The sequence below is a fragment of the Oryx dammah genome, unplaced genomic scaffold (assembly GCF_014754425.2).
Source record: "Oryx dammah isolate SB20612 unplaced genomic scaffold, SCBI_Odam_1.1 HiC_scaffold_23, whole genome shotgun sequence".
NCBI lineage: Eukaryota > Metazoa > Chordata > Mammalia > Artiodactyla > Bovidae > Oryx > Oryx dammah.
Window position 1 is genome coordinate 78095314 of NW_024070207.1, and position 140431 is coordinate 78235744.

The window sequence follows — 140431 nt, forward strand, 5'->3', positions numbered from 1 at the left end:
TGCAGGAGACCTGGGTTCGATCCCTGGGTTGGGAAGATCCCCTGGAGGAGGGCGTGGCTACCCACTCCAGTATTCTTGCCTGGAGAATCACCGAGGACAGAAGAGCCTGGCGGGCTACAGTCCATGGGGTCACAAAGAGTCAGACATGATTGAGTAAACACAACCACAATGTTCAACAATATCAGATATCTGCTGATAGTAGGAAGCATCGCGGGGTGCACCACTGTTAGACGGCAAACAGTCTGCATTAGCAACACAGAGATTTTTACTTTGTACCCAGTCTCCAGTGGTGGATATGATGCCATGTCCAAGGTGCAGCAGCAGTGATCTGGACAGTGCAGGCTCCATCCATTGCTTGATTCCAGTTGGTCTCATCGAAGAACAAACCTGAACTATCAGCGTCAACACGGGTCACCCAGACTGACTTCAGTCACTCACCATCCATTACAGACTTCCCACCACTGTCCTCAGAAACCCCCATCACTCTCACCAGAGACCCTGTATTAGACCGCCTCCTCCATCACAGTCTCTCAAGCCCTAAAATTCAAATCAAGTCCTAACTCTATGCCAACTGCTGTTCAGCTGCTTCTGAGAACCACTTCCAGTTCCAGTCTCCACCCCTAAGATCACCTTTCCTAGGGGCTGCTCTTTTTCACAGGTTCAGTGAGGCTGCCGTTTCTGTCCAGCATGAGAAAGCTAAATTGCTCTAAAGCTGTAATTTTCCAATTTTGTAAAGTATCATAGCCTTTTTTAAAAAAGAAAAGGGCAGGGGCTTCTTGTGAAATCTCAGTTTCCTCGTTAAACCAAATAAGGGTCAGTCAAGGACAAGACCCTGCCTTTTCTGCCACGAGCCGTCCCGCCCCCCAACTCAAGCAGACATGCTTACTGGATGATAAATGTGTCAGTCAAAGCAAGACCCTACCCTCGACTGCCAATAGACACATGCCCTGTGACTCAGACGTTCTCACTGGTTGGAAGGCTATCAATCAAATCCCTCTCCCGCCCCCTGCTCGCAGAAGAGGAGTGGGTCCAGACCCTGTACTCACAGACAGGGTGGCTGCTGAATCAGTCTTCCACCCTCTGGCTCAGCACACACAGAGCCCCCAGGAGCCAGAGCTTTTGATTGGCCGCCTGCTGCCCTTTCAAATGGAGAACCCACCCCGCCAAAGGAGGCAAAGCTGCTATGATAAACAGCTGATTATCGCAAGGGCTGTCACTAGTGCACAGATCTGTCACGATTCTCTCTGCCTCTTTCCAGACATCTATTGACACGAAGACACGGGCCCACAAACAGGCTCTGCGTCCATCCCAGCTTTCTCCTGCTGGTCCTTTTAAGATGTCCAGTTTGGAAGCCTGTCTCGACCAGGGAAGGGGTACTTTGGCGCAGTGTTGGCTTCCCAGACTGAAAGAGAGCAGAGGGACCGAGTCTCCACGCAGCCGCATTCTGGAAAAACAAAATCCTGGGGGTGGGTCCAAAACACTTTAAAGATTTAACTCGGTGAGCTGCTGAGCTGCTTTGGTGTTCTCACCTGGCGTTTAAGCATTGGCTTTCCTTCAGACTGTGTGGGAAATTTTACCTGCGTGTGTGCATGTCTGATTTTTTCAAAATATATTTAAACTTTCTGTAACTGCGTTTTCTTAAGATTCTGTAATATGATAATGGCGGTGCGTAATTCACTTACAACTTGAGCTGGAAAACAAACGCAGTAAAAAATAACCATAACTACAATACTCATTGATTACGTAATATAAAAATATATATTAACTGTAACATCAAAAACCTAAATTGAGAGGAAAAGTGTAAAATTTTATTGAAGTTATCAGCTTATAATAGGGTGTTATAATTTTAAGATACTTTACTTGAGCCTCATGGTAACCATAAGGGGAAAACCTGCAGTAATTGCACAAAAGAACATGATAAAAAGTCCAAACATACTGATACGGAAAGACATCTCACACACACACACAAATACACACACAGAAAAACACACAAACACAAAGACAGCAGGATAAGAAATAAGGAACAAGGACTTCCAAGACAGCCAGAGAATAATGGGCAAAATGGCAATAGTAAATCCTTGTTGTTCAGTTGCTAAGTCATGTCCAATTCGGGGACCCCATGGACTGCAGCATACCAGGCTTCCCTGTCCATCACTATCTCCCAGAGTTTGCTCAAACTCACAGTAAATCCTTACCTATCAATAATTACATTAAATGTAAATAGAATAAATGCTCTAATCAAAGGATGTAGGTAAAACAGATAAAAAATACAAGTCCCAACCATATGCTGCCTGCAAGAGACTCATTTTAGTCTTAAAGATGACATATAGACTGGAAGCAAAGGGATGGAAAAATGTATTTCAAGAAAATGATTGCTAAAACAAAAAAAGACAAGTGTAGCTACATTATCAGACAAAGTAGACTTTAAATTTAAAATGGTAAATTTCATTAATCAAAAGCTTTTTTCAAGGTCAGATCCCAAACAACCCTTCTGAGCTTTTTTTTTTCAAAGTGAGCTCTTCCCCCAAAAGAGGCCAGGTTTGTGGGGTGAGTGGAATTTTCTGAAAAATTCTCTGGAGAAAGTGGATTCCTGGTGAGAAAAGACAGTGGCCCAGAGGTTGTTATGTCTTAGAATCTTGGCAGAAGCAGAGTTTGGAAACTGTGCAGAGGATGTTTTTCATTTAGATGGAATTTGTTGAAACACACACACACATGCCAAACATCAGTGTGACATTCAGAGTCCAGTATGATCTGGCCCCAAAGCACCATTCCTACCTCACCTTGATGGGTTTAGGCTTTTTGAAAATTCATTCCCCCTTCCTCCTCTTCTTTCTCCTCCTCCTTTCTCTCTCCTTTTCTCTCTCTCCCCCTCATTAAAATTACAATCTAGTTTATTTTTGTTAAATTACTGGGAACATGACCTCAATTACAAGGACAACACACATAACGCAGTTTGTGTGTGCTATGAAGGGAAAAAAAGAACTAAAAAAAAAACACCGAAAATGAATAGTAAGGGGGATTATTCTTTTAAATAAGAGGAGTCCTCTTTGAGAAGCTGATATTTAGCAAAGAATTGAAGGAGGTGAGAAGTTGGAAAAAGAATAAAAAGATAAGGCCAGAGCATTGCGGGGCCCCCAGAGGTGTACCTCTAACTGACACCTTGTGGCATTCACTGATGGCTGCTCTCTTCCTATTCTACAGCTGAGACCCCAGATCCTCATTCCGACCCTGGCAGAGTTTGCCAGACCCTCTATACCTTTGAGACAACTGACTCCAAGAATCATGCAGCTTTTCCAATAGCTACTACTTAAAGTAACTAAACAGGCTGGCTTAAGTAATTTTTCAAACCTTGTCTCCTGGAACCACAACTTTCTATACCAGACCCTAAACCTCTCAGTATTGACTGCTAGGGTTCCAAACCACCGTCCATACCAACTCCACAACCTGATCATCCCCAAAACCATGACTACTACAAGTTCATTTTATAGGGCATGTCCATGGCCACTACATTAATGTTAATGACGATTCATTCACTCAACCAACATTTACAAACACCCAATCTGTGGCAGGCAGTGTTGTAAGTTTTCTCAGATTAATTCTCTCAAGATCCTTGTGTGCTCAGTTGCTCAGTCATGTCTGACTCTTTGTGACCCCATGGACTGTAGCCTGCCAGGCTCCTCTGTCCACGGAATTTTTCAAACAAGAATATTGGAGTGGGTTGCCATTTCCTCCTCCAGTGGGTCTTCCTGATCCAGGGATGGAAGCTGCATCCCCTGCATTGGTAGGCAGATTCTTTACCACTTTACACACACATAGGTAATTAATGTTGTTAGCCCCAGCTGATAGATGAGGAAGATGGAAATATAAGGTCACACACTGGATATGGAGAGGGCTGGTGATTTGAACTCCGTCTGACTCTAGAATCCATACCCTTAACCCCTATGACTGTCTTGCAATCATGGCTCTTGTTTCAAAGTTCTTTCTTCAAATAGACACTTTCCTTACATCTTTCTTAAATGTCTTCTCAGTGAGGCCTTTTCCATGGCCATTCTAGCTAAAATTTATACACACACACACTCCCTCACTATGTCCTTTCTTGAGTAATTTTTCTCAACATTTATCATTATATTATATATTTCATTTATTTATCTAGCAATTATTATCGCAAATTATTATTTGTTCTTTACATTTAATATGTCTCCTGCACTAGGAGTCAGCTGCAAGAGGGCAAGAATTTTCACCTGTTTTATTTGTTGCTGTGTCCCCTGTCACACAGTAGGCACTTGGCAAATATTTGTGTAATGAATGAAAGAAGCCTTCCTTTGTGGAATGAATGAATAAGTGAGTGAATGAACCCTTCCAATGACGGCTGATTCCACGCTGCCTTGCCTGGACCCTGGCTGGCCCTGGATTCACCCTTCGAACTCCCATGCTATTTACCGCAGATATATTGGCTCTGTTTACAAATATTAACGTTTAAAATCAGAATTATACCAATTCGGATGAATTTCTATTGAGAAAGTTTGCCCTGGAATGAATTTTGAGCCAGTGTAATTCCTCATTCAATGCCATACAGTGATGAAGTTAACCCAAAGCCAATTTTGGCCATTTTCACTTTCTGAAATTATTTTCACTGGGATGACTCATTTTCAGGTTAACCTTTATAGTGATTATTAGATCCACACATTCTTATCTGTGTCATATTTCATTAATAATAACTTTGCCCCAGATATCTCCTTAACCTCAGGCTGCTCCTTGAACATCTCAGGCACGTTCTTGCTTCAGGAACTGTACGGTTGTTCCATCTGCCAGAAATGTTCTTGCATCTGTAGTCTTTCTTCATGTTTTTTTCCTCAAAAAAAAAAAAAATCACCTTTCAACAAGGCCTAAGCAGACCCTATTCAAATACAATCTTCTCCCATCCTGTACCCTGAATCCCCCTTACTGCCTTTATTTTAAAATTATTTATCTTTTTAATTGTGATATAGTTGACTTGCAATGTTTCAAGTATAAAGTGATTCAATTATATACACATTGCTGTTCAGTCACTAAGTTGTGTCTGACTCTTTGCCGCCCCATGGACTGCAGCATGCCAGGCTTCCCTGTCCTTCACTATCTCCTGGAGTTACCTCAAACTCATATCCATTGAGTTGGTGATGCCATCTAACCACCTCATCCTCTGCTGCCCACTTCTTTTGTCTTCAATCTTTCCCAGCCATATACATATACATATACATATACATATGTCTTATCCTCTGTCGTCCCATTCTCCTCCTGTCTTCAATTTTTCCTAGCATCAGGGTTTTTTTCCGATGTGTCAGTTCTTCGCATCAGGTGGCCAAAATATTGGAGGGATGACAGAGGATAGATGGTTGGATGGCATCACCGACTCAACGGACATGAGTTTGAGCAAGCTCCAGGAGTTGGTGATGGACAGAGAAGCCTGGCATGCTGCAGTCCATGGGGTTGCAAAGAGTTGGACACCACTGAGTGACTGAACTGATACATATATATATGTGTGTGTATATATATATATACACACACACAATGTATATATATATATTCTTTCTCAGATTCTTTTCCACTATAGGTTATTACAAGATATTGAATATAGTTCCCTGTGCTATACAGTAGATCCTTGTTTATCTATTTTATATATAATGTTATATATCTGCTAATCCCAAAGTCTTAATTTATCCCTCTTCTGCCTTTATTCTTCATTTAATTCATACTTATCACACCCCAATATACAAATATAATGTAATTTATTGCCTTCTTTATTGTCTATCTCCCTCTACTAGAATAAAAGCTCCACGAGGGCAGGAAGTTTTGAATCTTTTGTTCCTGGCTATATCTCCTCCTGCCTATAATAGTGCCTGGCAACCAGTAGGTACTCAATAAATATTTGTTGAATGAACAGCTCTAGTTCTTCTGAGCTTTATTTGTGACAAGTTTTCACCCAGTCTAATATTTCAGGATTGAAATTTGCAAGTTCATGTTTGGTTGAGAGCATTGGATCTATCAGTTTTAGCTGTGGTCAGTTTATTCTGCAGTGATTATGTCTATCAGTAATAGTCATTGTGAAACTGGTAAGATAGTTTGTTTTTATTTCCTGGGTAATCCAGAAGAAAAATTGTAAGCAGTCCCCTTAGACACTCAGGAATTGTCTGGAATGGGCTTTGCTAACCTGGCTTTTCAGTAAGGTTCTGGTCAACTTTGTATAGTGTATAAAATCTAAACTCCTTCTAACAAGGACCTACTGTAGAGCACAGAAAACCATATTCAATATCTTGTCATAACCTATAACAAGAAAGTATCTGATATATAACTGCAATATATATCTGAAACATACATATATGAAAGTGAAAGTTTCTCAGTCGTGTCTGACTCTTTGCAACCCCATGGACTATACAATCCATGGAATTCTCCAGCCCAGAATATTGGAGTGTGTAGCCTTTCCCTTCTCTAGAAGATCTTCCCAACCCAGGGATGGAACCCAGGTCTCCAATATTGCAGACGGACTGTTTACCAGCTGAGCCACAAGAGAAGCCCAAGAATACTGGAGTAGGTAGCCTATCCCTTCCCCAGCAGATCTTCCTGACCCAGGAATCGAACCAGGGTCTCCTGCAGGCGGATTCTTTACCGCTGTCAAGGAAGCCCCTATATGTGTGTGTGTGTATGAATCACTTTGCTGTACAGCTGAAACTAACACAACATTGTAAATCAACTATACTTCAATTTAAAAAAAACTAAACTCCATTTAACCATGGCCCATGGGGACCTACAGATATGGCTCATGACCACCTCTATAATCTCATCTGTAACTATTCTTTTGCAGGAAGATTCCAGTGACTCTAGTAAGCACAATATTCCAGCCACACTGGCCTTCTGGTGGAATTTATCTCCTCTGTTGGTTTCCATGCTTGTTTACTTCAGTCTTACCCACCACCTTGAGGTAAAGTCCATGAGGACAGACTGTCTTCATTTATGTCCCTCTGGAAGCTGACCCTGAGACAAAGATTGAAGTCTAACAGCTTATCTAGAATGTGATTCCAGGAAGCACCTGTCGGGCAGTGGGAAGTAAGGAATTGAGACAAAGGGAGGGCAGTTGATGAAGAGTGTTACTAAGCGACTTAGCACTGGGGCTTGTTCCCACTGTGGAGTTCTAAGGACTGATGGAGAACATAGACCTCAGGCATGTCCCATCTGAGGGGCAAGGGGGAAGGGGTATTTATCTACCAGCTCTTGTCAGTTATTGGCTGAGGGTTGCCACCAGGAGGTGTTCATTTCCTAGCCCCTTCCAGCCTGCCAGACCTGGAGGCAGAACAGCCTTCTGCAGCTTGAGAGGAAGCCCTCTAGCCAAGAGATACAAACCCAGGCAGTTGCCAGTTGGCCAGCACACGGTAAAGCAGTGAGGTCACAGGGTTATGGGCAGGGAACTGACAGTGTCTGCCACAGGGACTGTGACCATCCTGTTCACTGGGCCTTGCCCATAATAAATGTTCCCCTAGATTGAAGGATGAAGGTGTTTGTTACCTGTTATGTTGCTGGAGCAAAGCTTGACCCCAAATACCAAGGTTCAAATATCCTTGGAGCCAAACGGCAGGATGAAAACATTGACTTTAAGTCTCTGACCACTCACACTGGCCTCCACCCCAACCCTGTGAAATTCCAGAGGACAGGGATCCTGGTATCTGTCATTCCTGGCACCCTGTCAGGGCTTGACACCAGTAGGCATTCAACTCCCAGCCCTTCATCCCAATGTGGTCCGTAAAAGGTCAGTCAGTAATCAGAATGGCTACGATGAAACAAATGGGGAGTGCCATGTGACGTTGAGGATGTGGCATTCACCACTGGGGAAGCATAGATTGGAGAACTGGCATGATTTACACAGCTGATCATATGTCTACTCCCATGATTGAACAATTGCATTCTTGGGTATATGCCCAAGAGAAATGACTGCATATATCCATCAAAAGATATATACAAGAATGTTCATAGAATTATTCTTAATAGCCCCAAATAGAAAACTACCCAAATGCCCATCAACAATGGAATAGATGAAGTGTGATCTACTCACAGCAATGGAAGAGAATACAGCAGTGAACATGGGAAATCCACAAGTTCCATAACAACGTGGATCCATCATGCCATGATCATATGAACAAAAGTGTTAGAAGTCCAGAAAGTGATTACCCTTGGGGTGGAAGATTGGACCTGAAGGGAGCTTTCAGCATTTGTTTCACATTCTTTTTTTTTTTTTTATCATTTTTAACTGGAGGATCTTTGCTTTACAATGGTGTGTTGGTTTCTGCTGTACACCAGTGAGGATCAGTCATAATTTTATTTTATATACATATATATATATATATATATATATATATATATCTGCCCCCATCTCACCCCTTTAGGTCATCACAGGGCACCAGACTGGGCTCCCTGTGTTATGTAGCAGCTTCCCACTAATTATCTATTTTATACATGATCATGTATATATGTCAATATCACTTTCTCAATTTGTCCTACTCTCTCCTTCCCCTGCTGTGCCCACAAGACCATCCTTACTTCTGCAGCTCCATTCCTTCCCTGCAAATAGGTTCATCAGTACCATTTTTCTAGATTCCATATATATGTGTTAATATATGGTATTTGTTTTTCTCTTTCTGACTTACTTCATCCTGTATAACAGGCTCTAGGTTCATCCACCTCACAACTGACTTAAATTTGTTCCTTTTTATGGCTGAATAATATTCCTGTGTGTGTGTAACAGATATTATCTTTATCAATTCATCTGTCAGTGGACATCTAGGTTGCTTCCATGTGCTGGCTATTGTAAATAGTGCTGCTATGAACATTGGGATACATATGTCTTTTTGAACTGTAGTTTTCTCAGGGTATATGCCCAGTAGTAGGAGTGCTCCCTTGACACACTAGTACTGTCTGCTCTGGAGCTGCCCTCAAGTTGGGAGACTGGCCCCACAGGAGAGCACTCAGGGAATGAGACTTCCAGGAAGGTTCACATGGACATTGCTTTCACCTTAGCCACATACAAGTGAACTAGGACTCCTCCCGAGTCAGAAGTTAGGGATACGCATCACCTGTAGTGGAGGGTTCATTAGGCCAGATGTTCTTCTGGTAGCCAGTGACTGGGGGCTCTTGCACTTTCTGATATCCCAGGCAAGGACACTCACAGAGATGGGAGCAATGAGTGCATGATGTGGGAATCTGAAAGCTGGAGCTGTGGAAGGGGGCCACAGAGAACAGGCCAGAGATGCCAGGGGCATGAAGGGGAGCCCAGATGGCGAGTTAACAGGGATCTTAGGAGATATTCCCCAGAAAGAAACAAAGAGCCAGAGCAAGTATCCAACTCCATCTTCCAGATGCAGAGACAAAGAGAGTCTGAGAATGAGTCCCTGATGCAAGCAGATGGCCTACTCCCAGAAAAAAGAATGTTTGGGGGAAAGGCGGTGGGGAGAGACTTCCTGCTCAAAAGAGAGACAGAGAAACACAGAGACAGATAAGGGGGCAGGGAGAGAAACAGACACACATGTGCAGACAAGAGAGATGTGCATCCTGAGTCAGAGACCACTCAGATTGGGACAGAGGGGAAGAGAGAGGCATCCAGATTCACCAAGACACAAGGCAGAGGCGAAAACCCCAGCACTGAGAAAAACAGAGAAGGCAGGGAGGGAGACAAACACTCATCCTCAGCAATAGAAAAGTCCAGCTCTGAGCCACCACCCTCAATCCCTGGTCACCCTGTCCCTTCTTCCAACATAAGCAGTCCCAGTATGGTAGCTTTTTTTCTAAAGATGGCTGCTGTCCATTTCTTCCCATGTGCTACACCACTATGCAGAGGAGGCCTGAGCCACCGTACAAAAAACCCAGGCTATTCTGCCGGAGAGAGAAGCCACATAGAAGACTCAAGTACCAAACATGGAAATAAAGAGGCCATCTTGGACGTTCAACCCAGTTGAGCCTTCCAATGATTCCAGCCCCAGCCACTATCTGACGGCAACCACCCAAATCTTCAAGAAGGACTACCTCGTTGAGCCCAGTCAACCATAGGACCATGAAACATAATACTAAATTGTTTTAAGCCACCAAGTTTTAGGGTGTTTGTCACATGGCAACAGATAACCAGAATACCCAGAAAAGGCACCCCTACTCTGACGCCCCCACTCCCACATCCCTCTCACAACAGAAGCAACACCAGCCAGTCACACTTTCAGTCCCTTTAATTAGGGGCTCTGAGGAGAGGGCAGAATGGCAGGCAGGGTAGAGAAGGTGGTGCTTCTTATGCCCCTTTTGGCAACCAGTTAGTCCTCATCCTCTGGCAGCTGGATCTTGCTGGGGTCGAAGCAGTTGGATTCCATGATGGGGAGGCCATGGGCCTCTCGGTATTTCACAAGCCTCTCAGCTTCCCGGCGGGCCCACTCCTGCATCCTGGAGGCAGTAGCATGGGGGAAGACGTGAGGGAGCCTCAGTGGACATCAATCCCCATCTTAGCTCCCCAGGGAATGGACTCCTGGCAGTCTCCTACAGTATCCACCCCTGCCTCTGTCCCCACCCATCCCACTCTCTTGGACACCCCACGCACCTGTAGTCAGGCAGATAAGCCACAAAGGTGCTGCCAAGGACCAAGACGATGGAGAATCCGAAGAAGAAGACAACTCGCATGTTCCAGACGTCCACAGCAGGGTCCTTGTCATAACCGTGGGAATCTGGGTTCTATGGCAGAGAGAAGTCAACGAGGGCTTCCTGCTGCTCCACAGAGCCTGATGCTGGTCCTGTATAACTTGGTCTCCAACTTCACCCTGAACCAATCTCTCCTCCCTCCCTAAATTCCTGTCTGTTCTTAGGACTTGTCAAGCTCCTTGCCACCACAGAGCCTTTGCACTTGCTGTTCCTTCTGTCTGGAAAGCCCTTCCCCCAGATTTAGTCGGGGCTGGACCTGTCTCCTTATTCAAGCTTTCGGCTTCATCTTCATTCCCCTTAGAAGGCACTCCCTAGTCACCTTATCTGTTAAGTTGACCTATAGGAAATTGACATTTTTACAGGTCAAAAATGATTGGTATTGGCTATTTCCTATTTCCTCAATCTCATAATTTCCTATCCCCATAACTTTCCATCCACTTATCTTATTTAACTTTCTTTCAAGCATTTATTTGTTTACCAAAGTATCATATCCTTCAAATACTCTGATCACATTATATTATTGGTTGCATACCCTATCTTACTGTTTTCTAATATTTTACATATTTATTTTCTGTATTCTCCATACCATGTAAGCTCTATGAAAGCAAGGGCTTTATCTGATTTCTATATTGGTGAATTCATAGCACCCTGAACTTAGCCTGGCATACAGCAGGCCCTCAATGCATAGCTACAGAATGCATGAATGAGTATCCTATATATCCAAGCCCCTCAACAAGGGGTCAGTATGGATGAAGCATCTATTATATGCCAGGCCTTTTCACAAGCACAAATTGCACAATAACCCATTAAGGTGGAAAGTGGCAAAAAAAAAAAAAAAACCAACTACTAATGGTGAGTATTTGTACTAAGTGCCAGCTGCTGTTTTGAGTATTTTGACTCATTTAAATACCGGAGACACATGTAGTATTTTATTCTTTTAGAAAATGTCCAAATACTTTCCCTATCTTACAAAGAAACTGAAGCATCAAGGGCTTAAGCTACTTGCCCAAGATCAATGCCTGTATTCCAACTATGGCATTCTGATTTCAGTCCACTATCAGATAGCACAGCAAACCTGGTTCTGCCACACATTCAGTTATGTGAGCTTAGGCAAGTCATTTAACATCTTTATGCTTCAGTTTCCTCATCTGTAGAATGGGTACACCAAAACCACCTACCTCGAAATATGGTTATTATGAGAACTAAATGAGTTAATGTATGTAAAGTGCTTCAAACACCTGAGCAAGCACCACACCAGTGTTTAGTAACATTGCTATTCTATATTGCTTCAAACGTGCTTTGAACATTGCCCACTTCAGGTTTGATGTCTGTCTGCAAAATAAGGCCAATCTCTGACCCTGAACCCGTACAAAGGAGGAAACAAGCTAAGCAGAATTTCCAAATCTTCGAAGATTTCGCCAGCTGCGCAATTCCCAGCCGACTAAGACCGTCCTCTACGGCGCCCTATCCGCCGGTCCCCGATTGACCCTTCCGGCGACCCGTTTCCCCTCCCTCTCACCTTCTCATAGAGGTTTTCGTCCTCGGGTTCTGGGTCCTCCTGCCAGCGTAAACTCGGTTCTGACGGCCGCTTTCCCGCCAGAGTAGACGGGGCAATCACAGCCCTGGAGGAGCTAGATTCCCAGCGAACAGGGGCAGCCGGGAGCCCTCGCGTCGCCGCTACTGCCAAAAGGCGGCGGCCGCACAAACCCAACATCCCAGCCGCCATAACAGATCGTTCTGCAAGCTCTCGGGGTTGGGGACGGAAGTGTGACTCCGCGCAGCTGCAGTTGACCTAAGCGCGAGTTATCGCTCCGCCCCCGCCGCACTAAATAGGTCCTGAATCAGGACTTTGCTTTCGAACGGGTGAGAGGTTCTCTTTGCCTCAATCTGTCATGACTTCAGGGAAGCAACCACCTTCTTATCCTCTCAGTCAGACTATGGAACTTCTGACCGTTAGGCTCTGGAGTTTACTTGACGAAAAGAAAGCAATGACACTTGCGTGGATGTTCCCAACCAATCGCGCGGAGAGCTGCCTCGCCCTTCGGCGAAAGGGGAGGAGCTTCCGTTGGTCTTTCCTCTTCGGAGGAAGCCGAGCTTCTAAAACGCCAGCCTCGCCGGATTGGCCAATAGCTACCGCTTTTCTCGACTTGCGGGCGTTCGCAAGGGGAGCGGGGAGGTGGCAATATGCTTGCCAATCAGAATAGGCCAGGGATGACCGAGGGCTGACAGCGACCAATAGACGGGGTTGGCCAGAGCGCGCTCCCTTAGTAGGTGGATGGTGGTCGAACCGCCGGCTCTTTTCTCATCGTCGCCATTTTGTGCTGGTGTTCGCGGCCGGCTGGGAGTAGGCGACAGTGGGTTTCCCGGGGAGGGCAGCGCGCCTGGCGCTTTTCCCCTCCCCCTCCTCCGCCCTTTTGCCTCCAGCCTCGGACTTGCTAGTTGCGCGGACCGGCTCGGGCAGAGCTGGAAGAGTTGGAGGAGGTGGCGGCGGGCCGAGGTGATGTCCGGGAGCCCTCCCTTGACAGCCCGGGCGCAGAAGGTGAGAGTCGACGCTGGTCGTGGGGGCGGAGGTAAGGGGCCGGGGGTGGAGGGGGTTGCATAGAGGACCCGCGAGGGCGGACTGTGGTCGATGGGTCTGGGCTTCGCGCAGAACCGACCGATGCTTTGCACGTTGTGAGCCTGGGAGAGGGTGTCTTTTTTATTGTTTTTTGTTTTTCTCCTTTTGAGAGCAGAGGCGCGTGCGCGATTGGGGCACTGGATGGGTGCACGCGGCTTGGGGGAAGGGAGGGACGGATGGGAGTGGGCTCCTATGGCTCACTGTGTCTCCGACGCCGAACTTTTTCCGTGGGAGGCCGCTGTCTGCGACTTTTCTTTTTAGCCGAAAAAGTGTGTTCTCTGCTTTCGTGTGTGACTTTGGTACTAACCAACCCATGGAGAAGTGCTCTGTGGCTCTGGTCCTTATTCTTGGGTGGAGAAGGGAGATGGTCGATCTGACTCGGGTCTCTATCCTCGGAACCTCTGTCTGTAACTCTGGTTATCCATGGGGAGGGGGTCCTTACCCATAGAAAGTCTTATTAGGACTGGTCATAATCCACTTACTGGGTGGGGGAGGAAAGTGCAAGGAAGGTGTGTAAGACTTGACTGCTCCTTTTTTGGGGGGGAGGGGAGGTTCGTATTGGTTACTCTAATGCTTATTCTGTGAAAGGGGGGGCCTGTGTGATTATGGCCCGTATTTATTGTGGGTCCCTGTCCGTGGTTTTGGCCTGTAGTTCTTTGGGGCTCGAGCCTGTGACTTGGGTCCCTATCTGTTATGGATGCCTTTTCCAGATATACTGAGGGTTTTGTCTCTGGCTCTCATCCACTGGGTTCCCCGGTTGTGATTCTAAGTCTTACCCATCTGGGAGCAGGTAACTCTTATTCCCTGAGACCTTAGGAGGAAGAGAAAATTGGTAGGAGTGTATACATGAAGGAAAGGTGTGGTGGCAACCTAGTGTTGGGCAGGTGCTGTTAACGCCTGACTTTAGCTTGATTGTTGTTCAGAGGGTGGGGCCTGAAGATTCAGGGATACTTTGTGGTGACCCCTGGCCGGGTCACATGGCTCTCGGCCCTCCTTAGTTCTCACCGCAGCACTGAGGGTTGCCATGAAGTGACTGCTCTCCCATTCCAGCAGAATAACACAATGCTTCAAAACAGGCTCCAAAAGGGCTGCTTTTAACCTCTGAATAACTTGGGCCCAGAGCCCTGGGTAGGGAGCCGCCTTGGGGAACCTGGCTGTGCATAAGAGACAGGCTCAGGGCTGAGCCAGTTGCCGAGTGAGGGCCAAAACTATGTTGGCCCAGAGCCTAGGGAGGCGGCAGCTGTCTCATTGCCAAGTTCGCCCCTTTACCCCCGGAGCCTTTCATGGTCTCCTGCTGTCTCATAGTGGGCAGCCAGCATCTTCTTGGGAGGATGAAATGGCACCTGGCAGCTCATGGAAGGAGCCTGGTGGGTGCCTGGGACTCCTGTCATGAAAACTTGCCTCCATGCCTAGTGTGCCCAATCTCAGACAAGTCGTCCAGCACCGAGAGCCCCCACCCCCACCCCCGGGCAAGTAGCTCCAGGCTTGAACTTGTCTACCAGTCTCAGATGGCAAAGCCGTGATCCCAGGATGGGTGGCACCACCAGGTCTCTCTGCAAGATGCTCCGTGCCTGCCGAGGGCTGTGCTATTTCCAGGGTGGCCGGCTCTAGCCTCGCGTTTGTAGGGAAGGGAAGCAGCAGGCCAAATAAGGGCTGCCTTCCTGCTCCAATCCTCAGGAGCCCTAGGAGTTGGAATACAGCGTTGCTGGGCTTGGGGACAGCAGAGAGCCTCGGCACCAAGCGTTTCTCAAGGAGACCCTCTCTGCCACAACTGCCCTGACCTCTTTCTTCCTTCTGCTCTCCCCAGAGTCCCTGCAGGAGGCATCACCCAGGCTGGCAGATCATGGTGGCAGCACTGGGGGTGGCTGGGAAGTGAAACGGAGCCAGCGGCTGAGGAGGGGCCCTAGCAGCCCTCGCAGGCCCTGTCAGGACATGGAGTATGAAAGACGGTGAGTTCCCCTCTAACCCCCACCCTCTCCCAAGCAGCTTAGGTTTGTACCTGTGTGAGAATCGATCCAGGAAAGTGCTTGGAGGGGGCATCTGGGCAAGAAAAAAACCAAACAGTGCCACAGATGATTGGTTTCTTTTCAGCAAACATGTACTTGGCACTCAAGAGCCAGGACATGTACTGGGCTCTGGGAGTGCATTGATAAACGAGACAAATAAGATTGCAGCCTTCTCCTCACTTAGGGTCTCACAAGGGAGGCCACACAGTTTCTGGTTGATAGGCGCCACGTGCGGTTGAAGGGCGGGAAGGGATCAAGAGAAAGGGAGGCATGGAGACTGATGCCCAGGTTTCCACTTTGGATGACCCAGGTAGGTATGGAAGGTATGGACAGCCACCACAGGACAGACAAAGGTGGGTGACAGGTGGGCAGTTGTTGGGTTGTAAGTGCCTGTGGATTCTCAGGGGAGAGGTGTGGGCTGTAGCTTTGGGTTTGAGGGATGGATGGGGGAGGGGTTGCCTTCAGAGTCAGAAATTTGCCCAGAAAATGTATGGGGCAAACCAGGTCAGATAGTATTACTCAGCCACGGCCTTTTTAAGATCTGGGATTCAGGGACAGGATGGGGTGAAGTTGGTGTGGACACTCTTATCCAGTTATTTTTAAACTCTGGGACTAACCAGAAACAGTTGGGACACTTGGTAAAATACAGAGATCCTAGATCATACCCTTACCATACTGGTGGATCACCTTACTTGATTCTAATGTAGATGATTCATTCCTGATATTTAAAGATTGTATAGAAAAGTAGACCTAACTGTCCCAGAGAGCCTCTATCAAAAGTCAGTAGATTTATGAAAAAGTCATGGAGGAAATAATTTTTTTATTGCCTTACAAATGGTTTCTGCCACCACCCCCTTTTGAAAAATGTAGAATTATAACATTTTGGTTTCTGAAAAGTGATGAGCCCAAATTTGAGATGTGGTTATCATCAGGTGTTATTCAGCCTTGACCTTTCAAAATGTCTTGTGAAAGGCATTCGATTTTGGATGGTATTCAATAGAAGTGCTGTGTGGCAATTTCTAACTTTGAGTAGGTAGGTTACTTGCTTCAAACTTCATTACAAGGTAAAGCCACTGGCTTTCTTTGGGCTTTTAAAGAACCTCAAGTGCAAGGGTTTGAGTTAATCATACTTTTCCAGTTCAAGGTATGTTTCTATCACAGGTTGGTACAAGACCGCCTCTTGCCATATTTATTTTTTCCTGTTTTATTTGCAATTCCCATAGCTGTAGGCAGCTGCTCTGTTGTCTTTGAAATGTATCCTTCTGAAATATGTGATTTTGTTTGGAGTGTTTTCAATTTACACAAATGGCAGAATGTTACAGTTTTCATTCTGTTTCCTGAGCTTTATATTATTCAGCACTGCATTTTAAAGATCTGTCTGTATTGTATGTTAGTGCTTTGCTTCTAATTGATCCCAAGGACACCATGGGGTGTGTCTGCTGCCTCTTATTTAATAATTCTCTCAAGGGTGGATACCTGTTCTTAATTTTGGTGTGCTAAAACTCATCCCTTTTTTGTCTTAAAATCTATCCTTTGAAAAATATTTTCTATTCTTGTCTCTGGATCCCTAACTTTATTTACCGTTTGCATTCAGGTCTTTGAATCCATCTAGAGTCCACTTTTAAATATGTTATAATGTAGGTTCTGGTTTTATTTTCCTCCATATAGTGGGCAGTGTTCCTAGTATCACCCCCAGAATAGGTCATTACTTTATTGATTTGTGGTACCTCATCTCATCTCAAGTTCCCTCATGTACATGGATCTGTCTTGAGTGGTCTGATTTGTTGCATTGGTCTTTTTGCTATTCTTTTGCAGAACCTTAGCGTTCTGTGACCTTATAGAACGTCTTAATAATGCCTACTCTGCTCTTATTTTTCGAAGTTGACTTGGTCATTTTGTAGCTTTATGTAAAAAGTTATCAAGTCTTTCAAAAAGTTCAAGAACTTTGAGATTGCATTAAATTTATATACTTCAGGAAAATTGTCATCTTTGTAAATAGTCATCTCATCCTCTTAAACTGGTCATAAAGACCTACAAGGTTCATTTAAAGGACATAAAATCTGAATAAACCAAAATACAGGTTTTGGATACTCCTTTTTTTCCCCATTGATGTATGGTTGATGTACATTATTTCATGTGAACAGCATAGTGATATATTTTGAGAGGTTAAATTTGATTTATAATTATTACAAAATACTGGCTGTGTCCAATATATCTTTGTAGCTTGTATATTTTATACATAGTTGTTTGTACCTCTTAATGCTCTCCCCTATCTTGTCCCTGTCCCTTTCCTTTTTTCCACTAGTAACCACTAGTTCTCTATATCTGTGAATTTATTTCTGTTTTGTTATATTCACTAGTTTTAATTTTTAGATTCACATATAAGTGATATCATACAGACTTTATCTTTCTCTGTCTGACTTATTTCACTTAGCATTAATACCCTCTAAGTCCATGCATGTTGTTGCAAATGGAAAAATCCCATTCTTTTTTTTTATGGCTGATTAATTCCTGTGTGTGTGTGTAACACATCTTTATCCACCCAATTTATTGCTGGACACTTAGGTTGCTTCCATATCTTGGCAATTGTAAATAATGCTGCTGTGAACATTGGGGTGCATGTATCTTTTTGAATTAGTGTTTGATCTTTTTTTTTTCAGATATATACCCAGGAGTGGACTGTTTTTAATTTTTTGAGAAGCCTTCATACTGTTTTGCACAGTGGCTGCACCAGCTTACATTCCCACCAACAGTGTATGAAGGTCCTCTTTTTCTCCACATTCTCAACCAGCATTTGTTGTCTGTGTTTTTTTTGATGATAGTCATTCTGACAGGTGTGAGGTGGTATCTCACTGTGGTTTTAATTTGCATTTCTCTGATGATTAACGATGTTGAGCATCTTTTCATGTGCCTCTTGGCAATCTGTATGTCATCTTTGGAAAAAATGTCTATTCAGGTCTTATCTGTTTTTAAATCAAGTTTGTTTTTGTTTGTTTTGATATTGAGTTTATGAGCTGTTTATATATTTTGGATATTGATCCCTCATTGGTCGTACCGGTTGCAAATATTTTCTCCCGTTCAGTCAGTTGTCTCTGTTTTGTTGATGGTTTTCTTTGCTGTGCAAAAGGTTTTAAATTTAATCTGGTTATGTATTATTTGTTAAAGTAATTCAGAGGTGCTTCAGTAGTTTTTATTGGCATCTTTTTTTTTCTCAAGCTGGTATTTGCTGGGGTAAATGAACGCTGCTGATTTTTGTAAATTACCTTATTTCTGCTGTGTTCTCTTGTTATTTCTACTCAATCATTGTTGATTTTTATTGTCTTTCTAAATCAGTCCGGACCTGATAGGCAACCTCCTTTGCTTTGGCATCAAGTAGTGATGTGTACTGTAGGCTCTTAAAATGTAGTCTTTAATAAGTCAAGAAAATTCTCTAATTTTGGTTTGCTACAACCGATCAGAAATGAGTATTGAACTTCATAATTACATGCTTTTTTCTCCTTTTGTCTGTCAACTTCATAATTGCATTAAATTGCATCCTTGATATTCTTAAGGTATACCCTCCTTGATCATGGTATGTATATGTATGTTTATAACTTCTTACTTTGAAAAAACTTCAGATTTACCAAAAAAAAAAATGCAAGTACAATGAACTCCCTTAATCCTCTACCCAGAAACATTAACTGTAAATATTTTGCCACATTTGCTTTGCCTACCTACAAGCCTACTCCTTCTTCCCTCCTCCTTCCCCCTCTCTTTTTTTCTCCTCCCCTCTCCCTTCCCCTCTCCCTCTCCTTTTCTATACATAACACCTTTTTTTTTTTCAGAATCTTTTGAGTTAGTGGAAGACATGAGCAGTAAATACTATAGAAAATATTACCGTTCCTTCTACTTTCTCTTTCATAATCACAAGATACTTATCAATATCAAGAAATTTAACATTGATTCAGTACTTTTGTCCTTTAAGTCTGTTTTCAGATGTCATCAGTTGTTCCAAAAACGTCCTTTTAGGACGTTCATAATACATTTTAATAGTTGATGGGGTTCCTTTCCCCATCATTAGTCTTTTTTTTGAACAGAATTTTCCTGACTCTTTTAAGTTGTTTCTTGTCCTTTGCTATTATAAACAGTGTCACATTGAGTACTATTTCTGTATACATACTGCTTCAGCACATTAAATTCCCAGAAGAAAAATTGGGGGGTCAGAAAGCATATAGATTTTTAGTTTTGCCAGCTATTGCCAAGTTCCCCTCCATGGGGATCATTCCATTTTCACTCATACCATCAATATGAGAGTGCCTATTTCCCATACAGCCCTGCCAACAGTTTGTTGTTAAACATTTGGACTTTTGAAGATTTGTTGTGTTAAAAACATTTGATCACAAGATCTTCCTTAGGGAAGAATTTCAAATAATATATGTAGATACTCCCCACTCTAGGAGGTAGAGATTAATTTTTCCTCCTCTTGAGTGTGGGCTGATCTTAGTGACTTGCTTCTACAGAATAGAGTGTAAGGGAAAAAGAAATTTTACAGCAGACCCCACCATAACCAGATGATTGAGTTCAGCGTCACCAGTAGTAAGTCATGTTGATAGCATGCACCTGAGATGTATGTAGTATGGTCAAATGGGTGGCTCAGCTCTGTTAACCTCGTCTAATAACAAGAACATATCAGATATACCCAAGTTGAGGTACATTCCACAAATTACCTGACCAGCGTGCTTCAAAACTGTCAAGGTCATTAAAAAAAAAAAAACAAACTAGGCAAGACTGAGAAACTTTCACAGGCCAGAGGAAACTAGGGGCCTGATAACTGAATGCAATGTGGTATCTTGGATTCAATCCTGGAACAGAAAGAGGATAGTAGTGGAAAAATAGTGAAATGCTAATAAAATCTATAGATCAGTTCACTTTTTAGTTCTGACAAATGTACCATGGTTCTCTTAACATGAGGAGAAACTGTGTGAAGTGTATATGAGAATTCTATTATCTTTGAACTTTTCTGTAAATCTAAAATTATCATTTTTTAAAATAAACTTTAAAAAAAAATTAAAAAATAAATAAATAAAATAAACTTTATCATGATTAGAAACTTTGGGACTTCTCTGGTAGTCCAGTGATTAAGACTCCACACTTCCAGTGCAGGGAATATGAGCTTATCCCTGGTCAGGAAACTTAAGATCCCACATGCCTCAAGGCAACTAACTCGCACACCTCAACTAGAGACCCCACATGCCACAACTAGGGATAAGCCTGCGTACTGCAACAACTAAGCAAGCACGGCCAAAAAATTAAATAAAATTTTTTTAAAGATTAGAAACTTTTGTACATCATAGAACACTATTCAAAAGGATGAAAAGACATTCTAAAGAGTGGGAAGATGTGTTTGCAAATCATATATCTTATAAGGGATTAACACCCAGAATATATCAAGAACTACAACAGTAACAGAAAAACCTAATTCAAAAATGGGCAAAAGATTCAAATAGACATTTCTTCAAAAAAGAGGTATAAATGACCAATAAGCACATGAAAAAAAGGCAAAGTAACGAGTGTTGATGACAATGTGGATAAATTGGCAACTGCATCACTGGTAGGAATGTAAAATTGTACAGATGCTATGGAACACTGGCAATTCGTCAAAAAATTAGAGTTACCATGTCCTACTCTTTGCAGCCTCATGGACTGTAGCCCACCAGGCTCCTCTGTCCATGGAGTAGGCAAGAATACAGGAATGGGTTGCCATTTCCTACTTTAGGGGATCTTTCCAACCCTGGGATCGAACTGGTATCACTTGTGTCTCCTGCATCGGGCAGGCGGATTCTTTATCACTGAGCCACCTGGGAAACCCATAGGATTCAGCAGTTCCACTCCTGGGTATGTACCCTAAAGAACTGAAAATAGACTGAAACAGATACCTGCATACCATTGTTCATAGCAGCATTATGGTATCCAAAATAACCAGTAGGTGAAAATAACCCAGTTGTCTGTCAACAGATGTGATAGCCATAAAAAGAAATGAAATTCTGGTACATTCTACAACGTGAACCTTGACAGCATTCTGCTGAGATAACGTGCCAGACACAAAGGCATAAATATTATATGGTTCCACTTATATGAGATGCATAGAAAAGGCAAAATTACAGGGGAGAATAGAGGTTGCTAGGTGGGGTGGGGAATGATTATTTAATTAAAGTATGGAGTTTCTGTTTGGGGTGATGAAAAGCTTCTGGAACAGGTAATAGTGATGATTATACAACATTGTGAGTGTACATTGTGCCACTCACTGAGTTGTACCCTTTAAAATGGTAACATTTTTATTAATTATGTGTATAATTTATCACAAAAAAAGATTTGGGAAAATACACAAAAATAAATTTTAAGTGTTACAAAAATGAACTGTCCGGTATAGTTTTAATTTTCTTCTTTTGTTGAGTGAGATAGAGCATCTTTTCAAATATAAACCATCTGTACAGTTGACCCTTGAACAACACAGGTTTGAACTGCACGGGTCTGTTGATATACAGATTCTCTTTTTTTATATATAACTTTATTTATTTTAATTGGAGGCTAATTACTTTACAATATTGTATTGGTTTTGCCATACATCAACATGAATCTGCCACAGGTATACACGTGTTCCCCATCCTGAACCTCCCTCCCTCCTCCCTCCCCGTACCATCCCTCTGGGTCGTCTCAGTGCACCAGCCCCAAGCTTCCAGCATCATGCACCGAGCCTGGAATAAATACTACAGTGTGCCACAATCCATGGTTGGTTGAATCTGAGCATGTAGAGGAACCACAAATGCAGAGGGTCGGCTATGAGTTATACTCGGATTTTCAACAGAACAGAGGGTCAGTGCTTGTTCAAGGGTCAACTGTAAATATTTTCTGTAAATCCAGTTCTCTTTTTTTTTTCCCATACCTTTTCCTTGGTTATTGTCTGTCTTGACTTGGCTTGTGATGGTTTTTGTTTTTCTGATTTTGTTTTTTTCCCAAACAGATATGTTTTATTTTTATATGGTCAGATCTGATAGCCTTTTCTTGTATGGCTTCTTGATTTGGGTCACAGTTTTCTCCATTTCAAGATTATTAAAAAAACTATCTTGTGTTTTCTTCTTTTCTTCTATGGTTTCATTTCTTCCATTTAAATCTTTGACCAATTTCAGATGAATTCTGGCTCATATGTGTGACGTATAGTCATAAGATCTTGCATATGTCTAGGTATTTAATCTTTTGATGCAATTACACTTGGAATCTTCTGATTTCTGAACAGTGGCTCTCTGAATACCAGCAAGGTATTTATTCCTGAATATTAATTTCTGAACACAGCATCTTTACTGATTTATTTGTAATGATTTTTCCATTGATTCTCTTAGGCAGAGGCAGATACATCCTCATATCATCTACAAGTAATAGTAATTTTACCATCTCCTTTCCAGCTTTTAATCTCTTTTTTCCTTTGTTTAATTGTTTACTAGCTAGTTTCTTAGAATAATAATCATGGTGTTGATAATGGGCATTCTGGTGTCATTTCTAACCAGGATTACAATCCTGCTAGTAGTGGTCTATGTTGGTGTCCAGTTTTTCTTGTTTTAAGTAGGTACGTATTGGTTGCATTTAGAATACTGGGAGTTCCCTGCTGGTCCAGTGGTTAGGACTTAGTGCTCTTTAGAGTCATTATTTTATCAAAAGAGAATTATTGGGCACCTGCTGAGTATTAGGCACTAAACTAAGCTTTGGGGGATACAGCAGTGAACCAAACAGGCGTGGTCCCTTCCCCAGACTCAATCACCAAAGAAATGCACATTAAATCAGTGTTGAGCTAATTATTTTACAGTTATTTCAGTAGGAGAAATTTTAACAAAACAGCTGCCAGCGCTAGCAAGGTGACCATGAAACAGAGGGGCAGAGTGGTGCAGTGCCCAGGGAGCTGAAGGGAAAGAGGTCGGCAGGGACCTCAGCCCACAGGACCCTGCAGGCCTTGCAGGATCTTGTTGAGCATTTTGGTGTCTTGAGAATAGAGGAAGCCATCGGAGGAGCATTGTGGTTGGGCTTGATTGGCTTTGCCTTATGAAACACTCACTTGCTTTGAGGGTGGAAAGAATGAACTGGAAGAGGCCTGGGTGGAGGCTGAGGAGACCAGGCAGGGGGCTACACCTGAAGGCCCAGTGAGGGAATGGAGAGGTGGGGAAGGGAAGGAGAGAAGTGGGCTGGCTTTGAGGGAGAGGTGGTGGCAGCCTGGGAATTAGGGGTTGGCCTTAGGGATCCCTGTGGGGGTGGAGCTGAGGACCTCTTTCGGAAAGGACTGTCCTCTCATCCCTTCCCATCCTTCTTTCCCCAGAGGGGGACGTGGAGACAGGACTGGCCGTTACGGAGCCACCGATCGTTCACAGGATGACAGTGGGGAAAACCGTAGCCGGGATCATGACTACAGAGACATGGACTACCGCTCATATCCCCGCGAGTACAGCAGCCAGGAGGGCAAGCATGACTATGATGACTCGTCCGAGGAGCAGAGTGCAGAGGTGAGGGCTGGGGGGCCGGCTCCTGCAGAGCCTTGATCTGGCTGCAGCCCCGCGTGCAGTAGCTCTCCATTCCCATGCCTTCAGACTGTGCTCAAGGGCTTTGCCTCACCTGAAGGGTCTGTCCCCACTCCCCTCTCTGAGGGCTCCTCTCCCAGGTTGGGTCTCCCTGACCTCCACGTGCTTGGCTCTGTACTTCTGAGGTCCCCTGGCCACCACCTCTCTCCCTTCTTCCCTGTTCTTCAGGGTTCACTGCAAGCCCTCTACTGCCTGCTCCCAGCCAGTTTGGGGACCCAGCATCTAGGGTCAGGAGGGTACCTGGATGTCATGTGGGTATCAACAAGCGGAGTGGCTCTGGGAGGCTAAGTGTGGGCATTCCCAGTGGTGGCAGAGCCCCTAGACAGAAAGGAAAGCCCCCTCAGGACTCTCCTCTGAGCTCCAGCTAGCCACTTCCATATTGGATAGTTAGCCCTGGCCTGAGGGGAAGGCATGATGCCCACCATCAGGGAGCCCCCATCTGAGGGGATGAAGCAGCCTTGCCTTATGCAAACCTCAGGTTGAGGGGGTACTCAGGGCCCTGGTCCACACAGGTACAGAGAAGTGGGAAGGGTACCCTTGCAACCCCAGCCCTGGGAAGCAGAATATGGGCAGCCAGCCACCCTCTGGGGGTCCAGCACAAAGACCCCTATGGTGGGCAGTCAGGCTTCCTTGGTGGCAACTGTGAGCTGTGCCTGGATGTGTCCAGAGCACTGGGTGGGCCCTGGGTGGACCAGCAAGAGTGGAGAGTTGAGTTTTCTGGCCCCCGTGAGGGCAGGATGGGCATGGACCCAGGCCTGCCTTGCTTAGTGCTGAGCAAAGGGTTTGGGCAATGCCCAGGAATCCAGTGACCACACCCTGTTAGGAAGGAGCATGGTGGTGATGGAGGACTGGCCAGGCAGAGGATCAGGGACTGAGGGGCAGTGCTGTAGTCCTTGCAGTCTTTGCCAGCCCTTGCTGGCTGACTCTGGCTGAGGTCTTAAGTGATTCCTAAACCTACAACTTGGTGACAGGGCCCAGGCTGGGAGCCTTAAGTGACATGTGGCCTTCTGTGGCACAGGGAACAATTGTGCTTGTACTAGCTGAGCTGGCGAGGGAGGAGAGGGCAGAAAGAGTGCAGGGTTTAGTGTGCCAGCCTCCAACAGTCTCGTCTCAGGGAGCTCTGCTCACCTGTCTGTGGGAGTTCCTCCCCCACACCAACACTGCCCCCTGCTTCTCCCCCACTCCCCATCAAAGCAGACCCCCCAAAGCATCTGAGGGAGAATTTCAAGTCCCAGGAGGATTGCAGTTTAGGGCCTGCCCACCTTGCCTGCCCCGAGCCTTTAGCCGGAGCCCGCCCACCCCTGGCTTTCAGAGCCTGCCTGCCTCGGAGAGCCAGCGGCCAGCCCCTAGGCCCACCCTCAGACTGACTGCCCGCCTGGTGTCTCTCGTCTCATTCTGTTGGCCAGGATTCCTACGAGGCCTCCCCGGGCTCCGAGACTCAGCGTAGGCGGCGGCGGCGGCACAGGCACAGCCCTACCGGCCCGCCAGGCTTCCCCCGAGACGGCGACTATCGGGACCAGGACTATCGGACCGAGCAAGGGGAGGAGGAGGAGGAGGAGGAGGAGGAGGAGGAGGAGGAGAAGGCCAGTAACATCGTCATGCTGAGGATGCTGCCACAGGCAGCCACTGAGGATGACGTACGTGCTCCCCATGTCCCCGGGCAGGCGGCAGAGCAGAAGGCCAGGCTGGGTCCCCTCCAGGGCCCTCAGCCCCTCCCTTACCCCCCACTTCCTCGGCACCTTTCAGCCCTTCTCCCCCCAGCCCTGTCCCCCAGCACTGCTCTGCCCCCCGGGGCAGGCCCCGTCATCTCCTGGTCTGGAAGGGAGGAGTGTGGCACAGGCTGGTTTGGCCGGGGGGCTGCGGCGGTGGCTGTGGGAGGGAATAGAGCATTCCTTCCACGCATTCTGCTGCTGATCCATCCCTTCTGCATATGCCGATCAAAGGCCAGATGCTCACCAGGCCCGCTGCCAGATATTGCTGGTGGCAGAGGTGATGTGGAGACCCTGCAGGCTGGGGAGGCTCTCCATGGGATTTTCTGAGGTTTTATTCTCAGTCCCTACCACCTGCTCTCTTTTGCCAGCAGCCCCAGATCTCCTCACTGGCACAACCACAGAGCCTTGAGTCCTCCTTCCTTCACTGCTGTTGCAGCCCTCCCACCCCGTCTGCCTGTGTGACATTCCCTCCCTGTCCGTACCAACTTCCCTTCAGGAGCAAGAAAACCCCATATGGGCCACTAGAATAGCCTCCTCACTACCCTACCCAGTTCTCCTCCTCCTCCTCACGGCCTGTGAAGGCTCCACTCAGCTCTCCCCTGAAACCTGCTGGCTGCCTGTGTTGTCGCAGAGAAAACCCCACCTGTGTGTCTGAGAGCTCTCAGGTCTGGCCCACCTGCCCTGTTCAGGGTCAGGCAGTAGCTGCATGTTTCCATTTGTGGAGGATCTGTCACATGGTGGGCCACATGCACAGCTGCCTTGCAGGGAAGGTCCTCTGTGTTTTTCATCCTACGGATGAGGAGGCCAGGCCCCTGGCAGCTGGCCCCAGTTCCCACAGCCAGCAAGTGACAGAGCAGAGTTGGGGTCTGAACCTGGGCAGCTGAGCCCCAGAGCCCATGTTCCAGCCATTTGCTGAGCCCTCCTTGAGTATTGTGATCCTGATCTCCTGTGTATCTCTCTTCTCCATTCTCATGTGTGCCTGTTGAACCTCCAATCTGTTGCTGACCCTGGTGAGGGCACTGAGGCCCAGAGGCATTACAGCCACTGGCCCAGAGTGCCCAGCACAGGCATCCAGTTGTTGGCGAGAGGCGCCACTGGCCTCAGGACCCTGCCTCACCTGGTCCAAATCCCAAGTTGCATCTGCAGCTTCGCCTGGCGTAGGTCATCCAGGAAGCTTTCCATACCCGACAGCTGTGCCTTTTGGTCTCAACTTAAGTTCCCACTCTGTTCGTGATCTAGTGCCCATGGCTGGGCTTTGCTCAGACCCCAGTCCTTCCCAGTTTGGGGCTTGTGTCATGGGGTCTCTCTCGATGCAAGCTGGAGGGCAGTCCATTCATGAAGGGCCAGGTTTGTGCCCCAGCTTTCCTCGCTTTGTGGCTGCAACAAGCCTGTTGTCAGACCACCCATGCCCATTCTTGAGCTGCTGGCTCACTTGCTCTTGACATTCTCAGCCTCCGAAGGTCCTTACACTGCCATGCTTCACCTTGCAGCCCACCCCTTCCTTCCTTTGGTTCCCTCTGCAAATCTGGGGCTGAAAGCTGAGACTGGGTACTGGTAGGGGGCCGGGGCTGTGATCACTGGGGGAGAATCCCTGAGAGAGGGAGTGGATACAGTGTGCGCACAACCCTTGTGACCCCCTTGGGGTCCCAGAGACCTCCATCCAGCCCCTGGTACCCACAGACAGCCCCCTTGTGCTGAGCCTGCCTCAATCCATATCACCCCATACAGATCCGTGGCCAGCTGCAATCCCATGGCATCCAAGCGCGGGAGGTCCGGCTGATGCGGAACAAATCCTCAGGTGAGCTTTCGTTCCAGTACCCTCCCCTTCTGCTGGCCAGCCTCAGCCTCCGAGTCTCCCTCCTGCCTCTGCCTTCTCCCCCACCCTCCCCACCCTGCCTTCCTGCCACAGCTGGGAATGGGCCACTTGGGGGTACCCTCTCTTCTCTCACCCCTCCTCCCGCCCTCCTCACAGCTCTGGCCAGGAGCCTCTGATGCGGGGCTGTCGGGGAGGGGGTGCAGCTGTGAGCTGCGCTGAGTGCTCCCCGGGGGCAGGGCCAGGGCCAGGCTCCAGGATCGTCCTCTGTGGGACTCTGAGAATCTGAGATGGTAACCCTGTCCCCCTCGTAGACTCCCTTCCTTCCCTCTTCTTCTCCTTCCCCTGCTCCTTGCTCTCCCTGACACTGTTCTGGTAACAGCCTCTGACCAGAAAGTAGGTCCCACCCATGTGTCCCAGCAGGGGAGGCAGGGGATGGCTCTTGTCCAAGAGTGCATCCCAAGGAACAGCCCAGGTCGCTGGCCTCGCTCGTTCCCTCCCTCCCTCTTGCAGGCTGCTTGGAGCTGGCCTGAGGTTAGTGGGCGGGGTGGGGTGTCTCTGCAGGATCTCCGGCCCAGACTACCCAAGTCAGGCCCAGTGAGGCCTCGCTCTGCCTGGGCTTCTCTCTCCATCTTCAGTCTCCTCCCCACTCCTCCATCTCTGTGTGTGTGTGTGTGTGTGTGTGTGTGTGTGTGTGTGTATGTGTGTGTGTGTGTGTGTGTGTGTATCTCTGTCCCTACCTCTTACTCTCTCTGTAATTATACCATTTCATCCTCCTGTGCATCCTAACGGTTATTCTTTTGGAGATCAAGCATGCCCTGCCGTGTCTAAGCCCTCCCAGTGTGTGCACCTCCAAAGGAGGAGCTGCTTTCCGGCGGCCTCAAGCCCTGGATCCTTCTCCCAGCCCTGGCCAGGCCTGGAGTCTCTCTTGGTAGCATGTTGGTCTTGCTCTGCTGTACCTTAGGCTGGCAGGATTCTGGTCTCCCTGAGGTGGTGTCCCAGGCCCCCTCTGTGGCCCCGGGTGCTCCTACCACAGACCTATAGATTCTTGAAGGTCTCCTTGGACCACCTGGCCCCCATTCTCCTGCCATGTTGGAGGACCTGGACTGGGGTGGCTATAGTCTTCCCAGCTTAGCCCTGAGGTGGCTCCCTGGGGAGTCCCACCTTCCCTGCATGGTGGTGAGGCTGAGGGGAACATTGTGTCCCTGACTTCCCCTGGTTCCTGATGGTCCTGGAGCCTCTCCAGCCTCACCAAGCAGCCTAGCGCCGCTTCTCTTTTGTTCCTTCCATTACACACCTGTTGTGGGACCCCTCCTGGACTACCCTGGCCTCGTACTGGGCCCCACCATTCCAGTTGGTGATTCTGGCCCAGGTGAAACCATCAGCCTGCCCCTCTGCCCTCCTTCCTTCTCTGGAGACAGACCTCTCCTTGTACTTTTTCCCTCCCAGCTCTTTCTCTCCGTCTCTGTCACCCCAGGCTGTCTGGGCAGGTGTGCCTGAGCCCCCATCTCTGTCTTTCTTCCCAGCTACCGTGTGTGTATCCCCTGCCCCCAACTCCTCTCCGGCTGTGTTTTCCTGCCTCCCTTCTTCCCTCCTTCCTGCCCCTCCCGACCATCTCCCTGGCCTCCCACACCCTGGTCTTTCTCTCTTTGCTTTTCTCTCTCCCTTTCTTCCTTTTTCCTCTCTCCACTTCCCTCTCTGCCCCCCACCCCCAGTCCTCTCCCCTCGGGTCCCGCCCCCGGGGACGCCGTGTGTTCAAAACCGGTGACTAACCCACTGCGTCTGTATCTGAATGCTGTCTCCAGGTCAGAGCCGGGGCTTCGCCTTCGTCGAGTTTAGTCACTTGCAGGACGCTACACGATGGATGGAAGCCAATCAGGTTGCTTTGCCGCACTTGAACCCCCCCCCAAACAAATACTACTTTGTAATCGAGCGCTCCCCATCGCCTGATTCTTACGGACACAGTTCCCTGCCCTGTGGTCCTGTGTCTCATCCCCCCCAACCCCTCTCTCTACCCCTTCCTGACCCTCACTATCTCCTCTTCCTGTCTCTCGCTACCCACTGGGCTTCCCATTAAGAGCCCACACTTGCCACTGGCCCTTCCCGCTGGTCAGGCGCTAGCTCTGCCTCTCCTCCTTTCCCAGCTGAGTTTTAAGAGGCAGGGCTGCCTTGGGGGTGGTAGGGGGGGGTTCTTCCACCCACGTGCCCACTCCCCGGGGGACCACCCTGCCCTGGGGTTAGGCAGAGCCAGGACTTTGTTTAACTCAGGCACCACTGCAAGTCCAGCCGCTGGGGAAACTTAGTTGTTGGCATACTAACTAGCAAGTCCTGTTTTGCCAGCTCTCTCCCTGTGAGCTTGGCCCTGTGATTTCCATAGGACAGGCCAGCAGGGTTCTATTGATCTAAAGTACCAGTCAGGGGTCATGGTTTCATTCACCAGGACTCACTTTGGTGCCCCACCCCTCCCACTGCACCTGGCCTGCCCAGGAGTCTCCACTGGGGACAGGCCTGCCCTCCCAGCAAGGAGTCTTGCTGTCTAGAAGGGAGGGGAGCTCATTCCCCCAGCCTGGCATGGGCTCCTAACCCAACAGCTTTGGGACCTTCAGAGACTCAAAGCTTCTGCTCACCCACCCAGAGCCCAGCTCACTGCTATGGGGCACTGTGCCTCGGGCCGGGGGAAGGGGAATGGGGCGATGGGGCGATGTGGCAGCCCTGGGGCCATCTCTGCTGGTCCACAGGCTAGTGGGCCCAAGGACCCAGCTGGCCACGGGAAGACAGCTTCACTGCAGGACCGTCCATCTTTTAAATATGGCTCTTTCTTTCTCCCCTTCTCCAGCACTAGCGCGCGTGCGCTCTCTCTCTCTTTCTCTCCCCTCCTCTCCCTCCCCTCCCTGTCCCCTTCATCCCAAGTGTAGCCTGTGTAGTGCTGGCCCTGGGTGTGGCCTGGCAGTGTTAGGGCTGAGTGGGGGTTTGCCGCACTGTCCGGCAAGCTTCGGGCAGCTGAGCACTGTATGCCTGGTGGAGTGTGTTCACGTGTGCGTGCCCGGAAAGGCAGCAAACAGCTGCGCCCGAGGGCTGTGGCTCTTTCCCTCCCTCCTTCCCTTCCTTCTTCCCTTGTCAGTTCTCCGACCTCCCTCCGTTCCCTGTCCCTCATCCATCCAGCTGAAGGGCTCGCTCACTCTCTTCTCCTGTGCTGAAACGGTGCGTGGGGCACTGCTGCCCAGGCCTCACTGTGCTCTGCTTTTCCCCGCAGCACTCCCTCAACATCCTGGGCCAGAAGGTATCCATGCACTACAGCGACCCCAAGCCCAAGATCAATGAGGACTGGCTGTGTAATAAGGTACAGGGGCGGTGGGCAGCAGGTGCCATGGATTGAGACAGCTGCTCCAGGGGTGGCAATGTGTCTGTCTCCCTGGGGCCTCTGAGTGGTGTGGGCATGGAGGAACTGGCTCAGCTCCAGCAGCACCGCTCATTGCCTCCCCTCCAACTCCCCTCCACGTCCACCCAGCCAGCTGCCAATTCATACTGAGCTTTCACTCAGTGCCAGGATCTGCCCTCATGCAGCACGATATTGCCTGAGGCCCCAGTAGATGTCACACAGACGTTTATGTGAGTGACTAGTGACGGTGAAGCATAACATGGTGTATGAAAAGTGGGCATCAGGGCCAGACTGGCTGAAACTAAACTCCCTCAAAATCTCCCTTGAGGTCAGAGTATTAACCTCTCTTTGCCTCACTCTCCCCATCTCGAAAATGCAAATACTAAATACCCAGAGGTGGTCAGAAGGATTGAAATGCAGTGATGAGAGGGTAACACTTGGAACGGCACCTGTCAGCTGTTGTCCTGAATAATGTGTAGGGTGTTCTGAGAGCTTGTGTCAGATGACCCAACCCCTGACAGAGCCAGGTCCACAGAGACTGACTGTACAAGCTGTAGGTCTTTGCGGTCATGTTCCCTGGGAGGAGGCTGAGGCTCAGAGAGATGGAACCTCGAGCTGTGTCTTATTCCTAATCATGGGCTATGGGTGCCACTGTGGGTTCAGGTCTCCCCTTAGGCCAACCTCACCTCCTGCAGCCGGCTGGCAGCCCTGAGACCTAAGTCCTGAGAGCTTGCAGGGGCCCCCGAGCCCCTCCCCAAGAAGAACTCTGCCCAGTAAAGTGGGGGGGGGGCGCCTCTTTGTTTGAAAATGAAAAGAGTAATACCAGAAAGCAGATGTCCAACCTCTCTGGAGAGAGTGACAGGAGGACTCACTCCATCTCTCCTGTATTTTCAGATACTCCTTGAAACTAGGGCAGTCTGTTCTTTTCTCTCCTTTATCTACCACATCCTATCACTCTCTGGTCTTGTCACGTCCATCACACAAACGCCTTCCATTGCCATTCCCACTCTGCAGGCCGGTCCTCACCCCTCCTCCAGACAGTCACCATGGGCCCCTCTCTGGTTTTCTGGCCTCTTGCCTGTCTCCCATTCCCTCACCTTTGGCATTCCTCACACCCACTTCTGACCATGTCCCTCTTCCTCTGCCAAAAACCTGCACATATCTGAACGTGAGTGTGACACTCCTCTGGGATCTAATGTCACCTTACTTCTCCAGCCTTGGCTTTTGCCTTTCTCCCCACCCTCCTACACCAGCTACACAAAATGTCTTGTGTCCTCTGCTAGCAAGTGCTTCCCAGCAAAACCAAACCTCGGGGCCTCCCAGGTGAAACAGCCATGCGGACTATACCCAGCTGAGTAAGCTGGGCCTCAAGGCCCACTCCTCTCCTGGAGTCCCTGGTGGTGACCATTTCCAGACTGACCTGCTGCACCTCTGTGCTACATCCGCTCCCTACTGTTAGGCCTCATGCTGCGGAGAGCCTGGCATGGGAACAGTGCTCAGGACTTGACCGCGGATCAGAGACCGAAATGTGGTGAAAACTGGGGGTCTCCAGAGGCTGCAATGCCCAAGGCAGATTTATTTCTCAAGAGTGGCAAGATCCAACCTCGAGATGAAGGGGTGAGGCCTGGCAGGAGAGGGGCTACTGACTTTTTAAGGATAGAAAAGTGATGAAGGTTTCTGAGAAGGAAAGTACGTTCTGGGAAGAGGAACCTACTAAAAGGACTTTGGAGGCGGAAACGTCTCTGAGCTGGTTGGTAACAGCAGTTGGTAACAGAGGTAGGGGGTGGGTTACGGACTCCTGAGTTGAGGGGTGGGCACTGAGGAGAAATTTGAAACCATGTAAAGAGTCGTGTGTCTGAGAAGGACAGCCATTCCCCAAAGCCCTTTGCTCCCCCCTCCCCCGACCCTGGGACCTTCCTGGGGCATGGCGGGATCCCTGGAAGATTTCTGGATCCACGTTTGGAGGGTGCAACGGAAAGCCCCCACCCCCACCCCCTGCTGCCTCTGACAGCCTGGCCTGTGCCTCACAGTGTGGCGTCCAGAACTTCAAACGCCGCGAGAAGTGCTTCAAATGTGGGGTGCCCAAGTCAGGTATGGCCTTCCTACCTCCCTCTTCCTTGGGACATTGTGGGGAGAGGGGCGAAGGGTGATAGGCCACAGCTCTGGAAGGAGGGTGACCTGCTTGGGAGCTCCTTCCAGTTTGTCACCAGCCTCTCTCCTGATGCCCCTAGCAGAGGCGGAGCAGAAGCTGCCCCTGGGCGCGAGGTTGGATCAGCAGACACTGCCGCTGGGGGGTCGGGAGCTAAGCCAGGGCCTGCTGCCCCTGCCACAGCCCTACCAGGCCCAGGGTGTGCTGGCCTCCCAGGCCCTGTCACAGGGCTCGGAGCCAAGCTCGGAGAATGCCAACGACAGTGAGTCCATTGCTTCTTCCTCTCTGCCTTAGGGTGTCTAGGCTGGGCTCCCTGAAGCCAGAGAGACGGTGGTGACCAGGACTTAGTCTTCCTGGGGGTACACCAGGTTTGGAATCAGACACATAATGTAGGGAGAGCAGAAGAAGAGCATTACCAAACTCTACTTGAAGGGTGTGTTGAGACGATTCTCACCAGGCAAGTGGCTGAGCTGGGACTTGGGCCAACAAGCAGAGAGGAAGAGGTGGGAGGAAGCAGCAGGTACAAGAACATGGAGGCCAGGAAGAGGAAGCAGTGGGGAGCCAGCAGAGGGCGGGGCTGGAGGGGGTTATCGGTGCTCCCTAATGTTGAGTCCCTTCCCACAGCCATCATTTTGCGCAACCTAAACCCGCATAGCACCATGGACTCCATCCTGGGGGCCCTGGCACCCTACGCAGTGCTGTCCTCTTCCAATGTACGCGTCATCAAGGACAAGCAGACCCAGCTGAACCGTGGCTTCGCCTTTATCCAGCTCTCCACCATCGTGGTGAGGGCGGCACAGGGGGGGGGCCGGGCAGCCAGAGTCCCGGCCCCCAGGGCAGGGAGGAGGGATCCTGACCCTAGCTCCCCAACCGCGGCCCCAAACCTGGAAATGGGGCAATGGAGCCGGGGGCCTCCCCGGGCCTGACCCTTCTGCCCTGCCCACCCCCAGGAGGCAGCCCAGCTGCTACAGATCCTGCAGGCCTTACACCCACCACTTACCATCGACGGCAAGACCATCAACGTTGAGTTTGCCAAGGGTTCTAAGAGGTCAGGGCCCCACCTGTGTCCCTTCTCAGCCTGCCCCCCAGCTTGGGGCCTCCTGTCTCACTTCCAGTCTCTGACATCCTCCCCAGGGATATGGCCTCCAACGAAGGCAGTCGCATCAATGCTGCCTCTGTGGCCAGCACTGCCATTGCTGCGGCCCAGTGGGCCATCTCACAGGTACTCAGAGACTCCCCTCCACCCCAGCTCTCCCGTACCTGGGCCACCTCCACTCTCCCGCTCCCTCTCTGCAAACAGGAGGGCTGCCTTGCTGTAGCGGCTTCCCGTGGACCAGAAACCCTCTCCCGGTGGTTGCGGGTGTGGGCTGCAGGGGCCTCATGGCAGCTCCATTCCCCAGCCCCTCCTCCCAGGCTTCCCTTTCCAGGGCCACGCAGCCGCTTTTCTCTTCTGTTTGGTGCTCATGTGTCATTGTGAATTGTTTCAACTTTTTTTGATAAAAGGGAACTTAGAAGTGGCTGTAAGAAAATTGGGAGAGGAAAATATAGGCGGGGAGGATGGTATCTTCCCTGGTCTGACCCCCAATCCACATAACACACAGCGCATCTAGCAATGTCAGCTCTGGGAGTGTTTTGGCACGTGTCTTTGTTCCAGTCTTGTTTTTGTCACCACCTCGCTCCGCTGTGGCCCGGTGTTCTTGTCTGAAGGCTGCATGCTTTCTGTCAGCAGACAGACACTAGCTTCCCTTGTGGGCAGATGCCTCTTAGCCGGTTCCCCTCCCCTCTACACCACCTCCTCTGCTAATGAGCCCCTCCCACCTGCCCCTCAGGCCTCCCAGGGTGGGGAGGGTGCCTGGGCCACCCCCGAGGAGCCAACGGTCGACTACAGCTACTACCAACAGGATGAGGGCTATGGCGGCAGCCAGGGCACAGAGTCCTCTCTCTATGCCCATGGCTACCTCAAGGGCGCAAAGGGCCCTGGCATCACTGGAACCAAAGGGGACCCGGCTGGAGCAGGTGAGCCTCAGCGTCTCCCCCAAACCCACAGTGGGGACTGGCAGGCCTAGGGTCCTGGGTCCTGCCATTCACATTCTCTCTTCTCTGTTGCCCTTCCCAGGTCCCGAGACCTCCCTGGAGCCTGGGGTGGACTCTGTGTCCCTACAGGCTTTCTCCCGTGCGCAGCCTGGTGCCACTCCTGGTGTCTACCAGCAGTCAGCAGCTGAAGCAAGCGGGAGCCAGGGTGCTGCCAACAGCCAGGTGAGGGAAATTAAGGGGGAAGGGTCTTTGGGGGGCTCCTGGGTGACATGGGGTCACTGGCAGACACTGAGCCTTGTTCCCTGTTCTTGCCCCCATGACCAGTCATACACCATCATATCACCTGCTGTGCTAAAGTCAGAGCTCCAGAGTCCCACCCATCCCAGCTCTACCCTGCCACCGGCCACGAGTCCCTCTGCCCAAGAGTCCTACAGCCAGTACCGTGAGTAGCCACAGCCTGCAGCGAGGGGCAGGGGGCTCCTTCACAAAGCAGCGAGGTGTGTGACACCCCTCCCACACACTTGTCACTCCCCAGCTGTTCCTGACGTCTCCACCTACCAGTACGATGAGACATCTGGTTACTACTACGACCCCCAGACTGGCCTCTACTATGATCCCAACTCTCAGGTGATGGGGCAGCCTGGGAGGGGAGGGGGTGGCGTCTGCTCCGCGGCATCTCAGTCCTCCCTCACGTCCCTTCTCCCGTCACCCCAGTACTACTACAATGCCCAGAGCCAGCAGTACTTGTACTGGGATGGGGAGAGGCGGACCTATGTCCCTGCCCTGGAGCAGTCAGCTGATGGGCATAAGGAGACAGGAGCGCCCTCCAAGGAAGGCAAAGAGAAGAAGGAAAAGCACAAGACTAAAACAGCCCAACAGGTGAACACTGGGAGCCCAGCAGTCACTGTCTGTCCGTTAGGTGTCTTCTGGGCAGTATCTGTGCTTGAGAGAGACCCGGCTCCTGGTCCGGCTCTGTTCTGCGCTGTGTGATCTTGAGCCAGGGCCGTCTCCTCGGTACACAGTCAGGCTGCCCACCTTCCTGAGGTGGCCACTGCCATCCAAGTGCAGCCTATCCACTATCCTGTCCCCTGGTGGGAACCTTTGTGCTGTTGGTGACAGTGTGGGCTGGTCTGGGCACACCTGAAGCCAGGCTAACCCTGCAAGGGAAACAGATGCACAAGTCTGCTCCTGTGGGCCCAGAACCCCACCTGATGGTGTGTATTCATCTGTCTGTGTGTACACATGCCAGAGAACTTCTTCCAGGCCCATCAGGGGGTGGGCAGGAAAACAGCCATTGCAGTGTTCTGTGGTGGTGGGCAGTTGGAGGGAACCTCCATGTCTTCTCTGAGGAGCAAGAGTGTGACAGTCTGGGTGCAACACTTAGAAGCAAGAACTTCGTGTTCCCTTGATAGCCTGGTAAATTCTAAAACTGATGGTGTGCCTGGGTGGGGATTGGGCATCAATACGGGATGTGGCGTAGAATCACACCTGTTAATTAAAATTGTATGCAGATAAAATTTGGAATAATAAAAATAAAATAAAATAAAATTGTATGCAGAGCAAGCCATTCTATGCATTTCAGAGTGATGAAAACTCACAGCGACCCTAATAGCATGGACACCTGTGAGGAGAATAGGGACAGAGCAAGGGAGGGGCTTGCTGAGGAGCACTAATGACAGGATGACAGAGAAATGGGGACTTTAACCTCTGCCTCTCTGTCCTTCCACTTGAGGCTGCAGGGCAGGAAGGGGCGGGCTGCTACAAGGGCAGTGGTTGGAGTTGGTGACCCCAGCAGTTGGTAGATTCCTAGGAGCCTCACCCCACCACCACCCTCATCCCTAGATTGCAAAGGACATGGAACGCTGGGCCCGCAGCCTCAACAAACAAAAAGAAAACTTCAAAAACAGCTTCCAGCCCATCAGCAATTTGCGAGATGATGAAAGGCGGGAGTCAGCCACCGCCGATGCAGGCTACGCCATCCTCGAGAAGAAGGTGTGTTGTGGCCATCCATCTGTGCTCTGTCCCCAGACTTGTCATCCCTTTGGTCCTTCTGTGGAGTCCCTGAGTTTCCTTGTCCCTCCACCCCTGGTGCTTCAGATGGTAAAGAATCTGCCTCCAATGCAGGAGACATGGGTTCCATCACTGGGTCAGGAGATCCCTTAAAGGAGGGCATGGCAATCCACTCCAGTATTCTTCCCTGGAAAATCCCATGGACAGAGGAGCCTGGTGGGCTACAGTCCATGGCGTTGCAAAGAATCGGACATGACAGAGCAACTAACACTTCTGTTTTTCCACCCCAGGGAGCACTAGCTGAGAGACAGCACACCAGCATGGACCTCCCCAAACTGGCCAGCGATGACCGCCCAGTGAGTGCCTGGGGCAGAAAGAAGGGTGGGGGCCTGTGAACTAGCCAAGCCTGACCTCTTGCCTTCCCCTTTTCCAGAGCCCACCTAGGGGGCTGGTGGCAGCCTACAGTGGGGAGAGTGACAGTGAGGAGGAGCAGGAACGCGGGGGCCCAGAGCGGGAGGAGAAGCTCACCGACTGGCAGAAGCTGGCCTGTCTGCTTTGCCGGCGCCAGTTCCCCAGCAAGGAGGCGCTCATCCGGCACCAGCAGCTCTCCGGGCTCCACAAGGTGACTGAGGGAGGCCTGGCAGTGAACCCCAGCCTGGCCTGGTCCAGCCGCTTCACTCTCCTCCTGTCCTCCTTTACAGCAAAACCTTGAGATTCACCGGCGAGCCCACCTGTCAGAAAACGAGCTGGAGGCACTTGAGAAGAATGACATGGAGGTGAGGTGTGACCCACTCCCCGGCTCCATCCGTCGGTCCCTTGCCAAGCACCCCATCTGTCATGTAGGCAACTGGTGCGGGCAAGTTCCTCAGCTAGACACAGCCTGGCTGCCATCAGCCACCTCACATCTGTCCCCATGCACAAGCTTCTTCGCAACTACCCCGTGTTGGCGGGCGGCTGGTAGTTGCAGGACCTCAGACCTGTTGGCCAGATCTCATTCCCTGTGGGCCCCCCAACCCCAGCTGTGCCCATGTTTCCTGCAAAGAGCTGTCAGCCCCTTCATTCTCACACATATACACTGTTTCAGCAAATGAAGTACCGGGACCGTGCAGCTGAACGCAGAGAGAAGTACGGCATCCCTGAGCCACCGGAGCCCAAGAGGAGAAAGTACAGCAGCATGTCTGCGGCCTCCGTGTGAGTGTCCAGGGCCAGGTGGAGGGCGTGGGGCCAGCAGGTCTGCCGCTCACACTGTGCCCCTGTCCCCTGCAGGGACTTTGAGCAGCCCACGCGGGATGGGCTGGGCAGTGACAATATTGGCAGTCGCATGCTCCAAGCCATGGGCTGGAAAGAAGGCAGTGGCCTGGGCCGCAAGAAACAGGGCATTGTGACTCCCATTGAGGTGAGCCTGCTGGGATCCCGTGCCCATCCTCCAGTGCTCTCCACTGTAGCCTTGACTGACTAACAGAGTCTGCCTCCTTCACACAGGCCCAGACACGGGTGCGGGGCTCTGGCTTGGGTGCCCGAGGCAGCTCTTATGGGGTCACGTCAACTGAGTCCTACAAGGAGACGCTGCACAAGACAATGGTGACCCGCTTCAACGAGGCCCAGTGAGCAGCTGCAAGACCTGCTTATACTTGCATCAGGTGTCCAGCGTGGGGCGGGGGATAATAAAATATTGGGTGGTTAAAGCAAAGCCTTGCACCTGTCTACCAGCCCTACTCCCCAGCCAGAGAAGCTGTGACCAAGTCAAACTTTGAGTTGCAGACTTTTATTGAAAAACTGGGCTGGAATCACCCTTGTTTTTGTAATAAAAGCTGAAAAGTCCGCAGCTTGTGTCTCTTTCGGATGTCCCAGAGTGGTCTGTGGCCCATGCAGACATAGGGACATAAACACAGATAGACAAGGCTTTGTCAGGCTGAGGTGGGTGGCAGTGGTGGCATTCACAGTGATTTTTATGGTGGCTCCCAGTTTGGTGAGGGTTGGTAGCAAGACATGGTGTTCTGGCTTGTGCCCCAACATGCAAGATCCTGGTCACAGCGCCTCACCACTTCGGGTCCAGCAGGTTAGACTGTACCAGGAAGTCAAGCACCACCAGGGTACTGTTGGGCTTGTCCCTCCAGACCAGAAATGGGACGAGGAACCCCCACCCCCTGGCCTCGCCACCCCACAGCTACACTTGCTGTACAGTCACGAGGCTAAACTGTACTTGGCCCTCCCTAGGTCTGGGGACCGTGCTTGAGGGCATTTCTAAGTGAATGATGATGGGCACTCTGGCACCAGTGGGCCCTGTGCTCTCAACGGGCTAATGACCCCAGAGGCGTGGAGATAGAGAAGTCAACCTGCCAAACCCAGGTCCCAGGGATGCCCCACCATTTGGGCCCACCCACGTCCCAGTCTTCTCCATGGCTTTTACCACAGTGCTCTACTGCTCCGGTCATGCTAACCATTCTACACCCTGTGGTTCACAAATACATGTGTGTGCTCTCAGCACAGGTCTGAGTACAGCAGAACACAAAGCTGGGCCTGCCCTCTCTGGGCTTTAGGGGGCTGGGCTGTGCAACAGGGCCAGGAACCACCCCTCCCCCAAACATACAAGCTTATGAGACAGGAAGGGAGGTGGTGTAGGAAGAGCAATTGGCTCAAAGCCCCTCCCCCACTTAATAGTCTGCATTGAGACATCAACCTACACCAGTGGCAGGGACAGGTGAGAAAGATGGGGACCCCTATAAGTGGGATGGTGCTGATCTGGGGTGGAGGTGTTGGCCCAGTGGGAAAGGGAGAGGAAATAGGAACAGAAAGAGGCCACCTGAAAGGGTGGCTTTCAGTCTGGAGACATCCCCATGTTCCCTTCCCTGTTGTGGTTCCCCAGAGTATAACTCCCAGGAATCCCATGTCAAGGAAGCCTCATACATGGCTGGCAATAGTCAGTGGTACAGCCACTCTGGAATATGGCTGTTTCATAAAAAGGTACACATAAGGTTACCTTGTGAACAAGAAATTCCATTCTTAGATGTTTATCCCAAATAAATGCAAACATGTCAACAAAAGGACTTGTTACATGTATTCACAGCAGCTGTGTTCAGAATAACCACAAAATGGGAACAACCCAAACATCCAGCAAGAGGAAAATGGATAAATTGTGGCATATTCATATAACAGAATACAACCTGGCAATAAAAAGTGACAAAATCACTGATACAAAAATCAACACAAATGAACTACAAACATGTTGAGTGAAAAAAGATACAAAAGAAGTACATTGTTTACTGTTCTGTTTATATCAAGTTCTCAGCACATTTGTGGTGATACATTTTCTGGACTTCCTGGAAAGAGTTGCAAAGCAGCTTTCTAGAAAAATGAAATGTTCTGTATTTGACTGGGGTGCTGGTCACATGGGTGTATAACTATATGCATTCAATAAGCTATATAATTAAAATCTGGGCATTTTGTCATATAAATTATACAAGAAGTTGGAAAAAGACCACCAGAGCAAACCTCAGTAACAGGAAAGGAAATAATAGAAAAGATGAAGTAGGGAGGGAAACAACAAGTTAATAAAATCAAGAGTGGAATCTTTGAAACAAAAATTAAGAGGAAAAGCAGACCTCTGGCAAGACTGATCAATTTAAAAAGAAGCAAACAAACCAAATACAAAATACAAACCAGAGGGAGGAATTCACTACAGATGCAACAGAGAAAGTGTATCTGAAAATATAGATGAAATGAATATATTAGTAGAGGGATATAAAATGCCAAAACTTCTATGAAGAAACAGATTACTCGAATAGAGCAAAGTACTAAATAAGTTGAAATCTTCCCTCTCCTCACCAAAAAAAGAACCCAGATGGTTTTTATAGGTGCACTCTACCAAACTCCCAAGGAACAGTTAATCACTATCTCGTACAAAGTTGTTCTAGATATAAGAAAAAAGAATGAAAGCTGTCTATTTTATGAGACTGGTGTCATCTTGATCCCCAAAACAGATGAGATAATACAAGAAAACATTTCAAGCCACTTATACCTGTAGATGTAAAAATCCTTAATAAAATCCTAGCTAAAAGAATCCAATAGTATATTTAGCAAATATGTTTTAATCAAATACTTTATCTCAGGAATGCAAAATTGGGTCAATAGAGAATATATATATATATATATAGCACTACATAAACAGACTAAAACAAACAGCAACCACAGAAATAGTGTTTGATACAGTTCAAGAATCCATAAATCCATACTTACAGAAATTAAAGATAAATAAACGGAGAAGAGAAATATCTCCTTTACAGTAGAATGTCACTAATAATCGGTACAGTAATGATGTTCAGCTGTGATTAAGTCTCTGGGTGCTAAAGACAGTGGTTACACTTTGACGTAAACAGGATATTTACACAGTTCCAAAGTTTCAAGGCAGAAAATGGTATCTCTACAGTATAGAAACTTGACAGATACCATCTTAATGAACGGAAAAAAGTGAAATTCAGTTCAGTCGTTCAGTCGTGTTGAACTCTGCAACTCCATGGACTGCAGCATACCAGGCTTCCCTGTCCATCACCAACTCCTGGAGCTTGCTCAAATTCATGTCCATCCAGTCGGTGATGCCATCCAACCATCTCATCCTCTGTAGTTCCCTTCTCCTCCTGCCTTCAATCTTTCCCAGCATCAGGGTCTTTTCCAATGAGTCATTTCTTCACATCAGGTGGCCAAAGTATTGGAGTTTCAGCTTCAGCATCAGTCCTTCCAATGAATATTTAGGACTGATTTCCTTTAGGATTGACTGGCTTAATCTCTTTGCAGTCCAAGGGATGCTCAACACCACAGTTCTTCTCCAACACCACAGTTCAAAAGCATCAGTTCCTCAGCACTCAGCTTACTTTATGGTCCAACTCTCACATCCATACATGATTCCTGGAAAAACCATAGCTTTGACTATATGGACCTTTGTCCATAAAGTAATGTCTCTGCTTTTTAACATGCTGTCTAGGTTTCTCACAGCAGTCACCGTCTACAATGATTTTGGCGCCCAAGAAAATAAAATTTGTCACTGTTTCCACTGTTTCTCCATCTGTTTGCCATGAAGTGATGGGACTGGATGCCATGACCTTTGTTTTTTGAATGTTGAGTTTTAAGCCAGCTTTTTCACTCTCCTCTTTCACTTTCATCAAGAGGCTCTTTAGTTCTTCTTTGTTTTCTGCCATAAGGGTGGTGTCATCTGCATATCTGAGATTATTGATATTTCTGGCAATCTTGATTCCAGCTTGTGCTTCATCCAGGCCGGCACTTCTCATGATGTACCCTGCATATAAGTTAAATAAACAGGGTGACAATATACAGCCCTGTTATACTCCTTTCCCAATTTTAAACCAGTCCATTTTCCCATGTCCAGTTCTTGTATGTTGCTTCTTGACCTGCATACAGATTTCTCAGGAGGCAGGTAAAGTGGTCTGGTATTCCCATTCTTTAAGAATTTTCCACAGTTTGTTATGATTCACGCAGTCAGACTTTGGCATAGTCAATAAAGCAGTATTAAAATCCTGAGCCATCTAATAGGATGAAAGGAGGAGACAGCTTCGCTTCTGTGATACTCCTAGACAATATGCAGAACCTGAATCTAACCACAGGAAATGTCAGAGGAAGTCCAACTAAGGGACAGTCTACAAAACTCCAGGCTTATAATCTTCAAAAGTGTCAGTGTCATGAAGGTCAAGGGAAGACTGAAGAACTGTTCCAGACTGAAGGAGATATCCCATTTGAATTTTCAAATGTCACCTCCTGGCTACCCCATTTAAGGATCCAAACTCTGCCCTGTCAATATTTCCTATGCCCTATTCCTTGTATTCTTTTTCTCCATAACATTTCTCAATTTCTAATATACTATGTGTTTTTTTCCTACATTATTTGTTTCCTTCACTAGAATGAAAGCTTTCATGAGGAAAGGGACTTTGGTCTGTCTTGCTCACCACTGTGCCTCTAATGCCTTGAACAGGGCTTGGCACATACTGGACCTTGGAAGCACGAATAAATATACACACCACAACTGTTCAAATCTCTTTCATCCTCAAGACTCCATTTTTCAAGAGGCTAATATATAGAGAGTCCCTAAAAATTCATAAGAAGTACAACAACCCCATAGAAAATGGATAAAGGATTCAAACAGAAAACTCTCAGAAGAATGACAAATACCTTTAAATCTATGAAAAGATGCCCAAGTTCATGCCTAGTAAGAGAAACGTATATTATAATTACACCAGATTGGCAAACATCCAAAGGTTTGACAATCTTGTCAGTGAAGCAATAAACCGGCTGTGGGCAATGTGAATGGTACACCTCTCGCCCCCCCTTCTCTCTCTCCCTGCTTTCTTACTTCCACAGGCTTTTGTTGAAGCTGTTCCCTCTGACTACAGTGCCCTTCCCTCTCACTTGGGAAAGTCCAAATCCTGTCTCAATTACTCCTACTGATCCACTTGAAGGCAGTCAATTCCTCAGAGAAGTTGGCCACACCCATGGCTTCAGTTGCCACTTCTGATGGCCCCTAAATCCAACCCCTGCATCTCAGATCTAGTCCGCAAAGTTTTCACTCAACTGACATATACCAGACCTTGGATATCTAACAGGCACTGAAAATGTAACACATTTGAAAACCAACTCCGATTTTGCCCCATGACTGCTCCTAATGGAGTATTTCCCCTGACAGTTAAGGACAACACCATCCTTCCAGCAGCTAAGGCTAAAAACCCAGGGGTCAGCCAGGGCTCCTCTCTAGTTTTCATGCCCTGTATCTGATTTCTCAGCAAACCCTGGTGTCTTTACCTTCAAAATAAGTTGAAAAATCTGATCCCCACCCCCACATCCCCCTTGGCCTGACACTCTCTCATTTCTTCCTGGACTCTAGTAGCTTTCTCGCTGGCTTTTCTGCTTCCTATCTCTGCCCACCCCCACCCCCAACAGTTTTTTCTCCTTCCACACAGAGCAGCCAGATTGTTTATTCTAAAATATAATTCATATAATGCAACTTCCCTATGTGGAATCCTTTTATGGCTCCCCACGGGTCTTAGAATAAAAACCTAACCAAAGACACAGCCTGGTATACAAGGCTTTGCTTGAGATGGCCTTGGATCTCATCTCCCAGTGCTCTCCCTTCCTCACTCTTCTCCAGCTACACACATTCCAAGAATTTCCAAACTCAAGGTTTTGCACCTGACGTTCCCTCTATCTGATGCTTCCCGCCATGTTAAATATACATGGTTTGCTTCCTCACTTTTCACAGGCCACCTCCTCAGAGGGTTATTCCCTGACTACTCTACATGGGGCATCAGGGAAGATCTCTCAGAGTGAGGCAAATGATAGAAGGAAAGGATGTGATGGAAAAGTGCTCTTGACCATTGCAAGGGGGGTAGGAGATCAAACCAGTCAATCCTAAAGGAAATCAGTCCTGAATATTCATTGGAAGGACTGATGCTGAAGCTGAAGCTCCAATACTTTGGCAAACTGATACGAAAAACTCACTCATTGAAAAAGACCCTGATGCTGAGAAAGATTGAAGGCAGAAGGAGAAGGGGATGACAGAGGACAAGATGGTTGGATGGCACCACCAACTCAATGAATATGTATTTGAGCAAGCCCCGGGAGATGGAAAAGGACAGGGAATGTTGGCATGCTGTAGTCCATGGGGTCACAGAGAATCAGACATGACTGAGTGACTGAACTGAACTGAGTCCCCTTGCTGTGTTCTTTGCTATGTTCCCAGAGCCCTGCACTTAGTAGGCACTCAATGAATCTTTTTCAGATGAGCAAATTTGGAGGATTTGAGGACAGGATATGTGATACAGAATTTGGGATAAGGTGATAAAGGCATTTTGTGTTAATTACCTTGGCTGGAGCAACACCTTCTCAGGAGGGCCTTCTGTAACCAGACTACCTAAAAATTCAACCTTCCCCCACAGAGTTCCCCTTGTGCATGCTAAGTCACTTAAGCCATGTCAGACTCTTTGAGGCCCCATGGACTGTAGCCCGCCAGGCTCCTCTGCCCATGGAATTCTCCAGGCAAGAATACTGGAGTGGGTTGCCATTTCCTACTCCAAGGGATCTTCTAGACCCAGGGATCAAACCTGTGTCTCTTATGTCTACCTGCATTGGCAGGCGGGTTCTTAACCCCTAGCGACACCTGGGAAGCCCAATTTCCCCTTACCTTGTTCTATTTTTCTCCGTAGTAGTTATCACATATACACAACACATATTTACATGTCTATTTAATTGTATACCCACATATGAATATAGACTATACACAGTGTGTGTGATATATTTATTATATATGTAGGTGTTTTTTTTTTGGCAACACTGCTGTCTTGTGGGATCTTAGTTGACCCATCAGTGATTGCCCTGAGCCTTGGGCAGTGAGAGCACAGAGTCCTAACTGCCAGGGAATTCCCTACAGATGTAAATTATTTACATATTGATACTAGTTATTATGTAACATTTACAAATATTGATACATTTTATTAGATAAAATTTTTACATTTATGGGCTGTCTCTCTAGTCTGTCAGCTCCCTGAGGGCAAGGAAGATGCCTAGCACCTGGCCCACAGCTTGAGCTCTATGTGTCAAATGAATGAACTCCTTTGGTCACCTGAGCCTCAGCTTTTCCATCTGTAGGATCAACGTGCCTTTCCATTTGGAGTTATTTCCATGTTCTGATTCCTTTTCCTACCCACCCCACCCCCCAGAGTACAGCTCCCGGAATTCCACAGCCCAGGTTCACATTTTCCAGTACCCTGGGTGCTCCTGCCCACCACGTGCACCAGGCACCGGCCCAACTGGACTACGACCCCCAGCATGCCTCGCGCGTTTGGGAAGTACCACAACTCATAGGGGTGTCTAGGTCTGACACGGGCTCCAAGAGCGCAGGATCAGGGGAGGGCTCCCCTCTAGCTTAGCATCTGTGGTACGTCCCAAACCGGGGGCCCCCCTCCAAGGCCCCGCGCTTCTGAGCTCAGCGCAAACTCTGGTTCTTCTTCTACGCCTGAGGTGATTTGCTCTTCCGTTGCCCCGTGGCTTCGGCTCATCTCCAGCAGGAAGGCGAGGCTTCCGCCCGGCACAGGGGGTGAGCTGGATGAAGGTTCCCCCCAGTCCCCCGAACAGCATTCGAAGGAGGGGGCTCAATTTCTGGGATCCTCGAAGGGGCATATTTGGGAGCTCTGAGCCCGGTGTGGCATTTAGAGGTGGCTGTTTTTGAGGGGACGCAAGTGGCGTTAGGGACTCCGGGGTGGGACTTTGAAGTCTGTTTTCCGAGCGTCCCTCGGAGGCAGGGTTTATACCCCTTAGAGACTGGGTTTAGGGGGATGTTTGGGGCGACCCTGAGGATCCGTGTATGAATACTCTTGTCCATGAGGTAGGATTTGGTGTGCTTCCCAAGGGGAGAGGCAAAGTTTGAGGTTCCTGAACTCAAGGCGGAATTTGGGAAGGGCTTGATTCAGGAAGGGTCCTGATGACGGTGGGAACAGGCGGGACCGACGTGGCGTGTGGAGGTATCTAATGGCCTTTGTGACCTCTGCTTCTATTATGATGTCTCACCGCGCTTGGGTACTAAAGGCTGAGAGACAGGACACACTGAGGCCCACATGTTGTTTTAGGAAGAGGAGCCCCCAACCCAGGCTGTAGAAGGGCCGCTGGAGCCTAGCGTGCTAGGCTCTTCCGAGGGGACAGAGTGTCACCGGCTTTCCTTTGCCATGGCTTTATTCGCTATGCATGAGGAGATGAGCTGTTGAGGAAGACCATTTTGGCCCTTTTCGCACCTGGTTCGTTGGAAGTATCAGCTTGTGAATTATTCACAAGGGAGCGGTTCATTGTGCTTAAGGGGCGTGCTGAAAGGGGCGCCTTCCAGTCTGCCGGGCAAATTTAGATCACACTGATAAAGCGTAAAAGTGAGTAGCGGCCTGAGTTTTCTGTGGGTTGTCTAGGGGTATTGTGCATAATTCATGAGGGGCGTAGCTTTTAGGGCTTCATCGGCACGATCCGCTGTTAGCTTTTCCTTAAGAGGTTTCAGGATTTAAAAGTTTTGCGTCTCACGAAGGGATGAGGCCTGGCGCATTGTTCATTCTTTGCGGCCCGATAATCCCAGATTATCAACAAAGACTCTAGATTCAAGTCACATCTATCCTTGCCAGCTGTGTGATCTTCGGCAGATCTGTGAACTTGAAAAAATGAGTCTGAGCATAGTGGTGATCAGGTTAGTTTGCACTCATTTAGCAGCTTTATTAGACCATTTAATCCCCACAACAACCCTGGGAGGTAGGTTATTATCATTCCACTTTATAGGTGAGGAAACTGGGACACCAGGAGGCTAAGTAATTTGCCTAAGGTTACTCACAGTTAGTGAGTGGCTGAGCCAGGATTGAAATCCAGTTAGTCTAGTTCGAGAGTCTGTAGTCTTAAATACCATGTCTCTCTCCCACCCACCCAATTCGCTGGTACTTCTACTACTACTGTTAGTCATATAGCACCAGGTGGCCAGGCACTGTTCTGAGCCCTTTCTACATGTTTATTCATTTAAACTTCATCACAAGGTAGGTTACTATTGTTCTCATTTTATGGGTGGGGATACAGTGGCCCAGAGAACTGTCTGGTGCCAGGTCACAAAGCTAGTCATCGATGGGTGGAAGTGATTTTTTGTGAGGATTTGATAACTCAGGAGGTCTCCTTTGACCTGAGACCTGAAGGAAGTGATTCCCTGCTCTGCATTCCTGAGACTAGTGGCACAACGCATGGAAAGGACTCACCAAAGGAACCACCACATAGCAGGCGATCGGTTAATGTGATCTATTATTATTAAATAGAAATGTAGTGGGTGTTTATTGTGTGCCTGGGGCTTTGGTATATAGTTGTGTCTCTGGTGACCTGGTAGTCTGTGCTACCTATTTAATGAACATTGGTGGCCTTGGTGCTCTGTTTTACAGTGTAAATCTGGAAGGGTGTTTCAAGGCATTATTTTTTATATAATGCCCCAAGTTGGGGGTTTCTCTGGTGTCTGGGTATACCCTCACCCATAACTAATTTTATATCAATACAAAATATTATATTTACATGTTACCTTTACAGTAATATATAATACTTTAAAAATGTAACAGTGCTCTGTGCCAGCACTGCTCTGCGTTCATTTCATAGTTTATACTCTCTGGTTTTCATAGTGACACATTTTGCCTTTATGATGTAGGTGGGTTCTACTACTGCCCCCATTTTACGGTTGTAGAAACAGGCAACTGCCAAACGCAGGTAGTAAACCTGGATTTGGGTGGACCAAAGCAGTTCTGGTTCACGTGCTTTTAGTTAATGGTGGGGAGGAGGCAGCTCCACTTCCCCCTGGGTTTCCCCTGCGGCTCTGCAGCATCTTTCATTATTCATGAGCAGGAAGCGGTGACCACGTTGCCTCGGCTGGAATACAATAATCCTTACTTGCTGGGCAGGGCTGGCTGGAGTATTTCTATCCATCCAGCCTCATGCATAATTCATCAGTAACTGGGTGGGACCTTTCTTGACCTCTCTTGAGTTTCCAGGTTGGGCTGCTGCAGTATCATTATTCATTATTCATGAGCCAGGTGAGAGTGTTTTCTTGTGTTAGCCCTATTTCTCTGTTTACAGGGTATTAGATGCAGCAGTGGGCGGACCTGTCTCTTTTGTCCTTGCCCACCTTATGCATTATTCATGAGATGTGGCCTCAGTCTCCTTGGCTTCCAGGCTGCAGCAAGATTATTCATTATTCATGAGCATTGGGGTGTGGCTTCCATATTTTAACATTGGCTTTCTGGTTGCGGGGTGTTAGTCAACCAGCCACCCGGCTTCATGCATAATTCACGATCAGGAAGTGTGTCTTTGGTGGCCTTTCTTGGTTTCTGTGGTAGCCTGGCTGTAACAATGTATTCATTCGTTTGGCGGGCGTGCCCTCTATGTCTTTTACCTGTTTGCCTAGTTACTGCCAGAGTAGCCACCAGATGGTGGTATTCCCCTTCGAATGAGTTACAAACGGGGACCATCATACATGATTCATGAATGGGCGCGGCCTGCGTACATCCGGGTTTCTGGGGGGTGGGGCCCAAGGTTTTGTTCCGGCCTCAGGCTCCGCGGCCGCCATCTTGTGTTAGCGACGGCGGAGGTGAAGGAGGTGGCAGGAGCGAGCAGAACCACTACGACGCGGGAGGAGAAGTCGGCGGCGGTGATTCTAGGCGGCCCAGGCGGCGGGGAGGAGGAGGAGGAGGAGAAGGAGGAGGAGGGTGGCGGCCGGGCTTGGCTTCGGCTCCTAGAGGAGTTGGCGGCGGCGCGACCCGGGGAACCGGCATTGGTAACAAACGGCCTTTCTCAGCGCCTTGGCCTGGGCAGGGGTTTCGGGATTGGATGGTGTTGGGCCGGTGCTGGGCCAAGGTGATGTCGGGGCAGGTGGTGATGACTTGGACGGAGGGATCGTTGAGGAGAAGTAGGTGGTCCATTTTGGGCGGGGCCGATATTCCCCATCTGGGACCAGCCCTGTCTCTCCGGCTCCAAAATCTGACCTTAGGCTCAGACCTCCAGAATCTGCTATTAGAGACTCAGTCAGCATTCCTAATCAGGGACCTGGCCCTGTCCTGCGTCTTGCATGGCAGATCGGAACTTCCCCCAGTCAGCAATGGAGACTTAAACGGGATCGACATTCCTGGTCAAAGCCTCCTACCGGTGTATGTCATTAAAGACCTACCCCCAGAATCTTTCTTCATTCACCCTTCGTTTCCTCAGAATTTGTCCTCGCAGCTTCCAAAAGGGGCCAAACCTCAGGAAGGGTCCATTTGGTTTCATTTAACCTTCTCTAGCATCTTCTTTCAGAACCACCCTCCACACGCATAGGCACACACACACAGTCTGCCCTTAGAGCTTTCAAGGAGTCTAGACCCTGTAAAAGGCAATTTGTGCTTGGCCTCCATGTCAGAGACCACTCCTCCACATACCAGAGGTCTCCCAACCCACCTTGGCTCTAGCATCTTCCCTCTGAAACCCTTCTGGGCCAGCATTTCTATTCAGAGATCCACTTCAGCATTCACCTTTAGAGACTGCTTTCATTCCTAGAATCTGTCCTTAAAGACTTCCTTTATTTTGAGTGCCTCCTTTTTTCTTGTGGTCCCAGTATTCTCTTTAGAGACTATCCTTTGAGGGCCTCAACATCTCCCCCATCGGACACTCCTAACCCCCAGTATCTTCCCTAAGAGTTTCCCAGGGGATCAGACACCAGGGAGGCATTGCTTGGACACATAATCTTCCATCAGAGATCTCTCTGCCAGCTTCTGCCCTTGCAGACCCTATTGGCTCCTAGCCCCTTGCATCAGAGACTTGCCTCTCAAATCCCACCCTTTACTCAACCTCTGCCTTCAAAAGCCAACCAGGGTTCTAGCTTCTCTCACAGATTGCTTAACGTTGCATCAGGCCTCAGAATCTGCCCTCAAAGCCTTCCAGGATCCCAGCATCTTCATTCAGGGTTTCAGCTTCATTGGACCCCAACATCATGGTCAGTTGTCCCTTCCCACAACAGGTCCATTTGTTCTCCATCAGAGTAGAAAATCCCTCCTCAGCACCGACTCTCAGAGCCTCCATGGGCTTCCACATAATTGGTCAGAGAAACCCTGCTTACTGAAATCTTTAGGGCCAGAAGTGTCTGGGCTCAACCTCTTTCCACTCAGAGCAGTTACAGTACCTAGCATGTACCAATCAGAGATCAACACGAGGCCTTGTTGCTCCATTAGAAATCCCTCCACAACCCCACCCTCAGCATCCACCCTTGTAGCCTCCTGGATCTCTGACATCAAGGTCAGAGACACCTTTTCCCCTGCAAGTCCCTGTTAATTTTGGTCAGAGATTTCCCTCTGCCACCAGTGTAGACCCCCAGGGCCCCAGCATCCTCCTGATGGAGAGCACCCCTGCCCCCAGACCCCATCATCTTCTTGAAACCTCCTTGGGCCCCAGAATCCCCCATCCATTCCCTGTGTAGCCACTGGGGCCTCAAATGCAATTTCCCCGCCCTTTCCTGAAAGCTCCTTTTCTAAAGACCCGGATTTGAGTCTTAACAACCTTGCCTAGTCACATCCTGGCTGTCCACAACACACCACCCCCGGCCGCGCCCCCCCCCCCGCCCCTGGACTTCTAACATCCCCTTTCCTTCTCCCTCTGACCCTCCAGAGGCTCAGGCAACCGCTTCCTGATGCTTCTCTTTTATATTCCTAGGGATTTCTCAGTTAATCCTTCTTAGGGGGCTTGACAGGCCCCAGCATCCTGTGTCCTACCTTCTCCCCGTGCTGATGTCTTGACACTGTGGCTGCCTGCTCTCAAGCCTGTTCCAGGGCTCCTACCTCAAACCGTCTCTGATTTGGGTGGTAGAGAATGCTCAGGCTTCAAAATCAGCAGTCTGGAGATCTCAGGCAAGCTCTGAAGCTCTCTGAGTCCTCGTTCAGGTTTGCTGAACATTTGGTAGTATGTGTGTCCTAATTGGAGCCTGAGCATGTGTTGAGAGAGAAAAGGTATTGATTTTATATTTGGGGTGGAGGATCTTTAGATCTGCTCTGGGGTTTCTGCCCCAGACCCCTTTCTGCTTGCCCTGAGACTGGCCTGTTCCCAATCTCTGCAATTGAAGTCCTCTCTCAGACCATCTGCTGAAACCTGCTTAGACCCTCACTGCCAGCCCTAGGGATCCAGATGTCAAAGTCTAGAGAGCAGAGATCTCTCTGACCCTGGACCATTTCTAATTTCAGGTGCAGGGAAATGGTGTGTGCTCAACAACCAAATCAGTGGCAAGGCAAGGAGATAACTAAATAATGGAGGCCTCTCTGGAGATGTCTGGGGAGGAGCTTAAGTCGCTGAGTTCTGACCACAGACTTTGACTTTTTTAACCTCCCTAGGAGGAGCCTGGTGGGCTGCCATCTATGGGGTTGCACAGAGTCGGTCACGACTGAAGTGACTTAGCAGCAGCAGCAGCAGCCCCTTGAGGGTATTTCCATTTGTCCCTGCTTTGCAGGGGGGGAATGGGGGGGGGGTAGAAAATGGGGCTCAAAGGAAATGAGCTCCCTACTCTGTCTCAGGAAGTCAGTCATGGAAAATGGAATTTGCCTTGGTCTCCCAACTAACTCACCAAGCTTCTTCTACCTAAGTTGGTTCTTGGCATTCCCAGCAGTTCAGCTGGGTACCTTGGACCGTAGCCAGCCTCCTGGGTACCCCTCCCTCACCTCTCATCTGTCAGCCATGTGGATTGTGCCCCAAGCTGGGTCCTGACTCTGTTCCCCCAGGAGATGTTTGGTAAACAGTCTAGCAGCAGCTGGGTGATGCTGGGCAAGTGACTGGAGTTTTCTGAGCCCTTGTTTTCTTATTTGTGGCATAGGTATAAGGTTATTTGGTTTGTGAGCATTGTTAGAACTAGACAAAGCCCCTTATCCAGAGATTGATTGGCAGTAAGCTTCTAGTAGATGTTAGGGTGCTCTTGTTATCTTGCTTAGTGCTAGCATGTGACAAGTGCCAAAGTGGCCTCTTAGGTACAGTGGAGGTACTTGGTGTGATTGGGTGTCAGAAAAGGCTCAGTGTAGGAGAACAGAGGCTTAGAGGTACATTGGGGGTGAGGGGAAATGATTCAGAGTCCTGTCATCTCCAGCCTCTGGGTCCAGTCACCCCCTCGCTCCAAGATCTCACTTTCACAGCAGGCTGCATTATTCTGTCTCTGGGACCTAGTCCTCATGAGCTCAGGTTTTTCCATTTGTCTGGCAAGGACACTCAGCCCTGCCTCGCAGGGTCAGGACCATTGAGTGGATGAAACACCATAAGGTTAGGAGGCAGCCTGGGCTTCCAGGGTCAGCAGGTCCTAGTATGATTCCAGCTTGGCCACTCTCTTTGTGGGGATCTCGGTCAAGTCTCCAAAGTCCCTGAGTGGATTTTTTTCTTCCAGTGTGAGTTGAGCCGCAGTCTTACTGATAGTAGTCCAAACCCCACAGAGGTGCCCTGAGGACAAAGTGAGGCATAGCTCATAAAGTGCTTAGTTTGATATTTGGCACAGGGAGGACTCCTAATAAATATTCATGTATCATTGTTGATCTGTTTAAAGGACTCCACACAGGGACAAGGCTTGGGAAGTGTGTATTTCCTCTCTCTTTCTCTCTGCAACTTCTTTTATTGGCTCTGGTTGTTTTCCCCTCCTGGAGCTGGAGGTGGTGGGGAGGGGGTTGGACTTTGTGAAACTCTTCTCGAACCCCTCTGGGAGCTGAGTTCTCAGCATAATATCTCCTGCCATCATGCCACCCTGGTGGATGTCCAAGTCACATGTCCCTCTCTAACCCCTGTCGTTGGGATTAAGGGGGAGGAGAATGGCTCCTTGCTATTGCCTCCCTCCCTGCTCCATGTCAGGCTCTCTGGTCTGTGTTATATCATTACTTCAACAACTCCATGGGGTAGGTAAGTGATATTCTCACCTGTGTTTTCCAGGCAAGGAAACCAAGCCCATAAGGGTTAAATGATATCTGTTGAGGAGTGGCAAGGTCTGACCTGAAGCTACATCCTTCCTCTGACTCACCCACAAGTACATTCTTGTCACTCCTTTCTCCCCACAGAATTGGAGTCTATCCCTCATTATGCTGGGCTGGGGAGAAAAGCGAATGGCCTGGTGGTCAGCAGCATGGATTGCAAGCCAGATCACCTGGGTTCACATCTTAGCTCTGACAGCTATGTGAGCCTGGGAAAGTCACCTCACCTCTCTGTACCTGTCTCCTTTTCTGTAAAATGGGGATATTAGCCCTTACATCTTCCTTTTCCCCCCCTGCTCATCACTAACCAGCAGGAACACCCCCACGCCCCAGGCTCACTTCTGATTTCTTTTATGCCCTCCAGATGTCCAGCTCGCCGCTGTCCAAGAAACGTCGCGTGTCCGGGCCTGATCCAAAGCCGGGTTCTAACTGTTCCCCTGCCCACTCCATATTGTCCGAAGTGCCCTCGGTGCCAACTAACGTGAGTGTGTTCTTCCTAGAGACTGGCAGGTGGGGTGGTGGGTGGGAACGTCTGCTGTATACGTGTCCTGTCTGTCCCGTCCCTCCTCCTGCACATCTCCCTGAACCTAGTCTTCCTCTCCATTTCTAGGGAATGGCGAAAAATGGCAGTGACGCAGACATAGATGAAGGCCTTTACTCCCGGCAGCTGTGAGTGGGGCCGAAGTTGGACTGTGAGGTGGGAGGGGGCTCTGAGTGGATAGGGTCAGGAGGGTGTGACCCTGACCTGTGACACCCTCTAACCTGGCAGGTATGTGTTGGGCCATGAGGCAATGAAGCGGCTCCAGACCTCCAGCGTACTGGTATCAGGCCTTCGGGGCCTGGGCGTGGAGATTGCCAAGAACATCATCCTTGGTGGGGTCAAGGCTGTCACCCTGCATGACCAGGGCACTGCCCAGTGGGCCGACCTCTCCTCCCAGGTTCCTCTTACCATCCCCCTTCTTTGCCAAGGCCCCAGCCCTCTGGGCTACACAGCCAGTTCACTTCTTCCTACACTCTCCTTTGCAGTTCTACCTGCGGGAAGAAGACATAGGAAAAAACCGAGCTGAGGTCTCCCAGCCCCGTCTCGCTGAGCTCAACAGCTACGTGCCTGTCAGTGCCTACACCGGGCCCCTTGTGGAGGACTTTCTCAGTGACTTCCAGGTACCATGGGCCATCATCTGGCCTCCTGCTCAGTTCTCTCAGAGCCCACCTCTGGTTTATTCTTTTGATAAACATTTAATGGGCTAGCCTGTGTGTCAGGTTTCACGCTAAGGCTGCAGCGAGGGAATGCGAGCAGGCTTTAGACCCTGGGCCTGCCTCTTTAGGAGGAATATGTGAGCCAGCAGACGGGAAGGCATAGTGGTTATGTGCACAGACTGGAGCCAAACTGCCTTGGCACGAGTCTCTCATTGTACTTGCATACGTCGGGCTGGTCATGGAGTCTCCTGTTCTGCCTTTGTCTGTCTGCAGACATGGGAATGGTAGTAATGCTGACTTGATAAAGGTTTTCTGAGGGCTATGGACTAGCAGCTGGTTGTTGGTTAAATAAAAACTCTGGGCCAGAAAGAGGAGTTGTGGGAGCTGAAATTCTGCCCCAGGGTGTCCCTGCGAGCCAGGACACTGCTGCTGAACCCTGCTGTAGCCATGGGAGCTCACCCTGATGGGAATGGGTAGGCTTTCAGCAGAGACCCATGGCTGAGCAGGTGTTTTAAGAATTGGGAGCAAGTGGGTGTGGTAGGAGTGAGCTCAGACTTTGGCTGAGGACAAAGTTTTACTTCTGTGTCTCCTAGGGCATGGCAGGGCTGTAAACAGGCAGCAGTGGGTGTTGGCAAATGAAGGAGTCAGCTGTTATCCAGACTCTGTCCTCCTAGTTGCCTCTTTACCTTGCCTGCCATAGTCTAGGGATTCACATTTCCTTTCATTGAGTTTTGCTTGGGCTGAATCTGATACGTGGTAGATACTTTGTATTTGTGACAGAGAGCTGAACCAGCAAAGCCTTAAGGACCCCGTGAGCCCACCTACCAGCCTTCCTCCATGATCGCTCCCTTTACCCTTCACCCTGGTGCTGGGCCCTCGCCTGAGCTTCCACCTCTCCACAGGTGGTGGTCCTCACTAACAGCCCCCTGGAGGACCAGCTGCGGGTAGGTGAGTTCTGTCACAGCCATGGCATCAAGCTGGTGGTGGCAGACACCCGGGGCCTGTTTGGGTGAGTGCCCCTGCCCTTTTCCACCCCGACCCCTGCCTTGCCCAAGAAAAGACCCCCAAGCTCTGACTACCCTCACCCGCCCTAGGCCTTTGGGTTTTGGATGCTGTGTGTTTACCTTGCCCCCACGTAGCATGAGCACAGTCTGATTCCCAGCAGTGATGGGTTGAATTTGCTCAGCAAATACTCGCTGCATCTTGAGGGACACGTGCAGTCTCAGTGCGCGTGGGACTCGGGCATCAGCCCTGTTGCCTCCCTCTACAGGCAGCTCTTCTGTGATTTTGGAGAGGAAATGATCCTCACTGATTCCAATGGGGAGCAGCCGCTCAGTGCTATGGTTTCTATGGTCACCAAGGTGAGGAGGCCAGCCTTGGGTCCTGGCAGCCGGATGGGCGGTCACAGGCCTTCCTGTCTGCTCCCAGTACCCTGAACCTGCCTCTGAGGTCCTCCTCCTTCAACCAGGACAACCCCGGTGTGGTTACCTGTCTGGATGAGGCCCGACATGGCTTTGAGAGTGGCGACTTCGTCTCCTTTTCGGAAGTACAGGGCATGATTGAACTCAATGGAAGTCAGCCCATGGAAATCAAAGTCCTGGGTGAGCTAGGGCCAGGGGGGAACCAGGGGAGATAGGAGGCGTTTCCCTGGGCTCTTTGTGAGGGGAGACATATCCTGGGTGTCTGGGTTGAACCAGAGGTAGAGTCTCCTAAGGTCTGCCCAGCAGGGTGTGGGAGGGAAATGCTGTCTTGTGTTTGAGCTGTTCGTAGAATAGGCCCCTGATAGCTGCACTGAGGGGAGGCAAGGTCTCTGGTGTTTGAACAAAGATCAGAGGATCCACTTGTGTCTGAGCTGATTCAGACAGGGAGCAGAGAACGTCTTCCGTTGTAGACTTGGGGTCAGAGACATGGGGTCCCATGGGCGCTCGGTCTGGGGTAGAGGGGAGATGGTTTCTGAAGTTCGAGTAGAACTCAGGATGGAGAGGAGATTACTCCTGATGTCTGAGCTGGGTCAGGAATGGATTTTCCCTCATCTTGTAGGTGGTTGTAGGTTTTAGGGAGAGTGGGTATCCTGACAGTTTCCCTGTCTACCCTAGGTCCTTACACCTTTAGCATCTGTGACACCTCTAGCTTCTCTGACTATATCCGCGGAGGCATCGTTAGCCAGGTCAAAGTACCCAAGAAGATCAGCTTTGTGAGTGTGAGGGGCAGTGGGCTGTGGGGGCTGGGGCTGGGCATCTCACGGTTCTCAATTCTTCTGATTTTTTTTTTCTGATGCCCTGCTTCCCACAGAAATCCTTGCCAGCCTCTCTAGCAGAGCCTGACTTTGTGATGACAGACTTCGCCAAGTATTCCCGCCCTGCCCAGCTACACATTGGCTTCCAGGCCCTGCACCATTTCTGTGCTCAGCATGGTCGGTCCCCTCGGCCCCACAATGAGGTGGGTGTGGGTGAGCCAAGCCAGGGTAGATGACCTTGGCACTGCAGGCCCATTCTGCCTCTCTCCCTACACCTCTCACCCCCAACACAGTGACCTAACAGGCATGCTCTTGGTTCCTTTGGCCCCACTAGGAGGATGCAGCAGAGCTGGTGACCATAGCCCAGGCTGTGAATACTCGATCCCTGCCTGCAGTGCAGCAGGACAGCCTGGATGAGGACCTCATCCGGAAGCTAGCATATGTGGCTGCTGGGGACCTGGCTCCCATAAATGCCTTCATTGGGGGCCTTGCTGCCCAGGAGGTCATGAAGGTCAGCATAGGTGGAAAAGGCCAGGGTTGGCGTAGGCCAGGCGCCTCCCTGCCTCTATCACTTGTCCCATCTGCATGAGGCCCCAGGTAAGCACTGACTACTTCCTCTCTCCTGCCCATTCTCCAGGCTTGCTCTGGGAAGTTTATGCCCATCATGCAGTGGCTATACTTTGATGCCCTCGAGTGTCTCCCTGAGGACAAAGAGGCCCTCACAGAGGACAAGTGCCTCCCGGTATGTGAGTAGGGCCCTGGGGTAGGTGACATAGGGGGCATTTCTGGTGAGGCTGCTCTCTGACCTTTCTCCGTTTGCGTTCCTCAGCGCCAGAACCGTTATGATGGGCAGGTGGCTGTATTTGGCTCCGACCTGCAGGAGAGGTTAGGCAAGCAGAAGTACTTCCTGGTGAGTGATCCGCTGGGACACGTGCTTCCTTCATATCCCCTGGCCTCTGGCTACCTGTTAATGGTGTCTCTTGCCACCTGAGGGAGTGTCTTTTGGTTCTTGTATCTGTACCACATGACTTTTGCCTTTTCTTTTTTAATCTTGGGAAAGCTTAGTATGTCCTGTTCCCCCCCCGCCCCGTGCCTCCACCCTCAGGTGGCTAGGTTATTTTCACAGCTGTGGCACTAGACACCCCTCTCTTGCCGTCTTCTGGGGAGTGAGAGGACAGAGTGATGAATGACTTCACGCTGACCTGCATCACCCTGACCCAGACACTCTGTGTCTCTCCTTGGTTGTCTTCTAGGTGGGCGCAGGGGCCATTGGCTGTGAACTGCTCAAGAACTTTGCCATGATTGGGCTGGGCTGTGCAGAAGATGGAGAAATTGTTGTCACAGACATGGACACCATTGAGAAGTCAAATTTGAACAGACAGTTTCTGTTCCGGCCCTGGGATGTCACTGTGAGTGTGATGGGGGGCGGAGGTGGTACTTTGTCATCTTGTTTTCGTCTTGTCTTTTGTTCCCATTCTTCCTAGAAAGGGGGCTTTACTGCCTTTTTCTTTCCTTCAGCTCTCCCTCAGTTTCTGTCACTCATTCAATGAAAGCTGAGCACCCTTCCATTGAATCCACCGTTTTTCATCTCCTGTTTTTTTCCTTGACCTCTTATGAATGCTGGTTGGGACTGTGTTGGGGGTCCCAAGTGTAGTGAATCACTAGGGGGACTCACAGGACTCAGCATATAGTCATACTCAGGGCTATGATTTATTCCAGTGAAAGAATGCATAACAAAATCAGCAAAGAGAAGTTGGCTCATGGGGTGAAGTCTGGGGGAGACCATGCACAAGTTTCCAAGACTCTCTCCCAGTGGAGTTGCACAGGAAACCTGTAATTCCCCTAGTAGCAAGTTGTAACAACACATGTGAAATGTTGCCAGTCAGGGAAGCTTGTAAGAGACATAGTACCCAAGGATTTTACTGTGGGCTGGTCATGTAGGCTCCCTCTTCTGGAAACATCCCCAAATTGCAGACTCCAAAAGGAGAGCAGGAGTTTGGCCTAAACCATAGGGTTTGCATAAGCAGCCCAGGCACAGTGAGCAGCCTTTACCAGGTGGAGAATGGTAAGAACTCTTGAAATCCAGGTTTCCAGACTGCAGCCAAGGCCCAACCTGGCCAGGAGGCCTCTTTCCTAGGAGAGCACTTGTGCTAGGTTCACTGTACTCTGCACAGATAGAAGCTAGGTTATACAGGGATCTAGCTAGTAGGCCTTCTGTGGGTAACAGCATCATTGCCTGGCCAGGATTGACTCCCCTTTTGTTCATTTATTCACCAAGTAGTTATCCATGTAGGTGCTCTTGTAGGTACTTGCAGTACACCAAGGAAACAAAGATTTGGTGGAGTGGGGACAGAGAGTAAAGAGTAAACACAGTACAGTAATAAAATTTATACTCAGCGTTCTTGGTAAATGCTGTGCAGAGGAAAGAGCAACAGCAAGATGAGGCAAGTGGGCAGGCCAGGGAGATCAGTTTGCAATTTTGATATGTGGAAGGGCTCATCTCTGCCAACTTGGAGGACGTGAGGAAGTAGAGTTCCTCAACCACTCAGGCAAAGATCCTGAGGTGGGAGGGGAGTAGGAGATAAGCTGGAGGAAATGGGGACCAAGTCATCTTACCTTCGGTGGAGGTGGGAGCAAGGGAGGGTTTTCAGCAGAGGAAGTATATGACCTGATTTGAACTTCTTGTCTGTATGCTAAGATTGTTTTGTTTGGGGGGAATGTTCCCCAGCCTAGGTGCCATTACCTGAAAAAACAGTGGATGTTGGGTAGGCAGAAGGACAGAAGGCTGGCCTGTTGTCTCCAATCTATGCCTGTCCACTGCTTCCCTTTCCACCGAACCCCTGGCGTATCAGTCCCTGCCCTAGCCCTGTGGTACTGTCATGAACTGTCTCCTGCCAAACCAGAGAGCTTCCTAAACTCAGGGCCTAGTTCTTTGCAGCATTAAATATGTCAGCCTTCAGGAGGACAGCTCTGTAGAGGTTCTCTGGTTGCACACATGAATAACAGTTTTGTTCCCCCATTCCCACTCTCACCCCCCCTAGAAATTAAAGTCTGACACAGCTGCTGCAGCTGTGCGCCAGATGAATCCTCATATCCGAGTGACAAGCCACCAGAACCGTGTAGGTCCTGACACTGAGCGCATCTATGATGATGATTTCTTCCAAAACCTGGATGGTGTAACCAATGCCCTGGATAATGTGGATGCCCGTGAGTTTGGAGGCGGGTGAGGAGGTCAGGGGCCAAGTTGCCAAGTTACATGTATGCGTGTGCACGTGTGTGTGTGTGTATGTTTTGGAGGTGTCTGTCTTCCTGCCTCCTAATGTTCCGTCTTGCCACTCACATTATGTTGTGACCCCACCCCCAGGCATGTACATGGACCGCCGCTGCGTGTACTACCGTAAGCCACTGCTGGAGTCGGGCACACTGGGCACCAAGGGCAACGTGCAGGTGGTGATCCCCTTCCTAACAGAATCTTACAGCTCCAGCCAGGACCCGCCTGAAAAGTCCATCCCCATCTGCACGCTGAAGAACTTCCCGAATGCCATCGAGCACACCCTGCAGGTGATCAGCATTGGTGGGAGAGAGGAGGGAGCAGGCACTCTGGCCTCATGGCTACCAGCCCCTCTGCTTTTTCTCTAAACCTATCTCTCTTCCCGGAATCTTGTAGCCTAGATTGCTAGAATGATCCACTTCTTTTTCTCTCTTTTTTGGGAAAATTTTCAACATTTAGGGCTTCCCTGATAGATCAGTTGGTAAAGAATTCACCTGCAGTGCAGGAGATCCTGGTTCGATTCCTGGGTCAAGAAGATCTGCTGGAAAAGGGATAGGCTACCCACTCCAGTATTCTTGGGCTTCCCTTGTGGCTCAGCTGGTAAAGAATCTGCCTGCAATGCGGGAGACCTGGGTTCTATCCCTGGGTTGGGAAGATCCCCTGGAGAAGGGAAAGGCTACCCACTCCAGTATTCTGGCCTGGAGAATTCCATGGAATGTGTAGATTGCAGCCTATATTGCTAGAATGATCCATTTATTTCTCTCTTTTGGGAAAATTTTCAACATTTAAACAAAATACAAAAAATAGTACGAGGAACACTCAAATACTCTTGGATTTAACATTTGTTAATGTTTTGCCACATTTTCTTCGATTCATGTGTACTGCGGACATCACAATGCTTCACTCCCTATACTTCTTCAAAGGGAGTGTATTCCCACACAACAGGGTCTCAACCTCAGCACTGGTGACAGTTGGGGCCCGATATTTCTTTGTCATGGGGGCATCCTAAGCACCATAGGATGTTTAGCACAATTACTGGCTTCTATCCACGAGATGCCAATGGCACCCTCTTCTGTTTGTGACAACTAAAAATGTCTTCAGACATTGCCAGGTGTCCCCTGGGGGCAGAATCACTCCCAGGTGAGAACTGCTGCATGTAGTCAAAACACCACCTTCATATTGAACTAAGTTAGTGGTAATTCTTACTGTCTCTCCTGGTTACTTATTTGTCTCTTAACAGTTCATATTCATGTGTCCCCTGCTATTGCTCCAAATGGGTTTAACAGCTGGTTTTCCAGGATGATTTTATTGGTATGATGCATATACATATATAATACACAGTAGTGCACATACTATCTGCCTGGAAGTTTTTACAAAATGAATATATCTAGGTTACCCAGCACCTATGCCTCCAATCAGAACCTGAGGATTTTGTGCTATCAGATGATTCTTACTGCAGTCTTTGAAAGCAGACCATTCACAATGTTTAGTTGAAGTATGGGGTATGCGAACAAAATAGGGAGAGGAAAAAAATGTCTCCTCCATCATTTTCCCTCCCCGCCTCTAGTTCCAGGCTGAGTGTGTTTCTATTTGTGCAGTGTCACTAGGTCACTAGTAAGTGACCTTGGACTTAGCTTCTCGGTCTCATGAAATGGAGTTGACAGTGGTGTATACCTCACAGGGTTGCTGTAAAGCACTTAGCATTCACTATGTATCTGGTGCTATTTTAAATAAACTGTAAATGTATACATACATGCAACCCCTGAGGTACTTAGGACTGTTACAGTATCTATTTGGGAAAGAAGGCAATGGCAACCCACTCCATTATTCTTGCCTGGAAAATCCCATGTACGGAGGAGCCTGGTGGGCTGCAGTCCATGGGATCACTAAGAGTGGGACACAACTGAGTGACTTCACTTTCACTTTTCACTTTCATGCATTGGAGAAGGAAATGGCACCCCACTCCAGTGTTCTTGCCTGGAGAATCCCAGGGACGGAGAAGCCTGGTGGGCTGCAGTCTATGGGGTCACACAGAGTCGGACACGACTGAAGTGACTTAGCAGCAGAACCACCACAGGGTTAAGTGTATTCCTGAAGTCACAAAGTTAGATACTATGTAACAGCTGGATTTGAACCTAGATCTCACATCTGTGTTCTCCAAACCCCCTCAGAGGGCAGAGCCTCTGTCCAGTTTGCTGCTGAATCTTCAGGGCCTGTATAGAAATTATTTTTCGGTTTGGCCTGAATTTTCTTTTTTCTTTTATTTTTAAATTTTAATATATACATAACTGAACTTTTTTTTTTGAGGCATGACATATTTCAAGTAAGGTATACAGATCTTAATTTTTTTTTCACACATTCACTAGTGTAACCACTGTCCAGGTCAAGTTCATTGGTTTTTCAGTTGAGGTGTTAGGGGGTCGAGGAGTGGGGAAGTTTGGGGGGGCTTACCTTGTCCCAGAGCAGCTATGTTCTTCCCATTGGATTTGTTCACTGATGGTGTTTCTAACACTTCCAGAAGTCTGTTTTGTCCACCATTGCCCCCTGTAATCTGTTTGTCTGTAGTGGGCTAGAGATGAGTTCGAAGGCCTCTTCAAGCAGCCGGCAGAAAACGTCAACCAGTACCTCACGTAAGTAACCAAATGTCCACTCAGCCCACCCCCTGCCCGCCAGTCAAGGCATCCTGGCTGCTTTCCTCATTGCTGTGACACTCAGCACAGGCACACTTCTCAAATGAATCTGTGAATGAGGCTTGGGCCTCATTCCATTGGCGGCCAGGATTAGCTTTCTCTGGAGAAAGTGAGGTTGCCTTGGAGCCCACTCCTGAGGCCGCTATGTAATCCTGCCCCTCTGACCCCCCCAATTCCTGATAGAGATGCCAAGTTTGTGGAGCGGACCTTGCGACTGGCGGGCACCCAACCCCTGGAGGTGCTGGAGGCTGTGCAGCGCAGTCTCGTGCTGCAGCGGCCACAGACCTGGGCTGACTGTGTGACCTGGGCCTGCCACCACTGGCACACACAGTACTCTAACAACATCCGGCAGCTGCTACACAACTTCCCTCCTGATCAGGTAATGCCCACTTGCCAGGTCCATTTGGCAGAATGCGTTTTTTCCATAATGGGAGCCTGCTATGAGTTCTCTGGCTCCTCCTGGGGATTAGTCCAGCTGTGGCATATGCCCCAAGGTGTGGGGAGTCTCAGAAAAATGATTAAATTTGACCTATTTTTGCCATCCCCTTTCCTTGCAGCAAGAGACTTTCATTTTTGTTTCCCTTACCTGTGGGGTGGGCTGACTCAGCCACCTCCTAGGACTATAGCGATCATAGAGGAGAAATCTTGGAGTTAAGAGCTCAGGAAATCAGTGGGGGTTCAACTCCAAGCACCATTTGTACTTGGGCAAGTCACATAGCTTCTCTCTATACTTCAGTTTCCTTGTCAGTAAAGTAGAGGTGGTAATAATTACCTCATGAGGGTTCTTGTGAGGATTTCTTAGTATTTGGTAATATTAACTCAGTACAGTACCTGGCAGTTCATAAGAGTTTGTTAAGCTGTGTCTTGCACAGAGTGAGTGCCAGGAGTTCTTTCAGCAACACCCCTAGTTCACCCTGGCATCAGAACTTCCGTTCACAGGACCCTTACTGTCTGGGTTGTTCATGATTGACTCTATCCCCTGCCATGCGTGCCCAGCCAGGGCTAGTGAATAGGGCACACCCAAGGGCCAGGGGAGAAGTACAGGATTGCTGGAGAGGCTCCAGTTTTAGATCCTACTCCTCAAAAATCTCTCCACTTCTTTAGCTCACAAGCTCAGGAGCTCCATTCTGGTCTGGGCCCAAACGCTGTCCACACCCACTCACCTTTGATGTCAGCAACGTAAGTCTCCTCCTTGGGGTCTCCTAGGGTCAGGTGGAGAGTGGGTGGGAGGGAAGGAGGCCGAGACTCCCCAGGTGAGGGCAGACGTGCTCACCCTTCTGGGCCCTGCCTTCTCCCAGCCCCTTCATCTGGACTACGTGATAGCTGCTGCCAACCTGTTCGCCCAGACCTACGGGCTGACAGGCTCTCAGGACCGAGCTGCTGTGGCCACGCTCCTACAGTCTGTGCAGGTCCCTGAGTTCACCCCCAAGTCTGGAGTCAAGATCCACGTCTCTGACCAGGAGCTGCAGAGCGCCAATGCCTCTGTGGGTGAGGATATTTTGCCCCTCTGCCAGGAGTTACTGCCCCACTGGTCCTCTGCCCAGTGCAGCCTCCTCACCAGTTCTCTGCCCCGGCACTACTGTGCAACCCTGTCCTGAGACTTCCTTCTTGATCTGTTTATCTGGAAGGTGTGGTTTCCACCAGTGGTCTTGCTCCTTTGGTATCTGCTCCCATCTTCTCACCCCCATGTTCCTCCGTGTGTGTCTTCTCTGTGATGTTACCCTCCACATAGTTTTCCTCATCCCCTTCTTCATATTTCCACCCCAGTTCCCCATTTCTCTCCCCCAGCTCATGCTCTCTTATCGGGTGAAGGGCCAAACAGTTGACTCTTTTAGCCCATATAGTGTCTGCAGCTAATGATCTCTGCAGTTGAAGCCCAAAAGCAGCCATACACGATGAATGAATGTGGCTGTTTTTATTTTTTCCCATGTCTCCCATCTTCTTCCCAAATATCTACCCCATCATGTTCCTCTCTGTATATTTTTTCTACTTCTGCATTTCACCCATATTTCCTTCATCTTTTTCCTCATATATATGCACATGTATATGTATAAAACATACACAAGTTACATGTAAAATGTGTATAGACATTGTGTGTGTGTGTGTAATATACACGCAGACAGAGTGTATGTAGAGTATATATAGGGTGTATACAGTCTTCTCACCTATCTCACCCTCTATATATGCCCCTATTCTCTAATTTTTTGTATCTTCTGTCCTCCCATCTTAACCACATCTGCATACTTCTCCCAACTTCCTCTCTGTATATCTTCCCTTGTCCTTTTCCCCTGTATCCTCCATGTCTCCCCACCTCTCTGCATCATTCTCCCTGAGATCTACTGCTCTCCCATCCTTATCTGTCCATCCCCACTTTCTCCTAATGTCTTTGTTTCGGTTCTTTAGTCTCTCTTGCCTCTCTTGATATTCCACACTGCACCCTTCCTGCCCCAGTCTTCTTCAGGTTTGTACTCTGTTGTCCTGCACTGTTTCTTACCATTGTCCCTCGTCTCTCCCAGGATGTCTTTCCTTTTCAAATCCTTTGTCTTCCTAAACACCTTTTGCCCCGCCTTGTTTCTACCTCAGACCCTGGCCTTGGGTCTAAAGCGTTGATGGTGTCCCTCTCTCCCTGCAGATGACAGCCGTCTGGAAGAGCTCAAGGCCACACTGCCCAGTCCCGAAAAGCTCCCTGGGTTCAAGATGTACCCTATCGACTTTGAGAAGGTGCTGGGTGGGGGCCCCAGCAGGCAGTGGGGATGGGATAAGCATAGGTGGGCTGAACAGAACAGGCTTCTAAGGATCGGGAGGCAGCCCCAGGCCTTTGTGGGATTGGATCATGGGCCTGCTACGCAGCCCTGAATGAATAGATGTTCCCAGCCATGCCTTTGTGATCTGAGAGCCCAGCAGGTAATTGCAGTGGATACTTGTGCCCCTAGAGACCAGGAATCCTCTTCCTCTGATTCTCTCCTATTGTCTCCCCACCCTCCTCCCTTAACCTCTCACTCCTAAAAGGATGATGACACCAACTTCCATATGGATTTCATCGTGGCCGCATCCAATCTCCGGGCAGAGAACTATGACATTCCTCCTGCAGACCGGCACAAGGTGGGGCAAACCCAGACCCAACATTCCACCCCCTCCCGGGCTGGATTTGCCCACATTTCATCCCTTCTTTAGACTCAGCCTCTTCTACTCTTAACTTCCACCTTCCTTGATCCTTTGCTGCCTCACAGAGCAAGCTGATTGCAGGAAAGATCATCCCAGCCATTGCCACAACCACAGCAGCTGTGGTTGGCCTTGTGTGTTTAGAGCTGTACAAGGTGGTACAGGGGCACCGGCAGCTCAACTCCTACAAGAATGGTTTCCTTAACTTGGCCCTGCCCTTTTTTGGCTTCTCCGAGCCCCTTGCAGCACCTCGTCACCAGGTGAGGGTCTACATTAGAAAGTGGGTTTGTGGGTGGGATGTTTGTCTGTAGAGCTGGCTGTAGTTTGCTTCATAGCCTGTCACCAGGAGAGGGTTTCTGTCAATGTGTACCTCTTTCCTTCGTGTGTACCCTTGTTCATTTATTCACTTACCATGTTTTTTTTAAGTACTTTCTATGTGTTAAGTAGGTGTCTGATTCTGACTGTAGAAGCCCTCAGAAAAGATATTTGAATATTAGATTATGATTAATGACTGCACAAAAGTAGCACCCAACATTTATTGAGTGCTTACTATGCTCAGTGCTTTTACTTGCTTCATTCATTTATGCACTCAAATATTTATTGAGCACCTACTGTGTGCTAAGTACTCTTACAGGTGCTAAGGTTATATTCCTGAAATAGAGTAATACAGTAAACGATTTTAGAACCTCCAAAAAAGAACAAGATAAGGAGAACTTGGGAATACCAGGGGGCAAGGGGATGGATCTAGAATTTTAAATGTGGGATAGTCAGGAATGGCCTTAAGGAGAAGGTGACATGTGAGTCCAGACTTGGAGGAGGTGAGAAGACAGGCCAGGCCTTGCCAGAAGGGCATTCCAGAGAGAGGGACCAGTGTCTGCAAGGGTACTGAGGTAAGTGTGCCTGGCCTGTTTGAAGAAGAAGTCATTAGAGCAGAATGTGGGAGAGATGAGGGGATAGGAAATGAGCAGAAGAGAATACGATTCCATGATGTAAAGCCTTGTCTCAATTATCATCAGGGTTTCACTGCTTACTCAAGGCCAGACAAAAGCCACAAGAATATTTTGGACAAAAGAGGCTTGTGGTCTGACTTAGCATGTCTGCATGAATGAGGGGGAGACTGATGGGGTTTGGTGCCCTGATGGCCCCCATCCCATAGACTGCTACTTTCCCCACAGTACTATAACCAAGAGTGGACGTTGTGGGATCGCTTTGAGGTACAGGGTTTGCAGCCTAACGGTGAGGAGATGACTCTCAAACAGTTCCTCGACTACTTCAAGGTGAGAGCCCTTTCTGACTCTCACTCTACCTGGGGGTGGCGTGTGCAGGTGACTGACTGGCCTGTCCACCCCTGTGACACTGCTGTCCTCCCCCTCTTCCAGACAGAACATAAGTTGGAGATCACTATGCTGTCCCAGGGTGTGTCTATGCTCTACTCTTTCTTCATGCCAGCCGCCAAACTCAAGGAACGATTGGATCAGCCGTGAGTTGGGTGGTGGGGCCTCAACTTGCAGCTGTCCCACTGCTGCTCACTGCCCCCAGCTACCTGCCCCTTCTCACTTACTTTTTGCCTTCCTGACCCTCTGCTCCCTCATCCCCAGGATGACCGAGATTGTAAGCCGTGTGTCGAAACGAAAGCTTGGGCGCCATGTGCGAGCACTGGTGCTTGAACTGTGCTGTAACGATGAGAGCGGCGAGGACGTTGAGGTCCCCTATGTACGATACACCATCCGCTGATCTGTGTCCTCTCCTGTAGACTGACCCCAGCACCCCCTCTCCAGATCCCTTCCATCCCAGGGCTCCCATTTGACCTCTGGCAGTGGCCCAGCTAGCCAGGCTTGGTGTTCCCCTCCTCATCCCCCTACCTGAACTCCTCTTGCCACTGCTTTCTACCTTGTTCGGAACCTGACTCCTAATAAAGAATTGTTAACCCAGATGTGGCATACCCTGCTGGTTCCAGGGAAAGAAGGGATTTCCTGGAGCTGTGTAGTTCATGTGGTAACCCAAAGGGTTCAGCCTCATGCCAGCTGTCAGCATCCCAGGCAGAGAGAATGTGGGAATTGCCATGTCTTCCCCGCTGTCCTTCCTGCTTAGGAAGAAGTGGCAGCATGGGTGAGGCCATAGAGAGCAGGTATCTTGGTCTCCGTGACTTCATTGGAGCTGGGTTCAAATTAGCCTTCTCTGTCTCTAGCTCCTAACTCCCTGCCTTATTGATTTTGAGAGGTAGTAAAGAGTAGTGTTTGAACAAGTCCTTTAACTTCTCTAACCTTGTTCCTCCTCTGTGAAGGAAAACGTATGGCAACCAGTCAGCCAGGGCTTGATCACTGTGGCTTATGTCCTTGGGGAAGATCCCTTCCCACCTGGATCAAAGCACTCAGACCCTGGACAAGCCTTCAGCATCATGGTTCCCAGTGCCAGGAATGCCTGTGGTGCCCTTTGTTCAACTTCCCTGCTGAAGGGAGGGCTCAACAGCTCTGCTGGACTGAGGAATGCCAGTGTTTGTGCATACTTTGAAGTTGTAATGAAAATATTTGGCTGAGAACATCTGTGGAGGAAAAGCTTCTTCCTGTCCCTCAGGTCTGGGCTTCTTGTCATGAGGCTTCCCACCTGTGAGAGCCGGCTGTGGGTTGTTGATTGGTTAGAGCAGGCAGTAGGAGGCCCACCACAAACCCTACCAGGACTGCAGAACTTCCCACACTCTTAGGTCTTGGCTGAGCACACCAGACAATTGAAAGCACCAGTCTGACTGGCCACGTGGTGCCAGAGGTTGCCATTCATAACCACTGTCTTTCACCTAGCCAGGCTTCCAACTTTTACTTTTTCCGTTTAGAAATTCCTTCACTCAAACCTGAGTATTGGGAATTGCACAGCCTGGCCTGAACTTGACCTGACACCCATCACAGCCTGTCTACACAACTTTTGCCTCCTGGACCAGCTCCAGACCCCAAGCACAACGTATGCCGTTGCCTACCTCTCTCTGGTTACTTTTCTTGGCCTTTGCTGCTTGGGTGACCTCATCCTTCCATACTTCCCTTCATTCTCCACCAGGACATTAGGGATTGAAGTGTTTTACCTCTGGGATCCATTTACTGGTCATGCTGGCTGGCTAGGTCAAGTGGAGAGGTTTTCCCACTACAACTACTTTGTCCATTATTGCTGCTCTAGAGTACCCCAAACACTCTGCACCTCTGTCCACTGTTTTTACTGTTGCAGCGTCTGAGGCTTGCACACGAACTTGATTTTCTGCTTCTACTATCTTGGTACCTTTGTGGGTACTTTAGGCCTTGTTCACTGTATCCCCCTCAGCACAGCTCCTGGATCCCCTTGATACTGAATTCACACAAGGTATGAAAACAGCTTTTTCATCAAGAACCCATGATTTCTGGTTGCATCTTTGTTGCCCACACATGCCATTTTACTTCTCTGTCATTTTTGTCTACCATTATAACACCAGCAAGATGGGAGACCAGGGCTCAGTGGGCAGGGTTTCTAGTCACTGCACTGAGCCCTCTGCATCCAGCAGGCACAAAGGACAGGGTAGGGATAAGGTGGTCTCTTGTCGCTGCCTAATACTGTTTATCATCAGTCACAACAAACATTTGTCAGCTGCTTACTGTGAGCCAGGCAGTATTGTAGGCATTGGAGACAGCAACAGATTTTAAAAAATCCCTGTCCTGGGGTGGGAGGTGTGTGTGCATGCACATACTGGTGAGACCTAGAATAGACAGTAAACACAGTAAGTAAATTGCATGTTGGAAGTTGATCAGTGCAGTTCAAAAGGTCTGTAGAGCCAGCTGAGGTCTGGAATGATGGGGTGCAGGTAGGCATTTTTAAATAGGGGAGTCAGAAGGCTTTATGCAGAAGGGGACATTAAATCAAGGACTTGAAGAGGATGAAGCATGTGAATATCTGAGGGAAGGGCATTCCAGGCAAAGGGAACAGCAAGTGCAAAGTCCCTGAGACTGGATTGTGCCTGCTTTATTCAGGAACAGCTAGGATAATAGTATGGCTGGAATGGAGTGAGAAGGGTAAGAGATGAGGCCTGGGAGGTAATGGACCTGAAGATCTATCCTGAGGTGGACTTTTGTCAAGTATTTCCACTCACGACATGCTTTGGTAAATCCTTGTTTGCATGAACTGTTATGGCCAAGGGTATCATAAAGGGAAGCCCAGAAGAGGTGGGGGATATGGCTTTAGACTGTGTAAAGATGTGCAATGGAGTCTACCTCCGTTTGAACTGGGCTTGGTGATAGTGTAGGAGTTTTCCAGGCAGAGAGGGGTAAGGGATTAGGTTGGCTTGGCAATGCTTGGCACACAACAGGCACCCAATAAATAAAATGGAAAACTTGGAGAACGCAGGAGGGAGTCATGGGCGGGGCTCTGGAGGCTCAGAAGAGGTAGTTGAGAGGTGGCAGTTCAGTTCAGTCACACAGTCATGTCTATTTGCGACCCCATGGACTGCAGAACGTCAGGCTTTACTGTCCATCACCAACTCCTGGAGCTTGCTCAAACTCCTGTCCATCGAGTCGGTGAAAGGTGGCAGTAAAACCCAATTTAGGGTGCAAGTCCTCGGGCAAAGGGAAAAAGACGTCCCCTTCCAAGTCAAAGCCCAAGCCATGCCAAGTAATGCACTCGCCCCTTTAAAGGTCCGTCTTTCCCATGAGCCTAGGCTCCACCCTGTGAGCTTCGTTGATGGAGATGGGAGTGGCTAGAGGCGGGATGAAATTCGATTGAGCGATCTTTTGACCAATCACCTTGTGAGGCATTCGACCTATGGTAAGAGGAGCTCAGAACAAAAAGGAGACCCGCCCCCTCCACGGCGAAACCAATGAAAACCTGGCGGAGGCGTCGTCAGGGCGGTGAAATCACGCCTCTCCAGGCAGGCCACGCCCTTCATTCTTGCTCAGCCTCACCCCAGGGAGCAAATCCGATTGCCGGGGCGACACCTCAAAAGGCGGGGCTGCAAACGTTCACAGTTGGAAAGAGCTCGCGGTCTGGGAGGAAGGCGGGGGAGCTGCTGGGCGGGGCTAGACACTGTCCTATCTAAGGTGGTAAAGGCCAATGATTCTCCAGGCCGCCTCAGAAAAGTCATCTCGCGAACCTTTAAAATCCCTGCCTCCCGAGGCACCTCGGGGGACTAGGACTGACTGCCTCATCTGTCTTTTTCCTCCTTGCAAAAGTCCCGTTTTCTATTATGGGGATGTACCAAGTGAGACCGAGTAGGGTGAGCGAGTGGTGACCAGCACGCTGGTCACTGGCTGCTGCCCACTTCGGCGTTAGCAAACTTCTAGCAAGATTGGAAGTCAGTACTAAATAACCTCTACATTTCCCCGCTGGCGCCGTTCCAGGGCCGGCGCCACATTCCCCAGTGGGCGCGCAATGGCCGCGCCCCCGCCCGCTGCGGACCGGTCTTTTGGTACCTGCAGTCCGAGGTGAGTCCCCTCCTTCCCACTTCACCCTTTCCAGCGCGTGCGTGCGCATGCGCGGAGCGCGGCGCGCGCAGCGGTTTGGCCGTTGGCTGTTCGGCCCTGGGATTCGCCGCGTCTCCGTGAGCAGTAGGCTCTGAACCGCGAGCCGCCGTGAGCTCTCGGATTCCAGCCGGCGCCAGCGAGCCCGGGGGCATCGCCCGCAGCGGCCAAGCTCATGGCCGGCTGAGCGGGACGCCGCCTCCGCCTCAGCCGCCGCCGCCGCCGCCGCCGCCTCCTCCTCCTCAGCCGGCGGCGGCCCGGGCCCAGCAGCCATGGCCGAAGACTACTGGGACGGGCGCCTGCGGCGAACTGGAGGAGAAGGAGGTCGCGCGGCCTCAGCCCGGGCCGCCGCCCCAGGCGCCACCGCGCCGGCCCCGCGGCACTGAGGTTGCTCGCGCGCCCCCGCCGGTGAGCGCGTTCACGAGGCATGGGGTGGGGGCTCCTCTTCCTGCAGAACCAACCCAGACCCCGGGCGGTGCCCAGGGGTCTGGGCTGCACCGCTGGCCTGTGCCCCCTCCCCCAGCGAGTTTCCCAGAATGCACCGGGGCGGGGGGTCATTCAGGGCCTCACTGACCTTGGCCCCGCCCTGGGCCTGGTCTGGGAGCTAGGGATGGGAAGTACTATGGGTGCTAGTGGGGAGTAGGGTGATCGAAGGACCAGGGGGTGTGTAAATGGGTGGCAGAGTGGTGAAAGACTAGAGGTTTGCTAACGGGGGCCTCAGCTGTGAAGGGGTCAGAGCATGTGGTAATAAGTCTTAACCGCTGTGTAAGGTTTTGAGGCTCAGTGTGTGCTAGCAGAGGGGCGGTGCTGGACCCGAGGATGAATAACAAGGAAGAGGACGTCAGAGGAGTGCTGAGATATGCAAATAGGGTTATAGCTGTAGAAAGGCCCTGTGGGTGTTGCTGGTGGATAGGTGGTAGAGGTGCCGGAAGGTTCGCTGGTGGGATCGGAGCTCTGAGGTCCTATGTGTGGTAAGGGAGTCACGATGGTGTTAACATGTGTATTTGTCCATGAGGGACTGGCAGGGTTTGAGGATACAGTGTGCTCATAGAGGGCAGGGTCCAGTGTTGAGAGGGTGCCAGTTGGGGTGGTAGCTCTCAAGGGTATGTGCATATGGTAATAAAGGTCTGGGCAGTATGAGGCCCAGTATATTAATGAGGGCAAACCGGTGGAAGACCTGAGCCCTGTGCTAATAGGTAACAGAATTGTGGATATATGTGTGTGGGGAGTGGGAATTGGTGGTCAGGGAAGAATCTTAGCATTGTAAGAGGTTCATTGTATTAAGGATCAAAATGGTGAGATGAGTTTGTATCTATGAGGTCAGGGGATGCGAGATTGTGTGTATGTGTGTGTTAGACACTCAGTCGTGGCCGACTCTTTGCGACCCCTTGGATTGTAGCCCGCCAGGCTCCTCTGTCCATGGGGATTCTCAAGGCAAGAATACTGGGGTGGGTTGCCATGCCTTTTTTCAGGGGATCTTCCCACCCCAGGAATCGAACCTGGGTCTCCCACATAGAAGGCAGATTCTTTACTGTCTGAGCCACCAGGACGCCCTATAAAGAAGAGGCAGGGTAATGTATGAAGTTCTAGTGACTGCTCATGTGGGTTTAGTGACAGAAGTATGTAAATGTGTGTCAGTGTGGGGAGAATCAGAGCAGTATGAGCTCTGGAATATGCTAGTGAGTGTCAGAATATTGTAAAGATAGTGTGTACCTGAGTGCCTGAGATTTGTTGAGGTTCCAGGCAATGGCACCCCACTCCAGTATTCTTGCCTGGAAGATCACATGGATGGAGGAGCCTGGTGGGCTGCAGTCAATGGGGTCTCGAAGAGTCAGACACGACTGAGTGACTTCACTTTCACTTTTTACTTTCATGCATTGGAGAAGGAAATGGCAACCCACTTCAGTGTTCTTGCCTGGAGAATCCCAGGGACGGGGAAGCCTGGTCTATGGGGTCACACAGAGTCGGACACGACTGAAGTGACTTAGCAGCAGCAGCAGGGAATGCTAATGGAGGATAGAGCTATGGAGAAGATCTTGTGTGCAATAAAAATGATGAGGGCTGTGAAGGGATCCAGTTGTCAACCAACAGGGGTTATAGCTGAGGAAGAGTTGAAGCAAAGAGAAATAAAAGAATATGTGATGGTCTAGGTGTGCTAAAGTGGATTAGAGCCATGGAGGGCTGAAGTGCGCTACTGGGACTCTGGGCTGGATGAAGATCTGTGTGTGCTAATGAGGGTCAGGCCATTATAGAACAGCGTGTTTGTGTGTCCCTGGAGAATGGGGCTGAGTACGGGTTCAGGGTGTGCTAATGGGGAGGCACTGTGAGGCCCGGTGCGTGGTAATAGGGGTCAGGGTGAAGTGAAGGTCCAGCCTGTGCTGATGGGAAGTGGGGAGACAGGGTAGTGGGAGGACCAGAAGACATGTTAATAATGATCACAGCTGTGGAGGGGTCTGAGTATGGGCAAAAACAGGTTCAGGGATCTGCAAGATTCACTTTGTGTTAATGGGATTCAGGGCAGTGCGAAGGTCCAGTGAGTGCTAATGTAGGTTACTCTCTACAGCTGTAGAGGGTCCCAAGTGCATGTAAATAGGAATCAGCATCTTGCTGGGGAACAGTGAGTGCTGTGGAGAAGCTAACAGGCAGCATGTGGTGCTAAGAGTTAACTTACAGGAGCCGGCTGGGTGCTAACGGAGTTCAGTGTTCTGTTGAGGCTTTGTATGCTAATAGGGTCAAAGATAAATAGGGCCATTGCGCTGCTGTTGGCAGTTAAAATGCAGAGAAGCCTTCCTGAGGGTCCAATGTGTACTGAAGGAAGCAGGACACTGTGAGAGTCCAGTGTGTGCTTATGGGATGATGTGCCTGAACAGAATGAGGATGGTATGTTCCTATGGGAGTTACTAGAATGTGATCATTGTGTCCTCAGTGGCTGGTGTGATGTGAGGTGGTGAGTATCCTTGGGTATAAAAATATTTTGAGGATGGAAACATCCCCTTGGGGAGTCAAAAAGAATATGTGCCCTTTTTTGAGTGTGGTTGTGTATCCAGTTTCTTGCTTCCTCATTCATTATTCTAAAATCTAAAAATCTGAGAAAACTGAGATGATATTTAAAAGTTTTACTGCATGTTAATGTTCAAGTGTCTCTGCTCACAGGACCCGGTGCAGGGTCCCCCTGCTGGGGGCATTGTATGAAACACAGGTTTTGTACCCACATCTTCCTAAAATCTCCCCAAAACTAAGCCCTGGAACATGTCCAGCCCTTGGAATTTCCACTTAGAGGTCATGGACCCATGGCTCCTTCTGGCTCCTTCCTCCATCCAGCCCTACTTACAATACACTCCCCCCCTCCCCCCCCCCCGCAGATCCCCTATTCCCTTCCACAACAGGCAAAACAACTGGGTTTCCATGCCATGTGGACAGACACAAGAGTCTTTGGGGACTGGCCATGCTTCATCTTCCTCAGCCTCAGGTCCAGTGTTCACTCTCCTGGGTCAGGATTTTTTTTTTTTTTTTTGCTCTTGTTATCCCAGGTTGAAATTCATCCTCTTTATTGAGGTCTTTTCTGCTAGGCTGGCCCCTCTACCCTTTTGGGGGTGATGAATTCAGGCAGGCAGAAGTGGGGTGTGGGGACCACTGGGGTAAGCACCTGATTTCATGGTAACAGATGATTCACTTCTCTACTCAAATTCAGCCCCAGCCCAGCCTCCTATCTAGCTTCCCTTGGGCCCAGGGCCATCTTAGGCCCTGCTGTGAGTCCAGATGGTCCCTGGGCCAGGTCTTTCCCCCTCCTTGCTGGCCCAGAGCCAGGAGGAAGCAGAAGAAGGCCAGCCTAAGCCTTTTGGTGGCCCCGTTCCTGCCAGCAGCCCCATCTAGGTCATCATCTTGCCAATGCCAGTGTCCCTGGGCCACCTTGTCTGGGGTTGTTAATGAGTAGCAGGGACTCACCCTGACAAATGTTGGTCCTAGGTCCTTAGCTCCTGATTCATTAATTTCTGCCATGAGCACTTTTTGAGCACCTGCTCTGTATCAGTCACTGTTCCAGGTCCTCAGGATATAGCTGTGACCTAAACAGACATCCATCTATCCTGGCAGAGCTGATCTTCTAGTTATGGTGGTGAGAAGACAGTAAAGAATAAAGAAACCAATAAGTAGATGGTGTGATTTCTGAGGAGATAAGTGCTGAGGGGACAATTGACAAGGTGAGGGAGCTCAGGATGGTTCAGATTTTAAATAGGGTTATTCATGGTTATCTATGAAAAAAAGTGATATTTGAGCAGTGGCCTAAAGGGGGTGAGGGGGTGAGCTACTTTGAAATCTAGTGGAAGAGTATTCTAAGTACTGGAAACAGCCACTGCAAAGGCCCTGAGGAGGGACTTCTAGTTGCAGAACAGCAATGAGCAGTGAGGTGAGGCCAGAAGGGTAGTAGTGTGAGTGGGGTAAGACCTTGTGGGCCACATGAAGGACTGAGATGTTTATTTGGGGTGATAAGGAACACATAGTACATTGTCAGCTAGACAAGAAATGTGACCTGGCTTGTCAAAATCTCGGTGGGACCCTGTGGTCCAAACCTGATGGAACCTTTCCAGCAACTCTCAGGAGAGCTGGTATACTTTGAGATCCCCCCACAACCCCACCCAGTGGTTGGGTCTGGGCAGGAAACCTCTCCCTCTCCCTGCACCCCTCATCTGGGTAGCCCAGTGGGGTAGTCCACTAGTCACCTTGACGATGGTTGCTGGGGGAGGATGGTTGCTGGGGGAGGCGAGAGGGACCTTGTGGCCCCGGGGAGCGTTTTGCCTTGGCAGTTGGGGGTGATGTGGGGCTGGTGCCAGCGGAACATGCCATTGTATGGACATTCCTGGGGCCGTGTCAGTGGTCTCAGGGTCCTGAGAGAGCCCCCCACCTCACCAATGGCTGGGTCCATCAGTGCCGCTGCACCTGAGAACGCCTGCTGTAGAGCCCTCTGCTCCCACAGTGAGGCTGCCCCCAAAGGGGCCAACACTTCACCAGTTGTGCCCTTTCCCTCAGCCAGCCACCCAAGCCTTAGTACCCAGGTGGGCTCTTAGGAGCAGGGTCTGCTGGGTCTGGTTGGTGTAGGTAGCAGGCACTGACTGAGGTCTCCATCCATGCCAGGTTTCCAGGAATCCTGCATGATTCCAGGGTTCCACAGTGGTTGGGTGGGCACTGCCGCAGGTTCCTGTCAGTGCGCCTCACTGGGTTTTAGGGGGCCCATGAGGGTCAGGCGACTGCTAGGGTGGGACCCATTCCCATCCCTACGCCCTGCTCAGGTCGCCATGGATCGGATGAAGAAGATCAAACGGCAGCTGTCAATGACACTCCGAGGGGGCCGAGGTATAGATAAGACCAATGGTGCCCCTGAACAGATAGGCCTGGATGAGAGTGGCGGGGGCGGCGGCAGTGACCTTGGAGAGGCCCCCACACGTGCTGCCCCTGGGGAACCTCGCTCTGTACGGGGCCCACTCAGCTCTGCACCAGGTGGGTCCACTGACCATTCCTGCTCCTAGCCTGGTCCCCAGGGGTGCTGCCTGCCAACTGATTTTTTCTTAGACTTGTATTATTTTCACTTTCCTTTCTCCATTTTCCCCCCAACCTCTGCCATCCTTGCTCAACACCCTCTCTCTCTTGTCCATCTGTGCCCCTTTCCTTGGCTTTGTGCCCAGGTCTCAGGGGGAGGAAGGGTACCCCGCCTGCCACAGCTGCCCCAAGCCTCCCTCTGCCCTTCTGCGCTCTGTGACAGCCCCTTCAGGCCTCCTGGCACCTGCCTGCCCCAGGCCTGCCTTCCCAGGGCATTCGGCTACTTCTGCCGCTGCCTGCCCACTGGCCCTGGGCAAGCCACAGTCTCAGCTCGCCGCTGACACGGGGTGCTCCACTAGGTGACTATTGCCCCCCCTGCCCAATTCCACCTGTCTTGACCTGTGTGAACCTCCTGGGGCCTTCCCACCCTCTTCCCTGAGGAACTCCAGGCTGCTCTGGAGTCCATGTGCGTAAATGTGTGATGAGGGAATGTGTTATGGGGGTGGGGGGATTTGTCCTGGGGCTCCTGAGCCCACCTGGTGTGCCCTCCCCCTGTCCCCACTACCAGAGATTGTGCATGAGGACTTGAAGATGGGGTCTGACGGGGAAAGTGACCAGGCTTCAGCCACGTCCTCCGATGAGGTGCAGTCACCAGTGAGGGTGCGCATGCGCAACCATCCCCCACGCAAGATCTCCACTGAGGTGCTTAACTCCCTGTCCGGGCAGTGGTGGGGCTGGAAAAAAAGGGTTAGATATGGAGATTTGTAGTTGATGGTCCTGTTTCTCCCCCATCTTGCCTGCTAGGACATCAACAAGCGCCTATCACTACCAGCCGACATCCGGCTGCCTGAGGGCTACCTTGAGAAGCTGACCCTCAACAGCCCCATCTTTGACAAGCCCCTCAGCCGCCGTCTCCGCCGTGTCAGCTTGGTGAGCATCTTCTATTCCTGTCCTCCTTTTCCTCCTCCCAGTCCCTTCCACTGAGCCTACTTCAGTCTCCCTCCTTTACCTGACAGTCTGAGATCGGCTTTGGGAAACTGGAGACCTACATCAAGCTGGATAAGCTGGGAGAGGTGAGAGACAGCCAGGAGACCCATGGTAAGGCTGGGGATCAGTGGGAACTCCCTGTAGCCTCATAGCTTCTCTCCTGTCACTGTTCCTCACATCCCAGGGTACCTATGCCACTGTCTACAAAGGCAAAAGCAAGCTCACAGACAACCTTGTGGCACTCAAGGAGATCAGACTGGAACACGAAGAGGGGGCACCCTGCACCGCCATCCGGGAAGGTACAGGTCCCACCCCATCTGTTCCAGGCTTCCCAGGCTCTCCCCATGGTGTGTATGTGCACATACACACCCATAGTGAGGACAGGACTGGGGGTTCTGGGACTCTCATGGTGCTCTGGGCTTCATGAAAAAGTGCTCATCACCCACATATCCAGATAATAAATCAGGGTAACCAGAGTCTTCCTGTGTTGAGAAGAGGCAGGTAAATTGTTTGCTTTCGTTCTGGGAATATCCCTGAAGTGCTCACCAGTTTACTTGACACAGTAGTTTCTAATCAGAAAAATCACATGGAATAAGTCTGAATTGTATAGAAATTGAGTGTACAAACTCATTTTTACATGAAGCTGCAGGTCTGTATACTGAGGGTTAGAATAAGGGCCCTTTCCAAAACCAAAAACTGGTCGTAAAGATCTAGTGTCACGTAAGCCTAAGGCTGCTATCCCAGGTTCTGGCTCTGCATGTCTGGAACTTGGGGACACACCTTCTTCCTGATAGCAGGTGGGTTGGAGCTGGGTTGGAGTGGACTGTGAGCCACCAGGGAAAGGAGGAAACCCTGGGCTTGACCCTGTCTAGTCCTCCTCCTCGCCTCTGTCCTGAGTGTGGGCCTTGACTCTTCCCCCATCCCAACTCCCTGCTTCCTGTAGTGTCCCTGCTCAAGGACCTCAAACACGCCAACATCGTCACGCTACATGACATTATTCACACGGAGAAGTCCCTCACCCTTGTCTTTGAGTACCTGGTAAGGTTGGGTGGCCATGAGTCCTGGGGGAGGTGGGGAGATGGCCAGGAGCCACAGGATGTGACCCTCTTTCCTCTACCTGCTCTTCTCTCCTCAGGACAAGGACCTGAAGCAGTACCTGGATGACTGTGGGAACATCATCAACATGCACAACGTGAAAGTGGGTGTGGGGCAGGAAGCAGGGGCACAAGGGGGCCCCCACTCACCCACTCCACCCCACAAATCTCCCAGAAACAGACGTTTCCCGTTTGGCTTTTTTGCTGGGAGCCCTTGAAGGGCGTTGGGACCCTATCCTCTGTTTGTGAGACAAGGCTCTGGGCTCAGTGCTTGTGTTTGGGAGGGGGAGCAGTGCCTGCTTGGGGTCAGGCTGCTGGCTACTCTTTGACCTCTGCCTGCCGTTCCTGGGTCCCCAGCTGTTCCTGTTCCAGCTGCTCCGTGGCCTGGCCTACTGCCACCGGCAGAAGGTGCTACACCGAGACCTCAAGCCACAGAACCTACTCATCAATGAGCGAGGAGAGCTCAAGCTGGCTGACTTCGGTACCCCTGGCCTCCCCCTTCATCCCAGTGATCCCCCAACCTTACTCTCCCAGCCCCTCCTTCCCCCTGACCACCTCATCTCAGTCCCTCCCCTTCAGCCTCTCTAAGCTTCACTTGGGAAACCCTCAGTCCCAACTACATTCTCCCCCAGACGGCCCATGACCTCCTCAATTCCAGCTGCTCATTATCTCCACCTATCAGGCCTGGCCCGGGCCAAGTCAATTCCAACGAAGACCTACTCCAACGAGGTGGTAACACTGTGGTACCGGCCCCCTGACATCCTGCTCGGGTCCACGGACTACTCCACTCAGATTGACATGTGGTAAGGACAGGCTGAAGTGTGGCAGGGGCCACGCAGTAAAGGGGAGTGGCTTGGTCACAACAGCCAACCAGCCAACTACCTGCCTATTCACTGTGCTCTCCCTGCCCAGGGGTGTGGGCTGCATCTTCTATGAGATGGCCACAGGCCGGCCCCTCTTCCCAGGCTCCACAGTGGAGGAGCAGCTGCACTTCATCTTCCGCATCTTGGGTAAGGAGGCATGAGCTCTAAGAACTGTGGGGACATGCAGGGAGGCCCTGTGAGATGCTTAGGATAACTCCGTTTCCCCACCAGGAACCCCAAATGAAGATACATGGCCAGGCATCCTGTCCAATGAAGAGTTCAGGACATACAACTACCCCAAGTACCGAGCTGAGGCCCTTTTGAGCCATGCACCCCGGTGAGGCTGGTGGGTGGGTGGCTGTTAGGGGCCAGAGTACCCAAACTCAGTTTAAAACAGGTCCCCTTGTCCTTGAGGTAGAGTTGACAGCGACGGGGCTGACCTCCTCACCAAGCTGCTGCAGGTGAGACCACCTTCCTGGGTCACCCTAGGGGGCTAGTGGATTCCAGGTGTGGGGAAACAGAGCTACAGGGGCAGGGTCTGGGGCAGGGAGGAAGAGAAGCCTACTTGTTGAAAGTGTCAATACTCCCCCACCCCAACACACACTCAGTTTGAAGGTCGCAATCGGATCTCCGCAGAGGATGCCATGAAACATCCATTCTTCCTCAGTTTGGGGGATCGGATCCACAAACTTCCTGACAGTGAGTGGGGCTGGGGAATGGACTAGCTGGTGGGGGGCTTTATGGAACAGGATTTCTGCAGATGGCTGGGCAGTTGTGTTGAGTTCTAGCTGTGCCACCTCTGATGGGGTAAGGCATATGCCCTTGTTCACATATGTGATATGTTGTTTTTTACAAAAAAGTTTTTTAGCTTTCAGTTTATTTTACCTTTCATGGAAATTTTCAAACATAAAACCTGACAGAACATCCATCACTTTACCTTAAAATCCCATATATTTGTATATTAAACCAAGTAATATGGTCTATTATATATTGAACCAAATAATAAGTCCCCAGTACTCCAGCAAATGATCAACTCATGGCCAGAGTGGTTTTATCTATATTCACTCTGATTATTTTAAATCAAGTCTCAGATCCATCATTCATCTATACAATTTTAGCATGTACCTCTAAAATATTTTCTTAAGCACAACAATAATACAACAATCACACTAAAAAAACCACACACACATCGGATTAATCTCAGTAACAACCCAAACATCATCCATCATCTAGACTTAACAGGTGGTAATTGCAATACCACTGTCACACTTGACAAAATTACTAATTTCTCAGTGTCATGTAATAGTCTACATTCCGTTTTCCCTAGTAGCTGGTTTGTGTGTGGGATTATTTGGCCAGTGAAAGTCAAGACTCAAAGAAAATTAGAAATTTTTCTAATTGCCCTGATGGGGTCACACGGGAGGTGGTCCTGGATTGCCTCATGGGTCATGCCCCACTTCTGTCTCTCCTCCACAGCTACTTCCATATTTGCACTAAAGGAGATCCAGCTACAAAAGGAGGCCAGCATTCGATCTTCGTCAATGCCTGACTCAGGTAAGTGTAGGTGTGACCCTTGCCCTCTTCCCTGCCCCCTGGCCCCCATCCACTTACCTGCTTGCTCACCAACAGCCATCCGCTCTGCTTTCCCCTGCAGGCAGGCCAGCTTATCGAGTGGTGGACACCGAATTCTAAGCCACAGACCGAGGCCCCAGCAGGCAGCAGCTGGAGGGATGCCACACCCCTCACAGGGCAGCCCCCAACTGCATCCTCCCTGCTTGCTGCCTGCCTACCTGCCTGACTCATGCTCCCATGCCCACATGTCCCCTGCTGCCTGTCTGAACATCCGACCATTGGCCTGTTGGCCCACCCATTGGCCTGTCTGCTGGGTGCTAACAAAGCTCTCATCGCTCCTTTGCCTGGTCTGTCTGTCTGTCTGTCTGTGTCTCTTTCTCTCTCTGTCTTGGTAGTTGCTGGTGGACAGCGTGGCCGTGCCAGCCTCCCACACTGAAGCCAGGCCTAGACCCCTCCCCATCATACCTTCCCCCAGGACCACTACCCCATGGCCATCCAGGGGTCTGGAGCTAGCCCAGGCTGGGGATCTCGACTCAGACAAGACATGGTGATGCCTTGGGTCTGAGGTTCCCCTTCCTGCTTTCCTGCCTCATGTTGTGTGGGCCTTGTTTGTTTGTTTCATTCACTGTTGTTTTTTTAATTATTTTAAATGAGGTTTTCATTTTTTAAATGCAATATCTCTGTATACAGACTGCTGGGCCCCACTCACTGTTTGTGGCCCTCCCACAGTATTTTGTGCAATGAAGCCCTGCTCCCAGCCTTTTCATGGCAGGGACATAGCCCCTATTCAGAACCCTGATCATCACCAGACCCTGGGGTCAGCTAAGGGAAAGCATGCCTTGACAACTCGCCTTCCAACCCCCACCTGCCATCCCCAGCCACAGGGGGACTTGGGGACTACTGGAGACTCTCTGGGAGATGGATGAGGTGGGGGGCCCCCACTCTTTCCCTCCTGCAGTCCCATAGCTGGGGCTTCCTTCTCAGGGTCTCCCTAGCCCAGCCCTCCTGCCCCCATCCCGCACGGTGCTGTTGAGTAGGGGCCCTGCCAGGAACTGACCAACTCAGCAATGGAGCCATAGTGTGTATATGCGCACAAGCAGGGACAGAGGGGCGCATGGGAGGTTGTGCCCAGGCATTACCCCATAACCTCTGGGAAAAGTGAGACAGGGCAGGGACAGTCTCTGGGGTCAATTCCCAGATGGGTGGTTACCTTCCCTTCCTCCACTCTAAACCCTGGGGCCCTCAAATGGGGTGGGAGGGCAGGGGCAGGGGCCCTCCTAGGGGAGTTGGGAGGGGTGGGTTCCTGAATGCACCGTAATCGCTGTATGAAATATTAAAAAGTCTAAAGTGAAAAACCTGATTGCAAATCCCTGTGGGGGTGGGCTCAACCCAGGGTGAGTACTGGGACCTTGGAGAATTCACACTGGGTGCCTATTGTCTAAAAGAGCACTGCGAGTGGGCCAGGGATGTGTCAGGACTATGAAAAAGCATCTGAGGGGTTGCACATACCATGGTGGAACATAATAGCAGGTAGAGCAGGTTCTATAGAGGATGGGCTAAGGATTGAGCAGAGAGGAGTTAAGATTTACCCCAGAATATGAAACCAGATAGAGGATAGACTGTTAGGTATGGAGAGGCTGTTTCTTTGAAAGACACTTGGAAGGCCCAATAAAACCAGGATTTGGGGGAGATAAGACAGAGAAACCCAGTATGACTAAGACATGTCTAGCTGGGACCATGAGGCAGGCCAGTTGGGGATATGATAGGGTAGATTTTAAACCATGGAGAAGATAGGGGAATACATGGGTCAAATTTAGGACTAGGGCCATTGATGGCAGTTTAGGTTATTGGTATCTAGGAAGTAATGGAAACCATGGACATGTACGAGATGACTGTGGAAAGAATGCAAAGGTTTGTGAGGCCATAAGTCTATAGATAGCCTGGGACTCAAGTTGAGGCTTTGATTTCCTCTGTCCTGGGAGTTCTAGCTCCTGTCCACCATCTTGAGCAAAGCCTAGGATAGATTTCCAGGCAGAAGATGTGGGGTGGGCAGGGGCTGCCAAATGCTATAGGAAATGCAAGCCTAAGTGGCTGGTTGCTGAAGTCCAGCAGTGGCAGTGGACCTCTACTGTGTCCCTGTAAGCACTCTGGTGATAGTCTACAGCCTTATGGTTCCATGATGACTGTTAAGTCCCCAAAGACGGGAAATCAAGCAAGGAAAACCATCCTCCCTGTTTCCTTATAATGGCTAAAACTGTTAAGCTCCTCAGCAGACTTTTTGTGCCATCCTTGGCTAGAATCAGTTGACATGGCCACTTCTGATAGCAAGGGAGGTGGGGAAAATGAAGACCTTGCAAAAGGGGACAAGATTGCCAGGCGGGACTCAGGACTAGAATTCACCCAACTGCTCTCAGAACTGGTAGGGTCATCGGTGTGGGCAGAGATTGGTCTCTGGAAAGTGGAGAAATCAAACCTAGGGAGGGAGGCCTCTTGTTGGATTGTAGGACGGACAGGCTTCAAATTAAATTGGGAGGAGGTATCTGCAGATGGGCAATGAGAGTCAGTTCAGAGAACCTGACAAGCTTCAGGTAGGCCTGAAGGGCATCTATCTACCATGTGCCAGATCCAACTCGAATGCCACTTTACAGATCCTGAGGTGAACTGGCTGTTCCCTTTCCTCAAAGATTACACAACTGAGTTGTGACCCCCTCATCTGTGCCAGGTCTGAGCTGGAGGCTGGCATCAGTAATTCACAATTCCTGCCCTACCAAAGTTAACTGAAAATAGAGGTAAATTGTGAGATCATGTGTATCGGTGGCAGTGGGGTTTGAAATTGTGCAAAGAAAGGGTATTTTGGACACCTGTGTGTGCATGGGCCTAAAGGTGTGAAAAGGCAAGGTGTGTGTTTGTATGTGGGAATGGGTAGTGATTGTGAGGGAAATACACTGAAACAGACCCAGAATCATGATCCTGTCTTAGGGAGTTTGTGCGATGGTTAGGTGGGGACAGCCAATAGGCAGGCCAATAGGGAGCCAAAGAGGGAAATTTTAGTTATCACCAACATAGAGGGCGGGGAGCCCCAGCAGAGAAAATGTAGACATAGCCTAGAGCAGCGGTTCTCGGCAGGAGATAATCTCCCCCACCTGCAGAGGAAGTTTTGCAATTGGGGGATGCTACTGGAATCTAGCAGGTAGTGGCAGCAATGCAGCTAAACATCCTACAACAGAAATGTCAATAGTGCCTAAGCTGAAAAAAACCCTGGTGCAGTGGACTGGTTCTCAAACTTTTGGTCTCAGAATTCCTTCATATTCTTAAGGATATCCAAAGAGCTTTTGCTTATGTCATGCAGTCTCTGGAAAACTCCATGGCACACGCAATAGAAAATGACCATGAAAAAGTCTTGTCGTGAATAGTTTTGACTTCGTGAACCCTGAAAGGGTCTCCTGAACGGGTAGAAAGCCAAAAAGGACCCTAGTTTGAAAATCTCTGGCCTGGAATTTAAAGGTGGCACGTCTGGAACTGGAATTCCTGAGTTCCAACCACAACTCCACTACTTACTAGTGGGGCAAAGTGAATTAACGTTTCTAGTCCTCAACATCCCCATTGTTTCCCATAGGCAACCTGCTGCCTAAGACTACTATTTATGTGCAATAAAACACCTAAACAGGGCCAACTATTATTATCAGTGCTGTAACTCCAATAAAAATATACCTGGCCTCGGGCTGACTTATCTTCAACACGTTTGTCAAGAGGACAAATCTAGTTCACGCAAGTAAGAGGCCCGCAGGCCTGGGTAGCGCCCTGGAAGTGATGCCCTCTTTTGCATTAGTTTCTGATGGAGAAGGGTAGTGCAATGAAGGAAGGGCATCCTGGTCAGGCTTGCAAAAAGGCCGCTCCCAGGATACAGGCGCGCGGTCCTCAGCAGAGCATGTGACCGAAAGGTCCTGGAAGCTTCCCCTGAGCACGCCCCAATATGTCCACCTTGGGGACCACTACCTCTACTTTCCACACAGTCGTTTGTCCTGACTCAACATGGCCTTAGAATCCCACAAGACACCCTGGTCCTTAGTTCCCAACTGGAGGATTTACCCTGCCTACCGGTGGCGGAAATCACCGCCCACGGGCCTATGCCTACCCAGGCCTTCGACGAGTCCGAGCGCGGGGGTCCCTTTTCAAGACGGCAGTAGCCCCCTGGCTGTCTGGGGGGCTCTGCTTCCGTTTCCGGGACCAAAATCCGGAAGTGGCACTTGAGGGGCCCTTCCTATTCCCAGCTGTGGTGGCCGCTAGAGGAGGGCAAACGGCTATGGCGGCGGTCGCAGCGAATCCCGCGTATACGGCTGCGACTGCGGTCGACGACCGAGAGCCACAGCGGGAAGCGGTGCTAGGCCTGGAGAGCCAGCGGCGCCAGATCGAGAATGGGCGAGGGCGTCCGCTGCAGGTCGGCGAAAGCTGGTAAGGCAGAGCTGAAAGCGGAGCCTCGGCTTGAGGGGACTGTGGGGAACGAGGCGGCGGAGGTCCATGTGAGAGCCGCCCTGGGGAGGAGGAATGGCCTATGGGACTGGGAACGAGAGGGGCGGGGAAGTGCCTAGTCTGAGAAAGAGGTGGGGCCTGTGCGGTGCAGCCTGACAGCGCGGCGCGATTTGGCGTGGAGAGGCAGGGGGCGGGTCATGAGAAGGGGAGGCTGCGGCGGCAGGGCCAGGCCAGCGAGGTGGACCTTGGAACTTGGGAAGGAGGAGATCTCAACAACAGAGCTGGGGAGCGTAGTCTGCGGGGCGTTACGAAGCATCTGGGGGCGGGCCGTGACTACTGCACAGCGCCTGAGAACGAAGTCAATGCCGGTGACGTCTGGCTGAGGAGCGGATTGGGAGCCGGAGGCGGGGCGGGTGGAGGAAGAGGGAGGGAGTCAGACCCTGCGTGGTGGAGAGACCTGGAGCTTGGGAACGAGGCTTGTGACGAGGCCGAGGGGCGTGTCCTGAGGCGGTGGAGAGACTGCAGAGGGGAGGTGGTGCCCGTGAAGCAGAAAATGGCGCCTGCGAGTGAGCAAAGCTTGTGAAACGGCGAGGTTTTTGCCTCTGGCCAAGCTCATTTTCCCAGGACGGAAGAAAGTGCAGGTGATTGGCACGGGAGGGGCCTTCGATGTTGCGTTTGTTTTCTGTTTTAGTAGTGCTTTGTTTTGTAATCAAGAAAAAACAGCTATTTAAAAAATATCAATGCGTATCTTGATAAATCGACTTGTTTAATTGCTTTCTTTGCTAACCTCTGCTCGAAATGTACTGTTTCTGGGTTCATTTTATTTCTCGCCGAGTTGCATCTCGTTTTTTAAGTTGTGAAATACGTAAGACCTGCAAAGATTATATGAAACGTTTACGTAGGCCAGGTGGAAGGACATTTTATAAAAATAAACGATCTGTACTTTTCAAAAATTTCAAGGTCGGGAAGAACTGTTCCAAATTGAAGAAATTAACGGGATTTAACGAATACATAACTAAATGCAATGTGTGATCCTAGATTGGATCCTGGAGCAGAAAAAATAAATTATTTAAAAATCTTTTTTTTTCACCTCATAAAGTGAACTTTCTCTCTTTTACTGTAAAAGATATGAATGGGGAAATTGATAAAATGTTACCAAAGTCTGTAGACTAGATGTTAGTACTGCTAATTTCTTGGTTTTGATCATTGTATTGTGATTGTGAAAGATAATATCTTTGTTTTTAGGAAATTCATTTAGGGTTAAAGAACCGAAGTATTTAAGGTTAAAGAACCATTGTGTAAGCAAGCTTACTCTGAAGTGGTTGAAAGAATAGCATATATAAAGACGTATTTAAAGAAATAATGACCGAGTGAGTAAAAATTTAAATTTGGAGAATCTTGAATGAAGGGCACGCAGAAATTCTTTGTATTATTTTTACGACTTTTCTGAGTCTATTTCTAAGTTAACAATGTAAAGAATAATACAAAATTTGTGAATTAACCACCTAGGTTAAGATTCAAACCGTTACGTTAAGAAATTCTGTGCCGCTCCCTGATGAAAATTCCCCTCCCTGCCACAGGGAATTATTACCCTGAATTTTTGATTTCGTTATCAGTTTCCCACCATTGTATGCATCCCTGAATAGTATTTGTGGTCTAAGCTTTCATTTTATGGGAGGATATGTGTGAAATCAGACTGGCTGCGTATCGAGTACCCTTTTCATCATATCATGTGGGTACTCAGTATCTACATGACGTCACTGGTGACGTTAGCCTTGATCACTTGGGGAAGGTATTTGCAGGGTTTCTCCACTGTGCTAGTACTATTTTCCTGTTTCTATACACAGTGATTTTTTATGTCCATCCTTTCCTCAGAACGTTTCAACAGTCTTTACTGTTTCATGCAGTGTAAATGCTAAAATTCTTACAGTGACTTGCAGGGCTTTACAGTTTCCAGGCTGGGGTCTGGCTGTGATCGTTTCTCCCATCTCTCTTCAGATTACCCTCCCCCCTCATTTTCTCCATCCGGCTATATTGGACTCTAGGCGTTCCTCCATCACCGCAAGCAAGCTCTCACCTGAAAGCCTTTAGGATAGGAGTGAGGTTTGCTCCTTTTAGAGTTCTTTAATCACAGTACTAGCGAAATACATATTCCTGTTACTGGAGAGACAAGTTGAGATTCCCCAAATCGGAAATATGAAACCAAGCAGTTTTACTATTACACTATAGCTCTCCAGCAAGGTAAAGCCTCAGTCCATCTTGAGAGTAAACAACAACAACAGAAATATTGCTATATATATAGCTCATTTGGAGGTGTTCAGAAGGGCTTGCAGGCTTTGGTTCCTGCCCCATCTTACTTACCTTTACAGCCTTGTGACAATAGCTTTTAAAAGTATCCCACCCATACCAGGTTTCCTCTTGGTGTGTTGAAAATGTTTTGGAAGTAGATAGAGTTTGTGGTTGCACAACACTGAATGTACTAAATGCCACTAAATCGTTGACTTTTAAATGGTTAATTTTATGTTATATGAATAATAAAATTATGACGTGTCAATAAAAAGTTATCCCATCAATGTTGGTTAAGCATTGAAGCCAGTTTAATTTGCTGTCTGTTTTATAAGGGGTCACTGGAGTGATGAGGAATTTTGTGTTCATAAAGCATTTCAAAGTCTTGGACCTACCCCAAATCATATACCTAAATATCTATGTTAATATTTGCAGTTTCTAGCTTTTGTCAACTGGCAGATCTGGGTGAGGACATTTAATTTATTTGGCTATCTAAACTGATTAATTTCTGGGAGAAGCTTAAATTTTAAGAGAAAATTCAAATCAATGATAGTATAGCCTCCTTGGCAAATTTTCGAAAGTGAACCATCTGAAGTTAAATCTGGGGTAGCTGAAGGAGCCTCTGGTTGTTTGCAGGGTGTAGTTTCCTAGCAAGAGGTAAATAAGCATGAGCCTGTCTTTGTTCAGATCAAGGAAGGTGGGTGCCTGGGTGCAGTGTTGCAGAATCGATTGTGATGTGTGAAGGGAAAACAATTTCTCACCAGAACTTATGAGACTAGCCAGTGGCCAAGGCATATTTATCCTGTGTAACAGCTATAGCAGCAATTGCCAACCAAACGTGTGAAAATTTCAGTCAGTTTAGTTCTAGGGTCTTCATTAAAGGTTAGTGCTGTGCAGACTTCTCCTAAAGCTGTTACACAGGATAATTATGCCTTGGCCACTGGATCTAATGAAAGAGTGACATAAATAATAGGCCTCCAACAATTCCCCTGTAATTGAGTCAGCACCCCTAGTATCTGCTCAGATTTTTTATGAACCAAAAAGGGAAAGGGGGTTGTGAGTCTAGAGTTCTAGAGGGGGGATCTTTTGGTAGAAAGTTATTGTAGTACTAGTCTTTGTTGCTTGAACACGAGTATGCTGTTTAGCTTCAAAAGTATGCAGTTATTGAAAGGTTTTTATATTAGTATATCTAATATATTATAATTAATCATAACTAACCTAGGAAGATAAACTTTCTTTTTGGTTTGTCATTTTTTAAAATTTAAAAAAGTTTGAAAAATGAAAGAGCTTTTCTAAAATATTTAAGTTAATTAAAATTGGGGGAATTTTAGGTAAACCTAATGTATTCCTTTTGTAGTGTGAAGGAGTAGATCTTTGTGGTATCTCCCAGAGATAGTTTAGGCAGAAAATAACATTTGAACAATGTTACTATTCTTACTTTGGCCTGAATTTTGGAAAGACAAAGCAAGAATAGTTCATTGTTTTATATTTATTTCTGTATTTTTGGCTGTGTCAGGTCTCAGTTGCAGTGTTAGTAGCCCTTCGGCATGTGGGATCTTACAGGGTTCGAACCCCCATCCCCTGCATGGTAAGGCAGGTCTCAGCCAGCAAGGGAATCCCAAGAATAGTTGTTATTGCTTTTTTTAAAACAAGATATAAATCAAATATTTATAGTCAACCTTGTAAAACATACAGTGATAAATAGCAATGATTATTAGGAGCTTAACTTTTCTTAAAAGCAAGAATTCTTTTTAAAAAGTGAGTTAAGAGAGGTCAAAAGGCACCAAGAGTTAAACTAATTTGGTGACAAAAAAGGAGCTTCCAGTCCGGGCATAAGTTAATGTAGTCATTTTCTAGGGAAAAAAAAAAAAAAAACAATTCTAATTTTCCTCCTTTGGTACATAATTCATGTAACAATTTACAGAAAGGACTTATTTATATCCATTTTTATTTATGTATTTAGGCTTATATAGATATATAAGTAATTGAGAACAGTGTAATTTATATCCGAATAAGCTAACAACCTTTTAATAAAATGAGTAGGAAATCATATCTTAGTTTATATTCCTATTTCTATTTCTCCATAATTATTATACCTAGTAATGTAATGATTAACCAAAATAACCGATATTTTCTCCAAACACAAGAAATCTAGAGGACAGACAATATTGTTTAGTAATTTCTTTCCATAAGTACAAGTTTCATATCACTTGAACAAATTGGAGGAAACAGAAACATAAGTGACTTTAACAAGATCCATCTTATTTCTGTATATTAGCAATAAGAAATTAGAAAGTTAAAATTTTAGAGATACATTTACAGTAGCAACCAAAAAAAAAACACAAAAAACCATGAGCATGTAGGAGTAAATGTAATGATGTGTGTGCTTTTCCATTAGACAGTGACAACTCTATATGTCATGACTGTCACCTGAGCTGACAGATTATGACCAATCCCAATTCAGAAATGTTAAAAAAAATTCAAAGTGTCTTTGAACTGAAAAAAACATGGTAGTAATATTTTGTGAAAATTTATGTAAAGCTTCAGTCTTCTATGAAGGCTTCAGAAATTCATGTTGTAGCCAGGTGTGGAGGTTTTGTTTACCACTCTAAATAAAAAGTTATTTTAATGTTAATTTTCCTTTAAAATCTGCTTTAAAAAAACCTGTTAAGCTGTGCCTCCTTTTGTGTCAAAGTTCCCATTAACAAGAAACTAGCTTTACTGAGTAAATTTACCTCATAGACCATCCATGGAACCAGTTAAAACCTTGAAGGTGCAAGTGGTAGAGGGTAAAGTCCGTGATATAATCTTCTAGATGAGTGTCTGTGGCATGAACGACCAGGCTGGGGAGGGTGTGTGTGTGTCCCCGGCCTGAGTGAAGTTCGGGATCTGTGGGGGTCACTGCAAACTGCCCCCCCCAAATAAATAAAACAGCCCACAGAAAAGTTTGCCTATTTTGGGCGACATTCCAGGTTAACAAAGAAAAGTGCCATTTTAAAGAATCCAATGTATAGAGTTAAATAGCTAGAAAACGGTTACATATTTTTCATCCATTTTGTAGCTTTTTTAAAAGTTTTTATTTGAGGCTGTTAAATACTTTGGATAGCCTTCTATGTATCAAAAATTGCGTAGCAGGAACTTCCCTGGCAATCTAGTGGTTAAGACTGTCAGCTTCCACTGCAGGGGGGCATGATTTGATCCCTGGATGGGGAACTAAGATCATGCTGTGGGGCATGCCCCTCCTCAAAAAAAAAGGTGCAGAGCAGGTTTTGCAGAGCAGGTTTCTGTTGCAGAGTGATGAGGTGGGGGTGGGGGTGGGGCCAGCATGAGGATAATGTGTACGTGACCTTTTTTGTCTAAGCCCTAGGGTTGGAATGATAACAGCTAATGTTTATTTACCACTTTCTGTATATCAGATATTCTGCAGACTTGAGAATTTCTCATGGCATTCTACAAAGGCAGATTTCAGCAGTCCTAAATGTTTATCCTAGTAGTGCCTATAAAAGTGTCTCCTTTAAAAGAGAGCAGGTCAAACTGTACTTAAAGATGGTTCAGATGTTACATGTTTTTCATAGTTTTTTTAACACAGAGTGAGCTAGTCACCATACGATTAGAAATTACATCAAAATAAATCCTAAAGACAAAAAAATTATTTTAAAATTTCTGAGTGAATTTTCCGTGTTTAACAATCCATTTCTTAGCTGAAGAGTTATGTATCCTGTACAAACATTGCACATTCAAAAAATGGCTGAAGTCTTATAACATTAGCTGCAAATAACAATTATTTTGAATCTAATTTGATTGTGTTACCCCACAGACTAATACAAGTAAATTATCATTTATTCTATTATAAAATATCATGTTTTCTGGCATCATGGTATGAGTTTGGTTTTGGTTGTTGTTTTATTTTTTAGCTCTGTATTAGTTTCAGATGTTCATGAAACTTATCCTCTTGGTAACGCGTGGATACGTTTAGTCCAGTAACCATGGGATGTGGTGTGTGTGTATCTGGCAGTACTACACACCACCAGTAACTGTGCAACACCCCTGTCACCTGTCTGGTCCAGGTTCCTCGTGGGGCAACACTGGTACAAGCAGTGGGAGGTGTACGTGCAGGGAGGAGATCGGGACTCCAGCACCTTCCCTGGCTGCATCAACAATGCTGAACTCTTTGAAGGTACCAGTCTTCTGCCTCCCCATGTCAGCTGAGCCGTGGACTTCTTGTCATCTCTGTCCCAACAAACAATCATGAGCCCCTTCTCTGTGCTAGGTCATTGGTGAGATGGCCAGACTGACTCATCACTTTCCTTCCCTGATTGTTCCTCTGCCACCTCCCCCCGCCCTCCTGCAGACCAGGTAAACTGGCGCCTCAAGAAGGGATTGGTGGAAGGTGAGGACTATGTGCTGCTCCCAGCGGCTGCTTGGCATTACCTGGTCAACTGGTATGGTCTAGAGCATGGCCAGCCTCCCATTGAACGCAAGGTATAGTGGGTGGCGCGGGTGCTGCGGGGTGGGGGGAAGCGTAGGAAGAAGGCCTTAGAGGTCCAGGACGGGTCCAGACCTGTGTGTTCATGTCCGCTGTATCCATACACCTGGCTCTGCTCTTCTTAGGTCATTAGACGGTATCTTGCTGTGTCCCCTGTGTTTGCTTGCCTGTGTGTGCTCACCTCACACAGCCTTGTACGTGTGTCTGTGCCATGGGTATTCATCTCTGTGGATGCTCCTCTGATTGCAGAGGTCGTCACCCTGTGTCAGTGTGCACACGGTGGGTATGCCAGTGTGTGTACCCTTCCCTCCTTGCAGGTTGTGGAACTGCCTAGCATCCACAAGGTTGAAGTGTACTCAGTAGAACTGTTGCTTGTCCAGCACAGTGATATGGACACACCTCACACGGCTCAATTCAGCCAGACAGATTCTGTTGGTGAGCCCATGGGTCATGGAATGGATTGGCATTCCCGGCAACAGTCACGGTTCAGGGACCTAAGGAGTCTGAGGTCAAGAAGGAGGGGATCCTTCAGGGTGCCAGGAAGACCTTGAACGTGCACCATCCCCCTCCACAGACCTAGTTTTGCACACCGCTCGAGAGCAGTTTCTGGTGAGCCCCCAGGAAGAGACCCGGCTGTGGATCAAGAACACGGAGGGCTCTTGTGAGAGGTTGTGCAACACCCGCGTCACAGTGCTTGACGCCGCCCTCAAGACTGGGCAGGTGAGGGAGGGGAGGACATGTTTGCCCACAGGCCGTGCTCAGATTCAGAGAAATGAGAGCTCGGTACCCGTGGGCCCTCCATGAATGCCTTCCCTGTTTTTTACTCCTCTTCCTCCAACCCAGGTGGTTGTCATGGAGACCCAAAACAAGGATGGCACTTGGCCCAGTGCACAGCCACATGACATGTGAGCCTTCAGGGTTTCCAGTCCAGAGTGGGGTCCCACAGTCAGCACACTGAGCCCATGAGCCCATTCTCTCTGCACATGGTAATTCCTCAGCTGATAAAAATTTCTCATCTGTTTCAGGAGCAGCACATTGGAGGAGGAAGAGGAATTCCAGGGCCAGCCAGGCATCTGTGGTCTTACCAATCTGGGCAACACGTGCTTCATGAACTCGGCCCTGCAGGTTGGACCATGAGATCTAGGTCTGGTGCAGCATGGGGGTAGATTCACGAATTGGAAATGGAGGACAGAGTTGGGGGCACTGCAGGGCAAGGTGTCAGGTTGGAAGCTGGGTCCCCACAGTCTGGCTTGATGTGCCCATGTTTCTTTCTGAAATATCCGTGCCTTTCTTCTCCACTTGCTCCCTGCTTTCCCTAGTCTCCTCTGTTTCGTCACCACATTCTTCTTTCTCCTGAAGTGCTGATCTCTCCTCTCCCCTACTCCTCTGCCCGTTCCTTTCTTTCCCCTTCGTCTTCCTCCCCTTCCTTTCATCCATCCCCACCTTGGTTACCTTTTTCTCCCCTTCACTCACTTGGCCCGTGCCTCCTGCAGTGCCTCAGTAACGTGCCGCAGCTCACCGAGTACTTCCTCAAAAACCAATACCTGGAGGAGCTCAACTTCTGCAACCCACTGGGCATGAAGGGGGAGATTGCACAGGCCTATGCGGACCTGGTGAAACAGGCGTGGTCTGGCCACCACCGCTCCATTGTGCCCCAGGTGTTCAAGGTGTGGCTCAGCCCTGGCTAGCCCCTATCTGCCCCCCAACCTCCACCATCGCCTCCCTCATGCCTTGACGCCCCGCCCATCTCCTCAGACCAAGGTCGGCCACTTTGCGTCCCAGTTTCTGGGCTACCAGCAGCATGACTCACAGGAGCTGCTATCGTTCCTCCTGGATGGGCTACACGAGGACCTCAATCGCGTCAAGAAGAAGGAATATGTGGAGCTGTGTGATGCTGCTGGGAGGCCAGATCAGGTGGGTGTTTCCAGAAGACCCTCATCATGAGAGCCTTGTTAAAGCCACTAGGACCTCTGCCACAGGGATTTTCTGGCCCCCCTGGGGTACCCTCACCACTCCCCATTTTTGGTTAAGCTCATCTTCCCTGACCTCAGTCCCATCCTCGTCTTCACCATATCTCCACATCTGCTCCTACACCCAGTGAGAGTTAACTCCCACCCATTCTCCTTCCCCCAAGTAACCCCTAGCCCTGACAGTGAACAACACAGTCTCCAGGTGGCCCTCACTATAACTCTGTCTCTGGACTTTACCAGTGGCCTTAACCTTTACTCCCATGCACACCCCGCCTGCAAACCATGGTTTTCCCCAGCCCCCGGCATCCCTCACCACTCAGCACAACACTGTCAACAGGAGGTTGCTCAGGAAGCCTGGCAGAACCACAAACGGCGGAATGATTCTGTAATCGTGGACACTTTCCATGGCCTCTTCAAGTCCACACTGGTGTGCCCTGATTGTGGCAATGTGTCTGTGACCTTCGACCCCTTCTGCTACCTCAGTGTCCCACTGCCTGTGAGCCATAAGAGGGTCATGGAGGTCTTCTTTGTCTCCATGGACCCCCGCCGCAAGCCGGAGCAGGTATGAGGGGAACGAGGACGGGGGTGTAATGAGGGACCTGCACTCATAGAGTTGGTTTGATTACTCAGCCATACCTCAGGGTTTCCTGCACTAACTCACCACATATCCTTCTGCTCTTCTGTGGTTACTGTTTCTCCCTCAGCACCGGCTCGTGGTCCCCAAGAAAGGCAAGATCTCGGACCTGTGTGTGGCTCTGGCCAAACACACTGGCATCTCACCAGAAAGGGTAAGGCTCTGCAGATGGAAGGAAGGTGGGATACAGGGGCAAGGAGTCTAAGGGAAGCAGAAAGGCCTGTGGGAGATCTTGCAGACTGATTGGTCCCCTCTCTGTAATCCATTCGCAGATGATGGTGGCTGATGTCTTCAGTCACCGCTTCTACAAGATCTACCAGCTGGAGGAGTCCCTGAGCAGCATCTTAGACCGAGATGATATTTTCATGTGAGTAAGAAGACCAGGGGAGATGGGGGTCTCTTAGGAACCTCCTTTGTTAACCACCTTCCCTCTCCCTTCCTCAGCTTACTCAGGGCTTCGGCCTTGTACCTTAGCAGGGCAGGCTTCTAGGGGCTGTCAGTGAGTGGGGTGAAATCCTTATGCAGTGTGTCCTTGGGTGTTTTCTTCCTTATTATGTGAGGGAGGCTCCTTTTTATTTTATTCAGCACTTAACTAGTACCTCATATATACCAGATGCTGATCTGCACTCCTTATTTACTTTGCAGGCCACAAAACCCAAATGATTTTTAAGATAGGGAATGCTAAGCTGCTTTCTGAACATACAAGCATTCAGAACAAGTTTGGGACTTCCCTGGCAGTTAGGGCTCTGTGCTTCCACTGCAGGGAGCATGGGTTCTATCCCTGATCAGGGAACTAAGGTCCCACATGCCATGTGGTGTGGCCAAAAAGAAAAAAGATGTTTGAAATGTTTGGATAACTGAAATAGAAGGTGCTTTATGAGTAGAAAAGTTCTTTGTAACCAAGCAGTTTTCAAAAAAAAATTGTTTTAGATCCTTGTGTCGTGAAAAATTTTTGTCAGCTCCCTCAGTGCTCTAATAACACCAAAAGACTTTATCTAATATCACATAAACAAGGTGCTGTGTAAATGATCCAAAACCCTGGGTGACCTTTTGGACCCTTTTAAAAATACTTTCAGGCTGTGAGTGGTGAGTGGCTGGAGCAACTGGGAAGAATCCTTGAATCCCTCTTGGGTATATTTATCAGACGGGACCTGATGTTCATTTCCCACAGATACGAGGTGTCTGGCAGGGCTGCTATTGGTGAGAACTCCAGAGAGGATGTTGTGCTTCCTATCTACCTGCGGGAGCGCACCCCAGCCCGGGACTATAACAGTTCCTATTATGGCTTGATGCTCTTTGGGCACCCGCTTCTGGTGTCGGTGCCCCGGGACCGGCTCTCGTGGGACGCCCTGTATCACATCCTGCTGTACCGCCTCTCGTGAGTCTCCACTTCCAGGTCAGGTGGGGAGGTGGGGTCAGAACTCAGAGCCAAGTGTCTAACCGCTTGATTGCCACCTCCTGTCCAGCTCCCGAAGACAGTTCAAACTTAACATGGCCAGAGAGTAACTTGTAGGTTTTTTTCTTCCTCTAAATTTCTGACTTCACTACCACCTCACCTAGGTGCCAGGGATATAGGAGTGAACATGGCAGACGTCATCTTGTACTTAATTGTCTTCCTAGGAGAGTCTTGGTTATTTGTGTTTCGATCGATTTTTATTGTGCTTAAGTCCCCACCAGGCAAACAGCAGTACACTATCTAGCTTCACCTCTCCCTCACATGGCACTTATGCATGCTCCTCGGAGGCCTTCCCTGATGGAAATGTGCAGCTGATCATGTATCTGTATAACGGTGGCTTATCATACTTAAGATCCACACTCCTTAACTGTGGCCCACACGATCCTCCATTGTCAGGCCATCTCTTCCCACGTTCCTGTAGCATCTCCTGAGACCTTCTGGCTCCTCCTCCACAACTGTGTGTGGGGGGGTTGACCCATGGCTTCCCATCATAAGCAAAGTAGACTTCCGGGCTCTGTCCTTCCTGCCCTTGGGCCCCCTCCTTGAGAGTCTCCTCTGTTCTGTTGGCAGACGCTATGTGACCAGACCCACCTCGGATGATGAGGATGATGGGGATGAGAAAGGTGAGGAAGAGGAAGGAGAGAGAATCTGCAAGGATGAGGGTCTGTACCTGGATCCACAAGGATGAGGGTCTCCCATGGCCTGAGGGAGGGTCAGTGGGTCTGGGGTGGGTCTGACACACACACAGTGTCCATCTGGATGTGCATTGCTGCTCAGCCCGCTGGGGTTCACACATTCCCACCTCTGACATCCTCCCCTAATCCTAGCAGACCTGGAGGATAAAGATAGCCTCCCTAAGCCTGGACATGTGACTGAGGGCAGCTCCCAAGACCCTGGGCTGGAGCAGGCTGGGCCCAGCTCCAGAGTCATGAGCGGAAGTCGGGCTCCTGTGGACAACTCTCCTGGGCCATCTCACTGGCCCCAGAGGGCACGGCGCAAGCACCTCTTCACCCTGCACACAGTGAATTCCAATGGGACCAGTGACCGCTCGACCTTCAACGAGGATACCCATGGTGTCTCCTTCAGCTGTGAGCCAGGATTGGGAGGCGGGAGGGGGTATTCCTTGGCAGCAGGGCCCATGACCACCTCCCCTCGCCCCTAGCCCAGCCGTACATTGCCATCGACTGGGAACCAGAGATGAAGAAGCGTTACTATGACGAGGTCGAGGCTGAGGTAAAGGAGATCTCGGGGATGGCAGGGAGGGGGGTGCACTTTCAGTTGGCGCCACACACACCCTCTCCTACCTCAGCTGAGCCGTAATCACAGAGCTCCTGGGGCCTCAGATTCTTAACTTCAGAGTCTATGCCCTTAACCACTTGGCGTGCATCTTCCACCCCACTCCTTTTTATCCCCCAAGGGAATGGCTACTCACTCCAGTATTCTTGCCTGGAGAATTCCATGAACAGAGGAGCCTGGCAGGCTACAGTCCATGGGGTCACAAAGAATCCAACACAACTGAGTGACTTTCACTTTTCATCCTCATACCTGGCCATCCACTCCCCCAACCTAGGGCTACGTGAAGCATGACTGCGTTGGGTACGTGCTGAAGAAGGCACCAGTGCAGCTGCAGGAATGCATTGAGCTCTTCACCACCGTTGAGACCCTGGAGAAGGAAAACCCCTGGTAAGGGACCAGAACGGGGCCTCTATGGGTGCTATTAGGTAGGACCACCTCCGCCCAGCCTCTGTTACCACTAAATACACCTTGCCCCACCTGCTCATTCGATTGCCTCCTGCCACTCTGGCCACCAACACCCCAAGCCTATTTCCACCTCAGAGCCTTTGCCCTAGCTGTTCCTTCTCCCAAAATCATCCTTTCTCCAGTTATCTATAGGACTTGACCTCCTTCGTTTTGCTCAAGTCTCTCTTCAAATATCACCTTATCAGAGAAGCCTTCTCTTATTCTTCTGTTAAAAACTGCTCCTCCCCCAGCCATCAGCTCCCTCTATTCCTTCCATGTGCTGTTTTTATCTGAGCCTAGCATTTCTTTCTTGCTCCATAACACCCCTTGATGTCACATCTTAGGTTCTTTTCTTAAGTCGTTTTTTGTCTTTGCTGTTAGAGTGAGCCCCTTGAGAGTGAAAACATTTTTAAGTTCACTGTGTGTCTCTTCTCATTGGTTATAATGGTGTGGGCTGTGCAGTAGATGCTCATTAAGTTGTTGGAGAATAAGCAAAACAGAAAGAACTGAAAGATAAAGCCAATCTTGAAAATAAGAGGGGCATCTCCACGAAGCAGAAAGGCAACAAATAATGAAGTAGCGCCAAAGATATCAACGGTAGGCCGTCAGCAAATACCTGGCGAGTGAGTGAGTAAAACAGAAGAGAGAAAACCAGAGGGACAGAGGCAGGCTCAAAAAGATGACTAGGGTCTGCCAGACCAGAATCCAAACAAAAACACATGTCAGTACAAAAGTGCATATGCTGGGCAATTGATAAGTGCGTGGCAAGGTTTTAACAAGCATGCTGAAGTCACATAGGAGTAGGAGTAGCACCTCTGGACCATTTGGGGCCCATCAAAGCTGTGTGGCAACAAGAGCTCCAAAAGTGTCTGTTTCCTGACCTGGGCTCCATCACTAGGTACTGCCCCACTTGCAAGCAGCACCAGCTGGCCACCAAGAAGCTGGACCTGTGGATGCTGCCAGAGACACTCATCATCCACCTGAAGCGCTTTTCCTACACCAAGTTCTCCAGAGAAAAGCTGGACACCCTTGTGGAGTTTCCTATCCGGTCTGGGGCCTGGGGAGGCTGGCTGGGGGCAGGAGTGAGGTGGGGAGGAAGGCAGGGACTGGGGGATGGGGGTGCCATTGATATTAACCCTTGCCACACTCACAGGGACCTGGACTTCTCTGAGTTTGTCATCAAGCCGCAGAATGACTCAGCCCGGGAGCTGTACAAATACGATCTGATCGCAGTTTCCAACCATTATGGGGGCCTGCGGGATGGACACTGTATGTACCCGGGGGCATGCTCAGGGCAGGGGGGATGGGTTGGGATGCCCCAGTGGGTAAGTAGATGTGTGAACCAGTGGCGAGGTCATTGGTGTCGGAGGAGTGAGAGAGCCAATGTGGACCCCTCTTAGGGGCAGGAGGGTGGGTGAAGACCGCCTGCCCTCTCTTACAGACACAACATTTGCCTGCAACAAGGACAGCGGTCAGTGGCACTACTTTGATGACAGCAGCGTCTCACCTGTGACGGAGAATCAGATTGAGGTGATCCTATCTTCCTTCCTCCCCTTCTCCCAACACCTTCTTCCCCAACCCACACTGACTCCTGTCTTCTCCTCACAGTCCAAGGCAGCCTATGTCCTCTTCTACCAACGCCAGGACGTGGCACGCCGTCTGCAAACCCAGGCCAGCTCGTCAAAGCCCCCCGCATCGTCTGCCTGTGGTGCCCCACCCAAATCGGAGTTCACGGATGTAAACTGAGGGGCCCTGGCCCTGCCCGGGAAGGAAACTCTCCCGGCTCTCTTCCTTCCTGAAGTCACCCCCATTCTCTTAACCTGAGTTAGGTGCCCCACGCCAGACGTCACAGGCTTAGTTGTGGCTACTGTTCTCCTTGCTGCTATGTTGCGCTCTCCGAGGGAAGAAGAGGTCGTATCTCCTTCCAGCAGTGTGTTCCCTGCCCGTGTTTGCCCTTTAGAGCATTAACCTTCCCTTCTATTCTCTATTTATGGTTCTCCCCTTCCTTCTTGTCCTCAATCTGGGGTGTTCTCAGGGGGTGGGGGTGGGGTGCACCTGAACAGAGTGTATTTTCTTATTGAGACCCTGTACCTTGCGCTTGTGTATATATAAAAGTGCCAGTGTGTTCCTTGGCATTGTGGGGTTTTTTTCCCCACACCCTTAACCAAGCACCAATATTGTGCCTGTGTGCATAGTGAATGCCAGGTGTGTGATGGCTGCTGCTCTTGAGTGCTCATTGAGCACCATCTGTGTGCCAGATCCTATTCTAAGTGCTTGTGAAGTGCCATCTGTGTGCCAGACACAATTCTCAGCACCAACTGCATGCCCAGTGTTTTCCAAAGCATTTTGCAAATATTGACTCAGTCCTCACAGGAGTCTCACGCAGGAGTTGTCATCGCCAATTTCAGATGGGGAAACAGATGCAGAGGTCAAGTAATTGCTCTAGTTATGTCCAGAGGTCCAGGCACCTCATCACTTACACTGGAGGTAGTAGTCCCCAAAGGGGATATTTGACCTCTGTGGACCCAGGATGGAAGTGGTAGTGGACATGACTTGTGCTCAGCTACTGTGGGAAATGTGTGCCTGGAACAGACAGGCATGTGTGGGGGCAAGTGACTGGGTTCTGGATATAAAGATACTAACCAGACCACCTCACAGGCCACCAGTAGTGTCCTCTGAGGAGCGGGTACATCTGGCCCAAGCCACCCACAGTGACAGGACAGATGGGCTGTGTCTGTGTTGCCCCTATGCTTAGCCTCCCACCATGACCGCAGCTTCCCCACCAGGCAGGGTCCCTCCAGCCTCATCCCACAGAAGAGCGAGATGGAACACCTCCTGTAGAATGGGTGCAGTATTGTGTGAGCAGAAAATGCCACCTAAGCACTGCACAGCACCCCCCCACCGGCCTGAGCTCTCCTGTGGGTGCCAGCTCTCACCTCAGAGAAACAGAGCTCCAGTGGGGACAACTGTGGGGCAGAATGGAGTGGACCAGTGTGCAGTATCTGGACATAGACAAACATCCCAGCCCTTCACACTGAAGAATGGAATCCTGATCAGGGTGGCTGAGAAATCATTCCCCTGCCAAGCCTGCTGCCTTTGCACTGGGCCTGTGATGCCCCCTCTGAGGGGCACTCAGCCCAGCCTTATCACCCACAAACCTCCAGTCAGTCGTGCTGTAGATACAGGCGAAATCAAGATAGTTGCTGTGAGGAACTCGGCTCAAACTAACTTAAGCAAAAAATAAAAATATTGGATCCAGGGGCTCATAAGCTGTCATTTAGTCCTCACAACTGAAACTCCAGTACTTCACCTGATGTGAAGAACTGACTTGAAAAGACCCTGATGCTGGGAAAGATTGAAGGCGGGAGGAGAAGGGGATGAGAGAGGATGAGATGATTGGATGGCATCGCTGATTCAATGGACATGAGTTTGAGTAAACTCCGGGAGTTGGTGATGGACGGGGAGGCCTGGCGTGCTGCAGTCCATGGGGTCACAAAGAGTCGGACACGACTGAGTGAACTGACTGAAGTCCTCAAGACTATATGGTTTAAGCACTATTACCCCATTTTGCAGATGAAGCAGGCATGAAGAGCTGGTTCAAAATAAGTCCTCATTAGCTATGAATAATTAGTCCTGGACAAATATCCACCTAAAAGGAATTAACTCAAAATAACTTCCCTGGTTTAACCAAAGACATCTTGAAAAGACAACATGCCTAAGAATCAGAAATAAAATACAACACAGTAACACAGAGACACAATAGAATCCTCAGACATCAGTGTAAAACATGCTTATTCTGGTCATGGAAATAGAGATACATGTGAAAAAGAAATTCAAAGCCTTTAAAAGTGAAAATGAAAACAAGTAAAAATAAGTTGAGAAAGAACCAAACAAGTGATAGATCTGAGCTAGATAATAGCAAAACTTAAGAATTATCTTTTATTTTTTGTCTGGCTACTTACTGTGAAACTGATAAACATCTTTTACTATTGTGATTATGTAACTAACATTTGCTTAATACCATTGTATTATGGTTGGTCAACAGAAAATAATAGAATTCTATATCACTAAAACTAGCATTTAGTAGGAAAAAGTCAGTGGATGAGTTTAGCAACAAATCAGACCTAGGCAAGGAAGGATTTTGTGAATTGAATACAGTTTAGGGCATACTAAGAAATGCATCTTCTAGAAGATTTTAAGTTAGACTAATACTGTATTTTAATAAGGGTATAAAAACTGAAAAACGTCATAGCAAACACCCTCTTCCAACAACACAAGAGAAGACTCTACACATGGACATCACCAGATGGTTAACACCGAAATCAGATTGATTATATTCTTTGCTGCCAAAGATAGAGAAGCTCTATAAAGTCAACAAAAACAAAACCAGGAGCTGACTGTGGCTCAGATCATGATATCCTTATTACCAAATTCAGACTTAAATTGAAGAAAGTAGGGAAAACTGCTAGACCATCCATTTGACCTAAATCAAATCCCTATGACTATACAGTGGAAGTGAGAAATAGATTTAAGGGCCTAGATCTGATAGATAAGAGTGCCTGATGAACTATGGAATGAGGTTCGTGACATTGTACAGGAGACAGGGATCAAGACCATCCCCATGGAAAAGAAATGCAAAACAGCAGAATGGCTGTCTGGGGAGGCCTTACAAATAGCTGTGAAAAGAAGAGAGGCGAAAAACAAAGGAGAAAAGGAAAAATATAAGCATCTGAATGCAGAGTTCCAAAGAATAGCAAGAAGAGATAAGAAAGCCTTCTTCAGTGATCAATGCAAAGAAATAGAGGAAAAGAACAGAATGGGAAAGACTAGAGCTCTCTTTAGAAAATTAGAGATACCAAGGGAACATTTCATGCAAAGATGGGCTTGATAAAGGACAGAAATGATATGGACCTAACAGAAGCAGAAGATAAGAAGAGGTGGCAAGAATACACAGAAGAACTGTACAAAAAAGATCTTCACGACCCAGATAATCATGATGGTGTGATCACTCATCAAGAGCCAGACATCCTGGAATGTGAAGTCAGGTGGGAGCCCATAGCCTTGCTATGACGTTTTTCAGTTTTTATACCCTTATTAATATACAGTATTAGTCTAACTTAAAATCTTCTAGAAGATGCATTTCTTAGTATGCCCTTAGTATGCCCACGAACAAAGCTAGCGGAGGTGATGGAATTCCTATTGAGCTATTTCAAATCCTGAAAGATGATGCTGTGAAAGTGCTGCACTCAATATGCCAACAAATTTGGAAAACTCAGCAGTGGCCACAGGACTGGAAAAGGTCAGTTTTCATTCCAATCCCAAAGAAAGGCAATGCCAAAGAATACTCAAACTACCACACAATTGCACTCATCTCACATGGTAGTAAGGTAATGCTCAAAATTCTCCAAGCCAGGCTTCAGCAATACATGAACCATAAACTCCCTGATGTTCAAGCTGGTTTTAGAAAAGGCAGAGGAACCAGAGATCAAATTGCCAACATCCGCTGGATCATGGAAAAAGCAAGAGAGTTCCAGAAAAACATCTATTTCTGCTTTATTGACTATGCCAAAGCCTTTGACTGTGTGGATCACAATAAACTGTGGAAAATTCTGAGAGAGATGGGAATACCAGACCACCTGACCTGCCTCTTGAGAAATCTGTATGCAGGTCAGGAAGCAACAGTTAGAACTGGACATGGAACAATAGACTGGTTCCAAATAGGAAAAGGAGTACGTCAAGGCTGTATATTGTCACCCTGCTTATTTAACTTCTATGCAGAGTACATCATGAGAAACGCTGGACTGGAAGAAACACAAGCTGGAATCAAGATTGCCGGGAGAAATATCAATAACCTCAGATATGAAGATGATACCACCCTTATGGCAGAAAGTGAAGAAGAACTGAAGAGCCTCTTGATGAAAGTGAAAGAGGAGAGTGAAAAAGTTGGCTTAAAGCTCAAGATTCAGAAAACGAAGATCATGGCATCTGGTCCCATCACTTCATGGGAAATAGATGGGGAAACAGTGGAAACAGTGTCAGACTTTATTTTTCTGGGCTCCAAAATCACTGCAGATGGTGACTGCAGCCATGAAATTAAAAGACGCTTACTCCTTGGAAGAAAAATTATGACCAACCTGGATAGCATATCAAAAAGTAGAGACATTACTTTGCCGACTAAGGTCTGTCTAGTCAAGGCTATGGTTTTTCCTGTGGTCATGTATGGATGTGAGAGTTGGACTGTGAAGAAGGCTGAGCGCCAAAGAATTGATGCTTTTGAACTGTGGTGTTGGAGAAGACTCTTGAGAGTCCCTTGGACTGCAAGGAGATCCAACCAGTCCATTCTGAAGGAGATCAGCCCTGGGATTTCTTTGGAAGGAATGATGCTAAAGCTGAAACTCCAGTACTTTGGCCACCTCATGCGAAGAGTTGACTCATTGGAAAAGACTTTAATGCTGGGAGGGATTGGGGGCAGGAGGAAAAGGGGACGACCGCGGATGAGATGGCTGGATGGCATCACTGACTCGATGAACGTGAATCTGAGTGAACTCTGGGAGTTGGTGATGGACAGGGAGGCCTGGCGTGCTGCGATTCATGGGGTCGCAAAGAGTCAGACACGACTGAGTGACTGAACTGAACTGAACTGACACATTTCAAACAAGAGAGAGGGAAATAGATGAATAATCCAAAAGAAGGCAAGAAGAAAGGAACATGGAACATGGTGGATGGGTAGAAAGCACATAGGCAACCACTTGCAAATAATCTGCTGTGTTTCCTCCAGTTCAAGGGAGGGGACTGGGAACCAGGCAGCTGCTTTCAGACCACAACTACCACCGTCCTAGGGAGAAGCTGGGATGAGGGTGAGTAAGAATGCTGCAAAACTTTCCCATGATTTTGAAAATGACTTTTTCTTTATTGGACACTTGTTTTGTTGCTGTAAACCTGTGACTTTTTCAGAAGTGCTGACAGTTGGTTCTGACAATTTGGCTTGCTTGCTTTTTTCTTTTCAAATTTAGTTTTAGGTTTTTGTTGGGGAACATAAGCTTGGAGCTTCCTAGTCTGCCACGTTGCTAATGTCACTCCCCTTGTGTATTATAAGTGTGTTTTTAACACACTTAGGAAGCAATGCAATTGGGATCTTTTTACATTATCTTACATTGTCTGAGTTTTAATTGCGATGCTTAGATCACTTAGTTAATGTGATTATCGATATGTTTAAGTTTTAGTATTTTATCTAGCTATCTGATTAATTTTTTTGAGGGAGATGCTTTCATTTTTTATTTTGTATCATGTATTATTTTACAATGAATTGTATTACTTTTGTAATTGAAAAAAATACATAGGAAAACAGTAACAACAGCAAATATTTGGCCTGGATTCTTAGGGCTAGAAATTCATGTTGGGTTCAAGTTTTTGTTGATCACAACTTATTTTTTGGTTCATATGCAAAAACCATTTCTTGAATGCTTCCTGGTTAGCTGGCACTGCCCTTGGCACTTCCATAGGCTTTTCATCCTCATCCTCACAATAGCCCTGTGAGGTAGGAATTGATCCCGCTTTATAGATAGGAGATTATTGCTTGAAATGCTTCTATTTGCCACATGTTTTCATGGGCTAGAGGTTCTTACCAGCTGGTAAGTCATTGGTCAAGAACTCTCACTGGTTCCTAGAGGTTGCTCTAAGATTCAAATAATCAAACTACTAGAATTTTCCCCTGACTGGAGGGATGGGTTAGGTATCAGGATAAGAGTAGAGGAGAGTCTGTGGTCTCTTTGTAGCACCATCTGAGTTTGCTCTGGTCACTCATGCATGGTGGGGGGAGGGGATGGGGGAGAGGAAGGAAAGTGGTTATAAGTCTTCTTGCTTCTTCAGGATAAGCTTCATCACCAGCGCTGTAACCTGGGGCCTGATCTCTTCCACCGTCATGCTTGGGTCCCAAGCTCCTACCACCTTTCCATCTGGGGCCACTAGGTATTTCCAGAAGTTCCAGCTGGGCTCCTTGCCAGAAGTCTCCGTCAGGTACTTGAAGGCCGGGTGGACGCCAGTGCTGGCGACTGCAATCTTGCTAAACATGGGGAAAGTGACACTGTAGGTGTGGCGGGGCAAAGCTCTCAATCTTGCTGCTGTCGGGCTCCTGCTGGCCACACTGGTTGCAGGGGAAGGCAAGCACATTGTAGTGCTGGGGCCCCAGGTCCTGCTGTGCTGGTCTATGAAGCTGCATTTGCTAGCTGCATTCACCACCTGGGACACCTAGCCGTCGTACTTCTTCAGCAACACCAGCTTGCCCCGAATGTTGACGGCCTTGAGGTTATTGGAGTCCTGCTGCTGCTGCATGCCAGCCATGGATGCCAGGAGCAACCAGGCCACCAGTGCCACCACCATGACTCGCTCTAGAGCAGGTGGCGTGGTGAGGCAGCTATCTGATTCTGTTTGTCCCCTTCCCTCTTGTCATTTTCCCTTTTTTATTGCTTTATTTTGAATTAGGTTTTTTAAAATGATTTCACTTCATTTCTTTTTTTGGCTTATTAGCTCTAGCTCTTGGTTTTATTCACTGATTGCTTTATGGTTTATAGTGTACATTATTTTTTTGGCTGTGCCAGATCTTTGTTGCTGCATGCGGGCTTTCCCTCTTTGTGGGTGATCAGGGGCTACTCTAGTTGCATTGCGTGGAGGGTGAATCTTGTCCATGTGGCTGGAAGCAGAACTGCTGTCCTTCAACTTTATAAAATTTACTGTTTCAGTGTTCTTTTTCTCACTTCTTGAGATGAAGACTTAGTTCATTAATTATTATAACTTTTTGCCTTAATATATTTATAGAAAAGAAAGAAATTGAAGTCGCTCAGTCATGTCCAACTCTTTGTGACCCCATGGACTGTAGCCTGCCAGACTCCTCCATCCATGGGATTTTCCAGGCAAGAATACTGGAGTGGGTTGCCATTTCCTTCTCTAAGGGATCTTCCCGACCCAGGGTCGAACCTGGGTCTCCTGCATTGTGGACAGACTCTTTACTGTCTGAGCCACCAGGGAAGCCCTGTTATGTTTATAATCCTAGATAATAAAAGACAGAGAAACATGGATTGTGAAAACCCCATGTAAATAGATTACTTTTGACACTATTGAATTCTTTAAATAAAAAGTAACACATTTGTAAAATGCTTAACAGTTTTTTGGTGCCATCATAGACTCAATCTTGAAAAAAGTTTCCTTAACAACTGGACAAAATGTATATAAATATGGGTATCTCTGTATTTTGAAAACTTATCGTACCTTTAAAAACTTGTACACTCTTTCTGTGTGGAAAGGAGATAGAAGAGAGAGCAATTTGTAAGTTACAAAAGAAATATGGATGGTAGAAGAAAGCAAGGAGAAGAGGGAACAGAAAATTAGAAAAAAGTAGCACATGGATGAGGTTTACAGAAATGGCATATAACCCTTATGGTTTCTATATCTTCAGTTATAGTTTCCATAGAATGTGACGCATGACTGGTCATGGTCCATGTGCATTCACCAGCCACCCCAATGAGCTGACCACTGCCTGTGTTAGCTACTCTATAAAATGGTAAAATAAAATAAAATTTAAAAACACCAGTATATAAATACACTATAGAAGAAAACTTAATTGAGAATATAGCTTTCTGTATTTTTAAGAATGAACAATGTCTGAAATCAGGGTTCCAAGGAATCTTCCTTTCTTTTCTTCTATTTCTGTGTAAGATTCCTGTCCTATTCTCTGAGCAGCTCTAAAATCTTTTTCTTTCCATATTAGAACCTAACAAATTCTTAGGTTTGGTGTGTGCTAGTAGTTGCGGTCACTAAAGTGCTTTTCTCTTTCTCCTTCCCTCAGTTAATAGGTTTCCTGTGCCCAGTTGGAGATGGGGCAGGTTGGGGAGGACGTTTCCTCTTTCCAAAAGGACGCTGTACTGAAAGCAGCAGACTTTGTGTCTATTTGGTAACACTGCTGCCTTTTCCTCAGCTCTTGTCCCTGTCTCTAGCTTTCAGCTGACCCTTTCTTTTTGTCATGTATGAATAGGGGTATGAGTTTCAGTGAAGGTAAAATATGTGTTTTCACATAAAATTTGTTTTTTAATCTATCCTGCAGACAAAAATACTTTAATAATTATTATAAACTGTGTACTATTCTAATGTCATAAAAACAATGTATATGAGACTTCAGGAATTACCAAAACGTTTGTAGATACATTCTCACTTGCTCTCTGTGTGAGACTGTGGAATATGGTGTTATAGTTGTGATGGAGCTGCCACTGAGGCAGGTATGCATTTTGCCCTTGCCCAAGGTCATATAGCAAATAAGTGGTATCTTTTAGCTAGGTCTTGTTTTTACAGCCCCACCCTTTCTACTACTCTATTCCTTCTAACATGTGCTGAAAGCAATTTTGTTTGTTTGAAGAAAAAGATAGTACTTTCAGTCCTCCTAATGAATTTAATCATGTGTAAGCTTTTTAAAAAATGGAAATGTATTGGGAATTCCCCAGTGGCCCAGTGGTTAGGACTGTGAGCTGCCACTGCAGGGGGCATGGGTTCAGTCTCTGTTTGGGGCGCTAAGATCCCACATGCTGCATGGCAGGGCCAAAAAAAAAAAAAAACCCAAGGAAATGTATTCCTATAATTGCAAAGAATAAGCCATGTTAGTAGGGCCAACTCTTTAGAGAGCTGTTAATTATTTTAGACCATCCTGTTCCCTAGTTTTATCTCTTTGCACCCTGCCATGGTGGGGTTAATGCCTCCTGGTTACTAAAGGAGTTTCCATCATCACAGGGTGGGCAAGGGTGAAATGTCTCAAGTTCAGGGGATTTCTTACTTTCTTAGTGGTTCTGGCATGAGGTTTGATAGATAGCACTTTAACAAAGCTGACTTTCTCTAGGAATCCCCCACCACCAAATTTCAGCTATTTGTGGTAGCTCTTTGTTTTAACCTAGGATCAAAAAATGAAGAGATTTGTTGTTTTGTTGCCCAAGCAGAGACTGAAAATTGCCTGCTTTGACTGCTACAGTGTAATTCATCCATATCTCCATCTCTATCTTTGGCATGTTTTGAGGACTCCCATCATGGAACCACACAGGGCTGCTTCTCCATTGTCACAGGATACAGAAATACTGGAAGCTTCAGATTGTGCTGTTGTAGTCAGTGGAGTAATTTTATTTATAAGAAAACAAGTTAATTTTGTGCTTTTGGAGAATGAAGAGGGTTTATAATAACTATAGTCCAAAGCTTGGGCTTCCCCGGTGGCTCAGTGGTAAAGAAGCCACCTGCCAATGCAGGAGATGTGGGTTCGATCCCTGAGTTGGGACAATTCCCTGGAGAAACAAATGGCAACCCACTCTAGTATTCTTTTTTTTTTTTTCCACTCCAGTATTCTTGCCTGGGAAATCCCATGGGCAGAGGTGCCTTGTGGGCTACAGTCCATGGGATCGCAAAATAGTTGGACATGACTTAGGAACTAAACAACAATAGTCCAAAGCTTTCATCTTTTCTGATGTTAAAACTCAGAGGAAAACTCCAAATGAAATTGTTTTGTAGGAGATAGAACTGGGAACCGCCCAAGAGAGTTAGACATATGCAGCAGGCTACTTTTACTAAATATATTGAAATAAATGACAAGAAAATGTATTAAATGTATATGTATTACCTGACTACATCTAAGCCCTAAATCTCTTAGCAAAGAGATCTGAGCATTCAGGGAAAGTGAGTGCTGAATACAAGTTGGCATGTATGTGGTGGTATGTTTTCTGAGGTCTTTTTAAAAAAGTTTATTATTTTTTTTTTCTTTTCCCGGCTTTATTAGGATATAATTGACATAGAACATTGTATTAGTTTTAGATGTACAACATAATGATTTGACATATGTATATATTGTGCTATATATTGGGCTTCCCAGGTGGCACTTGTGGTAAAGAACCTGCTTGCCAATGCAGGAGATGTAACAGATGCAGGTTCAATCACTGGGTTGGGAAGATGCTCTGGAGAAGGAAATGGCAACCCACTCCAGTGTCCTTGCCTAGAGAATCCCACGGACAGAGAAGCCTAGAGGACTAAAGTCCATGGGGTCGCAAAGAGTTGGACATGATGGAAGTGACTTAGCATGTGTATATGCACATGCCCTGAACAGTAGAACAGAACAGTAGAATATACTGTGACATGATCATCATGGTAAGTCTAGTTACCATCCATGACCAGACAAATATGCTACAATATTGTTGACTATATTCCCTATGTGTACATTATATATATGGGAGTTATTTATCTTATAGCTGGAAGTTTGTGCTTCTTAATCCTCTTCACTTATTTCATCAGCACCCCCAACCCTTTCTCTCTGGCAGCCTCCAGTTTGTTCTGAGATCTTTTTGAAAGAAGGATGTTTGTGCTCAGTCGTGTCCGACTCTTTGCGACCCCATGGACTTTAGTCCTCTAGGCTTCTCTGTCCGTGGGATTCTCTAGGCAAGGACACTGGAGTGGGGTGCCATTTCCTTCTCCAAGGCATCTTCCCCATCCAAGGATCAAACCTGCATCTCCTGTGTTGGCAGGCAGATTTCTTTACCACTGAGCCACCTAGGAAGCCCCTGAAGGAAGGACTGTACTTCCAAAATAGACACATAACTCCTGATTTGGGGGGAATGCAATCACTGAAGGGTCTGGCTTATCAAATTCCAACTTAAAAACAAAATAGGTTTTCCACAAATTCTACTTTAAGAAAGTGTTATGGGAAAAGTGGGGGAGGGGATGAGGATTCCTCTTTAACATTTTTTGGAATGCTGTGATATTTCTTAATTTCCCTATGGTATCCTTCTAACATCCCCTCCCCCACTTTTCCTCCAACACTTTCCTAAACTAGAATTAGGGAGACCTGGCTTTGATCCCTGGGTCGGGAAACCTACTCCAGTATTCTTGCCTGGAGAATTCCATGAACAGAGGAGCCTTGTGGGCCATCGTCCATGGGGTCATAAAGAGTCAGACACGACTGAGCAGCTAACACCTTTCACACCTATCCTGTTTTTAAGTTGGAATTTTATAATCCAGCCCCTTAGGTGACAACATTCCTCCCAAATCACAAGTTATATGTCTATTTTGGAAGTACAGTGTTTAAAACTGCAGTGATCACTTCTTAATTTCCCTGAAGGCATAGCATCAAAAAATGATATTTGTACTTTCAAAGCATTATTAGATGATAAAATTAAAGATAAAAGAATAATTCACACTCCAGAGCTCAGTAATGTCCTCACAATAGTGCTTTATGTATGATAGATGTTGTCACTCTCCAATGTAAAAGGGGGCCTCTTTGATGGGAAGTTAGCATTTTCTGGGAGTCTCTTTCATGCCATCTTAATCTTGGGACAAGGAGCACACTCAGAATCTAGTCAGAAGCCTGCTCCTAACTCCCATCTCAGGCTTTGACCTAATTTTCTACAGCTGCAACCGTAGTATGTTGGATAAGACTCTGGATACAGAGCCTCTTGTTGCTCTGAATTTCCATGGTTCCAAGAGCACAGATGAAATAACAACATAAACTAAATTTTGTGGGAATATGTTGCTTGACTGTGTTTAGCCTGCATGTGTGTGTGTGTGTGCACATGAACATGTGTATCTGAGTATTCTAGGAAGAATATAATTATAGTAGATGCATTCTGAGCAATGAAGAGCAGTAACTGGGAACAGTACGGCTGGCTGTCTCTAGGCTAACCTTCGTTAACTGAGTGTATGCATATATTTCCTCATTTTGGTAATTTGTATTTTAAAGTAGAAATAATTTTATGTACATGATCATGCATTTGTGACCATCAGTTACTTGTGACCACAGTGATTATTGGCTATTATTTCCTCTCTGGAATCATAAGAGTGGTGGAGGAGGTGGGTAGAGGAGACACAGGGAGAGAGATGACTCATTTTAAGCTTTTTCTGGAAAAAACAGGTGATTACATCGATGATTTTTGTATTTACTTCCTCTCTCCCTCACCCCAAACACCTTTCTCAGTGATGCCTTTCTGCATTGACCTTGTTTTTTTTTTAATAATTTTATTTGTTGGATTATTTATTGGCTGTGCTGGGTCTTTATTGCTGCCCAAGGGCCTTTCTCTAGTTGTGGCAAGCAGGGGCTATTCTCTAGTTGTGGTGCTTGGGCTTCTCACTGTGGTGGCTTCTCTTGCTGCAGAGCGTGGGCTCTAGGGCACAACCTCAGTAGTTATGGCACTGGGGCTAAGTTGCTCCTCTGCATGTGGGATCTTCCCAGACCAGGGATTGAACCCATGTCTCCTGCATTGACAGGTGGATTCTTTACCATTGAGCCACCAGGGAAGCACCCCCAAAATGATACATATGAATTTATTTACAAAACAGAAACAGACTCACAGACATAGAAAATAAACTTATGGTTACCAAAGGGGAAGGGAGGGAGAGGAGGGATAGGTTAAGATGGAGGAGCCTGGTAGGCTACAGTCCATGGGGTCACAAAGAGTCAGACATGACTGAGTGACTTCACTAATAGGGAACGACAGGGCTTCCCAGGTGGCACTAGTGGTAAAGAACCTGCCTGTGAATGCAGGAGACAGAAGAGACCCAGGTTCAATCCCTGGGTTGGGAAGATCCCCTGGAAGAGGAAATGGCATATAATACTGGAGGAACCTACTCCAGTATTCTTGCTGGAGAATCCCATGGATGGAGGAGCATGGCGGGTTACAGTCCATAAGGTTGCAAAGACTCGGAAACAACTGAAGTGACTTAGCACACACACGCACAGGGAACTACAGTCAATATCTTGTAATAACCTGTAATGGAAGATAACCTGAAAAAATACATAACTGAATCACTTTGCTGTACATGTGAGACTAACTCAATATTGCAAATCATCAATACTTCGATTTTTAAAAATGCTGCTTTGGGTTTGAATGCCCCATCATAGATTTGTTTTCATCAAGAAACCTTAGGCTTTTTCAGTTTAAACCTCCCATATTTCCCAATGCAAGACGTCTTAAAGGCTAGCAGAACTTTCCTCACAGAAAGTTATGGGCACTGAATGTTCAAAAGCAATGATAACATATTTGAAACTCTCTTCCCTATGGTTTCAGCAAGTGTCTCTGCCATCTGTCTACTTGCTTTTTCTGTCATTCTTGAAATTCTGACGCCATGCTCATGGTCAAAGCCACTCTCCTGGCTATTCAAGTTTGCTTCCTACTTTTCTCATTCCCTTTCTGTTCCTTATGCTGCTACCAAACTCACCTAGTTATTCACAGTAATTCTCTCAGTGAGAATAAATAAGAGGTTTTGATTCTCGAGGTATATGACCCAATTTTTCTGCTTGTTCTGACATATTTCTCCTTGTCCTTGGTACTCTGTACTTAGACCCAGAGAAGTAACATTTTCTTCTACATTTGTAAAAGGCTCTACTTTTTCCCTCAGATATTTCATCACAGTTGGCTATTTTAACTGATAACATGTAGCATGCATGACAAAGCATTTGTTTTCTTTAGTCCTTGAAAATAATTTTCAGCTTTTTTTATTGTTATAGTTATTCCCAGATACTTTTTCATAAATACAGGGCAGAAACTTGCTACTCTTTTAAGTCCATAGTAATTTAAAAGATTCAAAACTTTCTTTTTACCACCTAGAAAATTCTAACTCATCCAACAAAGTTTGTGAAATGGCCAGGGAATAGTCTGCGATTCCCTGAATCACAAGGATGATTCAGAAAAGGTATCTGGTTTTTTTTTTTTTTTTTTAAGAAAGAAAATTATTTTTCTTTATTTGGCTGCTCCTGGTCTTAGTTGCAGCACATGGGATTTTTAGTTGCTGCATGTGGAATCTAGTTCCCTGACCAGGGATCAAACCCAGGCCTCCCACATTGGGAGCTCTGAATATCAACCACTGGACCACCAGGGAAGCGCCAGGTATCTGTTTCTTAGCAATGTAATAAAACATAAAAACTTGCAACTGAACAGACTTGTGAGATACTTTCTTAATTGTAAGATGACATTTTAATTATATTGATTGTTACTTTTTGCATTCAAATTCTCTGAAAAATTAATAGTTCAAGTGTGATATGAAAAGTGATTGTTGTTGTTTAGTTGCTAAGTCATGTCTGACTCTTTGCGACCCCATAGACTATATGTAGCCCACCACTCTCCTCTGTCCATGGGATTTCCCAGGCAAGAAGATTGGAGTGGGTTGACATTTCCTGGTACGAAGGGTACCATTTTATTAATTAGATTAGTGGGCTGCCAGAGCCCAGTATCCCTTACTACACCAAACACGACTTTTCTATAGAATTCTACCAGACCAGGACAGGCCTTTCCTCTGAGCAATAGTGATAAGGTTGTCTAAATATGTGAATTGCAGTGTTTTTGTCTTCTTCAAGTAAAAAATTAAACAATGAGTTGGAGGATTTTGCAAGTGTACTTTTTGTTTCTTAATGACTATTTTGCCTCACAGAGACATTGACTGACTTGGCTTCTCTCAGACATGGCATCAGAAAGGAGGCAGAGGCCCACCTGGGGGCTGTTGGGCTTAGAGCAAATATTCCATGAATATTACTTAGTAATGAGTGTTAGTACAGTTGCAACATTTTTTTCTACATTTTAAGGTTGGCCTTTAGAACATTTGGATTTCATAGAATATATTAAAATAGTTTAATGTAATACTCTATGGAGTAAATATCTACTCCTCTCCCACTCCATTTTTGACACTATAAAGGAAAAGGAAAGTGAAGTCGCTCAGTTGTGTCCAACTCTTTGCGACCCCGTGGACTGTAGCCCTCCAGGCTCCTCCATCCATAGGATTCTCCAGGCAAGAATACTGGAGTGGGTTGCCATTTCCTTCTCCAGGGGATCTTCCCGACCCAGGGATTGAACCCACGTCTCCCACATTGCAGGCAGATGCTTTAACCTCTGAGCCACCAGGGAAGCCCCTTTTGACACTATAGGGAGATTTTTTTGCAAATGATGCAAATTTTATTTAGATAAGCATCAAATGGTGGTACTCATGAAGACTATTTTTTTTTAGTTCCTTATATTACATATATCCTATGATAAATTCTAAGTAACTTACCTGACTTTCTTATTGATTTAGCTACAGACAATCATACAAAGCACTATTTGAAAGGGCTCTCTTCCACCTAGCAACTTGGATTTTCCTGCCTCCACCTTTCCTGCATTTTTTAAAATTGGAGGTATAGTTGCTTTACAGTATTGTGTTTCTGCTGTATAGCAAATGGAGATATTTTGAATTCAAAAGTCTCCGAGTGGTCTTTCTTTTTATTCAGAACATTGTATAGTTATTTAATAGTGGAAAACTGTTCAGAATAAACCCTTCCTTTTATGTTTTTATGTTGTGTGAAAACTATGGAATATATCAATTTCTCTTGTCATCACCATAGGTTTTTCTTATCACATGTGGTTTCCCAGTTACTAGCTCACATAGCATAGTGTAAACCACTCAAGCACTGGAGTCAGGAGAACTGCTTTGAGTTTCAGCTTACTAACAAGGTGGTGCTCAAAACACAGCCATGGGCAAAGGGCCAATGAAGTCCATTCTTTGAAGTTGGTGTATGATGTATTCATTTGAGCTTAATTCTCCTGTTGACTTCTCCTCAATTCACTGCATCACAAAAATTCTAGCTACAGCTAAAAATGAAAAAAGAAATCCAGAGGCTGTGATACTTTCCTTATAATTTCTGGAGTTTTAATATGTAGAGTGTATTATATATTTGTGTGTGTATGTGTGTGTGTATACACATATGGATTTTATATTATATCTATTCCATATGATACATATACATATGTGACGTACATATGTAGAAAACATATTCATATAACAAAACAGTGCTGTAAAGAATTTAGTAATTTTAGTACAATCACTACTTTGGCCATATCCATATACTAAATGAATACTGTTATCTAATATTATTTTTCTTTTTGTAAAAAAATTTATTTATTTTAATTGGAGGCTAATTATTTTACAATATTGTAGTGTTTTTGACATATATTGACATGAATCAGCCATGAGTGTACATGTGTTCCCCATCCTGAACCCCCTCCCACCTCCCTCTCCATCCCATCCCTCAGGGTCATCCCAGTGCACCAGCCCTGAGCACCCTGTCTCATGCATCGAACCTGGACTGGTGATCTGTTTCACATATGATAATATACATGATTCAATGTTATTCTCTCAAATTATCCCACCCTCGCCTGTCGGGAGCCAGCATGAGGAATCCCACCCGTGACAAGGTCATGAGGGAGGAAGCTGACATACGCAAGGCCGTGATCAGACTTCAGGAGTTCCCCCTGGCATTTCCTGAGCATCCACCCCTCCCAAAAATAAGAATCTGCCTGCTTTTCCACTCTTCTGACATTCTCTGGAAAAAGTCAATTCAGGGCTTTAGTCTTCTGCATTTGAAAGAGTGTTTCAATCCAAAAACCCCTCTGATGGCTTTCTAGCCTGCCTGCAGGACTCTTACAGCTGCGCATGTGATTGTTTGAGGCCTCTTGACCGCAGGAGGCACAGGAAGCTTAAAACATCCCAGGAATGTAAGGGCTTCCGAGGAGTCAAAGTCATTAGAATAGGACTGATTAAAAGTTTCATTTGTTGAGCCAATACTTGCTGCCAAATTTTCATATCCTTTATTTTTAGATATAGTTGGTATATAGAAAAATAAGTAGTAGATCTGGTATTAGCAACATTAGATCTTTAAGTTAAGTACCTTCTTTGTTATAACCCACTGTGCCTTTGTTCTATAGAGATGTAACTTTAGCGCTTTAAGGAGATGCAGATTAAAGAAAAACACTTAGGGGAAATGAAATTAACATTCATTAAGAAAGAGAGCCAAAAAGTGTTAACAAGCCTCTTGGCCAAAAGATAATGTAAATCACCTGAGACCTTTTGTATACAAAAAGATATACAGAAAGAGTCTGGGCTGCTAACACTACATAATTTTGTATTACCCATTGATCTCTGTATAATCAAAAGTATAAAAGGCCTTGAAGGACAATAGGAGAGCCAGTCGCTGGACTGGTTTCCCCCGTGTCTCTTTACTTTAATTTCAGGCTGAATTTCCATCTGGGGCGCGGAGGCTCGCCAAGTCTACTTACTTGCCCTGGCTGTTAAGACCCTCGTGAAAGGGAGCCTAAGGCGAGGCACCCTTAGATATTCAAGCGAGCGCCGGTGGCCCAACGTAGATGGTGCAAATTCCTTGTCTGGAATTTTATTGGTCTTCCGCGTAATCCAAGCTATTCAGCCCTCTTCCTCCATTTAATCTTTCTACTACACTATTGTTTCCTAATCTAATCTTATATCAATCAATAAATAAGTCTTTCCTCGCCCGACTCCGTCCACCCTTCGAATTCCCTGGATCCACCGGGGCTGGACCCCGGCACTCGCCTTCTTCCACAGAGTCCAAAAGTCTGTTCTTGACATCTGTCTCTTTTGCTCTCTCACATATAGGGTCATCGTTACCTTCTTTCTAAATTCCATATATATGCGTTAGTATACTGTATTGGTGTTTTTCCTTCTGACTTACTTCACTCTGTATAATAGGTTCCAGTTTCATCCACCTCATTAGAACTGACTCAAATGCATTCTTTTTAATAGCTGAGTAATATTCCATTGTGTATATCTACCACAGCTTTCTTATCCATTCGTCTGCTGATGGACATCTAGGTTGCTTCCATGTCCTGGCTATTATAAACAGTGCTGCGATGAACACTGGGGTACATGTGTCTCTTTCAATTCTGGTTTCCTCAGTGTGTATGCCCAGCAGTGGGATTGCTGGGTCACATGGCAGTTCTATTTCCAGTTTTTTAAGGAATCTCCACACTGTTCTCCATAGTGGCTGTACTAATTTGCATTCCCACCAACAGTGTAAGAGGGTTCCCTTTGCTCCATACCCTCTCCAGCATTTATTGTTTGTCAACTTTTGGATAGCAGCCATTTTGACCGGCTTGAGATGGTACCTCATTGTGGTTTTGATTTGCATTCTCTGATAATGAGTGATGTTGAGCATCTTTTCATGTGTTTGTTAGCCATCTGTATGTCTTCTTTGGAGAAATGTCTGTTTAGTTCTTTGGCCCATTTTTTGATTGGGTTATTTATTTTTCTGGAATTGAGCTGCAGGAGTTGCTTGTATATTTTTGAGATTAATTCTTTGTCAGTTGCTTCATTTGCTGTTATTTTCTCCCATTCTGCAGGCTGTCTTTTCACCTTGCTTATAGTTTCCTTTGTTGTGCAAAAGCTTTTAAGTTTAATTAGGTCCCATTTGTTTATTTTGCATTTATTTCCATTACTCTGGGAGGTGGGTCATAGAGGATCCTGCTGTGATTTATGTCAGAGAGTGTTTTGCCTATGTTTTCCTCTAGGAGTTTTATAGTTTCTGCTCTTACATTTAGATCTTTAATCCATTTTGAGTTTATTTTTGTGTATGGTGTTAGAAAGTGTTCTAGTTTCATTCTTTTACACGTGGTTGACCAGTTTTCCCAGTACCACTTGTTAAAGAGATTGTCTTTTCTCCATTGTATATTCTTGCCTCCTTTGTCAAAGATAAGGTGTCCATAGGTGCGTGGATTTATCTCTGGGCTTTCTGTTTTGTTCCATTGATCTATATTTCTGTCTTTGTGCCAGTATCATACTGTCTTGATGACTGTAGCTTTGTAGTAGAGCCTGAAGTCAGGCAGGTTGATTCCTCCAGTTCCATTCTTCTTTCTCAAGATTGCTTTGGCTATTTGAGGTTTTCTGTATTTCCATACAAATTGTGAAATTATTTGTTCTAGTTCTCTGAAAAATACCATTGGTAGCTTGATAGGGATTGCATTGAATCTATAAATTCTTTTGGGTAGTATACTCACTCTCACTATATTGATTCTTCTAATCCATGAACATGGTATATTTCTCCATCTATTTGTGTCATCTTTGATTTCTTTCATTAGTCTTTTATAGTTTTCTACATATAGGTCTTTTGTTTCTTTAGGTAGATTTATTCCTAAGTATTTTATTTTCGCTGCAATGGTGAAAGGAATTGTTTCCTTAATTTCTCTTTCTGTTCTCTCATTGTTAGTGTATATGAATGCAAGGGATTTCTGTGTGTTGATTTTATATCCTGCAACTTTACTATATTCATTGATTAGCTCTAGCAATTTTCTGGTGGAGTCTTTAGGGTTTTCTGTGTAGAGGATCATGTCATCTGCAAACACGGAGAGTTTTGCTTCTTCTTTTCCAATCTGAATTCCTTTTATTTCTTTTTCTTCTCTAATTGCTGTGGCTAAAACTTCCAAAACTATGTTGAATAGTAGTGGTAAGAGTGGGCACCCTTGTCTTGCTCCTGGCTTTAGGGGAAATGATTTCAGTTTTTCACCATTGAGGATAATGTTTGCTGTGGGTTTATCATATATGGCTTTTATTATATTGAGGGTTCCTTCTATGCCTGCTTTCTGGAGGATTTTTTTTTTTTATCATAAATGGATGTTGAATTTTGTCAAAGGCTTTCTGTGCATCTATTGAGATAATCATATGGTTTTTATCTTTCAATTTGTTAATATGGTGTATTACATTGATTGACTTGTGAATGTTGAAGAATCGTTGCATCCCTGGGATAAAGCGCAATTGGTCATGATGTATGATCTTTTTATTATGTTGTTGGATTCTGTTTGCTAGAATTCTGTTAAGGATTTTTACATCTATGTTCATCGGTGATATTGGCCTGTAGTTTTCTTTTTTTGTGGCATCTTTGTCAGGTTTTGGTATTAGGGTGATGGTGGCCTCATAAATGAGTTCGGAAGTTTACCTTCCTCTGAAATTTTCTGAAGTGTTTGAGTAGGATAGGTGTTAGCTCTTCTCTAAATTTTTGGTAGAATTCAGCTGTGAAGCCGTCTGGTCCTGGGCTTTTGTTTGCTGGAAGATTTCTGATTACAGTTTTGATTTCTGTGCTTGTGATGGGTCTGTTAAGATTTTCTATTTCTTCCTCGTTCAGTTTTGGAAAGTTATACTTTTCTAAGAATTTGTCTGTTTCTTCCAAGTTGTCCATTTTATTGGCATATAATTGCTGATAGTAGTCTCTTATGATCCTTTGTATTTCTGTGTTGTCTGCTGTGATTTCTCCATTTTCATTTCTAATTTTGTTGATTTGACTCTTCTCCCTTTTTTTCTTGATGAGTCTGGCTAATGGTTTGTCTGTTTTATTTATCTTCTCAAAGAACCATCTTTTACCTTTGTTGATTTTTGCTATGGTCTCCTTTGTTTCTTTTTTTTTTAATTTGAAGTTATTTATTTTAATTGGAGGCTAATTACTTTACAATATTGTATTGGTTCTGCCACACATCAACATGAATCCGCCACGGGTGTACACGTGTTCCCCATCCTGAACCCTCCTCCCACCTCCCTCCCAGGATGCTTGGGGCTGGTGCACTGGGATGATCCTTTGTTTCTTTTTAGTTTATTTCTGCCCTAATTTTTTATGATTTCTTTCCTTCTATTAACCCTGGGGTTCTTCATTTCTTCTTTTTGGAATTGCTTTAGGTGTAGAGTTAGGCTATTTATATGATTTCTCCCCAGTTTCTTGAGGTAAGCTTGTATTGCTATGAACCTTCCCCTTAGCACTGATTTTACTGAATCCCATAGCTTTGGGGTTGTTATGTTTTCATTTTCATTCATTTTAATGCATATTTTTATTTCTTTTTTGATTTCTTCTGTGATTTGTTGGTTATTCAGCAGTGTGTTGTTTAGCCTCCATATGTTTGTATTTTTAATAGTTTTTTTCCTGTAGTTGCCATCTAATCTTACTGCATTGTGATCAGAAAAGATGCTTGGAATGATTTCAATTTTTTGAATTTACCGAGGCTAGATTTATGGCCCAGGATGTGGTCTATCCTGGAGAAGGTTCTGTGTGCACTTGAGAAAAAGGTGAAATTCATTGTTTAGGGGTGAAATGTCCTATAGATATCAATTAGGTCTAACTGGTCTATTGTATCATTTAAAGTTTGTGTTTCCTGGCTAATTTTCTGTTTAGTTGACCTATCCATAGGTGTGAGTGGGGTATTAATGTCTCCCACTCTTATTGTGTTACTGTTAATTTCCCCTTTCATACTTGTTAGCATTTGCCTTCCATATTGTGGTGCTCCTATGTTGGGTGAATGCTGCTGCTGCTGCTAACTCACTTCAGTCGTGTCCAACTCTGTGTGACCCTATAGACTGCAGCCCACCAGACTCTGCCATCCCTGGGATTCTCCAGGCAAGAACACTGGAGTGGGTTGCCATTTCCTTCTCCAATGCAAGAAAGTGAAAAGTGAAAGGGAAGTTGCTCAGTCATGTCCAACTCTTCACGACCCCATGGACTGTAGCCTACCAGGCTCCTCTGTCCATGGGATTTTCCAGGCAAGAGTACTGGAGTGGGGTGCCATCGCCTTTTCTGATGTTGGGTGAATATATATTTATAATTGTTATATCTTCTTCTTGGATGGATCCTTTGATCATTATGTAGTGTCCTTCTTTGTCTCTTTTCACGGCCTTTATTTCAAAGTCTATTTTATCAGATATGAGTATTGCTACTTCTGTTTTCTTTTGGTCTCCATTTGTGTGAAATATCTTTTCCAGCCCTTCACTTTCAGTCTGTATGTGTCCCTTGTTTTGAGGTGGGTCTCTTGTAGACAGCATATATATGGGTCTTGTTTTTGTATCCATTCAGCCAGTCTTTGTCTTTCAGTTGGGGCATTCAATCCATTTACATTTAAGGTAATTATTGATAAGTATGATCCTGTTGTCATTTACTTTGTTGTTTTGGGTTCGAGTTTATAAACCTTTTCTGTGTTTCCTGTCTAGAGAAGATCCTTCAGCATTTGTTGAAGAGCTGGTTTGGTGGTGCTGAATTCTCTCAGCTTTTGCTTGTCTGTAAAGCTTTTGATTTCTCCTTTATATCTGAATGAGATCCTTGCTGGGTACAGTCATCTGGGATGTAGGTTTTTCTCTTTCATCACTTTAAGTATCTCCTGCCATTCCCTCCTGGCCTGAAAAGTTGCTATTGAAAGATCAGCTGTTATCCTTATGGGAATCCCCTTGTGTGTTATTTGTTGTTTTTCCCTTGCTACTTTTAATATTTGTTCTTTGTGTTTGATCTTTGTTAATTTGATTAATATGTGTCTTTTGGTGTTTCACCTTGGGTTTATCCTGTTTGGGACTCTCTGGGTTTCTTGGACTTGGGTGGCTATTTCCTTCCCCATTTTAGGGAAGTTTTCAACTATTATCTCCTCAAGTATTTTTTCATGGCCTTTCTTTTTGTCTTCTTCTTCTGAGACTCCTATGATTTGAATGTTGGAGCATTTGACATTGTCCCAGAGGTCTCTGAGGTTGTCCTCATTTCTTTTAATTCTTTTTTCTTTTTTCCTCTCTGCTTCATTTATTTCCACCATTCTATCTTCTGCCTCACTTATCCTATCTTCTGCCTCAGTTATTCTGTTGGTTCCCTCCAGAGTATTTTTTTTATCTCATTTATTGCATGATTCATTATCTATTGACTCTTTTTTATTTCTTCTAGGTACTTGTTAAAACAGTTCTTGCATCTTCTCAAGACTATTTATCTGTAACTCCATTTTCATTTCAAGATTTTGGATCATTTTTACTATCATTATTCTGAATTTTTTTTCAGGTAGACTCCCTATCTCTTCCTCTTTTGTTTGGTTTGGTGGGCATTTATCATGTTCCTTTATTTCTCTGGCTTTTCATCTTGTTTAGATTATTGTGTTTGGGGCGGCCTTTCTGTATGCTGGTAGTTTGTCTTGCTTCACTGCTTAGACTGGTTCATGTGTGGCAGACAAGTATAGGCTTGATGTCCATGTCAGAAGTGGAACCCCACTGGGTCACAAACTGTTGCAGAAGTGTATCATTTCTTATGACAAGAATAAACCAATTTTCTGTGCCTTATGGTAAACAAACTCAGCTGAATTAAATAGCTCCTGTGAAAAGTGAAAGTGAAGTTGCTCAGTCATGTCCAACTCTTTGCAATCCTGTGGACTGTAATCTGCAAGGCTCCTCCATCCATGGGATTTTCCAGGCAAGAATACTGGAGTGGGTTGCCATTTCCTTCTCCAGGGGATCTTCCTGACCCAAGGATTGAACTTGGTTCTCCCACATTGCAGACAGACTCTTTACCATCTGAGCCATCAGGGAATCTTAAATCTTTCTGTAAAAGCAAGCAGAAGTGTTTCTGAAGAGAATGATTAGGCAACCCCAGTCAACTCAGCCCCCTGCCATAGCCTGATCTGGTGTAACTGCTACTTAGTTGCTTCAGTCATTTCTGACTCTGTGCAACCCTATGGACTGCCACTTGCCAGGCTCCTCTGTCCATGGGATTCTCTAGGCAAGAGTACTAGAGTGGGTTGCCATGCCCTCCTTCAGGGGATCTTCCTGACCCAAGGATTGAACCTGAGTCACCTGCATTGCAGGCAGATTCTTTACCCCTGAGCCACCTGGGAAGCCCCATCTGGGGTAACCAGATTCTGCTAATAGGTTTATTGCAACCTTAGCAACAATGATCTGTTGCCTTGGGACAAGGTTACCACAGCTTTCTGAGATGACAGGACAGGTCAGGGGTCCTGCAGGCAAGAGCCAAGAGAGCCTAATGTTCCCCCATCTGTGCCAATCCCTGGGTCTAAGGTGTTTTTTTCCCTACCAGCCCAGGTTTTCACTCTCATTTTGTGATGGGTATGCCCAGTCTCCAAAGCACTCCCATCTTCTAAGCTCCCCATGTGTTTCTCGTACCTTTTGTCTACGCTCATCCTAAGATGGCTCAGTGGTTTCTTCTTTGTATACCTTGTGCCCTTCTAGACTGTCTCCCACCCCCAGATGTGTGCACCCCTCCAGGACCAACTTAGAAGTTGTCACTTCATACCTATGATTATCATTAACCTGGAGGAAGGAGAAACACTAAGTTAGTGATGCCAGCCTCCCATCTCTTCTCACCTAGTTGCCAAGTCCTGGCTTTGTGCAGGTCAGAGTGGAAGGGAAGAGGCAGAGTGAAAAGGACTACTTGGGTGATTTGGGTCTCTTACAGTCAGTTTGGGCCTCTTCCCTTACCCCTCAACTTCATAATTAAAACATTTTCTCCAAATGGGAGATTCTTTCATGAAGAAGCCTTTGTGTACTGCAATCACCAGGTCTTATTCTGGGGCCCAGTCCTGAACTGTAGCAGTAGGAGCCCACAGTCCTTACCTGGGTAGCATGGTGCTTACCATCTTGTTGATTTATTGATGCAAATCCCGAAAGGGTCTTATTCCTTAGGCATCCACTGCATGGGTCACAAGCAGAACTGTGAGTCTAAAATGATCTGCTGCCATACTGTTGTCCCCATGGAGGCTGATGATCCAGTCACCTTGATGCCAGGCTACATATGTCCAGGGCAAGCTTCACAGTCTGCAGCTCTGCCTATTGAGTGTGAGTCCCTTCTCCATGCACAATTTTTCTTCTTTAATTCTGAAATAATAAATTCACATGAACTTGCAAAAAATAAAAAAGGTACAAAGGGTTTCCTGCAAAGAAAAATGTACAAAGGGGCTTTCTCATAACTATAGTACAATATCAAATGAGGAAATTGGGACCTCCCTGGTGTTTCAGTGGTTGAGAATCCACCTTCCAATGCAGAGGGCACAGGTTTGATCTCTGGTCAGGGAACTAAGATCCCACATACTGCACGGCAACTAAGCTTTATCACAACTTGATATCTTGGCTAATTCCAGTTTCAGGTATTATGAATAAAACTGTTAAGACTGTTTTGTTATATAGATTTTGGGGTGAACATAAGTTTTCATTTCTTTGGGATAAATACTGAGGAATGCAACGGTGGGTCATATACTAGTTGCTTGTTTAAGAAACTGCCAAACTCAAGTTATTTTCCAAAGTAGCTTTACCATTTAAAACTCTCTCTAGCAATGTGTAGGTGATCTCTGCATCCTCTCCAGTATTTAGTGTTGTTACAGTTTTTCATTTTAGCCATTTTGATAGTTGCATAAGGATATCTGTCTATAGTTTTCATTTATTTCCCTGATGGTTAATGATGCCTAATATCATTATTGGCCATCTGTATATCTTCTCTGGTAAAATGTCTCTTCATGACTTCTGCCCATTTTCTAATTAGATTTTTTGGTTTTCACTGTTGAATTTTGAGAGTTCTTTACGTATTTTAGATACAAGTCTTTTGTCGGGTATACATTTTGCAATTATTTTCTCCCAGTCTGTAGCTTGTCTTTTCATTTTCTTAACAGAGTTCCTCCTAGAGCAAAAACTTTTAATTTTGCTGACACCCAGTTAGTCATATTTCCCTTTTATGGATTGTGTTTTTGGCATCATGTATAAGAATTCTTTGTCTAGCCTGATATCTGAAGATTTTCTCTTATATTTTCTTTTCAAAGTTTTTAAAGTTGTACGTTTTATATTTAAGTCTGTGATCCATTTTGAGTTAATTTTGTGTAAGATGTGAGGTTCCAGGTTCTAGGTTTTTTTCCCTTTGATGTCCATTTGCTCTAGCACCATTTGTTGAATAGCCTGTCCTTCTCCCATTGGCGTGCTTTCACTCCCTTGACAAAAATTAGTTGGGTGTCTTTGTGTGGGTCTATGTCAGACTCTCCATTCTTTTCCTTTGATCCATATGCCTCTGCAAACACCACACTGTCTTAATTCCTATAGCTCTATAGTAAACCTTAATACCATGTGGAATGGTTCCTCCTTTTTTTTTTTCCAAGATTGTTTAAGCTATTTTAGCCTTTGCTTTTCCATATAAATCTTAGAAAATCTTTGTATATATCTATGACATCTTCATAGTAATTGCATTAACTTATAGATCTGTTTGGTAAGAACTGACATTTCTTACCACATTGAGTCTTCCAATCCATAACACAAGAAATCTCTTCAGTTATTTAGAGCTCCTCTGGTTTCCATCATCAGTATTTTGTAATTTTTAGCATACAGACTCTGTACATGTTTGTTAACTATATACCTAAGTATTTCATTTTCTTTGGAGCAATTATAAATGGCATTGTGTTTTTACCTATATTAATATAAATAGTATACAGAAATGCCATTTGTGTGTGCATGTGTGTGTATTTCAATAAAACTTATTTACCAAAAGAGACAGTGGCCTGTATTTGATCATGGGCCATAGGCTTCCTTGGTGGCTCAGTGATTAACAATCCACCTACAATGCAGGAGACCCGGGTTTGATCCCTGGGTCGGGAAGATCCCCTGGAGAAGGAAATGGTAACCCACTCCAGTGTTCTTGCTTGGAAAATTCCATGGACAGAGGAGCCTGGTGGGCTACAATCCACTGGGTCACAAAGAGTCAGACTAACACTCTTAAGATTTATTCAAGTTCCTTCTCAAAGGCAGATTTCCATTATTACTAAACAAACAAATCAAAAAAACACAATCAGTTGTCATTTACACTTAAAAAGCTTTCTAATGTTTAATTCTCACTAGTAATATTACAGTTATTTTTAGGCCACAGGCACATATCTCCATGGCTAAGCCACATACATTTTGAATTTCTTCTTTTGAATCCCTTTTATATATTAATATCTCCTAATCAAGTGAGAAAATCTCTTTGATTTATTTTCCTTGGATGAAATATTTAGACAGATCATGCATGCCCAGAAATGTAAGTAGCTTCTCTGTCTTTGTTACTGTGATATAGTGATTTATAATAAAAAATATATATTTGGTCTTTACCCCCTCTTTCTGGCACAGAGCTCCCAAAACTCCTGTAATTTCTTAAATGATAAGAACACAGGAGAATCTTTTCTTCTAATATTTGGTCTTTCACCCTGTTTCTTGATACTGAGCTCCTAAATCCTTTGGAATTTCTAATGAGGTGACTCTACATAGGCTCCTGGATGGGGGCTGGTCTCCAGTAAGACTAAGCAGTGATTGAAACTTGGAATTTTCAGCCCTGCTTCCTCACCCTCCAGAAAGGGACAAGGGCTGGAAGTGGAGTTAATAATTGATTGTGCCTACATGAGGAAGCCTCCATAAAATCCCAATAGCATGGAGTTCCAGGAGCTTCTGCATGGGTGAACTGTCCACATGCCAGGAGGTGATGTACCCCAACTCCATGGGGATAAAACACCTGTGCTCAAGACTCTCTCAGATCTCACCTTGTGTGTCTCTTCAGCTGACTGTTCATCTGTATCTTCTATCATATCCTTTAATAAACTGATAAATGTGGATGTTTCCCTGAGTTCTGTGAGCTTTTTTCAGCGAATCCAAGGGACAAGAGGTCATGGGAATCTCCAGTGTGTAGCTGAGTCAGACAGAAGTGGTGGGTAACCTGAGGACCTACTACTTTCGATTGGCATCCAAAGTTGTGGGAGCAGTCTCGTGGGACTGAGCCCTTAACCTGACAGATCACATGCAATCTCCAGGGAGAGAAGTGTGTCAGAGCTGAGTAGTAGGACATGCAACTGGTGTCACGGGGAATTGCTTGGTAGGGGACAAACCTCCACACATTTAATGACCAGAATTATCAGAAGTGGGAATTCCCTGACAGCCCACTGGTTAGTACTCTGTGCTTTCACTGCTGAGGGCCCAGTTTCAATCCTTGGTCTGAGAATTAAGATCCTGTAAGCCATGTGGGGTCGCGAAGAGTCAGACACGACTGAGTGACTTCACTTTCACTTTTCACTTTAATGCACTGGAGAAGGAAATGGCAACCCACTCCAGTGTTCTTGCCTGGAGAATCCCAGGGACGGGGGAGCCTGGTGGGCTGCCATCTGTGGGGTCACACAGAGTTGGACACGACTGAAGTGACTTAACGGTAACAGTAACTTTTTTTTTTCAGAAATGGTGTTCTATGTGAAAGTAAAGGAGAAAGGTAGGAGGAGAATTGAGATTTTTCTTAATGCAGTTGCACATAGCAAGTTTGTTTCCAAGCCTTTTCCATGTATAATCTTCATGTCCCAACATTCACCTTCTTTCTCGTGCAGGCTGCCTGTTGCCTGCTTCTTTGGCTAGGGAGAAAAGGGTTTCTTGGATCTTTTCTTGTCTGCACTACTTCGTGTTTTGAAGTTGCTGGTTTTGCCAGTACCTCGTCTTGGATCTATCATGCAGAAATAAAACCCAGGGAACTAACTGCCATGTCATTCCCTCCTTGAGTCTCTAGCCAGTCTGCTGTCTTTTCTCCACCTTTCAGAGTCTTCTAGAGTCTTGTTTATATACAATATCTAGGTTTTTAAGTGTACTTAGAGGTAGAAATAGGGAAAAGTATGTCTACTCCATCATCTCCAGAAACCAGAAATCTGGCTGTTAGAGTTTGTCAAATGGGGTTTTGGTGTTTTGTTTTTTTTTTTTTCATCAATTTGATCATCTGATTTTTCTTGGTATAGTGGTTGACATTGGCTGATTTTTGTATATTGAACCAGCCTTTCATACTTGGACTACATTTCACTTAATTTGTATGTTGAACCAGCCTTTCATACCTGGGATACATTTCACTTGGTTGTGGTGTATAACTCTTTATAAACCTTGGTAATGTTTTGATTTGTTTTTGTTTTAATGTTTTTGATTTGCTAACATTTTGTTGAATTTCTGTGGATAAGTTCAAGAGAGATAACAATGTGTAATTTTCTCCTTTTTTTCCTGGTTTTGATAGCAAAGTAAAATTGGCCTTATAAAATGAGTTGGGAAGTGTTCTCTTACCTGGAAGAGATTCTATAAAATTGGTGCTAATTTCTCTTTAAATGTCTGGTAGAATTCTTCAGTGAAAACATCTGGGCCTAGAGAGTTCCTTTTCAGGGGCTAAATATCAATAAAAAATTCGATCTCTTTGATGGCTATAGGACTATTTAGATGAGTTTGGTAGTTTGTGATTTTGCAGTATTCAGTCTATTTCCTCTGGGTTGTTGAATTTATGAGCCTAAAGTCATTCATAGTTTTATTATATCTTATAATCCTTCTAACTGTTGCAGTATCTGTGGAGCTATCCTATTTTTTATTCCTGATATTGGTGATGTGTATCTTCTCTCTTTTTTTTAATCTTTCTCAATCTTTCTAGAGGTTTTTCAATTTTATTGATCTTTTTAAAGATCTAAATTTCTGTTTCATTGACTTTTACAGTTAATCTGTTTTCAATTTTCTTGATTTTAAAAAATATCTATTTATTTATTTTCTTGGCTGCATTGGGTCTTAATTGTGGCACACAGGTTCTCTAGTTGTGTCACATAGGCATGGGTTCAGTTACCCTGCAGCATGTGGGATCTTGGTTCCCTGACCAGGGTTCAAACCTGCATCCCCTGCATTATAAGGTGGATTCTTAACTGCCAGACCACCAGGGAAGTCCCAGATTTTTGCTCTTATTTTCATTATTTCCTTCCTGCTGCTTACTTTGGATCTATTTTGCTCTTCTTTTTCTAGTTTCTTGGGGTAGGAAGTTTGATTATTGATTTGAGAACTTTCCTCCTTTTTAATGTAAGCATCTAGTGCTGTGGATATCCCTCTCAGCACTGCTTTAGTGCAAATATTGATATGTTTTATTTTCTCTTTTCTTTCAGTTCTATGTATTTGTAATAGTTTCCTTTTGACTTCCATTTTGACCGATAGATGATTAAGAATCTTTTTTTTTATGTTTATTTATTTGGCTGCACTTGGTCTTAGTTGTGGCACACAGCAGTTTCGATCTTTGTGGCACATTAGTTCTTTAGTTGTGGCATGCAGGAACTTTTCTTTTGTTGTTGTCGTGGCATGTGGGATCTAGTTCCCTGACTAGGGATTGAACCTGGGCTCCTTGTGTTGGGAGCATGGAGTCTTAGCCACTGGACCACCAAGGAAGTCCCCAGAAGCATGCTTTTAAATAAGCGTTTTAGATGTTTTCCTGTTGTCTCTGTTATTGACTTCTAGTTTGATTCCACCTTTTTTTTTTTTGGCTGTGGAGCTTGTGGGATCTTAATTTCCTGACCAAGTACTGAACCGCGGGCCCTTTTTAAAATTTGTTGAGATTTGGTTTATGGGTCAGGTAATGGTCCATCTTGGTGAATCTATTCCATGGGTACTTGAAAAGAATGTGCTTTCTGTTACTGTTGGGTAGAATGTTTTATAAATATGTTAGATCCTGTTAATCAGTGGTGGTGTTCAGTTCTTCTTTATCACTGCTGGAATTTCTCTCCACTAGTTCTATTAATTGCTAATGTCCTCAATTATAATTGTGGATGTATCTATTTCTCCTTTCAGCCCCATCAGTTTTTGCTGTTCATATATCCTGAAGCTATTGTGTTTAGTGCATACACATTTAGGATTGCTATGTCTTTTTGGTGAATTGATTCTTTAATCATTATATAATGTTTCTCTTTGTCCCTATAAATTTATTTGCTCTCAAGTCTACTTTTTTTTTAAAAAAAGAGATTGACTGGCTTATTAATTTTTAACTCTGCTGAGTCTTCGCTGTTGCACGCAGGCTTTCTCTAGTTGTGGTGCCCAGATTTCTCACTGTGGTGGCTTCTTCTGCTGCAGAGCACAGGCTCTAGGCGCATAGGCTTCAGTAGTTGTGGTGCATGGGCCCAGTTGGTCTGCAGCATGTGAGATCCTCTTGGACCAGGAATCAAACCTGTGTCAGCTGCACTGGCGGGTGGACTTAAACCACTAGACCACCAGGGTAGCCCTCAAGTCTACTTTTTAAAAATGTATGTTTGCATTGCTTATCTTTTTCCTTTATTTTTTTGGCTACTCCACAAAGCATGTGGAATGTGAGTTCCCCAACATGCCTCCTGCAGTGTAAGCACAGAGTCTTAACCACTGAACCACCAGGGAAGTCCCTGAAGTTGAGTTTCTTGTAGGCAGTATATATTTGGTTTGTATTTTCTATCCACTCTGCCAATCTCTGTTTTTAGTTGGTATAGTTGGACCATTTAAACTTAAAGTAATTAGTGAGATATATCTGGACTTATTTCTGCCATTTTATTATTTGTTTCCTCTGATTCTTATTCTTCTGCTTCTCTCCTCTTGCTTTGCTTTGGGTACATGAGCATACTATAGAATTTTTTTTCTTACATCTGTTGAATCTTTTTAAAAAAACACATCCATCTCTATTAGGTTTCTGTTTTAATACCATGATCAGCTCCCCTTTCCCCATCTTGTATTGTTTCAGTGATACCATATGGGTGTAGAAGCCAGGTGGGCTCCTGATTGTGTCTTATTCTACTGCTACTGTTTTAGTTGTGGCATTTCTCCACTGGAAACATTCCATACAATCAAGAGAACTATTATGCATAGTTAAAACATCTATTATTCCAGTACTTTTAGCAGCATCCATTAGAACCATTTGGGTGTATGTCCATCAAGTAAAATGTAACAAAATTTGAACAAACATCAACTGTGATGCACCACTGATAACCAGAAAGAGTGTCACAGGTATGATGTTAATCTATTAGGAGCAGGTGGGCCAATGCCCAGTGTAATGGGGGCTCTTTAATCACAGAACTTTGCCAGAAGTTACAAGTCTGACAAGCATTCCCTGTTTTGTAAAAGATAGTAGGTTTCTAAACTTGGCTTCCAGAGGGAACGAGTGTTGTAAATCCACTTCATGCTCCCAATGCAGGGGGCCCAGGTCTGATCCCTGTCAGGGAACTAGATCTCACATGCCACAACTAAGACCCAGTGTGGCCAAGAAAATAAATAAATATTTAAAAAAGAAAAGAAAATGAATGTTTTCTTATTATTCGTGTGCCATTCATTATTATGACTTTGGAATTCCCCTAATAAAAACATAGAGGCAAATAGGTAAAATAAGAATTAAAAGCTAGGACTTCCCTGGTGGTGAAATGGATAAGAATCGGCCTGCCAATGCAGGGAACACAGGTGTTTCCCCTGGTCTGGGAAGATTCCACATGCCATGGAGCATCTAAGCTTTTGAGCCACAACTACTGAGCCCACACTCTAGATCCATTGAGCTGCCAAAGCTGAGCCTGTGTGCCGCAACTACTGAAGCCCACGTACCTAGAGCCTGTGCTCTGCAAGAAGAGAAGCCACCACAGTGAGAAGCCTGCACGTTACAACAAAGAGTAACCCCTGCTCACCGCAACTAGAGAAAGCCCTTGTACAGCAAGGAAGACGCCGGGCAACCGAAAACAGAAGAATTAAAGCTAAGGACTTTAGTATTATGATAAAAGGATAAGTGTAAGGCAAAGTCTTTATGCTTTTGGGTAGAATTATTTTATACATTTAAATGTAAGCAAAGTGAAAAGACAGCCTTCAGAATGGGAGAAAATAATAGCACATGACGCAACTGGCAAAGAATTCATCTCAAAAATATACAAGCAGCTCCTGCAGCTCAATTCCAGAAAAATAAACAACCCAATCAAAAATGGGCCAAAGAACTAAACAGACATTTCTCCAAAGAAGACATACAGATGGCTAGCAAACACATGAAAAGATGCTCAACATCACTCATTATCAGAGAAATGCAAATCAAAACCACAATGAGGTACCATCTCACGCCAGTCAAAATGGCTGCGATCCAAAAGTCTACAAGCAATAAATGCGGGACAGGGTGTGGAGAAAAGGGAACCCTCTTCCACTGTTGGTGGGAATGGAAACTAGTACAGTCACTATGGAGAACAGTGTGGAGATTCCTTAAAAAACTGGAAATAGAACTGCCATATGACCCAGCAATCCCACTGCTGGGCATATACACTGAGAAAACTGGAATTGAGACACATGTACCCCAATGTTCATCACAGCACTGTTTATAATAGCCAGGACATGGAAACAACCTAGATGTCCATCTGCAGACAAATAGATAAGAAAGCTGTGGTACATACACACAATGGAATATCTCTCAGCCATTAGAAAGAATACATTTGAGTCAGTTCTAATGAGGTGGATGAAACTGGAGCTGATTATACAGAGTGAAGTAAGCCAGAAAGAAAAACACCAATACAGTATACTAACGCATATATATGGAATTTAGAAAGATAGTAACGATGACCCTATATGCGAGACAGCAAAAGAGACACAGATGTATAGAACAGTCTTTTGGACTCTGTGGGAGAAGGCGAGGGTGGGATGATTTGAGAGAATAACATTGAAACGTATATTATCATGTGTGAAACAGATCGCCAGTCCAGGTTCAATGCATGAGACAGGATGCTCAGGGCTGGTGCACTGGGATGATCCAGAGGGATGGGATGGGGAGGGAGGTGGGAGGGGGGTTCAGGATGGGGAACACATGCACACCCATGGCTGATTCCTGTCAATGTATGGCAAAACCAATACAATATTGTAAAGTAATTAACCTCCAATTAAGAAAAAGTAAAACAAACAAAGGAAAAAAAGATGTGAGACTACCAAGGCTTCTCAAGGTAAACTGAGTAGCCCAATATCACAGAGATTTGTACATGAGAAACTAGGCCTTCAAAGCACACCCCAGATTCCATAGTGCATGGTGTTCCTATCTCTACCTGAATTACAGGAACCAGGTCATAGAGGAATGCTATGATCTTGTAACTCCTGTTTGGTTTGCATGTTTGGATTATCAAGTTGATGGTTCTGCTTTTGGTTGATTATTTTTTTCTTTCTGGGTTTCATAATCTGGAGGTTTTCTAACAGATAAAACTTGAAGAGATGACAATAAAGTAAAGATCATTGTTTTGCAAAAAATAAATAAATAAATAAATAAATGTAAAGGTCCTTTGACATTTGTCTTTTGTAAAGTTGCTGCATATTCATAGTCACTTTTAGTAAACCCTTGAGTAGTGTAAATAAAACAGCTTTCTGTTTCCAGAGATATATTTAAATCAATATTACTATCAAACATCTACATTTCTTCTAACACATGGTTACCTGTTTATTTCTCATATTCTATGTTGGGTAAATTCTGTGTCCCCTCAGGCTTTTAAAGTGAATTAAAAAAAAAAAACCTTTGTGCTGCTGGTAATATTTTCATAAAGTAAAATTTTCTTATAAGGATACATTGAAAAGTAGAGGAAAGATAAAAGATAAGGGAGTAACTGGAAGTATAAAAGAAGAAAAAAGGTAAAAGGAAAAAAAGGAAGAGGAAAGATGTTTCATTTTTTTATATAGTAGGGAGGAATATGCCAATTTTTTAGGCTTTACTATTTCTGAAAATTGTTAGAATAATCTCTAAGAATCTTAACCTTTGCAACTGCCAGTAATTGAAATCACCTTTAAAAAATTACAAGATTCATGAAGGAAAATTATACTTCTTTATTGAAATTTTCATTCCCAGCTAATAGAGTTTCTTATTAAAAAACCTTATAAAACACTGGAGACCTTTCAAGAGATAATATGCTTGATGTGCATTCACTATAGACATTTTTCTTTTGGCTCTTAGATGCTATTAATATAGCATTCCAAACATTTTTTAAACATTTTAAATGCACCTTGTGCATGCAATGGAGTTATAAAAATTATATAAAGAAAGAATAATGTAGATGCAAACTATTATATACAGAATGAATAAACAGCAAGGTCCTATTGTATAGCCCAGGGGACTATATTTAATATCCTGTGATTAAACCATAATGGAAAGGAATGTATACATATATTTAACTGAATCACTTTGCAGTATAAGCAGAAATTAACACAACATTGTAAATCAACTATACTTCAATTAGAGCAAAAAAAAAAGAAGCAATAACAATACTTACTTAAGTTTAAACTTGGTGTATAATACTATAGGGGACACAATGTCAACCATGTTTCAAAAACTAAAGGAAATAGAGGCAGATGAGAGTGGGCACTTATTTGGGTTGTGGCCCAACTCAGAGGCAAAAGGCAATGCTACATTCCACCAACTGTAGGCCCTGGCATCACACAGCCTCAGCTCTCACTGCTGTTCCAGAGAAGCTGGAACACTGTTAGCACAGAACCCATGTGCTTCTGTTGCAGAGAAGCCAATCCTGACTCTATGTTGGAATTATTTCTTTGACTTGCTTTTTGTTGCTGTGGTTATTATAATCATACATAATGACCTGCCTCAGAGAATCCTGCCCCTTGGCCTGACTGTTAAACTACAGTGCCTTTGTTCAGAACCCTGTCCACATGTGGATGGCAGGAAGGAAGACATTAACACATCCCCTGCCTGAGACTTGCCATTCTAGATGTTTGCAAGATTAATGGCCTTTTTACTTTGCTTCCTCACCTGCCCCCATCTCTGATCTATAAAAGAACCTGGCATCCAGACCCCGGTAAGGTGGTTATTTTGAGGCATTAGCTTGCCATCTTCTCAGTCAGCTGGCTCCCTGATTAAAGTCTCTTCCTTGCCTCAACCCCTTGTCTCTTGGGTTCATTGGCTTCTCTCATTGGCTTCTCATGTGGCGAGCAAGCTTGGACTCGGTAATACTTTCTTCTCTTGCTCCAGGAAGATGGTTGTTGAAAGCCCTTCCCTGATGCTGTCAGCCAGGATACTATTTGTTTGAATGACCATCAGATACTCATAGTGATGTTTGGGACCAAAGCAGTCAAAATCTTAAGAGTAAGATAATTTCAGCCAAATAGTGTTTTAGCTGGCTTGCTAAGTTGCTTCAGTTTTGTCTGACTCTTTGCGACCCCATGGACTGTAGCCCACCAGGCTCCTCTGTCCACAGGATTCTCCAGGCAAGAATACTGGAGTGGGTTGCCATTCCCTTCTCCAGGGGATCTTCCCAACCCAGGAATCGAACCCAAGTCTCTTATGTCACCTACATTGACAGCCAGGTTCTTTACCATGAGCACCACCTAGGAAACCCAGTGTTTTACAGAACCATGTACATGAAAGTTTCAGTTAAGGAGGGGATAGGAGAGTCATATCCTTTAAATGCATGTGAATGCATATAATGTATACAAATTAATGCATGCAAATGTCTCATACTATGATATAAAATCCAAAATATAAGGAGGGGTCCCTACTCCTGGGACCAGCCTTAGGTACAGGAATCTATGATAATTATAAATATAATGAACCCTATTACTGAGGAAATCCTGTAAGGAAAACCGAGCCCATCTAAACCTGCAGAATTAGAGTGATTTGGGTAAGGTCACTATTTTTACTTTTTGCTTTTACAATAACCCAGTGTCATTAAAGTGTCATGCCTGTTGCCGGCCAAAAGCTTGGCGTTCTCTGCCCACCGAGGCTGAATGAAAAATACGGAGACAGAGTTTAGAGGAAATAGAAAGGTGGCTTTTATTCTCAGCCAGCGGAGAGGGGAACACAGTAGTCTCATGCCTCAAGAACTTAGCCCTCCCTCCTTGAGGAGTCTAGGAGCTTATATAAGGCAAGGGGACCAGGTCAGGAGTCGGTGATGAGGAAAAAAGATGATAGGATTTTGATTTCTTCCTCTTGCATTGTTTCAAAGGTAGTCATAAACTGGTGTCAGTAACCCTGTAGTTTGGCAGTTCGGTGGCTCTGAGGGCCTTCTCTCTGTTATGTAACTACAAGAGGAAGAGTTTTGTAAGAATAAACACCAGATAGGAGATGTACTTAGCGTTGAGTCAAAGGAGAAAATGTGAATTGTAGCTCCTGCAGAGTTAGGGGGGCAGAAAAGTTAACTTACAGACATGCAGAGTTAAGAGAAGTTAAAGTAAAAAAAATACAGGAATGTTCAGGCCTGCTCACTATTTTCTTTGTTCTTAGGAAAAGGAAAGAGAAACACTCATTCTTCTTTTTTCCTTTTCAATGTAACAAATTCCACCTGTCAGTTTATTCTCTCCATATCAATTGAGGAAGGGAAATAGATGTCATTCTTGTCTGGCTGAGGATAAACATCAGTTTTGTTCTGTTTGACAATCACCAGCTGTTCAGCCCAGGGGCCCATTTATCTCCTACTTTAAATTTACCTTGAGAGATGTGAACTCCAAAAAATCTTTATTGGGGTGATGAGGGACAGGTGGTCAGTCTTCTGTAACTTCTTTAATGCTGACCTGGGATTCATAGACCCTATGTAGATGGAGGTCACAGAGTTTGCTCCCTGTTTTATTAAGGGGCCCCAGGGTGACTTTTGTGGTTATTTCCACAGGATCTGTTCAGAGGAGTGGTTGTAATGTCTTTGGGGGTGTGGGTTTTCTCTCCATATCATCATTATCTTGACCTAAATCTGTTGTCATCTGGAGGAGACAAAATATAACAGATTTTTTTTTAATAGAGACCTTGGATCAGTAAGAGTTAATGTAATTAAGGATCAAAGAAGGAGTAAGAATCAAGTCATGTTTAATGACAATTTTGATTGTGGTCCAGGTAGAGTCAGTGGATGGGTCATCCTGTCCAAAGGAATGGAGCCATTTGGACTCAGAAGTAGTTGGAGGAATGACAACCTCAGCATTAATAGACAAAATAGAAAAAATTAAGCATAAATCCTAATTTAGATTTATCATTTTAAGGAGACTTGTAGCCAGGTAGCCAGTTGTCTAGATTTATTTCAGTTCAGTTCAGTCAGTCATGTCCAACTCTTTGTGATCCCCATGGACTGCAGCACACCAGGCTTCCCTGTCCATTACCAACTCCCAGAGCTTGCTCAAACTCATGTCCATCAACACGAGAGAAGACTGTACAAATGGACATTATCAGATGGTCAATACCGAAATCAGATTGATTGTATTCTTTGCAGCCAAAAATTGAGAAGCTCTATAGAGTCAGCAAAAACAAGACCGGGAGCTGACTGTGGCTCAGATCATGAACTCCTCATTACCAAATTCAGACTTAAATTGAAGAAAGTAGGAAAAACTACTAGACCATTCAGGTATGACCTAAATCAAATCCTTAACGATTATACAGTGGAAGTGAGAAATAGATTGAAGGGACTAGATCTGAAAGACAGAGTGCCTGATGAATTATGGATGGAAGTTCATGACATTGTACAGGAGGCAGTGACCAAGACCATCCCCAAGAAAAAGAAATGCAAAAAAGGAAAATGGCTGTCTGAGGAGGCCTTACAAATAGCTGTGAAAGAAAAGAAGCAAAAAGCTAAGGAGAAAAGGAAAGATATACCCATTTGAATGCAGAGTTCCAAAGACTGGCAAGGAGAGATAAGAAAGCCGTCCTCAGTGATCAGTGCAAAGAAACAGAGGAAAACAACAGAATGGGAAAGGCTAGAGATCTCTTCAAGAAAATTAGAGATACCAAGGGAATATTTCATGCAAAGATGGGCTCAATAAAGTACAGAAATGGTATGGACCTAACAGAAGCAGAAGATATTAAGAAAAGGTGGCAAGAATACACAGAACTATACAGAAAAGATCTTTATGACCCAGATAATCATGATGGTGTGATCACTCACCCAGAGCCAGACATCCTGGAATGTGAAGTCAAGTGGGCCTTCGGAAGCATCACTATGAACAAAGCTAGTGGAGGTGATGGAATTTCAGTTGAGCTATTTCAAATCCTGAAAGATGATGCTGTGAAAGTGCTGCACTCAATATGCCAACAAATTTGGAAAACTCAGCAGTGGCCACAGGACTGGAAAAGGTCAGTTTTCATTCCAATCCCAAAGAAAGGCAATGCCAAAGAATGCTCAAACTACCGCACAATTGCACTCATCTCACGCTAGCAAAGTAATGCTCAAAATTTTCCAAGCCAGGCTTCAACAATACGTGAACCGTGAACTTCCAGATGTTCAAGCTGGTTTTAAAAAAGGCAGACGAACCAGAGGTCAAATTGCCAACATCCACTGGATCATCAAAAAAGCAAGAGAGTTCCAGAAAAACATCTATTTCTGCTTTATTGACTATGCCAAAGCCTTTGACTGTGTGGATCACAATAAACTGTGGAAAATTCTGAAAGAGATGGGAATACCAGACCACCTGACTTGCCTCTTGAGAAATCTGTATACAGGTCAGGAAGCAGCAGGTAGAACTGGACATGGAATAACAGACTGGTTCCAAATAGGAAAAGGAGTATGTTGAGGCTGTATATTGTCACTCTGCTTATTTAACTTATATGCAGAATACATCATGAGAAACGCTGGGCTGGATGAAGCACAAGCTGTTATCAAGATTGCTGGGAGAAATATCAATCACCTCAGATATGCAGATGACACCACCCTTATGGCAGAAAGTGAAGAAGAACTGAAGAGCCTCTTGATGAAAGTGAAAGAGGAGAGTGAAAAAGTTGGCTTAAAGCTCAAGATTCAGAAAACGAAGATCATGGCATCTGGTCCCATCACTTCATGGGAAATAGATGGAGAAACAGTGGAAACAGTGACAGACTTTTATTTTGGGGGGCTCCAAGATCACTGCAGATGGTGATTGCAGCCATGAAATAAAAAGACACTTACTCCTTGGAAGAAAAGTTTTGACCACTCTAGAAAGCATATTAAAAAGCAGAGACATTACTTTGCCAACAAAGGTCTATCTAGTCAAGGCTATGGTTTTTCCAGTAGTCATGTATGGATGTGAGAGTTGGACTATAAAGAAAGATGAGCGCTGAAAAAATGATGCTTTTGAACTGTTGTGTTGGAGAAGACTCTTGAGAGTCCCTTGGACTGCAAGGAGGTCCAACCAGTCCATCCTAAAGGAAATCAGTCCTGAATGTTCATTGGAAGGACTGATGCTGAAGCTAAAACTCCAATACTTTGGCCACCTGATGCCAAGAGCTGACTCATTTGAAAAGACCCTGATGCTGGGAAAGATTGAAGGCAGGAGAAGGGGACGACTGAGGATGAGATGGTTGGATGGCATCACCAACTCAATGGACATGAGTTTGAGTAAACTCCGGGAATTGGTGATGGACAGGGAGGCCTGGCTTGCTGCAGTCCATGGGGTCGCAAAGAGTCGGACATGACTGAGTGACTGAACTGAACTGAATTGAACTGATGATTATACAGTGGAAGTGACAAATATATTCAAGGGATTA

The 140431-nt window shown here is 46.8% G+C and overlaps 5 protein-coding genes and 1 pseudogene across 47 annotated transcripts; 4 read left to right on the forward strand and 2 right to left on the reverse strand.

Moving 5' to 3' along the window:
- Positions 1 to 10220: 10220 nt before the first annotated feature.
- Positions 10221 to 12754, reverse strand: NDUFB11 (NADH:ubiquinone oxidoreductase subunit B11). The gene is made up of 3 exons (XM_040265844.1): positions 12218 to 12754; positions 10601 to 10731; positions 10221 to 10446 (listed from the first exon to the last, which is right to left on the reverse strand). Exons 1-3 carry the CDS (start codon positions 12422 to 12424, stop codon positions 10320 to 10322), a joined length of 465 nt encoding a protein of 154 aa, XP_040121778.1. The 5' UTR covers positions 12425 to 12754; the 3' UTR covers positions 10221 to 10319.
- A 28-nt stretch (positions 12755 to 12782) lies between these two features.
- RBM10 (RNA binding motif protein 10) lies at positions 12783 to 38843 on the forward strand. Of its 17 annotated transcripts, none has more exons than XM_040265786.1 (24): positions 12783 to 13268; positions 15123 to 15264; positions 23663 to 23846; positions 25328 to 25558; positions 27362 to 27431; positions 29252 to 29325; positions 30700 to 30786; positions 32856 to 32916; positions 33057 to 33236; positions 33599 to 33759; positions 33925 to 34022; positions 34109 to 34196; positions 34804 to 34990; positions 35091 to 35230; positions 35333 to 35450; positions 35544 to 35635; positions 35723 to 35887; positions 36851 to 37000; positions 37309 to 37374; positions 37452 to 37640; positions 37720 to 37794; positions 38103 to 38209; positions 38285 to 38414; positions 38501 to 38839. In XM_040265786.1, exons 1-24 carry the CDS (start codon positions 12974 to 12976, stop codon positions 38624 to 38626), a joined length of 3216 nt encoding a protein of 1071 aa, XP_040121720.1. In that variant the 5' UTR covers positions 12783 to 12973; the 3' UTR covers positions 38627 to 38839. The 17 variants fall into 17 exon arrangements, with proteins under 17 accessions (XP_040121720.1, XP_040121722.1, XP_040121721.1 ...); XM_040265788.1 differs by having other exon boundaries at positions 33599 to 33756; XM_040265787.1 differs by having other exon boundaries at positions 33060 to 33236.
- A 7123-nt stretch (positions 38844 to 45966) lies between these two features.
- UBA1 (ubiquitin like modifier activating enzyme 1) lies at positions 45967 to 68012 on the forward strand. Of its 3 annotated transcripts, none has more exons than XM_040265802.1 (26): positions 45967 to 46112; positions 53888 to 54004; positions 54134 to 54192; positions 54293 to 54461; positions 54550 to 54684; positions 55623 to 55729; positions 55991 to 56081; positions 56189 to 56321; positions 56817 to 56914; positions 57013 to 57159; positions 57291 to 57467; positions 57594 to 57698; positions 57786 to 57866; positions 58210 to 58365; positions 59998 to 60163; positions 60321 to 60517; positions 62793 to 62857; positions 63101 to 63296; positions 64022 to 64096; positions 64216 to 64405; positions 65550 to 65638; positions 65927 to 66019; positions 66148 to 66339; positions 67255 to 67356; positions 67459 to 67559; positions 67678 to 68012. In XM_040265802.1, the coding sequence occupies exons 2-26, from the start codon at positions 53888 to 53890 to the stop codon at positions 67811 to 67813; spliced, it is 3177 nt and encodes a 1058-aa protein (XP_040121736.1). In that variant the 5' UTR covers positions 45967 to 46112; the 3' UTR covers positions 67814 to 68012. The 3 variants fall into 3 exon arrangements, with proteins under 3 accessions (XP_040121736.1, XP_040121735.1, XP_040121734.1); XM_040265801.1 differs by lacking the exon at positions 45967 to 46112 and adding an exon at positions 49114 to 49217; XM_040265800.1 differs by lacking the exon at positions 45967 to 46112 and adding an exon at positions 49131 to 49343.
- Positions 68013 to 71213: 3201 nt separating this feature from the next.
- CDK16 (cyclin dependent kinase 16) lies at positions 71214 to 82947 on the forward strand. Of its 6 annotated transcripts, none has more exons than XM_040265833.1 (16): positions 71214 to 71508; positions 76830 to 77037; positions 77645 to 77778; positions 77881 to 78006; positions 78093 to 78149; positions 78248 to 78362; positions 79007 to 79101; positions 79199 to 79261; positions 79515 to 79638; positions 79840 to 79960; positions 80070 to 80167; positions 80252 to 80357; positions 80439 to 80481; positions 80629 to 80719; positions 81497 to 81574; positions 81675 to 82947. In XM_040265833.1, exons 2-16 carry the CDS (start codon positions 76836 to 76838, stop codon positions 81710 to 81712), a joined length of 1491 nt encoding a protein of 496 aa, XP_040121767.1. In that variant the 5' UTR covers positions 71214 to 71508; positions 76830 to 76835; the 3' UTR covers positions 81713 to 82947. The 6 variants fall into 6 exon arrangements, with proteins under 6 accessions (XP_040121767.1, XP_040121765.1, XP_040121766.1 ...); XM_040265831.1 differs by having other exon boundaries at positions 71215 to 71508; positions 81988 to 82947; XM_040265832.1 differs by lacking the exon at positions 71214 to 71508 and adding an exon at positions 71619 to 71952.
- A 2789-nt stretch (positions 82948 to 85736) lies between these two features.
- Positions 85737 to 100769, forward strand: USP11 (ubiquitin specific peptidase 11). 20 transcript variants are annotated; one of them, XM_040265807.1, is made up of 21 exons: positions 85740 to 86044; positions 92416 to 92525; positions 92700 to 92830; positions 93152 to 93269; positions 93409 to 93554; positions 93678 to 93739; positions 93860 to 93959; positions 94328 to 94501; positions 94590 to 94748; positions 95142 to 95366; positions 95509 to 95592; positions 95711 to 95805; positions 96610 to 96816; positions 97465 to 97517; positions 97722 to 97982; positions 98057 to 98127; positions 98465 to 98577; positions 99533 to 99682; positions 99788 to 99903; positions 100076 to 100164; positions 100243 to 100769. In XM_040265807.1, the coding sequence occupies exons 1-21, from the start codon at positions 85896 to 85898 to the stop codon at positions 100378 to 100380; spliced, it is 2751 nt and encodes a 916-aa protein (XP_040121741.1). In that variant the 5' UTR covers positions 85740 to 85895; the 3' UTR covers positions 100381 to 100769. The 20 variants fall into 20 exon arrangements, with proteins under 20 accessions (XP_040121737.1, XP_040121739.1, XP_040121738.1 ...); XM_040265809.1 differs by having other exon boundaries at positions 97722 to 97967; XM_040265808.1 differs by having other exon boundaries at positions 85741 to 86044; positions 97725 to 97982.
- A 5625-nt stretch (positions 100770 to 106394) lies between these two features.
- Positions 106395 to 107013, reverse strand: LOC120882067 (annotated as a pseudogene).
- Positions 107014 to 140431: the final 33418 nt, after the last annotated feature.

Excerpts from the sequence above, each read along its gene's own strand:
- CDK16 (XM_040265828.1), top strand. The coding sequence starts at position 76,668 with ATGCCAGGTTTCCAGGAATCCTGCATGATTCCAGGGTTCCACAGTGGT. Across the intron at positions 77,038-77,644 it reads CCCACTCAGCTCTGCACCAG|AGATTGTGCATGAGGACTTG; the intron begins GTGGGTCCACTG and ends CCCCACTACCAG. Across the intron at positions 78,363-79,006 it reads CTGCACCGCCATCCGGGAAG|TGTCCCTGCTCAAGGACCTC; the intron begins GTACAGGTCCCA and ends TGCTTCCTGTAG.
- NDUFB11 (XM_040265844.1), bottom strand. The coding sequence starts at position 12,424 with ATGGCGGCTGGGATGTTGGGTTTGTGCGGCCGCCGCCTTTTGGCAGTA. Across the intron at positions 10,732-12,217 it reads ACGAAAACCTCTATGAGAAG|AACCCAGATTCCCACGGTTA; the intron begins GTGAGAGGGAGG and ends TCTCTGCCATAG. Across the intron at positions 10,447-10,600 it reads GCTTATCTGCCTGACTACAG|GATGCAGGAGTGGGCCCGCC; the intron begins GTGCGTGGGGTG and ends TACTGCCTCCAG.
- UBA1 (XM_040265802.1), top strand. The coding sequence starts at position 53,888 with ATGTCCAGCTCGCCGCTGTCCAAGAAACGTCGCGTGTCCGGGCCTGAT. Across the intron at positions 55,730-55,990 it reads GACACCCGGGGCCTGTTTGG|GCAGCTCTTCTGTGATTTTG; the intron begins GTGAGTGCCCCT and ends CTCCCTCTACAG. Across the intron at positions 57,867-58,209 it reads GCAAGCAGAAGTACTTCCTG|GTGGGCGCAGGGGCCATTGG; the intron begins GTGAGTGATCCG and ends GTTGTCTTCTAG.
- RBM10 (XM_040265782.1), top strand. The coding sequence starts at position 12,974 with ATGGTGGTCGAACCGCCGGCTCTTTTCTCATCGTCGCCATTTTGTGCT. Across the intron at positions 25,559-27,361 it reads AGGCAGCCACTGAGGATGAC|ATCCGTGGCCAGCTGCAATC; the intron begins GTACGTGCTCCC and ends CACCCCATACAG. Across the intron at positions 38,210-38,284 it reads AGCATGTCTGCGGCCTCCGT|GGACTTTGAGCAGCCCACGC; the intron begins GTGAGTGTCCAG and ends TGTCCCCTGCAG.
- USP11 (XM_040265803.1), top strand. The coding sequence starts at position 85,896 with ATGGCGGCGGTCGCAGCGAATCCCGCGTATACGGCTGCGACTGCGGTC. Across the intron at positions 95,593-95,710 it reads CTGGCATCTCACCAGAAAGG|ATGATGGTGGCTGATGTCTT; the intron begins GTAAGGCTCTGC and ends ATCCATTCGCAG. Across the intron at positions 97,983-98,056 it reads CCATGGTGTCTCCTTCAGCT|CCCAGCCGTACATTGCCATC; the intron begins GTGAGCCAGGAT and ends CCTCGCCCCTAG.